General features: G+C 33.3%; 3 protein-coding genes and 1 long non-coding RNA gene across 5 annotated transcripts; 3 read left to right on the plus strand and 1 right to left on the minus strand.

The window, feature by feature from the left end:
- The first annotated feature begins 37,493 nt into the window (after positions 1–37,493).
- LOC123558028 (baculoviral IAP repeat-containing protein 2-like) lies at positions 37,494–79,628 on the plus strand. The gene is made up of 4 exons (XM_053542827.1): positions 37,494–37,530; positions 74,421–74,617; positions 75,546–75,786; positions 76,019–79,628. Exons 2-4 carry the CDS (start codon positions 74,432–74,434, stop codon positions 76,129–76,131), a joined length of 540 nt encoding a protein of 179 aa, XP_053398802.1. The 5' UTR covers positions 37,494–37,530; positions 74,421–74,431; the 3' UTR covers positions 76,132–79,628.
- On the minus strand, positions 42,845–96,961 carry LOC123556557 (uncharacterized). 2 transcript variants are annotated; one of them, XM_053542824.1, is made up of 4 exons: positions 96,832–96,961; positions 88,920–89,123; positions 85,830–86,412; positions 42,845–44,492 (listed from the first exon to the last, which is right to left on the minus strand). In XM_053542824.1, exon 4 carries the CDS (start codon positions 44,007–44,009, stop codon positions 43,134–43,136), a length of 876 nt encoding a protein of 291 aa, XP_053398799.1. In that variant the 5' UTR covers positions 44,010–44,492; positions 85,830–86,412; positions 88,920–89,123; positions 96,832–96,961; the 3' UTR covers positions 42,845–43,133. The 2 variants fall into 2 exon arrangements, with proteins under 2 accessions (XP_053398799.1, XP_053398800.1); XM_053542825.1 differs by having other exon boundaries at positions 88,920–89,117; positions 96,832–96,949.
- Positions 96,852–101,963, plus strand: LOC123556556 (heat shock 70 kDa protein 12B-like). The gene is made up of 5 exons (XM_053542822.1): positions 96,852–96,974; positions 97,530–98,002; positions 98,279–98,503; positions 98,690–98,846; positions 99,071–101,963. The coding sequence occupies exons 2-5, from the start codon at positions 97,697–97,699 to the stop codon at positions 100,126–100,128; spliced, it is 1,746 nt and encodes a 581-aa protein (XP_053398797.1). The 5' UTR covers positions 96,852–96,974; positions 97,530–97,696; the 3' UTR covers positions 100,129–101,963.
- A 38,036-nt stretch (positions 101,964–139,999) lies between these two features.
- Positions 140,000–143,670, plus strand: LOC128556913 (uncharacterized). The gene is made up of 2 exons (XR_008370895.1): positions 140,000–141,339; positions 142,271–143,670. It is a non-coding gene; the product is annotated as an uncharacterized LOC128556913 (long non-coding RNA).
- Positions 143,671–144,179: the final 509 nt, after the last annotated feature.

A 144,179-nucleotide genomic window follows, 5' to 3' on the forward strand; every position in this document is an offset into this window, starting at 1 on the left:
CAAAGATAACATTTGTATGATTGGGTAAAGTCCATTAAAAACAAAAAATAAAAAGAATTTGTTTGTTTTACGCAAAAACTAGAGACAAGAAAAAGTATGGTCGATTCCTAAACATGGCCAACCTTTCTAAATTAACAATGTGTCAGCGTGCAGGCCGACGATTTTTAACCATCCTTCGACTGTGACAGGCTTTATCGTAGAACGAATTCGTCCCCATTTATGTAAAGTTTGGCTATTGTTATGTTTTTAAGAAGTGTATTGTGATGATCCTTTCAGTAATATTGTAACAATGTTTAATGTCAGTTAATGAAACAAAATACTCGAGTACTGTGAAACATTATAAAGCACAATATGAATACGGGCGACACAACGAATACAGTATTCCATGGGGGGTATTTCTGTTTCTTGTTGTTGTTTGTTTGTTTTCTTTTTTTGTCTTGTTAGCAAATTTACCATTTAGTAGTAATTAGTATTTTATCAATAAATATCGTCCATTGTGTGTATTTTGAAATATTACTTGTATTCTGATTTTATATTTATGTTGTACGTTGAGCAGTTGGACTTCGAATAAATATTTTACATGTAATAGGTATTGTTCGAGGAATATGTCTGCATTGTGTTTATAGGCCTGTGAGGGATTTGTGAACGAGGTTTTCAAATCTCCTTACATGTATATAAACACCATGCAGACGTATTTCGAGAATGATAACTGACTTACCTACGTGCTTCTTTGTTTTAAATAGTCCAGATTGGTTTCGGATTTGTAAAACGTTTGTAACAAGTTATGTCTGTATGATTAAAAACATAAAATGAAAAGAAGGAACAAGACCATATGTGCTACAATTTATCGGATACTATTCATATAACAAAATGCCCAAATTCCTACGCACCTGTAAATATATTTGTGAGCAATTAGGACATAACAGTCAGTTGTATTTCATGAAAAATTCATGCACATTTGGGAAAGCCTTCTATCTTCTTGACATAATAGGTTTGTAGTTCGAGGCCTTTGTTCTCTATGACATGGCAACGACTTGAATAAACATTATTTCGTTTAAAGTCGTTCTCATCCTCCACATCTGATCCACGTGAAGAAGTCAGTTATATGTGGATGTAAAGTAAATAAAAGTATATAATCCAGGAAACTGGCTTTTTCGCAAAAATGAAAGACTGTCAGGAAATGATATACTAAGAACGACAAAACTTTGTCCAGTGCAAAATATATAATTATATGTAAATGCATAAAAATGTCAACTGTAAAATTAATATGGATTAACGATATTCAGCAAATAAGAACATTTTTCAGAAAACAAGAAATGTGCATTGACAAATTTCCCACCCATTACAACTACTTAAAAACTGCCTTTAAAATATTGTTAATCTTATTTCAGACACGTCCGGAAATGTTATAAAATATATCAGGAACATTACCTGGGTTATTTTCTAAAAAACTTTGTCATTTATGTTCCATGTTAATTGTATGGAAAATCGTCACAATTTTCATTAACAGATTAATAATTAACTTAGAAGAAATTTGTAGTGCTTGTGTTTTTTGCAATTGCCATTATTTGTTTTTGCTGTTTCATGAAGCACTCCGAGTATGCTCGTTTTAACTTTCAGACAAACACTATTTAAAATTGAATGTTAACATTTTACAGCAGTGTCATGTTCAGATCATTTTTCAACATATGTAAAACTTGTTTTTACTTAAAACGGACTTTTTTTTAAACAAGTGATACTATTACTGACGGAGTCAATTACGTGCGCACCGTAAATGACATGCAGGGACTTCTCATGCTTCTATTGTATTGTTAGGTCACTTACGCATAACCTGTACGTTTAAATTAAATCTCAGACAAGTGCGTAAGTGTATCGACTCTTTCGCTAAGTGGTTAGAGCATTGGACTAGCATCCGAGCGACCCAGGTCCGAATCCCTCTACAGACACTTGGGATATTTCGTCACAAAAATTTCGTATAAACAGAATTATTGTTTTCTTTTTGATTAATTTAACATTTGAAATATCTCAATAAAATATATTTTAATAAACATCATCATACAACGTTCATAATGTGAATAAGGTTGCTATAATGAACTTTCGGGAAATTATGCTAAGGCAAACACTATAAAGTATCTCGCACTACTGCTCCGTTTGGACGGTAGCTTTATCACTTGTTGCTTTTTATAAATCAAACGTATTATGAAACTTTGAAGTTCAGTTGGAAAGTCGTTGATTATTGATGCTTTAAACATATCAAATATCTCTGTATAGGTCAAACATCTTAACTGGTATTTATTTAACATCTGATATTTTCAACATTTTTTCCAAACGAAAATGAAAGTTAAAACTATTAAACTGGACCCCACGCTATAGCCTTATATGAATAAAATAAAATAAATCAATATCGTTCAATATTCTTTTTCGACATGAAAAAAAACAACAACATATTTTGATTATCAAAGAAATGCAATATAACGAAAACAAGCATTTAAAGGTAAAATATAGTCCTAAAACAGACAATATGTTACTTCCACTAGGTCTAAAGAAGAAGGCATTTGACGATATCGTAATCCGACTTCTAGGTGATACTTGACGGGACAATTTTGTTAAGTTCACTTAAGAATTGGAGTGTATGTAATTGTATCATTTTAGTTACTCTTAACGTTATTATTCCTTCTCTTGAGAAGGAATATTATAGTTCAATAAGTCACACTTGACTGAGCTACTGTTTCCGAAAGCTGATGTCATTACAAGCTGGCCAATAAAACTCCGTGACCTTAGAAATAACCTCTGATGTTAAACTATTCTTTCTCAATTGAAGGGAATCCATGGGTTACACAATACTAAACCTGAGGATGATTAATTGATTCTTTTATTTCCTCCTGAACATATCATATGTACATTCACCAGATAGACATATATCAGCAAATTTAAATGTAAACAACCAAATATTATCGTTACCTTCGAATGCATGGTTAATATATGAAAACAAACCCCATTGCGACCCTCTAATTATTATGTGTAACAAATTCACACATGGAATACCAGGTCAATGTCTTATTGCCGTATTTACTCTGCTGAAAGAGGTAACAGATTTAATTTGTTGTTGGAGTTAACAATTTATGTTAAATAACTAGCGTAAATACTTACCTGACATTTTTTGGCAGTATAAAAGAGACATTGCAACCAAAATTTTACAAGATGGTCATTTTATATATATATAGATGTGCGCTAGAATGAACTTTTGGTATGCTTTAACTTGTATCAGTCTTATTCATTTAAAGAATTCTTAAAATAAACTAAGTAAAAGTGGAATTCCAGAAAAAAAAATTCGTTTAGGGCAAAACCATTATTTTTAATGGGGACAATACGCCGCTTTTCACGGCATTGCACTTTGAGTATTATTGAAGGTTTCATGTCACCGTAGACATCTGCGGGTGTCTTTAATCACATTATCATTAATTCCAGTTTCTGTGACTTGGGGACCATTGAAAATACATTTTTAGCATCTTATCGTCACTTCAAATGCGTCTAAATAATGATAAGTCTTCACAGAAACTGGAATTAATGATAATGTCCAAACACTTTTTAAAAATAATTTTATTGTTAGGAATTGAGATCTGCCATTCCGTTAACTAACTGTATAAGCATATAGATCTAGCATAGTGAAGAAGCGAAATTTGGGTATGTTGAAACTTAAGTCATTTTAACTTGTCATACTTAAAAGATTTTGAAGGAATATTTTATTTCTTTTCATTCATATAATAAGTATACTAGATGTGTATATAAAATAAATAATCAAAACTGTAGGTGAAAATAGTGAGATTTTATTTTGAAAGCTAACGAGACCGGGTTTCGGTCACGAGACGTAATGAATTGTGACTGACCTACGTTTATAGGTCTATGACCTATGTTTATAAAGATGATCAGTCATAATATTTCGGATGCTATTAAATCAGCAATGAACTAACAGAATTTACAAAAGAAATCGCCATTGCTTAATTACATACCACATTTGGTGCATAAATATAGTCTGTCATTGCTGTGCCTGGCTATGTGCGTCTCGAAGTCTTTTCTGGAGAAGGCAAGCATACCACATTGAAGACATTTATGCTTGCCAACGCCCGCATGCCTCTTCTCGTGCTTAATTAAGCCAGACTTGCTTTTATATTCTTTAGCGCATAGAGCACAGACGAACATTTTCTGAAATATACAATTAATATATTTATTAAAAGAATATCAGCATATCTAGAAAAAAAGAAAAGGAGGAAGTTCAGGTTAATTTACATCCTGGTGGATCGATTTTTTATCACCCGTTTACATGGTGGATCTTTTCATCAGCTGTTTACATGATGGATCTTTTTAAATTTTCTCTCAAAACTTCCTAAATACATAACCACGGGACAAACTTGAACGTTGATGATGGTGTATGGGCATTTTGGAAGACCCGACGACAATTGTTCGAGCTCGTGCACGGTTGTACAAGCGGCTATTAAGCCAGACATGCAAATCTATGGGTCCGTCTACGCAGTGGATCTTTGAGAAAAAAAATTTTAAACATCGTAATCTATAAAACTACAAGGACTGTTAGAAAAGTATATACACCGGGGACACTATAGGACATATAGTTCTTCGATGCACCGAAAGAGATTTTGCAAAAAGTCAGTGTTGATAAATAAAGATCAAATTTTACTTTCCGAGCGACGGGTTTGTTTACCTTTGGTGTCCGCGGACGATCGTTTTAGCAGGTGCGCGATGACGTAGTATCCTCCTATTGTATAATTAAGACAGCATTCTTAACAGGAAGGAATATTGACCATCTGGTTGACAGCAAGCGACTTTCCACACTTGACTAGATATCATAAAATTTTATCACAGCCTTAGTTAACACTTATCACATAAGAATACATATTAAAATAATGAGCATTGGTGAAAAAATAATATTTATAAAGATCAAATACACATGTATATCGATAAACCTATCCAGCTTCGCCCGTAATACCACCATGCAACGGTTGAATTTGAATTCAGATTCTTTATAAATGCCATGAGGATTGATGTCAGAGGTAAAATAGTGTTTACGTAGTGAAAGAGATTTTGTACCAGTCAAAGGCAAAATTAACACTCTATACCATCTTGTCTGAACCACCTTATAATCAAGGTTAAATAATGAATTTAATTTTATTGATAAAAATTGAAACAACAAACACAGTAACTGTCCAGATAGATAATATGCATAATTACATGATTAAATCAAAGAACTGAAAATACAGAAAGGCTGGCTACATCAAACTCTGCGTGAAAGATGTTTGCAAACTTAGATATTATGAGTTTTCCATATCAGACTAAGGCGAGCATAGAGTATTGTTGTGATGAACCATCTTGATGAACTTGTGCATCCAAGTTAAAGTTCAATCAAGAAACCTAGATTATCGGACGTAAACATGGGTTCAAGAGAATAAACTATAGTTTACGCCCGTTATCCTGTGTGTTCGCTCGAAAATTTATGTTAGTATTCGATAATCCTAGTTTTCGACCAAGAATGTAATTATTTGATAATTTGATTTCCGAGATCCATTGTTTACGGACGTGAACCTATGTTTACGACCATGAACTTGGGCTTACGATCGTGAACCATAGTTTACGAACGTGAACCTAGGTTTACGTTCGAAAAACTTGGTTTCTCGAACAAAACTATGATTTTTGGTCATTATCCTATGTTCACGAGCGTGAACCTATGTTTACGGTCGTAAACCCATGTTCACGGTCGTATGTTCATGTTCGTAAACTATTGTTTACACTCGGGAACCCTGGTTAACTCCCGTAAACATAGGTTCACGCTCGTGAACTTAGAATAACGGCCGAAATGCAAAGTTCAATTAAAAAAAGCCTAGTTGAAGCCTGGGTTCAGGAGCGTGGTTCTTGCTCGAAAATATGGGTAAGTATTAGAAAAACCTGGTTTTACGTTCAAAAACCCTAGTATCTATTGTTGATCCTAGTTTTTCGACCGTGAACCTGGGTTCACGTTATTATTGGACAATTGGCGTGCCATAACCGTTTATAGATGTTTTTTGTTTGTTTGTTTATTTTGGGTTTAACGCCGTTTTTTTTTCAACAGTATTTCAGTCATGTAACGGCGGGCAGTTAACCTAACCAGTGTACCTGGATACTGTACCAGTACGAACCTGTTCTCCGCAAGTAACTGCCAACTTCCCCACATGAATTGTCAGAGGTGGAGGACGAATGATTTCAGACACATTGTCTTTCATCAAATCGTCACGGAGAACATACGCCCCGCCCGAGGATCGAACTCGCGACACCGCGATCCGTAGACCAACGCTCTCCCTACTGATACAGATGTTTTTAAAGAAGCAATAATAAACATTGAGGGATATATCAGAAAAAATATAAAGATGGGGCGGTTTTCCTGTCGGTATGAGGGAAATTTTGGGCTCGAACCCCGCTATAATGTGGACTGTTAATGATTATTGTCTAGTCATGTTCCTTCCCAAAACCATAATTTTTAAGAGTTGGAGCTTAATTTCTGTCCGATTAAATCCTTTTACTCGAGGCTCCCAAGAAAAATTGTTACCGACAATGTTTTTATTTTGTGTTTTATAATTGTTACGCAATACTTTGAGGTTTCATTTAGACAAATATTTGGTAAAATGAATTCTCTGCGATCGTTTTGCGCAATGGCTATCACTTTGAAATTTGTCTCTGTTTCAGCTGGAGGAAACAAAAAAAAAAACATAATTTATATAAAAAACAAATAAAACAAGAGGGTCATGATGACCCTGGATCGCTCACCTGAGCAATATGAGCTACATGTTTCAAATGTTAAACTGATGATAAAATATTAAGAAAGTCAGTAGGTCACATTCATGGTCAATGAAATTCAGTTATACGATTTGTGTGCAAAACTATGTCATCAAAATTTAAAGGCTGTATCTTAAAAAACAAGAAAGTAGGTCAGTAGGTCAAGGTCACAGTCAAGTGACATCATATTACTTGGGCTCATCAGGTCATTATAATTAAACAGTCTTGGAAATAGGATCAGATGATTTTTAAGTATTTTTCCTATATAACTCACATAATAACTAAGTGACCCCAGGGCGGGACCTCTTTTAACCCCAGGGGCATAATTTGAAAAGTTTTGGTAAAGGACTACTAGACAATGCATCATACTAAATATCAAAAGCCTAGGTCGTATGGTTTCAGACAAGAAGATTTTTAAAGCGTTTTCCTATATAACTCTATATAAAACTTGGGACCCCCAGGGCAGGGCCTCTTTTCACTCAAGGGGTACAATTTGAAAAATTTTGATTGAGGACCATTAGACAATGCTACAAACCAAATATCTGTGTGCAAAACTATGTCATCAAAATTTAAAGGCTGTATCTTAAAAAACAAGAAAGTAGGTCAATAGGTCAAGGTCACAGTCAAGTGACATCATATTACTTGGGCTCATCAGGTCATTATAATTAAACAGTCTTGGAAATAGGATCAGATGATTTTTAAGTATTTTTCCTATATAACTCACATAATAACTAAGTGACCCCAGGGCGGGACCTCTTTTAACCCCAGGGGCATAATTTGAAAAGTTTTGGTAAAGGACTACTAGACAATGCATCATACTAAATATCAAAAGCCTAGGTCGTATGGTTTCAGACAAAAAGATTTTTAAAGCGTTTTCCTATATAACTCTATATAAAACTTGGGACCCCCAGGGCAGGGCCTCTTTTCACTCAAGGGGTACAATTTGAAAAATTTTGATTGAGGACCATTAGACAATGCTACAAACCAAATATCAAAGGTCTAAGTGTTGTGGTTTCAGACAAGAAGATTTTAAAACTTTTTTCCTATATAAGTCTATGTAAAATTTGGGACCCCCGGGACGGGGCGATATTTTACCCTAGGGGGATAATTTGAACAATCTTGGTAGAGGACCATTAGATGATGCTACATACCAAATATCAAAGCCCTAGGCCATGTGGTTTTGTACATGAAGATTTTCAAAGTTTTCCCTATATAAGTCTACATAAACCATGTGACCCCCAGGGCGGGACCATATTTGACCATAGGGAGATAATTTGAAGAATTTTGATAGAGGACTACTAGATGATGCTACAAACCCACCAGATAACAAAGCCCTAGGCCCTGTGGTTTTGGACAAGAAGATTTTTAAAGTTTTTCCTTTCGGTTGCCATGGTGAGCTAAAAACAAAACAAAACAAAAAAACAACAACAACGATACGGTAAACGTCGTGTAAAGATCAATCTCAGTGCGAAAATATGTTAACTTCAGGACTGTATCAAGTAAATGCAATTGTTAAACATTACCAATACGGGTCCACGATCTTAATATAACCTGAAAACAGTTGAAACAAAACTCGCTTACATCTACGCCCCCACCCATTAAGCAAATTGGTGACAAAGCACTTTTTACATTATATCTTTCAGTATTCGTCAGAATATTTAAAACGAATTTAGTACAAAAATAGCCTAAAAATAGGTAAAATGTGGTCATTTGTTTCTTCTCACCGTTACTGTGGCAATTCCCCGCAGCGATTACGTCCAGTAGTACCTATAGCAAATGATCTGAAAGAATAGATTCTTAAAACCTATGCCCTAAATATAAGACCTGACATAACTCATATCACTTTAAAGTTAATTTTAATTGATATTTCATATTTCTTATTTTCCATGTTACGTCAGGTCGTCGAATAATGCGCAGTATAACTCATATCGACGATTGTTTCTCGGAACCAGCGTTTGTTTAATTAGATACTTATAGACCCGGGTCATAATCTATAACGAAGCGGTCAAAAGTGTTGAGTTACAAAATATTTCCATTCAAACCGACATTTCATTCATAGAGGCGAATTAATTTACCATCATTATGTAATATTTTCTAATGTTAAAACGCCATTAAGAGTGTCGGATTATTAAATTCGCTAGACTAGAGTGCTTACATGATTTTGAAATATGGCATTTGTGATTAATAAAGAGTATATTACTTTTGATTTATTAATCCCTGTGATATTGCAGATGACAATGCTTGAACGAAACCTTAAAATATTCACATTTTGTGTAATTACGGCTACAAAATCTGGTGTAATATAGCATTCTTCATAAATCGTGGGCACATGACCAAGATCTATTTCTCCGATCGGACTGGTAAATGAAAAGAAACGCGATCTTCTATATATGCACATTTTGTATAAATATGATAAGGTTTAGTGAAGAAATAAATTGACAGAGTGTAAATATAACAAAATTAAGGGAATATAACTCTATGCCCTCTGCTTTAAACTGTTCCATAATCATATCGAAATCGAAATATGATTAGGAGTGGGTGGTTACTAAAACGGCACTAGAGTGTTAACGTACTATCGCATTTCTCTTAAAGCATGAGCTATAAACATGTAGCTACAAGTCTGAGTTTGCCCATAATCTAACTAGCTATTTACATTTTGTCAAATTATAGTTAAGGGTGTTTTAAACTGTGGACAAGGTTGTCTTTTAAAACAGCTAGAATGCAGAACGCGGCTCACATGGTTCTTCCTGGTGTTTTGAAGCTTTATCAAATCCTAACAGCAAATTGATGTGATCCTTTCCGTGCAACTATTATGGTTGCCATTCAAAATGGCAGATTGTGGAGGAAAATATCTATCTTGAAAGGCGCGTTTCTACTCATGCTACTGGTGACTTTACAATAAGTCAATCGCCTTTTATATTTCATTATCGCATGGTTTTGTTTCGTCTACGGCATCATATAATATGAAAATGAAAGGAAAAGCTGGAAGATGCAACATCCTGTATTTGGAAATGTTCTCATTCTGTCCTGGAACTTTTCATATGACAATTTACCTGTGTTTACGCTGGAACATACATACTTTCCAAAACTTATCATGTCCGTCCTGGAGTTTTATAACCACGAAAGCTTCTACAGTTTGATCTGCACTTTGCGGCTCTAAAATATTATGTCACGTCATAGGTTACTCTGAATAAATACTTCATAAACAGATAATTTATATCAAGTACCATTTAAACAATGTGTTTATACAGTAAAATGTCTATGACTTTTTATCATGAATTCAATTTTATTTAAAGGCTCAGACGACACTGTACGATGTACGCTATGTGAGGGGAGAATTACCCAGCTGGCAGCCAGGAAATGATCCAAGACAAGAGCACATAAAGGCTTTCGGGTTTTCATGTCTTTAATCTAGAATGTGATACCAGGAAGAACTGGAAAATGAACACATCTTTCGTAACATAATTGTTTTATATAAGAGAACATAATAACACTATCAATGCCACCGGAAAGACATAGTAACCAAAGGCATGGGTATGGTTTGCACTACATCATATATTTTTAGCCTTATTGAGCTTGATCTGGAAGATCACATTGAGGTTTTTATAACAACGGCAAAATTTTATAGAAATAGGAATAAGAGTTTTATGGCCAAGACAAAAGTGCAATATTCTAAACCATTATGATCGAACTTATACGTAATTTGGCACTACATTTGTACCTAAGCGTTTCAGACAGCAATGTGTTATTACTATACCGAACTTCGGTGGTCTATTGGATAAGGCACCTGCCCCACAATCGGTAGGTCTAAGGTGCGAGCCTTGTTACTGGTGTGAGCCGCAAGCTAGTTAAATAATGGTAATCGATTGTCTACCGCCTGGTACATTGCTTTGAAAAATTTGTCAATATCAGATAAAATCAAAATATTTACAAATAGATTCTATGTGCAATAGATTTATTTATGGATATGTACGATTACAATTTATATGATCCAAATTTCTACCACTTATCTGATATTCATAATTGCAAATTTAAATCTATGCTGTGAAATAGCTGTTGCGGTTTGGAGACTAGATGGTCAACCGTTATCTTTATAATAAAAAGTAGTACTGTTTGCATTGCCCTAAATGTTACAGTATTACATAATTGCTATTTTCTCGGCTGTAAAATGATTCCTGGGTGTTCTCCTTGTTATGGGAAGCTAATTGTAGACCTGTATGAAAGGGGTATATTTCATGTGTCCATTGGAGAATTATAACGTAAAAGGGGTCAGTAGCTTCGCACATGTCCACAAAGCTCCAGACAGAGAATTCTTTAAATGATTTGTACTAAGTATTTAGAAATAGGCATATGTTTTCATACAGTCTCAAATTTTACGTACATGTTCATATACCATTGACTTTGAATTGTAATTATGTCGCCAGTAACAGAAATAAATCATTTGTCCCTAGACACTGTTGGTTCGAAACCTCGTTTGTGGGATAGATATTCAGTTGGGTACATCAGGTGGTTCTACCCAGTCGTCCGCCCGTACCTGCATTAATTATCGGAATGGCCCTCTGGGTCTTCCTTCACCATAAAAACAAGTTGAAAATTTGTATACTTTTTTTTTACAACCCTTTATAATAATGAAATGTCGTATCTGCTACTTTTTAACTATATACAGAACATAATATGTAATAGTTAAGATTTCTCAAATCGGCAAGGAATGTATACGATCTTTGATATTAACGGAATGTCATAAACAGGATATGAAATTTTGAACGCTGTTTCAGAAAAAAATACTAGGTAATATGAATAAAAATTATAAGTCGAAATTTTAGTAATTCTTATTTCTTTATAAATAGGCTTGTGATGAAAGCACATTTCGGGTGTTTTCGGCACACATGTATATATAAATCATACACATGAATTTACTTGCCTCTTTCCATTCATAAATAAGATAGAAATCCATTTGTAAACAATAGCTATATCATCGAAGATAAGAACATTAATATCACGTGTTTATTTGTGTTGAAGTCTAAATGACCCAATTTGTCGACCAATATTCCTGGTACATGTAAGGGAATAAATAGTGTTTGGAGTTTCTATCTATAATTGATCAATCGTTTACACTACGCTTATTTGGATTTTAATTTATTTTTGCGTTCCTGAAAAGGACTATGTAAAAGATTATGTTTTATTTCTAATTTATAATGTCAGTCATTAAAATCCACTTCAATGTTAATGAAAAAAAGGAACGGTTCTAAATTACTTTCAGTATTTTGATTCATAATCTTCGTAGATATATGTAGCTGATTTCCAGACATTCAAAGTGGCTACTGTGAAATCATTAATATTCGTGGGGAAGTAATTTTTGTGGATTTCGTGGTTGAGTCAGTCCTCAAAATTTAACCCCAACAAACAAGTAAAATTCTCAATCACGTTGTGTTCAAAAGTTGAAATTCACGAATTCATATCCCCATGAAATTGCCGTTTTGACCAAAACCACGAAATTCCATGCCCACGAAATTAAATGATTTTACAGTATTTGAACATCCGCGTACCACAACAAATAAGACATTATTCATATAACAAATATAAAATACAATTCAGTACTCTATGCTAAAGACGACCCTTTCTCAAAGATTGTTTATACCGATACCAGCAAAATTCTTCATGAATGAAATTCTGAAATACGACGTGTCCTTGACAAATGTCTTATTCATGAACGTATAACATGGTTATGGCATGTTTGGTGTCAATTTCACGCGATTCATGAAATTGTATACAGATAAAACGACAAGCTAGGTATTGCGTCAGCTTGAGTATTCAAGTATATATATTTTTTTAATATAAACATATTATTACAATTACAGTGAGTGTCTTTTTAACTACTCGCATTACCAATTGCCACTTTAGTTTGTCTTTATATTTGTTACCTTAATGGTAACTTTAAAAGTTTAAATAGTCTTGAATATAATGTCTCAATGGTTCCACCTCAGTGAACCATGGCTGACTTGGAGCATTCAAATTAAATAATATAAACTACCAAAGGATCTTTTGAAAGATTTGAAAACAAATAATAGCAGTCTTGGATTTTAAGACAAACTTCAGTTTATATTTTAAGTTTTAATACGTATAGTAGATCACATATAGTAGTACTTTTCAGATGACGTCACCTGTAGCGATATTATAAAAATAAATTTGATATCCTTGGTAAGAATAACCCAGTAATGCTGATGAAAGTTAACCAGACTACAGACTAAACATATATTTTCATAGTCAATATAGTCAAATTAGAGGCTGATAAATGGATACAATTTTTAGATGTTATTGGCAAACTGCCTCTTAATGGTGCGTTCTTCATGATTCCCCAAAAATTCAGTAAGAACCCGGTTCTTATTTCTTAATTTTTAACTGACAGGTTTAATTGGGAAGGTCATGATAAGACCACAATCAGGTGATAAAGGCAATTTATTTATCAGACTAATTCATTGTGGTGTACTTTACAGGAATGAAGTGACATACTGATATTATGAAGTCTGAAAATATTTAATTAAACATTTAATTCTTCGCTCAACATAATCCTTTGAAACAAACTGAAAACGGTCCACCATTTTGCTAGACATTCACATCTGTTTTGGCTCCAAACATTACAGACAAAATAAATGACGTAATTCGCACTCAGCATACCTCTGAAAACACAAATTTGTTTGACAACAGCAATTTCATGGTTAATTAGGAAGGTCAGATTTCTTCACCCCCACATATTTGCCAATAAGTAGGTAAGAAGTTCTGATAACCGGGCTTCGCCCGGTTATCAGAACCTCTTACCTATACTTAGATAACTGCATGCGTTGATGTCGGAAACGATATATAAATAAAACCATTTTTTTTTTATATTTGACAATGATCAGTTTTTTACGGAAGCCCTGGAGGGACATTTATTACTTATTACCTATAATTTACAACTTATAACTTAATACCTATAATTTATAACTTATAAGTTATTACTTAAAATTTATAAGTTATAATTTATTAGTTACGGTATACAGCTGGCGGGAAATATTCGAATTATGCCCCTGGGGTGAAAAGATCGAAGCCTGCCCTGGGGGTCACTTGTTATATGGGTTATATAGAAATAAATACTTGAAAAATTATCAGATTATATTTCTTAGACAGTTTAATTATAATTACCTGATGACAACAAGCGATTAGGGGTTACTTGGCCGTGACCTTGACCTACTGCCCTAGCTTTTTCCTTGCTTTTGTTTAAATACAGCGTTGAAATTTGGATGACATATACAGATTTGCACATCGATCTTAAAACTGACTTTCAGTGAGCATAAATGTGACTTATTCTTAATATTTTAGTATCAGTGTACCATTTTAAACATGTGGCTCATATTACTCAGGAGAGCGATTCAGGGTCATCATGACCCTCTTGTTTGAAATTTGGGGTTCGTCTGGCATTCTCTTATGATTTATGCTTAACATTTGTTTTAAATATGAGGTTTAAGCTTTTATGCATAAAGGTTTTGTGCTTTTGTTTTAAAAGTTCTTTACAGTTTTGACAGTTGCTTTATTGTACCCCCTGAACAACCAAGTTGAAATGAGATATACTGGTTTCAGGTTGTCTGTCTGTCTGCCCGTAGACACAATCTTGTGTGCACCAACTCTCCTCATCCCTAAAGAAACTTCAAACAAGTAATCAGTAACAACAGTAGTTGTGCATGGTGCATTCAGAGTTACGTGACTTTATTTTTTTTGTTACTGTAGTATAATATATAAGAGTCTGCATATGCAAGCTTGTGCAAGTCTAATCTCCTGAACGCTTGCACACAATTTAACGAAACTTATGCACATAATTTAACGAAACTTAATAAAAGTGAAAAGTAGTAATTTTGTCGTGCATGGTGCATGTTAGGTTCTTTTAGACAAAAAAAAATGCACAGTCACTGGACTTTTATTTTTGTTAATTTAATACATACATACAGTCTGCATATGCAATCTTGTGGGCGCCTAATCTCCCGAACCATTGCACACAATTTGATGAAACTTCAAATAAATGATCAGTACCAACCCAAGTTGTGCATGGTACATGTTTCGTTCTTTTAGATGAATATTCTGCAGAGTTGTAGGACTTTGGGGTTTTGTTTATTACTTTACTATATAAATTGAGTCTGCATATGCAATTTTGTGTATGTCTAATCTCCAGAACCCTTGAAAACAATTTAATGAAACTTTACACAAGTGATCAGTACCAATGCTGGTTGTGCGTTGTGCATGTAAGGTTCTTTCAGAAAAAAATTCTGCAGAGTTATGGGACTTCCTTTTTTGTTTCTATACTATATACATACAGTCTACGTAATTATGCAATCCTGTGCGCATCAAATTGCAATGTACTGTGTCAGTGGGAAGGGGACGGGGGTACATTCATCACCTTCCGTCATAGCTTTAGTTTTGTTTTGGCATTGTTTAGGTGTGGAAAACTCAGAATTTGAGAAGAGATGTGCAACTGCCGATTTTCAGATCTTTTCAACCTATATGAACAAAAATATACATTTTAAATAGTGGCGGATTTAGCATTTTGGGCTATTTTTTGAAATTTTGGGATTCGTTGGGCATTATCTTATATTTACAATAAATTTGGAATATGGTATTGTTGAAGTTTTTATGCATAAAGGGTTGGTGGTTTTGTTATAAAAGTTCAATAAAAGTTTTAACAGTCAGTTGCTTTATTTTGTTTTGGCTCAGCCAGAGCTTGAAGTGGGAGTTCCTTGAACATGGAACACCATATTCTTACCATGTTTCAAATTTTTAGCTCACCTGCCATTTTGTGACAAAGTGAGCTTTTGTGATCAACTTTTGTCTGCTGCCCGTTGTCTGTTCATCCCTCAACTTTTCCTCCTGAACTCAAGAGCTCAAATGTTTGGTTCAATATCACAATGTTCACCTTGATGATCTCTAGGTCAAGTTCATATCTGGGTCATGTGGGTTTAAAAACTAGGTCACAAAGTAATATCATAGAAAAACCTTGCGAATACGTGTACTTAAGAGGCCATAGTTTTGGCCAAAGCTTCATGAAATTCTGTCAGAATGTTCATCTTGGTTATATCAATGTAAAGTTTTAATTTGGGTCATGTGGGGTCAAAAACTAGGTTACTAAATTTAATCGTAGTAAAAAATCTTGTAAATATAATAGAAGTCACAGTTTTTGTCCAACCTCCGTGGAATTTGGTCAAAATGTTAACCTTGATGATATTTGTGTCAAGATTGAATCAAGGTCATGTTGAGTCTAAAACCAGGTTACTGGATCAAATGAAAGAAAAAGGTAGTGAACACAGTAGAGGCCACAGATTTGGTCTCCGTGAAACTTGATCAGAATGTTTGCTTTTATGATATCTATGTCAGTTTTAAAAAATTGGTCATGTGGGGTCAGAAATAAAGTCACTATGTTAAATCATAGATAAATCTTGTGAACTTATAAAGAGGCCACAGTTTTTGTCCAATCTTCCTGAAGTTTTATCAAAATGTTTAACTTGGTGACATCTAGGTCATATTTGAATCTTTATCATATGGGGCCCAAAACTTGGTAATTAGGTCAAGTCATAGAAAAACCTTGTGAACACAGCTGAGGTCACAGTTTTAGTCACATCATGATGGAACTTGGCCAGAATGTTTACCTTGATATCTAGACAAAGTTTCAGTCTTGGTCACGTGGGGTCAATAAGTAGATCACAAGGTCAAATCAGGAGAACCATGACACAGTTTTCGTCAAATATTCATGAAACTTTGTCAGGTTTTTCAGCTTTATAATATCTAGGTCAGCTTTAAACCTGGGTCACATGGGTTCAAAAACGTAAAATAATAGAAAAAGTTTTTAATAGTCTAGAAACCATATTTTGATTCATTCTCTTGTAACTTGACCAGAAGTTTCATCTTGACCCTATATAGGTGAGAATTGAAAGTGGGTCATGTTTGGAAAAACAAGAAATGCTTACAAACAGCATAGAGGCCTTAATTTTGGTTCAATCTTAATGCATCTTGATCATCTCTTGATCATTTATAGAGGCCAAAATAAGCAGTATTTTGCCTTGTCCTCCACTGAAATGTCCAAAGGCATTTCTGAGTTTTTATAGCAAACTTGCACACAACTAGTATCATTAGTATATCTAGTTATCCAGGTTTACGTAGATAACCAGTTATTAGATTGAGGTATGTCGGCGGGCGGGCATCAAACTGTGGTTTCCCCGCAATAACTTTAGTTTAGAACATGCTATGGACACCAAACTTGGCCTGTAGATAGATGATAAGGAGACGAAGGTTGAAATTGCATTTGGGGTCATAAGGATCAAGGTCAAGGTCACTCTTTCTAAAAATAGAAAAATTGGGTTCAACACAATAACGTTAGTTTGCATTGCTGTATTGAAATTAAACTTGGCCTATAGGTAGCCTGTAGGAAAATAAAGGTTGGGATTGTATATGGGGCTTTAGTCAAGGTCAGGATAACTTATCTTTACACTTAGAACATTCCATGGTGGCGCAGTGGTCTATATCTATTTTTTGTTTTTGTTGTGATCAAGGTCAAGGTCAAAGTTACTAAAATAGATTTTTTTTTCTCTTAAAGTAGATTTTTTTCTCTGTATGATTATTAAAAAGGTGATTTCCGCTTTATAGAATTAGTTTGAACTAACATACTGTCACCAAATTTTGTGTACAGCCAGTATATCTGAAGAATTAGCTTTGGGTGATATTTGGGGTCACTGTTGCTAAAAATAGAATATTGGTTCCCACTCAATATCTTTAGTTTGAGTACACTTGTTGTCAGTATGCTTGGTGTGTAGATAGCTTTTATTCAACACGAAAGGTTGGGAATGTATTTGAGATCACTCGGATCAGGGTCAAGGTCAGTGTAGCTAAAAATAGAAAAATGGGGTCATATTTGAATAAAAAATAGATTTTTGTGCTATGGAATGGAAAGGTGTCGGTTCAAGTCGGTTCAAATCTCACTGCGATCCAGTTTTAACTCCCGCCCCCCCCCCCCCCCCCCGTCTTCGAAGAAAGAGGGGTATATTGTTTTGCAGATGTCGGTCTGTAGGTCGGTATGTAGACCAATCCGTTTCTGGATGATAACTCCAAGAACGCTTGGACCTAAGATCATGAAAGTTAATAAGGATGTTGGTCATCACCAGCAGATGACCCCTATTGATTTTGAGATCAGTAGGTCAAAGGTCAAGGTCGTAGTGACCAGGAACAGTAAAACAATTTCCGGACGATATTTTAAGAACGCTTGGACCTAGGATCAGGAGAATTGGTAGGGAGATTGGTCATGAGCAGCAGATGATCCCTATTGACTTTGAGGTCATTAAGTCAAAGGTAAAGGTCACATTGGCTAGAAACAGTTGAACGGTTTCCGGACAAGAACTCATGAACGCTTGGGCAATGAATCATGACCAACAGATGACCCCTTTTGATGTTGAGGTCAGTAGGCCATAGGTCAAGGGTACAGTGACCCGAAACAGTTAAACCGTTTCCAGACGATTACTTGATAACACAGGCCTAGGATCACGAAACTTGATAGGGAGATTTGTCATGACCAGTAGATGACCCCTTTAGATTTTGAGGTCATAATGCCAAAGAGCAAGGTCACATTGGTCCTGAACCGTTTAACCCTTTTCGGACAATAACTAGAGAACACTAGGGCCTAGGATCCTGAAACTTAATAGGCAGGTTGATCTTGACCAGCAGATGATCCTGTTGATTTTGAAGTCAATAGGTCAAAGGTCAAGGTCACATTGAACCAGAACAATATAACTTTTGTTTACAGTGAGCAAATGATTTTTATTTCTTGTGCAATAACTGAATGCAATAAGCGGGGCATTTCGTGTTCTACGAGCTCATGTTTTTCTTTTTCTTTGTTTTTTATTTTGGTGACAAATAGATCCTTTTAATGCCATTTGGTAACTAAAAGTAGAAAAATATGGTCATGTTTGTAATAAAAAATATATATATAATAGAATATGACCATTTTTTAAAAAAAGGGATCTGAAATAACTTGGCAATGCGCCATGCGCGCCCTACTTCCAAGGTCAAGGTCCCATTTAGAGGTCAAAGGTCAAAAGTCAGATTTCATTATTACAAAGAAAAACATAGCACCAGGTAGATGAAAAATTATAGAAAATTTGTGGGATTTGAATGAGGGGGTTGAGAATATAGAGGAAGGGACAAATAACTCTGTAGTTGAAATTTTGTAGTTTGTTCAGTGGCAGTTTTGTTTTCTGCTTTCGGTGTTAGCAACTCCACACTTACAGTTACTAGTATTTATTTTTATTCTTCAAGAAGGATGCCTGCCGATTTTTTAGAAAGTGCTCAGTATCAACAGTTTCCAAAGAAAGAAAACATTTCCAGAATTATATTACTCAGGAAGTTTCTCTAAATTGGTGCAAAGAAATTGATATACAATTTTTAAAAATGGCATGCATATAAAGACTGAAAATGACCACCGTGACTTTGAGGTCCTATTCTGCAGTTAAAGTAATACAAGAAACTTAACGTGTCTGCATGTAAGACTAAGAATGTTTAAGATCTAACCATTTTATGACATTTTTCAGATAATATTACACATACACAATATCATATTTATAGTGGTAACTACGTCCCAAAACACTATGGTTATCGTGAATAGGTTTCATTTAATGAACATAGTCTATTAGTTTTACCCCATCATATTTCTTGTTCGAACAGACTGATCAGTTCTTCATATAACTTGAAACCATCATCTGCGTTGCACGGAGCCTTAAGCTCTGGTTTAAGGATATATGCCAGTTCACGAAACTCTGCACAACCTTTTTGTTTTGGCGAAGCATACATTTCTTGACAAAGAATTAAATTAACGACATCAACGTTTTACCCATTTCATATCCACCAAACAATTCGGGAACGTTAAACAAGATTTCAGGTTTACCTAATGGAAGCTCGTTTACACTTTACTGAGGCCGAATATTGTGCAAATTCCAGTGCTGTGCTATCCGGTCAAGTTCTGCTTGCAGCACATCCATAAGACAAAATCTGACGCATTTTATGTGAATCGGATTGAGTGCGTTAAATCTGCCAGAATCTCTGAAATCTTTTAGTTTATTTATCCACCAGTGTATACCTTGGCGTCTAAGGTAGCTCCACCAGGCTTCAATTCGTTGATTGGAAGTACTTCTCCCGAACATAAAGCTCTTGATTCCCGCCATGGTGTCATTGTGACTCAGTCGAAGTAAAGGCTGTATGTAACTGAGGTACGTGTTTTCAGTGCCGCAGTCAGCTCTGATAATCCGTGGAGCAGGCGTCAAACTCTTTACTATTTCCAGATAATAATTTGCAATGCATTTCGGGTCGTTGTTACTTGCTCCAACCTCTAACCACATTATTCTGCGACTATACCCATCTATTGCTGCATGAATGCATAAACCAATTTGTTTAAGTTTGTCGTATTCGTCGACGTGCCAGATATAATTTGGACTTTGTGCACATTATCTTCTTCTGTTTAGCCTGTGAGCCCTTCTCAAGCTTACTCCCCCAGGATCTGTTTCTTTCATCAACCTCATAACATCACTTCTCTTCACTTTCAATTTATAATCGTACATTAATCGACGCCACATACTTCTATAACCAACACAATTTCCACTGAGTTGGAGTTCCTTTTCTATCAAGTCTTTTACTTCTTCTAGCCGCTTATTCACATCCCCACGGCGACGCAAATTATTCGCTTTCAATATTCGTTTTAATTGTCGAATACTTATTTTAATATTGTGTTGACATAACAGTAGAAGAAAAATTTCAAAGTATCTAAAACCAGCGTAAAAGTATTCTTTCACCAGTGTAAGTGTAGACTGCGTATTTCGACTTGCTGGCGGCAAATATGGAGGCACGACAGCTCCTACATTACCTATGGTCCTCATCATAACTGTCGGAAAATGTACAATCACAGCACTCCTAAGCATTTTTCCAATTACTTGTACATGTATCTGCAATTTAAAATAATAGTTTTAGACACTTACACATAAACGACAGATAGTCTATGCATTTATCCCTTTCGTTCAGCAGTGCGGCCACGTATTCATATGCATTTTCTATTAGGTTTTCGTTCAGTTGTTATGACTACATCTAGGTAGCTTAACTATATTATTATTTATAACTTATTATCTATTATCTATTATCTATTACCTTTTATTTATTATTTATAATTTATTATTTATAATTTATTATTTATAACTTATTAGTTATAACTTATTAGTTATAACTTATTATTTATAACTTATTAGTTATAACTTATTAGTTATAACTTATTAGTTATAACTTATTCCTTATCATTTGTTACATGGAACCTATTACATGTACATATAACTTACAATGCATGTCTCGTCTTCTGTCTTGTCTTGTGTCTCATTTTTTGTCTTTTCATGCCTAATGTCTTTTTTGTGTCTAATCTTGTCTTGTCTGGTGCCTTGTTTTGCATCTTGTGTTTGGTTCTTATGTTTGGCTTCTGTCTTGTACTGTGTCTTTTATTTTGTCATTGTGTCTTTTCCAGCTTTGTGTCTTGTCTTGCGTCTTGGCTTGAGTAATGTATTTAATCATTATTTACACTGTATGTTTTCAACTAATATATGATCAAAAGTAAACAAATTGAGGGAACTTCAATCGGCCGTTCTTTATGGAATGCCTTTGAAATGTCGAACCGAACTTTGTCTGTCTGGTCCATTTTATTGTTGGTCTTTCCTTGGTCTTGAAACGGATTGACCAAAGCCTAGTCGGGAACTACTTTATTGAAAGCTTTACTGTAATTACCATCAGTTTTGGGACAGGAAAAATAACTAATTATTTTTCTTGTCCCAATATATTTTAGGGTCATAGTAATAATGCAGAAATCAGCAAAATCACGCAATTTAAAACCTTCTGTTTCTATTTTGCTTTATAATATAAAAAGTTTTCCAGATAGATCAATTACGATTCATTCGAAAATGAAACAATATTTGTAATTAAAACATTATTCGATGGTCACAAAAACTTAAAGCAAATACTGTGTTTACCAAAATTTAGGGAATTCTGAATGCAAAGGTGTCAAAAAGTTATGGTAATTACGGTAAGTTCTCTACATATTTCAATTAATATTTTTTCTATGTTTTTGTTCAGTTGGTATGACTACACCCTATACAACCAGCCACTGTGGTTTCATTTCAAGAATAATCTGGACCAGTTTCAGAACATGTCCCTGAATGCCTCCTCTAATGCACCCAGTCACAAAGCTCGTTATATTTTTTGAAAACAAATCAAGTGCCAAACGTTTTGCATGTCCCTCGTAATGCAATAAATTTATTTTCATCTAACCTAGCTGGAAACAACCTTAATAGACCACCTGCACTAGGCCTTTCTGATTTTCACGGGTGTCGAAAACTTGAAATATTGCCTGAATATTATTCTGAGTTGCTTTTTTTCACAGTAAAGCATCTGGCAATAGACACATTGTATGCGATATGAGTACCACTTTGCCGGCACATACATGTAGGAGTATATGGGGTCTATTATCAACACGATTGTATACTTCGTATTGCTCTTGGTATTGTTTTTACAGTCTTAAGCCTGAATATCAATTTTCGCAGGAATTACGTGGTATAGTCTCATGGGAAAAGTGGGCAAAATTACAATGACGTTAGGGAAAAGATCGCCCCTATCTTCATTAGTCACCACAGGCAATCCCTTACCTTTCTACCTGATATAGTGTTGCCGAGATCTGATAGCACAATGATATTTACTAAAGGAATGAATGTCATATTTTTTTGGTTTTACACACTTGTAAAATCCAAAACAGAAGTACACATATACGATAAGTCTGTTATCGTAGATATGTTTACGAGGTTTCGGGTTTTACAAGTGTGTAAAACAAACAAAAAATATGGTATTTATTGCTTTTGTTTCTTTTTATAGTCATTGTTTTCAAGTCAATCATTTTTAAGTATAAATAAAAAGTGAAAAAAGTAGTCTAACATCCGGAGCAGCACAAAAGTTATCTGAATAAATTTGTTTTTCACAGTTGTAAAAAAATTCTGTTCGCCAAACAAATTGAAGGAAACGGTCCAAATGATAAAAACACATATAATATAAATATTATTGGGTCTTCATATTATGGCAGTATCATAAACCCTTGACAGTTACGTTGGAAAATATGAGCGAAACAACCACAACACAGACAATTCAGGAGCAGTTCAAGAACAAATTTTAGTAGAAGTATAGTATCATCCCGCATGTCAATAACCCGGATAAACCGAACGCAATCTAGTCTTACCGTATTTAAGTTACGAAGTTGCTTTGTCTGCCATTTTAAAACTGGCTTTTAGTCTTATTTAAACATTGCGACATACAGAAAAAAAAATCATATGCGTTTCGAATATACAATACACTTCTTTAAGTCATTTTACTCGTAGTTTCATGAGAGGCTCGTAAAGTAGAAAGATTGCATAGGGGTCACCGCGAGACCATTGGGTTGGGTCAAACTTGGTCTCAGATCACTTTGGGTGTGGGTTACATATAGCACCAAATACTACTTTTCTATAAACACTAATAAAAATATTCAGTATTTTCGGTTGCACATGTGCATTTATACCTTTTTCGTTCCTGTGAATGTTAAACCTCAGAAAACACCGCCTTTCGATGAATAGAAACGATGTACACGCCGATAGTCTAAGCCCTCAGTGTACTCAAACATAATGATCTCCCGCCATAACGAGCAATAACCATAACTTATAAATTATAAGTTATGAATATTAATTAATAAGTTATAAGTTGTAAATTATAGGTAATAAGTAATAAATGTCCCTCCAGGGCTTCCGTAGTTTTTGGCGAGATACTAAGAAAACATTTTGCAATAGGTCATTTTTTTGCAGACAACTGAAGATGAAACTTTTTCTTGAAACAATCAATATTATCGTTAATTGTAACATATTTTATGTAAGAAGTACTCATCTTTTGTGGTTTAATCAAACCGAGCCTACAACATTTTCGTTTATGTCGTGTTGAGCGACCTGTGGTTTTACCCTTTTTTAATCCCCCGCCGTGGAGGAGGGATTATAGGAATGGTCTGCGTCCGTCCTTCCGTCCTTCCGTCCGTAACAAAATCGTGTCCGGTCCATATCTCCTAAACCCCTTGAAGGATTTTCATGAAACTTGGGTCAAATGATCACCTCATCAAGACGATGTGCAGAACCCATGAGTCAACCTTGTCGGTTCAAGGTCAAGGTCACAACTCAAGGTCAAAGGTTTGAGTCTGCCATTTTGTGTCCGCTCTATATCTCCTAAACCCTTTGAAGGAATTTTATAAAACTTGGGTCAAATGATCACCTCATCAAGACGATGTGCAGAACCCATGAGTCAGCCATGCCGGCTCAAGGTCAAGGTCACAACTCAAGGTCAAAGGTTTGAGCCTTCCATTTTGTGTCCGCTCTATATCTCTTAAACCCCTTGAAGGAATTTTATAAAACTTGGGTCAAATGATCACCTCATCAAGACAATGTGCAGAACCCATGAGTCAGTCATGCCGGCTCAAGGTCAAGGTCACAACTTAGGGTCAAAAGTTTGAGCCTTCCATTTTGTGTCTGCTCTATATCTCCTAAACCCCTTGAAGGATTTTTATCAAACTTGGGTCAAACGATAACCTCATCAAGGCGATGTGCAGAACTTATGAGTAAGCCATGTCGGCTCAAGGTCAAGGTCACAACTGAAGGTCAAAGGTTTGAGCCTTCCATTTCGTGTCCGCTCTATATCTCCTAAACCCCTTGAAGGAATTTTATAAAACTTGGGTCAAATGATTACCTCATCAGAACGATGTGCAGAAATTATGAGTCAACCATGCCAGCTCAAGGTCAAGGTCACAACTAAGGGTCGAAGGTTTGAGCCTTCCATTTGGTGTCCACTCTGTATCTCCTTAACCCCTTGAAGGATTTTCATCAAACTTGGGTCAAATGATCACCTCATCAAGAACTCATGAGTCAGCCATGTCAACTCAAGGTCAAGGTCACAACTGAAGGTCAAAGGTTTCAGCTCTGTATCTCCTAAACCCCTTGAAGGATTTTCATGAAACTTTGGTCAAATGATCACCTCATCAAGATGTTGTGCAGAATTCATGAGTCAGCCATGTCAGTTCAAGGTCAAGGTCACAGCTAAAATCAAAGGTTTACCCTTTCACTATCTATAGCAGTGGCGGGGGATTTAGCTGTCTTTCAGACTGCCTTGTTTATTTTACTATCATCGTGATACTGAATCCATTTTTGTATTCTCTGTTCATGTCAGCAACTTTCACAAGCCGTCACTGACAGCGTGAATTTCTTCAAACATTGTTAAGTTAATGTTCTATTACGGCAGGGCGCTACCAATATCACAAGAATAATGCTTGTTGTGGGACTATTATTTTGCAAATGCGTGGCTCTTAGGGTGCGTTTGTGGTTTCTGTGCTTCCGAGAAATCTACCATTACCTATTATCTTTTGTTTGATTTTTTCCATAATTAATATCCATTCTCAAGGTAAACCTATTTCACAAAGATCTGCTTAGTTTCATTACAACATATTGAGAAGATCAAGAGAAATGAGATTTTTTTTTCAGCTCTTCCCTATTTAAAAAATACGTGAAAATTAGCCTTGTGCTAGCAATATTTCAAATTTTATCACATTATTCATGCAATTTATTTTTCAAAATCCTCTTAACCTTTAAAATGTTATTTATTTTCGATCAGAAACATGTTAATTTCAATAACAATTAGACAGTTGCAGTGCTAAAATGCACTTACAAGGTCCTAAAATTTACCAAAATAGGGTCACCTGGTCGAAAATTGAGCCTAAAATATAAGAAATGTAAGTGTTTCAGCCATTTGTCACCATTTTATATCATTTAAAATAGATAACTGGCCTTTTTATTCATTTCCGAGCAGTATAGCAAAATTCCATGTAGTGCCGCTGATAGGCAGAACACCATTAAATCCGGCTGTTCTTTATTTCATCTAAAATCTAGTTACTTCATGACAACTTTTCGACATTTCTAGCTTGTCAAGTTTTTAAAAACTTATATTCCCACAAAGAACTATATCGCTTCTATAGAAAAACAAGAACAAAACGGGTATCAACTGATATATTATTTAAGAAAAAATAAGTATCAAAATTAGGTTTATCATAGAATAACCCGAGTTTGAAGTTCTGATGCGTATGAATATATCACGAAGGCCGAAGGCCTGAGTGATTTATTACTACGCATAAGAGCGACAAACGAGGATTATTCTTTAGATACTTACTAAAAGTGCAAAAACGAGTGTGGTTATGATGTGGCAATAAACGCGATTAAAGTTCAAGTGCGGTTAACATTGTTTAACTATATGTGGTCTACCTCATATGTAATTTATTGGTAATACTACTACGTCATTTTACGAAACATCACTGCTTTACGCTTGCAACTGTACTGCGGTATTTGATATCTAAGATGCTAATCTTTTAAATGAGAGTCAATGGTTTTGATAGGATGATTATGCAACTGAAGCAAATTCAAAATGTTGTTGCAACTAACATAATGTATCTGTGAAGTATCGAAAAACTATAAGCGTTACTTAAGACGCCACATATCTACCAAAGTGAATTTCAATTAAATCAAATATTTCAAGGCCGTTTTATTTGCTCCGAGATTCGCAAAATCTACACCTCCGATAATAGAGTGGGCCGCAACCTTTTTGAACGGCGAATATATTATTTTGACTTGGCAGAAAGAAATAACTATTACCAGAACGTGTGTGTTGACACAACAATTGAAAGCTTACTTCCTATTTCAATACCAGCAAATTAATAAGCAATATATTTGTTTACAAGAAATCACGTATTAATGATTGAACATATAATTTGTATTGGAATGTACTACACATAGGTTAGAAAACAACATGTTGATGAATTTATGTAAATAAAATATATGTCCACGATTATAATAAGTTAAATCATTACTCTTACTATAATTGCTTTTTGTAACTTTAGATATTTTGCATGTCTCATAGGAGAGCTTTATAACGGCTTTAATTATCACACGTAGGGATGGAATTGTAAAGAAACTTTCCAAAGTATATTGCTTGTTTTGCTGTTACAAGTTTATCCTCGGGACACCGGCTTAAAGCAGAAACTGAATTTCCAACGCGATTGTTTTTTAATTAGGAAAACAAAATTATTTTCCAGGTGCTTAACTTAGATCAATGACAATTTCATTTTTCCATGAAAACCCATGCTCGTATTAATTCCATGTTCTTTATATGAACTAACGGGTCAAAACTTTCGATGTTTCTGAAATCAGCAATGGCCAAAAGGCTTCAATTCGAACTTCAGAACCATTTTAATATTTTTCAGGATCTGTCAGATTCATTCTAAAGGCAACGGTATAACGGCAAATGCTCCTGGACATTAAGTAAAATTTGAAACTAGTTCTAAAGACCAGTATACCAAATGACAACAGATAAAATGCGTTTTAATCGTCTCCTGAAAACAAACCCTTTTGCAGTAATGAGCAGTCGATATTTACGTATAAACTTACTAAAAGGCATTTATTCTGAAGTGCAAAAGATATGGGACTGTTTGACATGTAATTTGATATTTGAACTTGTATCTTAAATATTTAAACTAACATAACGTGGAGATGTCTAATATATACCATTGCAAGGTAAGTCACTTTAACTTTGAAACTGTCAACAAAACGTTAGATATACTTCATTTTTAAGAAAATGTTTTCATCGACTAAAGGGAAGCAATTATTACCAGATATAAGGTAGAGCTTTTACACTTATCTTCCTTTAACAAAATACACTGGAAGTATACAAAAATGAAAATATTTTTAGATCAAAATGCTTTTGTAGGCATACTATATTATTTCCTATAATTTGAAAAACCTACTTTAGAGGATGTAATCCATACTTAAAATATAAAATCCAAATTCTTTATATTATCACAGGAGTAAGAAATATTCACTAAAACACAAAACCTCAGTTATACACTTAGCACTAAAAGCAGTTTTCTTCCATAGTCTTTGCAGAAATTCTTTTAATCAAAAATCATGTATATATTCTTTTTATAACAGAACTGGTTGAGTACAGTTAAACATGTGTTTGCAGCCAACCGTAAGAAGCGACACGATCTGGCTGTTTAAGTCAAGTGGCTGCCTAAGACCGGTGTAAACTATACCAAAAATCAATTAACGATGCTTGACGACTGGCTACTTCAGGCAAGTGTCTGCTTAAAACAGACAACTGCAGAGACAGGTTCAACTGTCAGTGTATTTATCTTCATATCATCTTTTTCTCATTATGAGAATAACATGTGACAATAATGTAAGACAATACATATAATTTGTCGTTATGTTTCAGCGGTATAACGGCAAATGCTCCTGGACATTAAGTAAAATTCGAAACTTGTTCTAAAGACCATTAAACCAAATGACAACAGATAAAATACGTTTTAATCGTCTCCTGAAAACAAACCATTTTGCAGAAATTGGCTTTTTATCAACACAGACGATACTTACATACAAACTAACTAAAAGGCATTTATTCTGAAGTGCAAAAGATATGGGACTATTTGACAGGTAATTAGATATATGAACTTGTATCTTAACTAAACTAACTTAACGTGGAGATGGCTAATATATACTATTGCAAGGTAAGTCACTTTAACTTTAAAACTGTCAACAAAGCTTCATATTAAATGTTTCCACCGACTAAAGGGAAGCAACTATTACCATATTTAAGGTAGGTAGAGCTTTTACTCTTATCTTTCTTTAACAACATAGTCTAGAAAATGAAAAATAATTTAGATCAAGCAGACTATATTATTTCCTATAATTTGAAAAACCTACCTTAGAGGATGTAATCCATACTTTAAAATCCAAATTCTTTATTTTATCACAGGCATACGAAATATTCACTCAGTTACACACTTAACACTGAAGTTTTTTTCTTTCATTCTACAATATAAATAGTCTTTGCAGAAATTCTTGTAATCAAAATGTCATGTATATATTCTTTTTCTAACAGAACAGGTTGAGTAAACATATGTATACAGCTAAACGTAAGAAGCGACACGATCTGGCTGTTTAAGTCAAGTGGCTGCCTAAGACCGGTGGAAACTATACCAAAAAATCAATTAACGATGCTTGACGACTGGCTACTTCAGGCAAGTGTCTGCTTAAAACAGATGACTGCAAAGACAGGTTCAACTGTCAGTGTATTTATCTTCATATCATCTTTTCTCATTATGAACATAACATGTGACAATAATGTAAGACAATACATATAATTTGTCGATATGTTTCAAAATTTCAACTTTTAAATTATTATTTTTGTGATAGGGTAGCAAAATTTTATCTCCGATAAAAAATCTAATAGTCTTGTTTGGTGACGATTCACGTAACATTCCGCTCGGCTTACTTAGATTTATTGTGTAAATCATCATTATTTACAAATTATCCAAAATAGGTTATGGCAGATTTCCCTTGAAGCACAGAGCACTCTCCGTTCCCTTATTTCAAACAGGAATGAGCTGCATTTCTTGGCGCCCTTACCTTCGCTTAAGCGTTTATACTTGATGAATGTATACCTGAAAAAGGAGTAACATATTTTATATAATGGTTTCTAATTTTAAAGTGCTAATATTGATTTTGAGAAAAAAAAAATTAAAGTTACTTGCTTTGACAAATTCAGATAAAGTTTGTGCCTTTTCAAAGGTAAAAAAAAGATATATATAACAAATGTAACCTAGCTTAATACAGTGTATATTGCAATGCATTGATTTAATCAATTGTTCTACACATTTTATAAACAACATACTATAACATCTCTGTAAATTTTCCAAATTATTTTAATGACTTTTAATGATATATTTCTATAAAAAACGATTATCCAACATAATGCTTTGAATTTAGAACTTTGTCCTATCTTATGTTTGATTTCAGCACCTATAGACACGTTGGATCATAAGTCAATTCGATATATACTACAGCGTCAGTATTAAAAGCCTTTCTAAGGGACGGTAAAGGTCTTGCTTAATGTTTTACCTTTCATACACAGAGTCAATAACTGCGAGTCTGACTTGATTTTATTTGGTTGAATGTTATGGTTCCAAAGGATCTTCATATAGAACTACCTTTAACAGGGCAATATTTGAATGCTTTGTGGATTTCGTCAAATATAAATAGCGTAGTTCTTCCTAAGCCGCGGGGCTCGTGAGGGCGTTTTACATTACCTTTCATGGACATATGCAATGAGACATTTTATTTCGATCTCAGCACGGCATTTATGTTGTGAACGTGAACTGTTTAATTTGTTAGCTTGAACATGTCGGCGTGGGTGGTTTCAATACTCCCGCTTTAATATCTATGTGTATTGTTTAATAACTCCTTGGATATTGATATGGTGCCTGCTTTTTAATTTTGTGTTCTGACGGTTTAAGTGATATGCAAGCTCCATAACCTCTGACACCCCTCCCCCATCCCCTCTCTAAGTTAAAGTTTGTTTAGGTTTTCCCATTTCTTTTTCTTTTCTTTCAGGGCAAACACATTATTTCAACAAGGGCCCATTCGCTGTTTTTATCACTGAAGGTTCACCGCCGTATAAATACATCTGCGGGTCTCTGTAAATTATATTAAGGAACTTGTTGTTCCTTCTCATGAGAAGGAACACTTATGGTGAACATGTCACACTTGACTGAGCAGGTAATGGATACAAGGGTATCATCAAAGGCATCCGAATTCCAGTAGGCGCCGCCATTTTGTACTCATGCATATTCATTACAAATAGCCTCTTTGCCAATGTGTTTTTACGCATCTTTAAGTCAATCTTTAGTGAAATACAACTACGTAATAAACAGACCTACAAAAACAATAATTTAGTTTAAACTATCTAACTCCTAAATCTTACATGTCATATTGTAGAATCGAGATTAACTAAATGAATATTCATCATCTAAAAATAGACTCCCGCCTAAAAATATCGTCTACTATTATTCTTCTCGGTTTCATTCTTTGCTGCTTCCAGGGGTTATTTTTACGATTTTATTTCATACCAACTTTAATATTTTAACATTTTAAGTATAACCATCAAAACATACTGTACTAATAAAGTTATTCGAGATTTTTTACTTGTCTGTGAATGCTATTGCACGATACGTACCGTCACCGGATAACAACATTTCAACTACTTCCCTTGTTTTTATCTGGAACTGTATAATGCATTTCTTCACTTTACTGAGCTATAAATATTTCGAACTTGGTAATTTCATACCTTTTGATTAATTGTTTTGTAATTGTCAAGTTGAGAACTTTTTATACGCACTTTTTTCAAATCCATCAGTTTGTTGGTGCCGACTTATATAAAAACCCTTTTTCTCCTGGTTTAGTCGTTCTGGAGCTGTAAGTATCCATTCATGCAATGCAATTACTGGCACACGGCAGAACTTTTCTTCCATTGTATTGCTAATTAAAATTAAGCAAACTCGCATACGGCCAAATTCTGATCTGTGCCACTAGGACAGGTGTCGACATTGGTTCCCCAAATTTTGACGGAGTGATGGTATTTATTGTCCGCTAATAATATTTAGGTAGGATCGCTCATCTAAAGGTGTTTGTTTATTATTTTAAGTTAAATAAATGTTTGTGTGAAATAACTTTAAGTATTCTTAAAATAAATAGATAAGAATGCACGTAAACTAGCAAAATACATAGTTCATAATTATTTTATTAAAGATCCCTTAAAAAGAATATTTAATGTGCGCTAGAAGGAACCTTTTGGTAAGCTAAATCTTGTATTATGTGTAAATGTTGAGTTTTGCTCAACCCAGGTCTAGAGCTAGAGAGCGTTAATGTAGCTTGCATTTCCACTACCGTCGATGAACGGGCTCAACTGAACCGAACCAGCAACATTTCCCTATCAATCCTTGGGTTATAGAATTTTGAACAAATTTAATTATTTTACTGGTTTCAGTGCTCAACTTCACCTGAATAGGATATATGTAGTATCATAGCTTTATGATACCATTTAGAATTTCTTAAAATAGAATTGAGTAAAAAAAAACCAAGAAGACCTTTTTCTGATAAGACGATTTCCTTTAACAGCCTGACAGGCTGATTTACAATGTTTTAGGGATAAAGCACATTCATGCGTCACTAATTAAACTGGCACCGTTAAAATCAGGACAAATATTTCACAACGCTCTTCAGAGAATATAATTAATGATTGTCACGAGTTAACTGTTTCTAAACGGCTTTAAACGGTACCATCTGAATCAGAAAAGAAAAAATGATGTAAAATGTTTAAAAAAAGAAATGACAAGTTAGAGAAGAAAAGAAACATTTAAAGCATTAAACAAAGTCTTTACAGACGAATCGTCCCTCCTCAGCCCCAAAACACATACAAGGTTATCTGAATTCAAGTGATATAAGGAGAAGGTACAATTAAAGTTAAACATCATTTAGAAATAAGATCATTTTACGTTTATAATAAATACCGTACGACATCAAACATCGCAACATTTAACACCATTTAACTCAGTCAGATTGTTGAAAAGTTAGTTGATTCATGTATTTCCGGCATTGATTTATGTACATGTACATATGCAAGCATCATTAATGTTCAATCCTTACTGTTAATTACATGTACTAATAGCTAGTAAAAAGACTTAAAAGTATCTTATTTAAGTGAGGAATAGGTTTAACTATTCAGGTAAGGCATGACAATTTGCAGCTTGACTATACGAAGTATAGAGAGCTGTCCTACTCGACCCGGCGTCGGCGTCCTTCCGCGTCCGCACCATGGTTAAAGTTTTGATGCACTTTCTCTTTATCTCTGTAATTACTTGATGGATTTGTTTCAAGCTTAAAATAGTTGTTCCACATCATCACCCACATCATATGACACAAGGTCCATAACTGTAGCACCAATTTTTCAGGAATTATGCCCCCTTTTACTTAGAAGTTTAGGTTAATTTTGATGCATTTTCACTATATCTCTGTTATTACAGAGAGGACTTGATTTAAGCTTAAAATAGTTGTTACACATCATCACTCACATCATATAACACAAGGGCCATAACTCCTGCAGCAATATTTTATGAATTATCTCCCTTTGTACTTACAATTTCAGGTTAAAGTTTTGGTGCACTTTTACTCTTTCTCAGTTATAACTGAATTGATTTGATTCAAACTTAAAATAGTTGTTCCACATCATATGACACAAGGTCCAGCACCAACATTTCATGAATTATGCCCCCTTTTACTTAGAATTTAAGGTTAATTTTGTTGCATTTTCTCTATATTCTGTTATTACAGAGATGATTTCATTCAAACCTAAAACAGTTGTTAAACATCATCACTCACATCATATGACACAAGGGTCATAACTCTAGCACCAGTATCCATGAATTATCTACCCTTTTTTACTTAGAATTTCCGGTTAAAGTTTTTGTGCACTTTCACTATATCTCTGTTATTACAGAGAGGACTTGATTTAAGCTTAAAATAGTTGTTACACATCATCACTCACATCATATAACACAAGGGCCATAACTCTAGCACCAGTATCCATGAATTATCTACCCTTTTTTACTTAGAATTTCCGGTTAAAGTTTTTGTGCACTTTCACTATATCTCTGTTATTACAGAGAGGACTTGATTTAAGCTTAAAATAGTTGTTACACATCATCACTCACATCATATAACACAAGGGCCATAAATCCTGCAGCAATATTTTATGAATTATCTCTCTTTGTACTTACAATTTCAGGTTGAAGTTTTGGTGCACTTTTACTCTATCTCAGTTATAACTGAATGGATTTGATTCAAACTTAAAATAGTTGTTCCACATCATATGACACAAGGTCCAGCACTAACTTTTCATGAATTATGCCCCCTTTTACTTAGAATTTAAGGTTAATTTTGTTGCATTTTCTCTATATTCTGTTATTACAGAGAGGATTTCGTTCAAACATAAAACAGTTGTTAAACATCATCACTCACATCATATGACACAAGGGCCATAACTCTAGCACCAGTATCCATGAATTATCTACCCTTTTTACTTAGAATTTCCGGTTAAAGTTTTTGTGCACTTTCACTCTATCTCAGTTATTACTTAATGGATTTGATTCAAACTTAAAGTAGCTGTTCCTCATCATTACACACATCATATGACACACGGTGCATCACTCTTGCTCCAATATTTCATGAATTATGCACCTTTTTGCTTCGAATTATACTTATTTAATGTTTTGATGCATTTTACCTTTATTTCTCTTAATATTACTTAATACTTTTAACACAGACTCAAGCTAGTTATTGTCCAATATCTTCATCCACATTGGAGTCATTAAACATTCCAGTGACTGCTCCAGCTTCCTCAGATTTGCCAAGTTCCATAATCAAGCACTGAAACAGTCAAGCGCGCTGTCTCCTGTGACAGCTCTTGTTTCTATTTATAGAAAATTCGATGAACTGTACATGTAGAGTTATACTACATCCAAAAATGTCTACAAATAGTCCAAATGATCGTCTATTTATTTTTATATCGAATTAGTGTTATAAATACTTTTCTTTTCTAGATACCAAAATGAAACACCATGACATCATAAAAAAGCGAAGCTAGCCTAATCAATTATGATAATCATTGGAAACACATTGCTGTATATATGCAATCGTAACAGTATGTTTAAATCATATCACATATAATGGGGACCGTTCGCCGCTTCATTGTATGTTTTGTACCTGTAACATGTGCAAAAGTCCTGAAGCTAGAGGGCATTGACGGTACCTCTCATCTCCACTACCGTCCATGAACAGTCTCAATCAAACATAACCAGCAATATTTCCATTTAAGGCACGTTGGACAACATGTGGAATTTCTACTTTTTATTTTCTATCATTTTGTATCGCTCAGCGATATTAATAATTTAAAGTTAGGCGTGAAATAAAATACTGTTTTCCCCCAGGCTGCGCACCCACAATAGTCGGACCTACCCAAAACATTCATCACATATAATTATGAAGGCAATATTACTTTTATGATGTGCGGCGCTTTAAGATTCGTATTCGCTTCATCGGTGTTACTGGTGATACACGTGATATAAAAAGATGGTGTTATTATTAATATGCTGGAAGTACAGGCTGATTTTATTTCACATATTATGCAGTTTAAATGTTTGTAGAATATTACTAACTTTGTATCAATAAAAACATTTCGAGATACCATGAATCAAGTAAATCTATGTCCTAATATGATGTCAAGGAAAACGTGGATAAAAGTGCAAGTACATAATATGATATTACACAATCGACAAATTATAGGTTCGATTATTGAAAAACTCGTTCTCTCAAAATTACTTAGCTATAAAATATCACCTATTAATTTCAACTGACAAAGCCCTTGAAGAAATTCCACTTTATTCCGCAATTTCATAACAATTTTAAAACAAACTACGCTTACATGTAGACTATTACAGGCAGTTTTGAAGGTATTAAAACCCTTCAGGTTATTGCTAAGACTTTATACCATAATAGCAAAAAAAAAATCAAATATGAACATTCTTTGCTTTTAAGATCTCTGACAGATACTACTATAAAATTATTCATGAGAGCATAGTATTGGCGTTTTAGATTTTGTTGTCATGCAAATAATGTTGTATGTATACAAGCGGTATATTTGCTGAACTAGATTTGAAGATGACTTAGAGCCGTTGACTCTGTTAATAAATTTAATTTTTTATTATTAAATCATCTCCCTATTACTATTACAATTTTTATTATATTCCCTGGTTATATGTATCTGTGTAGACTCAATCAAACCGAGTCTATTGTTATGTTGCTTCGTTACGTTCTATGCTTCGAAATGATCTTGAATTATCTGCGCTGTTGTCATGTTGATTATTTGTATAAATGCTGTAACAAAACCTTCATCAAACACACTTTGTCTTGAAATTATGATATGGCGTTTTTTCGCTTGGTATACGTATATAAGGTACATATCTTATATCTGTAGCTTTTGGTAAAAACGTATTTTGTACACAGCTTACGAACTGGACTGTTAATCTTTAATAAGGTAGTATTTCTGTATGTATGATAATAGCGTAAGGTTGTCTCCCGGCATACGGAACCGAAAATCATTTTATGAATTATTGTCAGCCCTTGAGTAAAATACATGAAAACGGTAAATTTGAATGTAAATGTAATTTTTAAGTTGAAATATGACAGTAACGGTTTTTGCCCGTTAAATAATTTTAAATAATGTCTTAAGCGCAGATAATCAAATTTATCAAAGCAAGCATACGGATCTATATAATTTATTTTACCATTATATGATAGTGTATTTCAATGTTTTCAGCGATTGTGAAAAGTTTCAGTTAAGTATACATTGTAGAAAAGAATCATTGAAACTGTGATTTTCCCATAGACTCTAATAAACTTTAATGAGGTATCGCTTCTTCAGATCAGTAGGCACATGTCGTGGTAATCTTTTTGATAAAAAAAGTCAGATTTTTACAAGTTTACATCACTACTATTGTATAATAATGATGATAATAATTCCAATCGTGACAAAAAAAAAACCTTGCTTTTCCCTTCATTTAAAACGCTGAAAGTATGAGTATGTCAATCGAATCCATGCTTTAAAAAAAGTCGTGTACATACTTCCGGAGTTTATAAGTTATGCTTGCTCTGAATCACCACTTTAATGGCATCTTTTTAATGTAGTGTTTAGATTAACTTACCACTTCTTACGTGATCTATTATTTTTGAAGAACAATTTGATGCAAAATTATTTTACTGAAATTCGAAAACATATGAATATGTAGTTTTGTTTTTGATATCCTTAAAACATCTATTACATCTTAATGCGTAATGATGATTTTGTCACTTTAATGCTTCAGTAGGATTAAATTTGTGGTCCACATTTTTATTTGACAGTATTAACGTTGCACTTTAAGCCATTATAACAATTTCAAATATGCCAGAATTCACCATGTTCACAAATAAAACGTCAGAAAATTTATGATAATGACACGTGCAGTAGCCGATATCTTTGGAATTGTGTTTAACAAATTGCATAAACTGAAGCTATTAAAACTCAATCAAAAACGTAGTTATGTATATTTGACTAACAATCAATATTATTATTTACAATTATAATTCTAAACTAATGACAAAGACAACCTTTGTGCAACAACCATTTACATGGCAAATATGTCATTTTTGCAACTTATATGCAAATATTGCGATATAGATATTTATTCATTAAATTTAATGTATTCATCACACATGAAAAACTTAACAGATCCTTTTTCTTTGACTTGTTAATTTTAATATTAATTAAAACAATGGTACATGTTCTCTGAAGACAAAAGTTGGCAAAGTTTATATATAGCATAAGTATAGACAAAATGTGCATCCGTAGCTTACTTTAATTAGGAAATAGCTGTGTTATAATATTACGTAATACACGTAATGAGTATAATTCTCTTCAAAAGGTTTTGATCTGCGCCTTTTAAAATATTCAGTATTAGTACGGTATATCTGTGTACGTTTTAGCCCCGTAAACAAGGAAGTATATCATTCACCTATTTTTACACTATTAAAAAGAATACTGCCGTATTATCATTCGTCAGCAGGCGGTCGGAGGAATAAGACAAGAAAAAAGGTATTAATTTATTTGCAAACTATTGACTTAATAACTATATAAAATATACAGGCTTGAATTAAGAATTGTAATGTTACGACGATTTATTTTATGTTCAAATTATTTAAGATACAATTTAAGGTACTTGTACTGATTTTATCCTTATTCTAAGCAGTAACAAATGAACTATCACAACAATGATTTTTACGTAATGGTTGCATTTTGGGTAATTGTTTTCATATTAATACACCTAACAAGCAAAGTCTCTAGACGTCTGGTGGGACGAATTTTTGTAGATTTGTTTTCTGGTCTATGGCAACTATTGTGTACCTTAATGCTATTCATTAACCAAATGCTATGTCACGTGTACCAGATCCTGGTTATAAAAGCACAGTACGTTCAAAATCGACATGATGGTATATGATCAGCGCTATAATTGGGGGTTAAAAAATAATATTTCCTACAAATTGAACCAAATATTCAAACCTTAGATAAGTAAATGAAAAAACAATATCAAAAGTAAGATTTAACGAAAAATGAATGTATTTTGTATTCGTTACAAACATGTATCAGCAGTATTGTAAATAAATAAAGTCATTATGAGCCCTTAAGATAGATTTAAATATTATTTTTAAAGTCGCTTGTTGAAGAAAATAATCTTAATCATAACCAATTTCTGTTACAAATGGGTATAGATATCATTGATTTTGTTAACTTTGTCCAGGTGTTTACTTACCTTGACTGTCTAAATGAACTATTTATGTTGCACAGCAGCATAATAAACGGACCGCTGACAAGCTGTTTTGAAAAAACCTTGTTTACCTTTTAAATTACAAGTTCATCATTCGACGAGTAAAAAATATGTTTATGAATTTGCATTGTACGATAATGGCACACTATCCTATTTGGACTTAATCCAAAACCACATATCGTATCAATGACAAGAATTCGCCGTTTGTTTTTAAACGTCCGATTTAATGGACACTGAAAGTCTTAACAATAACATAATGCACGATAACCGAAGGGTCAGTTGCGTTTTTAGCGAATTAACACCCACGAGTGATTTTTCTTGCTTAAACTTTTTATGTAATTTTGTGTTGTTTCATAAACAGAAGCATCATTTATAAAACAAATAGCAACAAAACAAAGCATTTAATCAAGTTTGAACGGGATATGCAGGCTTTAGAAAAACATTTTCTTCAACCTGTGAAAAATATGGCAAGGTTTTTCATCCTCTAAAAGCAGTAATTGTATTACGAAATTCTGTTCGTTCAGCTTAGGGTCCATGGGGGTCCTAACGTACTGTCTTTTGTAAACATTTCTTCCAATTCCAATATGTAAATATTTTACAATGCATACATTTTATCATATCTTGACTATGATGTTGTATCATTTACGGAAACTGAACCATTTCTTTTGTTGATAACTCACTAACTTACAAAAGAAAGTTGCAACATTTATCCTGGCCAAAGATTATGACACATCATTTGCTTATTTCTTTTGGATAACATTTTCGCTTATTTCTTTTTCAAATGTTTAAGATATTTAATAATCAGGCCCCTTCTTACTAAGTGAATAATATCATTTTATCATCAGACTTTGCGTTAATCATCTGATCTCCAGTCCTATATTTGAACAATTTCGAAAGTCCTTAATCTATTCTTGATCATGTATGTGGAATACCCTTCATCATCACATCAAATCGGCTACGTCTGTCAACCACTTTTAGCCAATGTACTTGAGGGGTTTTATTTGCCCAATACCATATTTCAACTAAATAGATCCGTCTTGTAGTTCTCGGACATTTTGTTTCGTTTTTGCGTATTCAATTGTTTGTATTATGTTTTAATTAGTTTGTTTTTCTTGTTTAGGACCTCATGGAAGATTGACGTATTCTTCAAATGAGTTCTCTGGTAGAATAAAGTCTTTATTATTATTATTTTTTTGTAGTAGTAGTATCATCATTAATGATAATGCATATAAAACTTAAAGTTGGTTTATCATGTGCTGTTCTAGATTTTTTTTATATATACATAGATCATCGATCATAGGTAAACCAATCATATATCATCCAGTATCCAACAACAACAACAACAACAACAACATTTTATTCAGCATTAAACACCTGAAAGGTGTATATAGCCAATAATTTACAAACATATACAATTGTGAACTTGAAATGATGCATTAACACCATAAAATATAAAAGAAAGTTGTCAGAGAAGTATAAATCATACTATCCATCCTTTAAATTCTTGAATTATTTGCGAAGTATATAAATTTTGCTAAATTATTTACAGTACTTTTATTATGTTCGGACATAAGGTTTTCAAATTTAAACATATTTGGCCAATGACAATAGTATCTTTTAAAATATTTCTGTCTTAAATTTCTAAACTTGGGACAAACTAACAAAAAATGATATTCATCTTCTAATACGTTCATGTTACAATTGTTACATAATCTGTTTATTCTATCTATGTTATTATATCTTCCAGTTTCGATGTTTAGACTGTGCGAAGAAGTTCTGAACCTACTCAATGCAATTCTGAAACGATTGTCTGATATAAAATTCAAGTAGTTTTCAAAAATAAAATCGTGTTTAAAACACGCATACGATATAAGCCGTCTAGAATTGTTGATACTTGCATACCACCTCTGCATATAGATGTCAAGAATACGTTGTTTAATAACCTGAAAACTGACATTCATTTGCTTCTGGCTTAACCATACATTTGACATTCCTATTTCATTAAGCAATTGTTTTATGTGATATGCCCAATTTGAACCATTATAATTATTTTGATTATCCGCATCAGTACTTAACATGCTGTACACATTAAAAACTGTACTATTTTCTGGTAAGTTTAAGATTTTAAGCCAAAATTTTATCATAATTATTTGCCTTTGTACATACATCGGGTATCTACCAAGCTCCCCGTATAAACAATCCCGGTTAGTCGATAATTTTACCCCGAGAACTTTTCTACAGAATTTGGTATGAATAAGTTCAATATCTTTACCTTCATGATAACCCCAAACCTCGGCACTATAGTTCATAATAGAACTGACTAGACTATCAAAAAGTTTACATTTTGGGATGCTGGTAGTTCCACTTGATTACATACGATAAAAAGATTATGTAATGAGAAAGATGCGTGTTGTGCCAAGCGTTTCTGTGTACGATTCCAGTTATTATTTTTAAAGAAATATACTCCAAGATACTTAAATGATGTAACAATATCGAGCTTAACGTTATTTAAGTAAAAATCATACGTTGTCCCCCTATTTCCCGATTCAAATATCATGACTTTAGTTTTATTTGCATTTATTTTCAAGGACCATCGATTACAATAAGTTTCTAAGTCATTTAACATAAGTTGTAGCGATTCTGGATCTGTCGCAAACAGTGCAGTATCGTCTGCAAACATAATAAGGAAAAACTGGATTTCATTGACACTAATTATCCCATCTAAATTTGAATTTATGTTTTCTTTCATATCATTTACGAAAAATAAAAATAGCAGAGTCGAACTAGGATCTCCTTGTTTCAATCCGATCCCGATTCGAAAAACTCAGACGTTGTCTTGTGTCTAACACAAAATTTTACGGTTTCATACATAGCTCGAAGAGTTCTAACAAATCTAGAACTGATGCTTTGATGCAGAAGCTTACTTAAAAGAAGCGTCCTATCTATTTTATCATAACATTTTTCAAAATCAATGAAGATGCAGTAAAGTTTTTTGCGATCACTTAATACTTTTGAAATTAGCGAATGTAATATGAAAATACAATCCACCGTTGACTTGCCTTTCTGAAACCCAAATTGGTTCGGATTGATTTTGTCGTATTTGACAGACCATTTCGTAAGGCGGTTTAGCAAAATTTGAGAATAAATTTTTCCTAAGATATTAATAAGGGTTATTCCTCTGTAGTTTTTTGGGTCATCAGCATTTCCACTTTTAAAAACGGGAACAATTATGCCTTCACCCCAAGATTTTGGATATTCAGCATTCATAAACATCTTGTTAAACAATTTAAGCAGAAAAGGGCTTATCAGATCAAAAGAACACTTAAATAATTCCGCAATTAACTGATCGAGCCCAGGGCTTTTTCCATTGTTTTGGGAAAAGACAGCGTCTTTTAATTCTAACGGAGAAATTTCTTCATCATATTGGTCGTGTATATCTAAATTTTGTAAATTGGCATTTAGACCCCCGAACAAAGTCTGAAAGTGATTGCTAAGATCGTCTAAATTTAAATTATCTGACTGTATATTCTGCTTTTTGTATTGTTTCTTTATATGTTTCCAGAATTGTTTAGGTTTAGATTTAGCGATATCCGCGATTTTCTTTCCCTCATCAATTTTATACTTTTTCTTTTCGCGGAATTTAACTTTATTATACACTTTCCTTGAGTCAAAGTAATTCTGTCGAAATTGTGCATTATTTTTATTTTTCAAAAATTTGTTTCGTGCGCTCGAAAATTTTTTTCTCGCTTCATAACATTTAGCATTAAACCATTTCTTTTTCTCGTAATTAAGATGCTTTCTTACGTTATTTGAATTCTGTTTATTTAATCTGCCAAACACTGAAAATGCAGTGTCTTGTATTAAAGTAGTGAATTGCCCTACGGAGTTATCAATACTGTTATTTTCAATATTTTCACTTAACAATTGAAGCGTGTATTGTTGCTCGGCTAGACGATCAATAAATACTTGACCTTTAGTCTCGTCCCAGACAATACGCATTTCCTCGTGCGCATTATCTGTAGGTAAACACTGTGTAGATGAAATATCAAGAACTACTTTTACAGGTGTATGGTCTGAAAATTCATTCAGCGGAAGGATTTCAAAGTCAGAAATGATATCAATGTCGTTAATATTTAAGATGAAATAATCAACAACACTATTTCCGTTTCTACTGTGAAAAGTAAAATCTCCTATATTCGCATCTCTCTTTAATCTACCGTTAGCGATAATCATGTTCGTAGATTTACATAAATTCAGTAACCTTGTACCGTTGAAATCTGTCACGTGATCTTTACTTACGCGCGGTGAAATGTGGGTCAAGTTTAACAGCTGATCGCTATCAATATACCTGTCAAAATGTAAATAATCAACCTGATTCGAAGTACGGCTATTAAAATCGCCATTTAAAAAGACCTTGCCTTTATTTTGATATTTTTCAATACCTGTCTCAATAATATCAAAAATATCTATTTCCTGCCTATTTAATACTTTTGAATTTTGTGGCGGAATATATACATTACAAATAAAAATATCATCTGTCAAATGGAAATGTGACTTAAGTATTTTATCCATACAACGCCACATGCAAGTTTTTCCACAATCTTAATTTTGTTTCTCAAAAAATGCTTAAAGTATACTGAAATACCACCGCTGTAACGGCCTTTCCTAACGTTCTGTGACTTATTTCCATATAAATGTTCACTATCAAAACCTTTTATTTCTACATTTAAACTAGTTTTCTTTGATAACCATGTTTCTGATGCAATAAATATGTCATGATTATACACTATATCCAAAAGTCAGGATCACATAATTTTCTGCTCAGTCCATTTACATTCCAGGAGAGAAATTTTAATTGCTTCCCTCGACTTCCCTAATAATTTTGCGTAGTGGCATTCTTTCCAACATATAACTGACCGTTAATGTACAGTTTTTTCCCGACAAATTTTGTATCATTTCCTTTTTCTGCTTCGGCTTTTTTTACTGAGTAAAGCTCCTTTCTTGCATCTCGCACCTGTTTAGGTTGTTGTATACCGACTCCTACTTTTCGCTCTTTCAGCTGCTCACGCTTATCGAATCCAGCTTTACGGACCTTTTCCCGCTCCGAATAATAATGGAATTTTACCACAATAGGCCGTGGTTTCTTTGCGGTATTATTTCCAATTCTGTGGGCACGATCAAATGTCATATTTGATGCATCAATTTCAAGATTATCCTGACAGAAAACTTTTACTTTTTCAGAACAGTCTTCTTCGCTATCCTCCTTTAGTCCGTAAAACATCAAATTTTCCCGCATTGATCGGGCCTCAAGATCATTCAGTTTATCGTCCATTTTTTCTCGCTCGGCTTCATGCTGCTTTACACTTGTTTCTAAATTTCTACAAGCTTTATGAAGAGTGTGAATTTCTTTTTTAGCTTCTTTCAGCTCATTTTTCTGTAACTCTGCTTCAGAATTTATAAATGAACATGACTGCTCTACCGCATCAACCCGGGTCTCTATTGTATTCAGTTTAACTTCAATTTCCGACACTTTTGCACTTATTCTATTTACTGTTTTTTCAATGTTTTCTATTTTGGGTAGGGACTGCTTCAATGACTTCATATCTTGGATAAGTTCATTGGCCCATGGGGGTGGGATGCTTGGTGGGACACTTGGCACCTGCTGGCACATCTGCCCTTGAGGAGTTTGAGGAATATAAGCAAAAGGCTGTCCGAAATTCATAATCGGTGATGTCATTCCCTGAGACATAATTGCATATAGTCATAATACGTACTGTTTTGTTGATCAATGTTTGTGCGTTTGTTTACATTCTTCGTCGCTCCATTTACTGAACCGGTTTGACAAGTTTCATTGTCCGATAACAATGGCGAATTTGCCTTACGCTTTGCATTTTTCTGTTGTTTATTTTGTTTCTGTTCTTTTTTACTTGAAATTTTCGGTGGCATCGACAATGTCTATCTACAACATTTACAGTCACTTTAATCCACAAAATTTTTATATCCATCCAACAAAAACACAAAATTTATGACTTTTTTCCACAAGCAGTAAAAAAGGCGTCCGCGCCATTTCAAGTCACGTGATTGTATTGTATCCGAGGAAACAGTTGTGTTCCGTGACTGTCATCTAGAACAGAAACATACGCGGTTTGTTCAATAAACACGTAGACTGGCCCCTTTATGTGCATTTTTGTATAACTGGTGCCATGATAGTCAGTAATACGTCGGCTTGTTACTGTTTTGAATAAAATAGAATGACAGTTATACTCTAGTACTAAACTAGATGTTATTTAATAACTATAGCAATGCAGTAGCAGTCCAGTCGACGTTTTGATGTCTTAAATGTAAAAACATCAATCATTTTACATTAAAATCACACAACGTTCACAACAACATCGTGAATTTATATCGTGAATATTTATTTGATGTAAAGTTAATGGGTTTAAAATAACTTTCTTTTTGTCTAAGACAGTAATATTTTGTCTAGTTACATAAAATATGACTCCACAAAGATGTCTAGAAATCTAAGCAAAACATTAGGTAGTACAAAAATATCGATAGAAACTTTCGAATTACAGTCGATACCAAGAATTTTAGTTGATCTTTTTTAAAATACATACAAATCATCCATCAGTAATAATGTTAATAACTTGATAAGGCATAATATAAGAAATCCAGTATCATATACATGCTTCAGTTAAATGTATGTTTTACTTTGACCAAGAGTGATATCTTGACGTCCTTATTGAATTGTTTTGACATTATGTCATCAGTCTACGTTTTTAAAGAAAGACCCTTGTCTATGTTTTTATACTATATAAAGTACTCGTATAAATATCCCATAATAAGTATGATGTTTGCCGCAGTTTCATAGTTTTCTTGTTGATGCATTTAAAAATAAACTACACCATCCGTTAGATACAATGAACAAAAAAGATAGTATCAGGTCACAGAAACGAAATATCCTTACCCAAAATTGGGATGAGGAGGGCTCCGAAGTATTATATAGATAACACACTTCTAAGGTTTGGTGGCCTGCAGGCAATCCCAAACATTTCAGGTTTCAGGAACATTTACATAGATCAATGTAGAAAAGTTATCGAATTTGCCGTTAAGACACAAGCATAATAAAAACTACAGACGTTAGTTGTAAGAGGGATCAACGTCTATTCCAATTGAAAACTAAACAGAAAACTGCACAAATTAGGCCAGAACTTTTATAAAAAAAAAACACTTATCACTTTGGAGAAGATAATGGAGCTCTTTACAATAATGACAAACATAACATAGATTAGCAAGTTCAGACATTGAGGACGTTTTGTTTCAGCATATAATGTTCTCTTTGTAACTGTTCAATGTTTAAAATGGAAATGCAGGCGTCTTGAAAATACAAATTTTACATAATTATTTTGTTCTAGTCACCGTTATCAGTATTGAAAGTATATTCTCAAATAGGGCCTTGCCCGGAGAAACCAGTTTTTTTTTTGGCCACTGTCAGGTCGAAAAGTTCAATGTATCACTGGAGAGGGCAACTTAAAAAATCTTACTCAATTAATTGATTTATTGACAAAACAGTCTGAGTGTGAGAATATGGTAATTTAGTGGTCATCTTCATGAAAGCCTGATGGAACTAAAATGTAAACTCATCAGAAAAATTATACCTGCGCTCGATTTAAAGTTAAAGTATTAGTGGTTTTTACTAAAATTAAAATATTTCTAACCAATATAGACCGTAGAATGATTAGCTGGCTGCGTAGTGGTCTGTTATGAATATAAGTTATCTTATTCTGTCAACAAGTTCATACCTTTTGCTGTTTACTTACTACCAACTTTCAGAATATTGTGACATTAGCGGGAGAATTTGTTTATCTTTCGTAAAATCTTAATAATGTATGCATTATGATGTTTGTAATTCGCCACATGTACTAAAAGGTCGAAATTTAACGCACCACGATTTGACGAGATGTGTAGTTTTAAATTGAAAATGTAAAGATTTGTCAATCTCTCTGTATTTGTCTCACCGAAGTACATTTTGATATAGATTACTGGCCCAATTCATTTGCTGCCGATTTATTAATGATTTGGAAAACGGTGTCTTGCATCAATTAATCAAATCACGTGATCTATACAATAATGTAGAGTAATTCAAAATAAAATATATTGTAACTATAGGGTGAAAATCATATGCGTACACATATGAAAAAGTTTGTGCTAGCAAGCTAGCGAGATTTATTCTTCCGAAATAATTGCTTCGCTTACAAATAGTACATGACACTGAACCAATTCCTGCGCAGCAAATCAGGTGCTCCCTACATCAGTTATCTTTCCTACTAATCGACATAGTGTTGATGTATTTCAATTGATAACAAAACTCAGATGACAGATTACATGAAGCACTAACTGCAGTATAACTGGTATGAATGCATATTGACAGTGACCGCTATTAGTGGCAGAGAGATCAAATCAATAAGATTTGTATAATATTTAATGTTTACTACTTCATGATCTCTTTCAAATTTCATTTTGCTTTCGTCTTAATTTACAGTGTAGATTCAAGAACGGTTCAAGGTTAATGACGTAGTACAGTCAACTCGCCAATAGAGAATCACTGCCAATAGCGGGTCACTTGAAAATAAGATATGAATCTCTCTTAAACATATTAGAGTATACAATGTTTAAGTATCCAATAATATAAACCTATCACTTAGCAATTATTACACAAAAGAAGATGGATCTAATCTAATGAGTTTGAGTTTCATGAGTAGATATCTCTTGCAATCATGTTTCCTGACTTGGATTTTAGCACTCTTGAATTCTTCGAAGTAGAATAATTTTGAGCATACCTCACAGTTTCTTAGATAAAACCACACAAATTTGGTACCATTTTGAAGAGTGAAACACACACTTTCATAGGAATAATATGATTATGAATTTTAGATTGACTTTGACGAAAAAAAATGTCATCAAGCAGAGGCGGCCATTCAGCCAATAGAGGGTCACCCATATAAGGGATTATCCAAAGGATGTTTATTCTGCTTAAAAATACAAATCAATAGTTGATTTGGTGTAATAATGGTTTGAACTGGCAAATTTAGATAAACGAATAAGGTTCTGTGCATCAATATTTTGATTTTAGTTTTAGATACAGCTGGTGCTAATTATGCTTAGAAATACAACTGTGAAAACTAGCGCTATATTCCTTTTACCTAGTAACTCCCATTTGAAATGTAAACATTCTGATTCTCATTATATTTTGCCTTGAAATGTTCATTTCCAACACCACAGTCATGCTTTGTCAGAAAAAAGACTATTTTAAATGGATAGAAAATATAATAAACTAGGTGACCCTCTATTGGCAAAAGTGACTCCCTATTGGTGAATCGGACAGGTTTGAATATTTCATCATAACTTCAGATGTAAAAGATAGATTCAAATAAATCAAACATTTAAATGAATGTGAGCAATAGTTTTAAAGGTCCAATACTAAGGAAAGTGAACATTTTAATTTCTTTTAAAAAGCACAGAAACTATTTCATTTTATTGGAAAATGAAAGTTGGTATGTAGAAATTCGAAATAAATCGCAGTATATGTACAATTATTTTTCTATGAAGTATGAAGAAAGTTAAAAAGACCTGGGGGGTCATTCTGTCGATTCATTGAAATTTCAACATAATACACATACATTTCTTTGAGTTCCAAAGACCTTCTGTAAATTTTGACCTGCCAATCTTCATTATTTAGTGTCTTGCAGAAGTCTATGCACTGGCTATGAAAAAAATTGCCAACTCACTTTCCCTTAGTAATGGACCTTTAAGTGTTAGTAAGTTTAGATATCATGAAAGTCTAAACATTTTTCACCACATGCTATAAGTGTTGATAGTGACCCGCTATTGGCGAGTTATCTGTACTCTCCTATCTTTGAATCTTAATTATCTATTTTGAAATTCCAAAATGACACCCTATTGGAAATGTGCCATATAAACATGATAAACGTTTATAGATAGGACAGAATGAACAGTATACAATCATTCTATTTTCGTGGGTTTTAACTATAGTGATTTTGGCCAGGAATTTGTTATTACAGCAACTTAACATCAAGTAGTTGTCATTACAAAGTTGGAAAAAAACACAGAATGTGGAACAAGCTCTTGTGTCATTTGTATGAAGATAGGTGTAGTCAAGATCTGTTTCCCAATATATACATTTCTTAAATTAAGTAAAAGCCAAGTGATGTTAACGGTTTCTTCTGTTTTACATTCGAAAATTAATATAAACGATATCCAAACAAAGGTTGCGTTTCAATATTCTATATCCATCACTATCATTGCAAACGGTTAATGAGTCTTACAAAAGGCTTCAGTATACACCTCAACTACAGGAGGCCTCCGTTGCCGAGTGGATAAGGTCGTTTACCCCTCACTGATATATATACGAACATTTGCTTGCATTTAAACTGCAGACTAGAATAAAGAGATCTTACTCGTACTTTGATCATTTTATGCAGTTTGAATTTCTCGTACTTGAAAAAGAGTGTAAAGATTTGTGTAAAGATATAAAACAAAAAATATTTCTTTTTGGTCTGCAGCTAGTTCGTTCGCCACTGTAACAAACAATTAGAAGTCAGATAATTTACGATGATATTTATTAGAAACGTTCACAAATGAAATCGATTTACTTATTTTTTACAAGTAATGAAAGAGACTCGTCTCGGTTATTAACTACACAGTGGGATTATAAATACCTATCTTACAAATGGTTTCAAATAGATAGTCATGTAAAGACAATTCTGTTTACAGTTTGAAATCATTTAAGAAATCTGTCTCTAAAATCTATGGTTGAAAAAAATACCAGTTCAGTCAGGAATAAACACTTTTTATGCATTTGTACTGTTGAAAATTGATGGTAATTAGTCAAGCAATCCGTTCTGTATATACGGTTACAACCAGCTATTTAAATTATCAGTAAGGGTCGAGGTTTATGTATGCTCAACAAACCGTTACGTTTGGGGCCAGTTTATTTAAGACCATACCAGATATAAATGATAAATATAATAAAACTGGCGGATCATTTTCAACGTTATTGTGGCACTTTCATTTCGATTTTTGTGCAGATTGCTACCTGCGATTTACCTTGTTACGTGAATATTTTGTAAAGCCACTTAACATGCATAATGGTACATAGATTTGATTGGAGATTTGCATAAATCATTAATTAGGAGACAAATATACTGACGTAAAGCAAACAGAAATGATACATAATAACCATTGCTAAGTTTATCACATTTACTAGCCTAATGGTATTTGTCATGTTATACTTTGTTCTGGTAAAAACGTGCCGCCCATTAGACCAGGTTATACCTATGAGCACGCTTTCCCGTAAGATTAGGACAATTAGGACAGAAAATTCCAAAAAATGGACTCGAAAGTGGTTCAAATTTTTTAAAGGTGTGTACGCATAACACCTAAAAGAGTTTATTTAAATCAGTATGCAAAAATAAATAAAACTTATTGAATTTAGGTATTTTTCTTTAATAGTACGCGTAATTTATCATTGAACTTACGTTGTCAGGTATCGGGCCCATGAGGAAACGACCCAATTTACCTTTAAAATCAAATCAATATAGTGTTTTTAATCAGAGTGTACTATTTCCTCTTGGCAAATGACTTCGATTCACATTTCTGGCCATTTATACGCAGGTTGTTCAATAGATACGTGGACGGGCGCTACAACTTTGTCCCTTTCGTGTGCAATTTTGTATAACCTGTAAGGTTAAAACTAGTAACATTACATAATGGAATGACATCATATTTTTGTCTAGAGCAGTAATGTTGTTCTGCACGCACAAACATGTAACAAAACATCTAGAAATTTAGGCATAGCAAAAGAATTTAGCAAAACATAATCATAATATTTTGAACTACTATAGAAAACAAGCGTTTTAGTTGACCTGTCTCGATATTCCATTAGCATTAGCATTATTTCTAATAACTTGAAAAGGCATAATACGCCTAAAATAGACTATTTTATGATTCTTTTTCCAGTGAAATGAATTACAAAAGACATACTTCAGTTAAGTGTATGTTTACATTAAGCGAGATTGGTAACTGGTTAATATTAAAATTCGTCATATGATACACAGAAGTTCTTCTGTCAGTAAATTGTTACTTGGGGAGACGTATTGTTTTTGCCCTGACCGTCCGTCCGTTCATATATCCGTCTATCACACTTACACATTTCTGATCAATAACTGAAGAACCATTTCATTTAGTACCTTTAAACTTCATAAGGTGATAAGGCATATGGAGAAGATCACCCCTATTTGTCTTATCGTCACTACATCAAAGAAGTTCATTCGTGCCTGAACATGGAAACCCGTTTCCGATCCATTTAACCCAGAATGTTGAAACTTCATAGTCTGATTGAGAATTTAGGGTAGATGACCACTGTTGACGCTGAGATCATTTGGTTAAAGATCAAGGTCACAGGGGCCAGAATCCGTCACACTTTCTGATTAAAAGGTAGAGAAGAAGAACTTTCAAACTTCAAATGGCGGTAGGTTTATGTAATGAAGGACCTCTACTGTTTTTGGGATCACTCCATCAAAGGTCACAGGAGGCTGAACATGGAAATACATTTCCGGTCGATTACTTGAGAACCACTTCACCATGAATGCTGAAGTTTCACAGGATGATTGAACACGCAGCGTAGACGGCCACTATTGCTTTGGGATTACTTGATTAAAGGTCAAGTTCAAAGGGGCTAGAATCCGTCACACTTAATTTCTGATCAATAACTGGAGAACCATTTGGGCTAGAACCTTTATATATATGGTGATATGTTGACAGGGCTTATGGAGTAGATGACCTGTTAGCTTTTTGGGATCACTCCGTCAAAGGTCAAGGTCACTTGACCCAGACTGTTATTTTCGGGGTCACTTGATCTAAGGTCAAGGTCACAGGGTCCAGAACATGTAAAACCTTTTCCAGTCAATAACTAGAGAACCATTTTATCTAGTATCTTCAAACGTTATAGAGTAGATGACCTCTATTGTGTTTGGGGTCACTTTATCAAAGGTCGAGTTCACAGGGGCCTTAACATGGAAAACCGTTTGCAATAAATAATTAAATAATTTGAGAAACAATTGACCCAGAATGTTGATACTCGTACTTCATAATACGATTGGACATGCAGAGTAGATGACCGCTTCTGATTTTGGGCTCACTTGTTCAAGGTCACAGGGATCAGAAAATGGGAAACGGTTTCTGATCAATAACTAGATAACCATTTGAACTAGAACCTTCACTCCTCATAGGCTGATAGGGCTTACAAAGGAGATTACCGCTATTGCTTTTAAGGTCACCCCATCATAGATCAAGGTATCAGACCGTTTCGAGTCAATTACTTGATGACCACTAGACCTAGAACGTTGAAGCTTCACGAAGTGATTGGAAATGCCTAGTAGATATACCCCTATTGATGTTGAGGCTTTTCTTTCAGAGGTCAAGATCAAAGGGGCAAGAACATGGAAAACAGTTTCCAGTCTATAACTTTAGAACCACTTGACCTAGAATATTGAAACTTCATGGGATGATTGGATATACCAAATAGATTACCTCTATTGCATTTCAGTCATTATTCCAAACATCAGTGTCTCTGACTTTCGCTTTTGTCCCCTATTGACGTCTTGCCTATTACTACTATCATTTGGGGGAGAAATATGCTTTTCTACGACATCATTTTCTAGTACTAATACATGTAGTTTATTATTAAAAAAATATATATATAATTATTATGAAATATATGAAATATTTTGTGAACAAAGTTGACGTTATGAAGATGTCGCTGACCTAGACTGCACAGCATACACCTTACGTAGACAAATGACAACAGCACAAACATACTGCATGGTAAAATTGCAGCTTTGGTACATACGTAGCAGAAACACAATGTTGCAAACTGATACAAATATAAGAAGTTTTCACTTGCTAGTTTTGAAGAAATATCACCAGTCGTGGTGTTTATGGTTTTGTCATATGTCCTGTTACTAGTATCATAATGACAGTGTACCAAAGTCATAAACACTATGCTATTGAAGCGATTCATGGAACAACACAGCTGTCTTATGTCGAGATATTTCATGTTTTCGTGTCAGAGCGTGATGTTCAGTTGTCAAAACAGTATCTTATTAAGTTAAAGCGTTCAGTTATTATGTCAAAGTTTAGAAGTGTGTTGTGTTAACGTGTCGAAACAGCATCCTGTTAAAAAGCTTTGTTATCATGGCACAATTTGATGTTAACTTATCAAAAACCGAGGAGTATTCAATATATACTCGGAAAAGTGCTGTCATTTCTTCGCTTATAATCAAAAATCAATGAAACTGTTATATAATGTATATTTGGGAAAACTTAACTCATCCGACTATATGTTTTGTCTTTTTTTATTTTGGAATTCACTAAAACATTACTCGTCATTTACTTAACGTGAATTGTAAGCATTACGCTAATAACGTTAAAATATAAATATGACATCACTGAAAAGTTTGGCAAGCATATTTTGATAGTAATCGCTTAAAACTCAGTGTTGAATGGAGGCATGTGCTAACATCTTGTGTTCTGAATATAAATATGAAAGAAAGACAATGTTATGCTGCATAAGAATTAAGTCAATGTCCCAAAAAAAAACAACATTTATTTGTGGAGCGAACTGTTTAAAATTGGTCAGGAGAATACTGCTGATGACTCGTGGTCCATACGGCAAACGGATCGGTGCATCACAGTTCGGTAGGAGAGTAATGTCATACGAACAGTATTTATTTGCTCGTAGGAAAGTGTAAGAAAAGTATTCAATGGAATGAAACACTTACCCTTATATAATCACAATTGTATTGATTGTGTGTGGTATGACAGCGTCCTAATGACGTTGGGTCGCTTTACAGGTAGTGACGTTACAACAGAAACGATAAATGATTAAGTTACACGTTCTGAAATCCGTTATTTCAATATTCACATTTTATATGTTTTTATCAATAATATTTTAAAATCTTAACTATATAGGATCAGAAATAAAATCATAAGAGCACTTTTCCGGGTATTTTTGTACACCCCTCGAAGTGTTTTATTATGTTAACTAGCCATGATTTCATGTGAATGAATGATCTTTTTTCTGCTGAGTTTGTTATTATGTTAAAATGCTGTGTTATCTTGTTAACGTATCATGAGATCTTGTCTACATAGCTTGTTATTAGTTAAAAATCTGTGTTATCTTGTTAAGCTACCGTGTGGTTTTGTCTACCAAGCGTGCTACTATGTTGTTAAAACGTTATGTTATCTTGTCCAAGTGTTGTGCTAAGTTGTCAAACATTGTCTTAATACTTGTATATAAAATGCTATGTTACCATGTCAAAATGCGATGTTTACACGTCGAAATAGTCTTATAATGTTAACTAGGCATGTTATGATGTCAAATGTGTGGTGTTAACTTGTGAAGACAGTGTCTAATTACGTTAAAAAGTTATGTTATCATGTCAAAGTACCGTGTGGACTTGTCTATTGATCGTGTTGTTATGTTAAAAACCTATGTGATCTTGCTGGAGGGTGCTTTAACGTGACCAAATAGTGTCTAATTATGTAAACAAGGCAAGTTATCAAGTCAATGTTCAGTGTTAACTTGTCAAAATAGTGTCTTATTATGTTAATTGCTATCATGTCGAAGAACCGTGTTATCTTGTCTACTGAGCGAGCCATTATATTAAAATAGCCAATTTATCTTGCCAAAGTGTTGTGTTAACTTCTTATTATGTTAATAAGCTATGTAATCACGTTAAAGAGTGATGTACATTTGTCCAAACAGTATCTGACTATGTTAACTTAGCATGTTATAATGCCAAATTGCGGTGTTAATTTGTCGAAACAATCTCTTATAATGTCAAAAAGCTGTGTTATCTTGTTAACGTATCGTGAGATCTTGTCTACATAGCTTGTTATTATGTTAAAAATCTATTTTATCCTGTTAAGATACCGTGTGGTTTTGTCTACCAAGCGTGCTACTATGTTAAAACGCTATGTTATCTTGTCCAAGTGTTGTGCTAAGTTGTCAAACAGTGTCTTAATAGGGGAGCGGTTTATGGTGCAATAATAATACACCTTCTCGCAGAAGTGTCTTGAAATTATTATTATATTAAAAAACCAAGCCTTAATTAAGATTGTAAAATTTAGCGAAGTATTTATTTGGTAGCGTATTTATTACATATTTGATTACGTTCATTGAAGTCCTCAACACGATTACCGAATTGAATGAGAAAAAATGTATCCCATCCAAATGGGGGAACATTACAATACTAAAATTATATAACCCCTCTTGTCAAATTTTGGCATGTGTAAAATTGTCATACATAAAGAGATGTAAGTTTAGAAAGGAATGGTAACCGGGTTCGATTTTGATTGAAACCTTATCAACACCTTGCTAAATAACATATGAACATCACTTTCCTTGTACAACAGTTGACATCAGTTTGACAGTTAAGATAAAAGCGATTTTTGAAACATATCTACACTCTGAATAAACATATATCTAAACTATTGATCAATGAAACAAATAACTTGAGTTTATCAAATATATTATCATTTCTAATGCATAACATTTTTCATAATCACATTCTAATATGGGTGTAGAAAAATCGATCTTTCGAATTTAAAACTTGTTAGCGTTTTTCTTTTTTTGTTTGTTATATATATATATAGTTAAGCTCTGAAAGTCTAACATTGTTTATTACTCCTGGATGACAAATTATTTCTATTGATTCTTTTATTTGTTATATCTTATTGAGAGGGAATAATAACTTAATTACATAAGTAGTTATATATATAGCGTTTTTGAAACATCTGACCCCACTTGACCTATAACCCCTTGGTCCGGACTGACCAATGCCGGACAATTTAAAACCCACAGGTTTTAAACCCAATTAAAAACCAATTAAAAAGTTTTAAATACATATAATATAAGATGAGTTTACAGAATAAAATATATTGTTTGAAAGAAAGAAGATTTACTGATAATATAAATCCTCATTATGTTACAACAAAAAACGGGAGAAAAATGATAAGGGCTACTTGTTCATCTTGTGGAAAAATAAAATCAAAGTTTGTTAAAAGTACAGGGGGTAATTTAGATATTCACAAAGCAATGTTACCTTTATTACCTAAGAAAGGTTTAACACTTCCAGGATATAATTATTGTGGGCCAGGAAATCCCCTAGATAATGGACCCCCTGTCAATGAACTGGATGCAGTATGTATGGACCATGATTTTTGCTATGACAGTGGTGTAAAAAAGGGTACATGTGATAAGCAAATGCTTTCCAATTTAAATAAAACTAAATCAAAAACATTTGGAGAAAAGATTGCAAAACATTTAGTTGTAAAACCAACCATCAAAACGAAATACACAATTGGTCTTGGACAAAAACAAAAGTCAAAAAACGGGAAAAGGGGGTAGAGTATACCCCCGGAATCACTGCAGAGCCGGTAACTCTGAGCTACCGCTGGAGCGATGAATTAGAAGAAGAATTACACAAACCAATTAAAAGAAAATTTAGGAAACGAAAAGTGATAGTTTAAAGATATTGATGATACTTGGTCAGCTGATTTAGTTGACATGCAAGCTTTTTCAAATATAATAAAGGAGTAAAATACTTGTTAACCGTTATTGATATATTTAGTAAATATGCTTGGGTTATTCCATTAAAGAATAAAAACTGGAGAATCTGTTACTGAAGCATTTGAAAAAATAATTTTAGAAGGACGATTACCAGTAAATTTATGGGTAGATGAAGGAAAAGAATTTTATAATAAAAAGTTTGAATCATTTTTGAATAAAAATAAAATTAATATGTATCATACATTAATGAAGGAAAGGCTGTAGTAATAGAAAGATTTAATAGAAGTTTAAAAAGAATAATGTGGAAATATTTTACAACAAATAATACTTATACTTATTTAAATAATTTGCAGGATATGGTTGATAAATATAACAAAACAAAACATTCTAGTATAAAAATGACACCAACCGAAGCTAGTAAAAACTTAAATAAAGGTACTGTTTACTTTAATTTAAATGGTGATTTAAAGATACCAAAGAGTAAAACAAAATTTAAAATTGGTGATGAGTTCGCTTAGCAAACTTAAAAGACATTTTGAAAAAGGATATACACCAAACTGGACAGAGGAAATATTTATAATTTATAAAATTAATAATACAAATCCCAGAACATACACTATTAAAGATTTAAATGATGAAATAATTCAAGGTTCATTTATGAACAAGAACTTTTACACTACTACACAAGAAGTTTTTAGAACAGAAAAAGTTATTAGACGAGACTATAAGAAAAAAAAGCTTTAGTAAAATGGAAAGGTTACAATGAAAAATTTAATAGTTGGGTTCCGTTTAGCGATCTTGAACAAATTTAATTTAGAAAATAAAAAGTTTAATTTATAAAAAATGAGTAATAAAAATCTTATTTCTAAAAATAATGGAATAGAAACAATAGATCAATTAATTATTCACTTTACTAAACTACTGCTGCTTACAGAAAAAGTTATAAATTTTGTGGAGAGTAAGTACCGGATTATTATTACAGCAGGTGTTTTTTGGTTGTTCAGTTTGCATTAGCACTTGTTCCAGCTATTCCTATTTTTTGTAGCAGTTGCTGGAGCTGTTCCATCAGTAATTACCAATTTACTAACAGACTAAAACTTGACGACAAGAATTTATTTTAAAAGCACATCATCAAAAAATAAAACAACTAGTAACAAAAGCACGGATTGCAGCTTTAGCTGTTCATGACCTAATGATCCTGGAAAAGTAAATAAAGAAGAAGATAAACAAGTTATTCAGGGATATTTTACAATACTATTAGAAATGCAGAAAGAAAAAAATTATTCAACACCTCTTGAAATGCATATGAAGGAATTTAAACTTAACGGATATAAAAGTAAAAAAGAAGAAGAGTTGTATTAACTTTAATTAAAGATTTTTTCTATAAATATTTTATATAAATGAGAAAAATTATATCAGTTGAAGGTAATAATTGCATCAGGAAAAAGTACGTTTTTAGGTATTATTAAAGAATAAAATCCTAATTTTATATAATTCCAGAACCAAATTCACGAAGGCAAAATTTATGGACTTTGATTTATAATTCATATAACCTTTTTGAACTTGCTGCTCAAGAACCTTCCAAATATTTATTTCCTTTTCACTAACAATTTTAAACAGTCATATAAAAATGTTATCTTCTGCTAAACAGTTTGATGGTGTTTCGGGTCCTTGAACGTTGTTATTTAACTAACAGTAACGTTTTTAACAAAACAACATCACGACAATGGTGTTATAAATGACCCCGAGTGGGCAGTAAAAAATCTTTTCTTAACTGATCATATTATAAAACCATACGGAAAAAACCCAATTGATGGTTTTTGTTTATGTTAAAAACCGACCCAGAAATATGTTTTAAAGACTTTAAAAAAGAAACAGAACGGAAGAAAACAAAGTTGGTTTAGATTATTAAAAAAAACTACACAAATACACGAAGATTGGTTAAACAGAATGTTTCAAGAAGGTATTAAAATTTTAACAGTTGATAAAAATTTTAGAAAAAATGACTTTAAAATCTTATCAAAAGATATAGATAATATTACCTATTTTTAAATGTTCTTTAGATGCGTTTTTAGAGATTTTTTTCTATAATTTATATTATATATAGATGGTTAATAGAAAGGTAGATAGAATGATAGCCAAAATTATCTAGCACTTTGGGAGAAATAATGAATCTAACAAAAATTCATATAAGAAAGTTCTTAAAAGAAGAAATGTTATTAAATCAAAACTTGATCAAATAGTTAGCGATGAATATAAAAATCAGTTATTGATAAATTACAAAATGTTATAGATCCTTATCTTTTAAAAAATAATTTATTTGAATGGAACTGTGGTTGTCTATTAACTAAAGAAGAAAATGCTGAAAATTATGTGATTGCCCCCAGACCAAATAATATTCGAAACAATCCTAAAAAGGTTATTGTAACCCGGACTGTGATACTAATGAAGAAAAAACATATAAAAGCAATTATGCAGCGTCTAAAGACCTTGGTATTAATTCTGGGTTAATAACAATGTGCTCCCAAAAGGAGAAAAACCGAGAAAAATGGGGAAATATCAAAAACCTAATGGAAAAAGATATAAATTTAAATATTTTATTTCTTCTTAAAAATAATTTAAAATTTTATTATTTTATTATTTTTTTTAATTATTTTTTAACCCCTTTTTGCTTAACGATTTTATTTTCTAAATTATAAATATAGATGGAAATCGAGAGATCTACAAAACAATATTATAAAAAATTTTTGAAATTAAAATTACATATAGACAAGATCCAAAGAATCAATTATATTTAACTATAAACGACTTTTAATACTTAAATCTGAACTTAAAACTTAAAAGGGGTATAAAAATAAAACGTTGTTTTAAAATTAACTTTTGAAAAAAATGGATAAAAACTGATACAATATATAAATCAGTTTATTTTCAATCAAAGGCTTTAGAAATTATTAACACAAACGAAATAAAAAATCTTTACATCAAGTTTTTGATGAAATAATAAATAGAATTGGTTAATTGGATTTCTGAAGGAAGTGGCTGGAATAGAGTCAGTTGATACTCATTATATAATAGATATAATATAGTCCATTGGCTGCTTCAAGTTATTTAGAATTACCAAAACCATTACAACATCCAATGAAAGGTTTAAAATAAATATAAAGAATGATGATAACGAATGTTTTAGATGGTGTCATTTAGCTTATAAAATTTCCTGTTAAAGAAAACCCTCATAGAGTTTCAAATTATAAAAAACATATAAACGATCTTGATTATACTGGATTAAAATTTTCCTGTTACTTTAAAATCAAATACCTAAAATAGAAGTTTTAAATGAAATATCATTTAATATATTTGGTTTATGAAGAAAATAGTATTTATCCATTGTACATATCAAAAAAATCAATACGAAGAACACTGTGACATGTTTGCTAATTATAATGATAAATAAATGATAAAATAACTGATGATGACTGAAAGCCCTCAAGAACTGTAGTCCAACTTATGTTTTGGATAAAAGACTTTAATAGATTAATGTTTCAAAAAACAAAATATCAACATAAAAACACTTCTGTAAAAGCTGTCTGCAACATTTTACTCAAAAAAGAATATTAAATGAACATATCCAAACTGTTTAGCTATTAATGGTACCAAGGTGTAAAAATGCCAAAGAGGGAAGTAAAGTACAATTTAAAATTATCATAAAGGTTTAGCAGTACTTTTGAAATTTTATGCTGATTTTGAATCAATAACTAAAAAATTTTTTAACTGCTTTACCATCAACTAAATCTTCATTTACTGAACCATATCAAAATCATATAGTTTGTGGTTACGGCTAAAAAGTTGTTTGTTGTTATGACGATAAATTATACTAAACCAACCCAGATTTATAGAGGTCCTAATGCAGTTTATAAGTTTTTTGAAAAAATGCTTGAGGAAGAGGAATATTGTAAAGAAATATTTAGTGTTAACTTTAACAAAGAACTAAGAATGTCTAAAAAAGATGACAGTGAATTTAAAAAACAAAGTTTGTCATATCCCGTCAAAAAGAATATATAGAAGGTGAAGTGCCAGTACTTGATCACTGTCATATAAAGGAAAATTTAGAGGAAGTGCTCACTCAGAATGTAAAAATTAATTTTAAACTAACACATAATTCCTGTTATTTTTCATAATTTAAGAGGTTATGACAGTCATTTTATTATGCAACAAATAGGGAAATTCAAAAAAGAAATTAATGTTATTCCTTACAATATGGAAAGATATACGGCATTTTGATTTCTGACTTGGTCTTTATTTATTCATTCCAATTTATGTCTCAATCATTGGATAACTTAGTAAAAAATATTCCAGAATTTAAATACACATCAACTGAATTTAATTGTAAAAATGTTGCGTAGCTGGAACCTTCGGTTGCACTTGAATTATTAAAAACAAAAGGTGTTTATCCATATGATTACATGGATTCATTTAAAAAAATTAAAGAAACAGAATTACCTTCTAAAGAAGATTTTTATTCAATTTTAAATGAAACACACATATCTGACAACGAATATGAACATGCTAAAAATGTTTGGAATAAATTTAAAATTAAAACAATGGGAGAATATCTGATCTATATTTAAAACTGAGTATTACTTTTAGCTGATGTATTTGAAAATTTAGAAAACTATGTTTAGAGTACTACAAATTAGATCCTTGTCATTATTTTGTAGTCCTGGGTTAGCTTGGGGTGCAATGTTAAAAATGACTGGAATTAAGTTAGATTTTAAAAACTGATATTGATATGTATCTTTTTATTGAAAAGGGACTGAGAGGAGGAATAAGTTATATTTCAAACAGATACAGTAAAGCAAACAATATATATATGAAAGATTATATCCTAAACTTGACAGCAAATACATTATGTACCTCGACGCCAATAATCTTTACGGTTGGGGTATGTGTCAACCTTTACCCCTCTGGAAAATTTAAATTTATATCCGAAAAACAATTCAAGAAATTAATTGCAAAGGTAAAAAACTAACTTTATAGTTGAATGTGATCTTGAATATCCAAAAGAATTACATAAAACCCACAACGATTATCCCTTTAGCTCCTGAAAAAATTAAAATACCAGATCAATGGCTTTCTGACTATAGTAAAACTAAATTAAAACAGAATTTGAAATAGGAAAAAGTAATGTAAAAAAATTAGTTCCAACTTTAAAGAAAAAACAAAAATTATGTAGTTCATTATAAAAATCTTGAACTATACACACAATTAGGGTTAAAAGTAACAAAAATACATAAAAATTAACTTTTGATTTATCTCCTTGGTTAAAAAAGTAATTAATTTTAATACTCAAAAAAGATCTAAAGCAAAAAATTCATTTGAAAAGGACTTTTTTAAGTTAAGAACAATTCTGTATTCGGTAAGACGATGGAGAATTTACGCAAGAGGGTTAAATATTAAATTAACTCATGATGAAAATATTTTATTAAAATACATAGCCAAACCTTCATTTGTTAGTTCAACGATGTTTAACTCTAACCTTTTTGGTATTCATAGAAAAAAAAGAAAGTTTGTTATTAAACAGACCTTGTTATGTTTGGGAAGTGCATTCTAGATTTATCAAAATATTTAATGTATGATTTTCATTATAATTATATTAAGGAAAAGTACGAGGATAATTGTAAATTACTATCACTGACACTGATTCATTATGTTATGAAAAAAAAAAACCAAAAATGCATATGAGGATTTTTATAAGGACAAAGATTTATTTGATAATAGTGATTACGATAGTAATTCAAAATTTTATTTGATAATAATAAAAAAATAATTGAAAATTTAAAGATAAGCTGCCGGCATTCCCATTGTTGAATTTGTTGGATTAAGAATAAAATGTATTCTTATTTTTTAGAAAATGAAGTAAATGTTAAAAAATGTAAAGGAAAAAAACTTGTTGTTAAGAAAACAATAGTTCATAAAAAAATTTTAAAGATACTTTGTTTAATTCAACCCAAAGTAATCACACCTTTAAAGTTATTCGTTCTAATAAACACAATCTTTCCATTTTTGTATAAATAAAACATCTTTATCATGTTATGACGATAAAAGAATATATTCTTGATAATGGTATTGATACATTAGCTTATTCTTAAATTAACTCTTAAATTATAGAACCATAAATTGTTAACTGAATATTCATAACGTTTCAAGAATTAATATAAATAACATCATTTATTTTAAATTCATTTGCATAATTAATAGAAATAGATTCATTTTTTCTATTATTTTTTGCATTGTAACTTTGAAGAATTACATTTTCTTTATTTTTTATTTGTAATTTAGCTTCTCCTTTATCTAATTTAATTGCATCAACAAGAATAATTAAGATGCAATTTTGTTTAATTGTTACATTATTACCATTTTGAACTAAACCAGGACTAGCATTTACAGTTTTCCATTGAAATAATCCACCATCAGTGTCTTGGGTATAACTTGTTAAAAACAATGGAGGTTTTCTTATTAATTGTCTTTCTATTTTATTTACTTTTTCATTTATATTATTGAATATTCCCATTGTATTAATTATTCCAGTTAAATAAATGTCCTTATTGGTTGAAATAATTTATAATAGTTTGTTCATTTACTCTTTGATTTTTAATTTTTAGTATTTTATACAATAAATCATACAACGGTACTTTATCTTGTAACATTTTAATGAAAAATAAACAATAATATCCACAAAGTGTACTTGTTTTGTCTTGATATTGAAAATTGTTGTATTTTACATTTGGTATATACTTAATTACTTCTTTCGGCGGAGGAAGGGCCAAATGGATCGAAAAACAAAGTATTAAAGTAACAAACCCAAAAGTGTTCCGGACCAACAGAGTCGTCAAATTTATAAATTTCCACACTCGTCCCTTTTTTTTTAAATTTTAGTAAATTATTTCTAAATAAATACAACCCCTAAAGTTTTTATTTTTAATTGTTTTACCCATTGTTCAATTTCAAAGTTAGAAATAGGTTTGTTTATAAATTTTATTTTTTTTACTATAGGAATTCGTCTGTAAGGTCTTCGTTGAGAAATCAATCTGTATACCCTGACCATGTCCTTTTCCCCCTTAACAAAGATGTAATCAAAGGTATTCCCAGACTAGCAGCCAACATACCTAAAAAACCCACCGTCTTGTTCTGTTTTTGTGTTAATTTAATCACTCCAGATCCTACTAGTTGCTTTCTTTGATTAGGGGTAAGATATGGTGATATCATAATTTCTCTTATCATTAGCTACTGAAATCATACCATTTCCAAGTATTTTACTAACACCGTACTGGCCAGCCCAGACAAAGCGCCAATGCCTAGAGGGGCTAATATTTTTGGAGCTATTTTTGCTGCCATTGGAAGAATTGTTTTTCCTAACAAACCAGCTAAAGCTCCTAAAAATCCACCATTTTGACCTTGACTGGACATTTGTTTTTTTTGAAATTTTAATTTCTAATCCCTTCTTATTTGTAACAGCTTTTTTAATTTGATTAATTTGTGTTTTTGTTAAAAGTAAAGGGAAGTTTCCACGTAATTGTTCATGTTTTAATCTAAAAGTATGTGGAATTTTATTATTATAAGCTTGTGCTAAATTTTCTTTTGTCCATCTGTAAGGTTAATTTTATATTCAATATAATTTGATGTCATTATATATAAATTATATTTATTTTATTTAAACAATAACAAGTTCATTTCCAATAGTATTTATTTCAACTGTTTCTTCATACAATTACAATTGCGTAAAAACGAATATTAGCTGCTGGTGGAATATTTAATTTAGCTGTTAATGTAATATGCTTAGGATCTTCTGTAGTTACTTCCTTTTTATATTCCAAGTTAAAATGAACAAATCAAAAATAATTATAAAAATTTGATCTATTTAAAAGACTTCCAGTAGTCTTATTATTTTGTTTATAATAATAATTAATTACATCATCATATATTCTTGATATACTTGTGTATTCTGTTTCTGGATAAAAAACCCATTACCAACTTCAAGACGACAGGAGCTCAAAGTGCAATTTTTCATTTGCTGCATTAACTTTAAATGTATCTAATAAATGCGGGTTATGTTGTTGTGAATTACTTTTGTCAGGTCGTTGTAAATAAACAAATACATGTTGTGGTTTTGTTATACCAGCTATTATTCTAAAGGTTATATTATTTTGTTGTGTATCAGTTGATTGTGTCACCATTTCCCTAAGGTATGACCATCTTGCTTTTTTAAATCTTTCAGTAGTAATTAGATCAAACCCAAATTCATTGAAAATTAAACGTGGAACCCATAGAATTAATTTTGTTACAATTACTCTACCAGCATCTGTAGCATTAGCTCTAAAAATTAATTCATCATCATCTGTCAGCTGCAGTGTTTATTTGAATTTGACTTGGAGGAAAAATATTAGTTTCTAAACCCTGAAAAAAATGAATAATTATTTAATGGAATTTAGTGTTTACCTCTTTATTACCCTGGATTAATAAATTCCTAGAAGCAAAACCACTATTATATCCAGCTTGGTCATTCCTACTTTCAGCAACAGCAGTAGAAATCTAAATAATAAACTCATTTGTTCCAGTTGATTTTGCATAATCTTCAGATAGTTAAACCCAAACTCTTTACATTTACTATTTTATATAAATTATTACAATCATATACAATTTTTCCATTTTGTTTAACCACTAATTGATCAATTAATGAAGCTGCATTATTAATTAGAGCAATTTGATTATCATCTCCACCAGCAACATAATTATTACCATTAGCAAGCTTATTTACTTTAAAACTTACTTCAAAATAACCATTAAACCAATCAAAATATGAACTTCTATCATTAATTGTAAAGTGATATCCGTTTTTTTGTTGCTTAACATTATTTCCCAGGACAGATATTAAAGCTGTATCTAATTAAATAGGAGTTAATTCATATCTTTCCCAATATTGTTTTGTTCTAAACATGTATATATTATATATTATTTTATTTTTTTATTAAAGTTAAAACTTTAGTTTTTATTTTAGTTTTTATTTTAGTTTTTACTTTTTATAAATTAATCTGTTAATACGTTTTTGTTGGGCTGAAGTTCCAGATCCTGACAATATTCTATTTATTCTCATATGAATATCCTCCTCCTCCTTACTATTTTTACTATTATCCTTTTCTTGTAATTCCTTAGCAATTAAATTACCAACTGCTGGAGCAGGTTTCTTTTTAAATTTTTCAACAATTTTATTAGTATCTCCGGTGAAGCTTCCAATAAGCTTTGCTGCAGCCAAATTTCCAACTTCTGTTCCAACCTTTTTTGTTCCACTTTCAAGTGCTGCTTTTCCTGCTGTTTCCAAGCTTTTTTCCAGCTGTGCTAATTGAAGATGCAACTCCGCTTGAAAACAATTTCGTTAAAGTGTCAAAGATACCTGTACCAGAGATGGAATCTCCGGAGACCTCAGGTCTACCATGTATGATTTCTTTTCCCGTGTGAGCATCAATATAAATAAATATTCCTTTATTTTTGTCATAAACTTTTTTGTACATTATATAAAACTAAATTTTAATAAAAGTTTTAATTAAAGTTTTAAAACTTTAGTTTTAATTAATTTCTTTTAAAATTAGTGTAAAACTTGTTTCAACCTCATTAAAATTAATTATTCTACCAAATACATCTGTAATATATATTCTAATTGAATTTATAATATATTTATTAATTTCAGAATATCCAACTCTTTGTGGTTCTTTTGTAAATGGATAAGCTCTTGTTAAATCTGCAGTACTTAAAGCATAGATAATATCACTGAAATTACCATCAACAAGTGAATTATCAATAAGATCACAATGAATGTAAATTGTATCCACACAGTTAGTTATATTTGGTGTTTTAGTTCCCCATTCAGTATTGTCTAATTTTTTTTCTCAAATCCAAGCAATGTATGAAAATTTGATGTTTCCAAATCCAACTTAAAATTATCTGTAATTGAAATCAAAATCTTAAAACTACTTAAATCAAATTCCAAACTTATTGGAGCAATTTCTGATTATTAAATTCAAAATCATCATTACTTATTAATGTTTCCCTAATATAATTATTAATATCTGTGTAACTGTAAGAACCATTGTAAATATAATATCTTTCCAATCCTTACCATTATGATAACGAATTCTTCTATGTCATATTCATCACTAATATTATGCCAAGAATAGGTCTTAGTGTTAATACTATCCAAACCAACAACATAAGTTTTATTTTATCTAAAATTAAAGAACGACTAAATCTGATTGTAAAATCACTCGGAGTATTTTTATTATCTTGAACTGTTTCAGAACTTAATACTATTTTTTGTTCCATTTATATAATTATTAAAGTTTAAATTCAAGAAAAATAATTTTTATATAACTTTTCATGTTGTTCTGGTAAGAGTGAATTCATTTTTAATAGTTCATCAATTATTCTAATACCTTCATTTTTTAGTTCTTCATTATTATTTCCAGCATCAATTGAACCACAAATTAACTCCAAGTCATTAACCAATTCTTTTGGATTACATGGACAAACGTCATAACCTTGTCCCCTAATTACTTTTTAAATTTCATAGATCTTTATTGATAGGCAATCCTGACTTTTCTGTTAATTCTTTAAATATTTTTCTTGAATGAATTGAATGTTTTTATTATTGTTATATCTTTTATTAATCAAATAAATTAAATCATCATCTTACTTTATTTGTTAATTATTTTCCTTTCCAGTTATTCTATCCTTAGCATTAATTTATTTTGACCATAAAGTTTATTTAAGTTAATAATTTTAAATACCATATTGTCCATTTGGTGAAACTTTATATGGGTTATGATATTTTATTCCCTTTCCAAATACCTCTGAGTCATTAATCATTTTTGATAAGCGTTCACTATATCTTTTAAGATTTTTTTTGTCTGTTTTTAACTCCGAAACATACTCACTTGTAGTCATAGGTTCTGCATCTGTAAATTCAATTTTTTCATTTGGATTTTTTTTTACTGTATTCATTTATTCTACGAGTACATTTCTTTAATTTTTCGGTAACCTCTTTTCTTGTTTTTATCCAATCATCTTTATCTTTGTTTATTACTAACTCTGATAATACAGGTAAATTCCAATCTGATAATACATCTTTATCAATATTTACATCTAAATTTGCCTCAAATTCTTCTTCTAATTCTTCTAATTCTTCGGGAAAATTTCTCTAGTGTCTTCAAACTCATCATCTTCATCACCCAAAACCCCATATGATCTTTCGGCGGTAATAATCGTGTTGGTTCTCGGAATAGCTCTTCCAAACTTTTTAGATTTTCTATTTCATGTATCTTATCAGCAAACTGTTCTGGAAAATTTAAAGCCAGTTGTTCTTAATTCCAGGTAATGCTTTAACTGACTTGATAATTGTTCTTTTTGACTTTCTATTTTTTCAGTAATTAGTTTATAAATTTCAGTATACATATCCCGATTTGTAGCTTTTCTTATTTTTTCTCTCATTATTTCTTCTCTAAGATCTCTCATCTTTTGTCCGACTAATTTTTTTCTTATTCTTATTTCATTAAGTTTTGATTGCATTTATATAATAATGTAAGATAATGTAAGATATTGTAAAATAATGTAAAATAATGTAATATTATATAAATGGAAATTCCAAATTATGATACAAAAAGTGATAAATCCAATAACTTTACACAATTTTATCCTTTTATGCCAGATTGATGTTTTAGAATGTTAATATGTGGATCTTCTGGATCTGGAAAAACAAATACATTAATGCATATACTTCGAAAACCTCTTATATATTATGATAAATTATACTTGTATGCTAAAAACTTAGAACAATCTAAATATCAGGATTTAATTTACAACTTAAGCCAAATTGCAAAAAAAAATTAAAGTAGATCCAAATGAAATACTTGAATATTCGGCTGATTCCAACCAAATTGAACCTTGTGAGAATCTTGAATCAGAAAAACAAAAAGTAGTAATATTTGATGATTTTGTATGTGAAGATAAAAAAGTTCAAAATGAAATAACAAAATACTTTATTCAAGGACGTTACAAAAAAACTGTTGTGTTATTTATTTAAGTCAGTCTTACTATAAAACACCAAAAGATATTCGAAATTAACTGTTCACATTATATTTTATTTGAAAGTCCAGGTAAACGAGAAAATGATATGATTGTAATGAACAAAATATTAGCCTAACTCTTTGCTAATGCAACAAATCAAAAATATGATTTCTTTATATATTGACAAACCATGGAAGTTTTTAAGAAAAAACTTTACTGGTAATATATTATGGGAGTTTTTAATGATGTAAAACAAATAAGTGAACCTGAAAGTATAAGTAAAGTTAAATTTGATATTGATTTAAGTGATTATGCTACTAAAAAACAATACAAAAAGCTTAGAAAGGACATGGAATCATATCTTCACAGAAATAAGGAACTTGATAACACAATGAATAGGGCATTAGATATGGGAGGTAATAAAATAATCAACCTAGGAAATCCAGATAAATCCGCCGATGTAGTTCCAAGACGGTTTTTGTATAGAAAAATTCAAAGTGTAATAGATGACTATAAACTTGAAGATGTCAAAAGTATAAAACAAACACTAGAAGCAGAGTAAAGAATATTGAAGAATTAACAAAAGATTTAAAAAGAATTCATTATTAATAGTTGAATTACAAGGTAAAATTGAAGAAGAAATGAAAGCTATGGTTGATTCTATTAAAGAACTTGAAGAGAAATCTGATTTGACAGATGATAACATAAAAGAAGTATTTCGAGTTAATTTAAACATTTTATTCACCCAAATTCAAGAATTAAAAGATAGTATGATTTAACATGAAGAACTAAAAGACAAGATTATTGAAGCTGAGAAAAAGTTACAAAATATGTATCAGTTAGAAATCAGAACAGAAATAAATAAACTAAATACTGAAACTGAAAATAAGCATAAAGATTTATTAGAATTATTTTCAAATAAACTTGAAGAATATAAATCTGAATTGGAAAAGGCAGCTTCACAAAGAGGTGATGATCATGACACAGCATTAGAGGACTTTAAAAAAGAGCTAAATTCTAAAATAGATGACTTTAAAAAACAAATTCGAAATTGGATTAGTATTGTTGACAACCGTCATAATTTTAAGTATGCAGACTTAAGTAATATTACAAAAAAATTACAAGAAGATATTAATGAATTTAATGCTAAAGTTGAAGAACATAAAAATGAACTGGACTTTGTAGTTGAAAAATCAGTTAAACAAGGAGAGTTAATTACTGCTAATACTGAAGCAATTAACACAGTTAATAATCAGCTAGAAAATTTGAAGAAACAACTTATAGACCTGATTAATAATGTTGATGCACGTCACAATATAAAGTACGAGAGTTAAGTAAACTTAAAGGTTTATTACAAAAAGATATTAATGAATTTAATGGTAAAATTTTAAAGATAAAATTAAAAAAATAATAAATGATTTGGACTCTGTAGTTGAAATATCAGCTAAACAAGGAGAATCAATCACTGCATACCCAAGTAAAATTTCTGCTAATACTAAAGCAATAACCGCTAATGTCGAAGAAATTACACTAATACTCAAGAAATTACAAAAGTAAAAAATGTTTTCTTAAAACAAGAAACACAATTAGCTAGAACAAAGAATACTGTTGATAGTTTATCTGCTTCTGAAGTTGCTACAACAAAACGACTTGATGATTTAGCTGAAATAATTCTTAAACTTAAAAAGAAAGACAGGAAAATAGAAAAAAGGCTGGAGGAAGTGGGACATGAAGTGTTTCTCTTTGAATACTATTATAATCATACTTTTGATTACATACAAATGAAAAAGTATTTTGACCGTCGTGGTGCCTGGATATATTCAACATATAAAAATATGGCCGATCTGAACTATTTAAATATATTTGAAATTAGATCTGGAATTATCGTAGATTATAAACATTTTATACATATAGACCAAAAATATAAAATAGATGTACTAGATATGCTTTTGAGTGGTGTGTTTATAGTCAGAAAAACCGGAACTTATATAATAGATATTAAGATTTTATTAAAGGGTGCGAGCTCTTTAGGTGAACCGGATAAACCGACTAAAAGCCCAATATCACATTTTATATTTAGGTGGCGGAATTATAGACCTCAGGATGATGTTTTATTTTTTGATATATTTGATAATGTAAATATAGCAGCTGAGGCAGCTGAGGACTTTGACACTGATCTGTTAATATCTATGTATAAGAAAAAAATTAAAATTTATCTAAAACAAGGGACAATGTTTGACATTCATCCTTATGACGATTCAGCATCTACAGAAGTAACATTTATGCTTTTGATGAATAGTTACATCAGATTCTACATATCGGATGAACCTGTATCCTATGATAGAAACAGACTTTTGGATTAAAAGCTTAATTAAAGTTTTAATTACTATGTGTACCCTAATAATATACTTACTAATTGAAAATAAGATCAAATACCTTACATTTTATTAATAAATATAATTTGCCAAAGTTTTGCCAAAGTTCTGCCAAGTGGCAGGAATGTGGCAGTGTCTTCCAACTTGGCAGAAAAATGGCAGGCTTTTGATTGGTTGAATTTGTGGTTTCCCGCATTATCATTTTTAAAAAATGCACTTAATTTACCTTTGACACTTATATTAAATCAGCTGTAAAACGTAAATCGATCACAAGGAAGTTTAAATGAATTGTACTACAAATGTAAACATATCGGTTAACTTTATGAATGAAAGTAAATACCAATAAAGCGACACCGGTGTCGCTTTACAAACGATATTGATTGATAAACTTGTTAAAGAAAATGACACCGGTGTCGTTAGATTTTGAGGGTACAAGTGTACCGAGTGCAACCGAAGACTGTAGGTCTGAATGGGTCAAAAACCCCGAAGGTTTTAGCTTCGCGAGTTAGTATTATAAGTTTAGGGTTGGGTGAAGTGCTGGGTTTAAAACCTGTGGATTTTAAATTGTCCGGCATTGGTCAGTCCGGACCAAGGGGTTATAGGTCAAGTGGGGTCAGATGTTTCAAAAACGCTATATATATAACTACTTACATACACGTATGTTGGAGCTCTGCATTTAAAGTGGAAATACTGACTTTTATAACAATTATGTAACAATGTTCATTTTGACTATTTTGATAACGGATATTTAATCACAGAAAATGGTTTATAAAACTCACTTTTCAGCACACGCATAACCTCGGAAAAACATAGCATCACATGTGTGTTAGCCACTAAATGGGCTTCTTCAAAGTATTTTTTTCGAATGACTTATGTTAGAATGTAATCCCTCAACAGAAAATGACAGCCTCTATGAAACTTGACGCTTTAATATTTTGATCATCTTCCGAGGATGTATTTTTTCCGCTTGATCTAACGCTGTATGGACACATTTGCATACTTATATAATTATTAATGCCATATATTACACAGAATAAATGAGCGTAAATGTATTGCACAGAATAAACAAAACTATCTTATTTGATACTTTTTGTAGCTGTTTACCCATCTCATTTTGATACTGACAGGTGACATAGAATAATAGGTCAACACATAGAGTAATAGGTCAACACACTTGATTATATTATGCTGAAGATTACTAAAATTCCCTAGTTAATCAAATTACATGTAACATCACATTGTAATCGCAATGCCAACGAATCATATTTGCATTTACTCAATGCCTTCGTAAAAGTCGGAAGAAGAGAAACACGACGGAACTTGCCAAAAGCGAATAATAAAGCAGGTCTGACCTGACCCAGTGAACCTTAAGAACTGATTATCATGAAGAGTATCTGTCCCATCATGCACAATCAAAGAAAGTGTAGCATCACAGTGTAAAACGACTGACCGCCAAATATGCATAATGTTGAAAAATATCTGTTTCATAATCTCAGTAAATAAAACGTCGTAAAGTTTTATTAAATACAGCTACAAAGTTGCAACGACCAATGAAATAACTTTCCAGAAATCTCCCCAATAATAAGACAACGTATTGCTAACCAGAACCAGACCTCTAGCTCTAAAGTCAAGGGATATTTGGCATGTGATATAAGTGTTTGACTCTCTATCATACTTGTCCAAATTAGTGCCTTAAGGTCAAAAGCATGTCCACGCCCTTGTTTGTGACATGTACCTACTATAGGCTTTTTTTAGAAACTTTGAAAAACTTGTTCTCTGAGACTTGATATTTGGCGTGTGATATCAGAGTTGTACTGCCTACCATGACTGTTTAAATTACTATCCTAGGTTTAAAAATGTGTGTGACATATATAAAATATAGGCTAACATAGAAGAAACCTTACTTGTACAATTACGTTATACAAACACAATTGCAGCCTTTTGCATAGGTGAGCGCTTTAGGGCCAAAGCCCCTCTTGCATTAATGTATATTCAAACTAGAGACTGTTTTTCATGAGAAAACGTGTGTCTCCCACAACCTACCATGCAAAAATTGCATAATGCCATACATTAAGGGCCATTATACTCCAGTGAAAATCACTGACCCATATTATTCCAACCATATACAAAACATGCTTGATAGTAGTAACTCCTGTCAAATTAGGTAGAATCACAACCAGTGGTATAAGGGGGAAAGCAGCACAGGTCAAAGAACTTGACAAATTAAGGATCATGTCCCCGCTGAAATCTTCTAATCAGAAAATGACGATCATTTTGAAGTACGTATCACGCTAATCCAGTGTGAGTTTTGGTAAACTCCAGCCTAATTGTATACAGTTTAAACACTGTAAATACAGTTTAAACACTGTAAATACAGTGTAACACTGTAAACACTGTAAATACGACTATTCTCTGTTGCAAATCACTAAACATGGTAGTAGTAACTCCTGTGAAATTAAGTAGAATCCCAACCAGTGGTATAAGGGAAGCAGCACAGGTCAAAGAACTTGACAAATCTATGATGATGTCTCCACTTCAAATAATTTAATCAGAAAATGAAGATCATTCGTAGTACGCTTCACACCAATCACTCGTGAGTTTTAGTAAATCCAGCCTAATCTGATTATTCTCTGTTGGAAATCACTAAACAAAACATGCTTATATATGTTTGGCATTGATAAATCATGTAAGGTTAAAGTCTGCCCAATGTTGTAAAAACAGTTGTCTAAGTATCATATCATTTGACAAGTAAAGATTTGGTGGTAATTCCCCACTTTGATATAAGAGAAGTGGTTAAAACATTGAAACTTGACGAAACAAGGAAACTCTGCTGAAAAACACCGTACCGTAACATGTCCATGCTATGCACAATTTATAATAGCATTAGTGAAGTAGCCAAAAACCTGAAATGGACGAGTCAAGAGCCATAACTCAATTACCCTCAGTTATCCTCTGCCAAGATTGTTCAACTTATTACGATTCGTTAAAAAATGGCTGCCTTTCTTTTCACTATATGCATACAGTGGAAATTTTAAAATCTTCTCGTCCAGATATAACGTCAACTAGTAGTCCTCTACCAATATTGTGCAATTTATCCCCCTAGGGTCAAATATGGCCCTGCCCTGGGGGACACATGGTTTATACAGACTTACACAGGGATAAACTTTGAAAATCTTCTAGTCCAAACTAACAGGGCTTGGGGCTTTGATATCATCTACTAGACCTCTACCAAAATTTTTCAAATTATCCCCCTAGGGTCAAATATGGCCCCGCCCTTGGAGTCACATGCTTTATAAAAACTTATATTGGGAAAATTTTCGAAAATCTTCTTGTCCGAATCCACATGGCCTAGGGCTTTGATACTTTGTATTTAGCATAATCTAGTTGTCCTCTACCAAAATTGTTCAATTTATATACCTAGGGTCAAATATGGCCCCTCCCGGGGAGGGGAGGGGTCACATATTTTTTGTAGACTTATTCAAGCCAAAACCAAAGTCTTTGAACTTCTCGCCCAAAAACCCATGGCATAGGGCTTTGATATTTTGTATGTAACATAGTGGTCCTTTACCAAGATTGTTCAAATTATCCTCTAGGGTCAAATATGGCCCTACATTCACTTAAAACTATAATAAAAATTACAACTTTGATTGAAAATGTATGGGTTTTTATTGTTTGTTTTTTAATTTATCAAAATGCCGCATTTAAAAGAAGATGTACATAATTGTATGTACATTTCTTAATGTTTTACCGTCTTTTAATAAAAATAGTCTTATTATTCATAACTTAGCAAAACAATCAGTCAAAGTATTAATATTTTGCATAAAATAAAATGGTGCAAAACTTACTCGCAATAAACATAGACTGTTTCATCATTTTAATATTATGAAAAAAATTTCCATAGTTACTTAGCATAAAAAGTCACTTTAACGATAAATGTGTGAAATTCCTTAATATCTAAATAAAACCTTTTGTGTAACGATGTTTTTCCCGATACTGTTACCCTTTGAACTATTATTTCCAGAACAATGAAACATGGCCGAGGCCCGGACGGAGGAAGATGACAGTCTGCCAACACCAGACTTGCCGTCATATATATCTAATATATCTATTGACGGAACCAGCGGTACCTCCTTCGTATCGCTATCCATGCAGTATCAACGCCCAAGCATTACAATAAGAACTCAACAAGTACACTACATTGCAAGAGGTATCCATATGGTAAGTTTGAAAGTGTTTATTGTTTGAGTTGCATAGTAAAAAGGTACTAAAACAGTCTTGGTTAAACAAATCCACAGTTTAGTACAGTGCAGTTGAGTCTACACCATCTAAATTTGCAAAAATGTCATTAAAATATGAAATCTCAAAAAGAAAACTTCCAGTGTCAAAAACAAAATATTTGCATCATGCCTGAATGCGAAAGCGCCCACAATATGCATATAAAAATTGAATTTTAGACCAAACATAAATGTGATCTCATAACTATCAAATATAGATTCATGGCAGTATAAATGTGTACCAGAGTCTTATAAGCCATATTTGGCTGGGTGTTTAACAAATGATGTGGTTCTTTAAGTTTTAACTATATGTGCCGAAATGGGTATATACTGTTTGCATAAGCCATATTTGGCTGGGTATATAACAAATGATGTTGTTCTTTTAGTTTTAACTATGTGTATCGAAAATGTATTATACTGTTTGCAAAGTTATACATGTGACACTTTAATAAACAATAAAACTATTGTAAATTGTATAAATGCTTATCAGGAGTCTTTGCCTTTTGTCATTTTCAAGAAATTGCAAAGCAATTCTATTCGCATATGATCGGCTACCAAAAACAAATATAACTATATCACAAGCTACATGAACTGGACCGGGCTAACAAATAATCATGTCTTTTGAGTAGTTATGTATCAAAGGCGATACGTCGTTTATATAAAAATATTGAAGAATATGTGCACTTATATCATTCAGCAATTGTCAAGAGTACATCTCCAACTTTGTAACTTAGCAAGTAAGCAAATCAAAACTGTTGGTTTGTTTCGTAGATACTGCGATACATGAACATTTAATGTTCTGTCGACTGTTTTTGAATTCAAGGCACTGTTTATTTTTCTTGACTTTGAACCATTATTTTCTATCTTCTTAGGTTTCACCACGATCTGATCCAAATGCTGTTTACAGTTTACACCCTTCGCCAATGCAGAACATTCATGAACCAATTGCGAGATCCCATCTCTTAATGCACGAGTTTCCGGAGACAACACTCAATCATAGAAGGCGAGAAACCAGCGAAGATAGTTACAGAAGAAGATTAAGAACATTTCGTCATTGGCGTGTATCCTTTCTAGATCCGGAAGTTCTTGCTGAAGCCAGTTTTTGTTACACAGGTAATTATTTCTTTAGTATGTCACGAAATACAAATATTGAATATTAATGAAAACCTCTTAAGTCTGTAAAAGCCGCAGAAAAGTCCGAAGTGTCAAAATAACATCATTGTCGATAAGCAAGTTGCTACAGCTATTTTCATTTACTTACTTTTGAATTTGAGTGAAATGTTATGGTTGAAAATATTCTGGGAATTAATTAGCCGTTAGAAAGGTCTCTGATTATCTGTTTCAGGAGCAGGAGACACTGTAAGATGTACAATATGCGGAGGGGAATTATCGAACTGGCAGCCAGGGGATAATCCAAGACAAGAGCATTTCAAGGAATTTGGATTTTTCTGCCATTAAATGAGTTTTGCCGTTATTTGTTTTCAAAAAACAAATTAGGCTATGATTAGTCTGACTTTTATGGAGATGTTATTTACTGTAAGATGTACATGAAATTACAAAGTGTGTCATTTAAAAAGGCATGTCATGTTTTTTTGCCGTTGAAAGACTGAGTAATAGCCAGTTTTAAAGTCCACTGAGATTTTTTATCTGCTTAGACACTTGCCTTCTGACTTGTTGTGTTTTTATTGCTCTGTGTTCGTCAAAGACATTGAGTACATGCGTGTAATTATGGTTCTTTTGCTTTGCTTATTATATATTTTAAAAGAGGTTGTCTATGATTTATATTTCATGCCCTTTGTTATCATTGTGTTAGACATTCACCTAGGATGGAAAACTTTATTTGTAATGTCCTGTAATTTTTTAACATAAATTGGTATTTCCGTGTTATGTATAGATAATAACAATTCATAAACATGTTTTTTTTTGTTATATGTGATATAACATTTTGATGAAGTTATAAATGTTTTACACGACAATTACACAGCAGTTAGAGCGTTTTGGTACTCAAACTGGCTTCGGCGTTGGCGCCAATGTCGGTGTCGCCGATGCTTTCAGGTTTAAGTTTTTTGAAAAACTTTTTAATTTAATCATATCTTCTTAACTTTTGCTCCAATCATTATTAAACTTGGATAAAATTTGGTCTTGATAAGGGTTAGACATCTGGTTGTTTAGAGTAAAAGTCCTGGTGGTAAGCTTTTTGATTTCTCTGTATCTTTTTTTAATTAAATCTGCTGTTCTCCTCAAGCCGAGAATATATTGATCGTAGTAGGAGGCTGACAACCGTTACTTCAACACGTGATTAGCAATGATTCACCTTTCTCGCAATTTAAAGCATTTTCTACATCTTTCTACGAACAAATATAAAATGTTTATATAATATTTCTGTGGTATTGATGAAATGGAGAACAACTGTTATTAATATGAAGGAGCTCTTCCTTTTCAAAGTGTTACAACGTTGTCTTCTGATGTCTGATTGGCGAGATGTCAGTAATATTATCCTTGCTAGCTTTAAACTTGCAATAACACTGATACAATGTGGATGTTTCCGGAGCATCGTCCCCTAAAGGCTCCAAATGCCTTTGCTTGAAATGTGGCTGCCATATTTTCCGGCATGAGTACAAACAATGTTAATTTTTTTTTTCAAATCCTATTTAGAATAACTGTTTTCTCTAATATTTGTCAATCGCTTAAATATTGAGGATACAACAGACAGTTTAATTGAATTTATTGTTTCGTTACATCTCTTTATAGCTTTAACATAAAACCTTCAAGCACAATCATGCTACCAAATTTGTAGGTTCTGGGGAAAGAAGTTCTCAAGGTATTGGGCGGAAATGATTTTTAAGGCTTAGTCCCATGTGAAGCTGACCTTTTACCTACTTATCCCAAAACATTAGGGTTCATTTACTTTATTTATAAGTCCAAGCAAGGTAACAAGTAGAAAGGTCCTTGGTCAAGTGTTTCTAAAGTTATTGTGATGAAACTGTTTTCAAGGTTTGGCCCGCTGTGACCTCAACATTTGACCTACTGACCCAAAAACAACAGTGGTCATTTACTTTATACGCCAGATCATGCTTCTAATTCTGAAGGTCTTGGTTCAATTTGTTCCCAAGTTATTGGGCGGAAACCCTTTTCAGAGATTGCCCAATGACCTTTACCTTTAATCTACTGACCCAGAAAACTATATTTTTCGTTTACTGCATAAGCTCATTTTTGAAGGGTCTGAATCATGTTGTTCCCCGGTTATTTGGCAGAAACCATTTAAAAGTTTTGGCTCCTGTGGCCCTGACCTTTCACCTACTGACCCCAAAATCTCTATGTTTCATTTACTGCGTAGGCCCATACATGTTCTTATGTTTAAAGGCCCTGGGACAAGCGGTTCTCCAGTTTTTGGGCGAAAACCGTTTACTCTATGGATCGACCAACGCGGCCGATAGATGCAAAGCAGTATATCCCCGCTTCTCAGAAAGGGTAGGGTGGGGGTTGCATAATAATATAAACAATTTTAAAATTGTTTAAGGGTGACGTAATGGTTTGCAAAATAACGGAGAGAAATAATCTTGCAATACTGTACTGGGACACACTGAACTCCGAGGCATTTTTAATGCTTTATGCTAAAAATAACAAAGAAAAACGTTCGTGTTCGGGTTTAGTGTCTTTTCAACATTTTGTCAAACGTGTAAGCGACGGTTTCTACTTGTATAAGTCAGCACAGTTCCAACTTAAAAGTGCTCCCTAAACATAAGATGTTATTAAATATGATAACCGAAATTCGGAGATATTAACCATTCTTTATAGCTTGCGAAAGAAACACATATCATATGAAGAAGTATTTTAAATGTAGGAAACGAAAATAACACGAATCCACCTGAAAAATCGACCCTTTGTACTTTTTCATAGAAATATCCTTAAACACAAAAGATATTTATTTATGTAGAAAACATATCCTTTTTCAATTAATTGTTCTTCGGGGTTGATAATAGTTTGTGTGCTGCATAATTTATTAATTCGAGCGGACTATTGAGCAATTATGAAGATCAACTGTATATTGAAATGTAGTACAGATACAGATTTGAAAGTGTTACTTATACAGTTATAATTCTAAAAACAGCTTGTTGCGTCATAGTCAGTGACGTAAATTTTTTATCAACATTTATGTGGGGCTGAAATAAGATTTCTAGAAATTTCATTACATTTGTTTGACAATATATAGTTTTGGAGTCCATATTTCTATCAAAAACTAGATGCATACAGAATCGGTTCAGTTCAAAGGGTGACAAAAAGCTCAATTTACTTAGCGTGTATAACAAAAGCATATTTTAACAGACGGGCTTCTGCTTTTAGTGTAATCACTTTGATGTCCTAACTAGCCACGAGTTGATTAAGATGGTGTCATGTAGAGACAAACTATCTTATATAGAGGGTTTATGATCTTAACTAAAACATGCTAATTTTCCGCGCGCGAAGTCTTGCATTACGTCATGATATCCCAATATTTATGTTAGAAAACTTAATCTGAAACGGTTCCTCTATGAAATAAAACGGAACACAATTATGTTCCTGTATATTGATTCTTACTCAAGAACCATCATGTAATTATGGCATCTTGAGTGAGGAGGCATCAATCTAACTATTTTTACATCTTGAAAGTATATGTTTAAACTTTATCATACACGTAAAGTAGAACTATAAAATACGTTTCGTCGTTCTAGAACTAAAGTGTTTGCTCAAATAGCATGCCAGCAAAATGATAGGACTTATATTAACTAGAAGATAACTAGAAGACAAGGACAGTGAAAACTTAGATTTTCAAGAATCTTGTCTTTTAATATAATCCTTAATGGGATCCTTATTATTTTCATATGATAAACAACAACGTTATGTTCAGGTAGCACAGAATTTTCTGAGAAAAGACATGTTTAAATAGATATCATTGGGATGTATTTACCTGCAAACAATTAGCCAACTGATCATGCGTTTTTGTTTTTTTTTTTTGCCTTATTTTGATTTTTATTTTTTACTGCATATAAATACATTTTAGGATAAATAATGCTGAAGGCTCGCAAGTTGTGAAAGACTTAATCAGTTGATAAAACATGTTAAAAATACAAAAAGTATATGAGCATCGTTTAAACTATAAGTATCAAGCTGGTTTCATCGTTGAAGTAACGAACCCAAATGAAATCGGGTAATGCCAAAATGAACAACAGGAAACTTTTGGCATTCCAAGGGCTACTAGTGTTATCATGAAAAGATGTCGATATCGACTGAGCACATGTATAAATCATCACAAATGAATACAGTGAAAACAAAAACACGAAAACTAGAAAACAAGCACAAACACACACTAAGGATACCGCCTTATACCGGTTAGTGGCATACCGAGTGCTTTTATTTTTCTTCGTGGCGTTCTTTGCTTCCAAAGGGTTTCCTTTGATAACACAATTTACAAAGTATATGCAGCAGACTTTATGCTATAATGTATTGACGCATATTGTAGTTATTATATAATTAATTTATTTCCGACTGAAATAACCATTATCGACCATACATGTATTTAAAAGTCATGGGTGATGCTACAATATGTTAATGACGGAATTCGTTTGTTCTTCTCATCCTATACAGGAGATTTGATTATTCAAACATCATAAAATACTCTAACAATTACTTAACTTTACACTAGATTTCTACATGTCCGATAAGAAATTAACTGCAACGATCGTATTTCAGTAAAATGACCCAAAGGGTGAGCATTGCCGGGGACACAAGGCTTGTTGACCACAGTCATGTATGGTACTTGTTCGTTCTTCTTAACGGACATTGACCAAAGAAAGATTGCAAAAGACCGCGCTGGAAATTCTCGCTTATCACTTTGAAATTTGTCCTCGTCAAAGGAAACAATAGCACTATATAAAATAACTATTAATTACAAAATATTTACACTTTAAATTTGGGTACGAAAACGCCTCGACTGCGTGTTTAGTATGCGTTGTGGACATTCAGCATCCCTTATACATCTCCCCCTTCCCCCGTCCGCTCTTATACAATTAAACACAAGCAAAACTAAACAGAAGATTTATTTTGTATTAGTCGCGTCAGTGAAGACACGGACATTGAAATATTTGATGTTATTTATTGAATGAGTCAGATGCTGAAAACCATTTATGACCTATTCAGAATTCGAATGTTAATATCAGATTGGCTTTCATTTCATTCAGGAAATAAGTGGTCAGCAGATGTTGTTGACGGGTGTTATATTACAAATGACTTACAACAGTTTGTCTAGGTTCAATGATATTCTCTTAGATGCAAATTTAAATTAGCATTTCTGAAAGGCACTTGCATGTTGAACTACGTAGAAGATTTCATTTTACTTCAAATCTGTAATGTCAGTCACTTATTAGTATTCGTTTTGATTTTAAGCTGCTTTAGAACATCGCCTTATATTCCCCTTACATCTGTTTGTGAATTACTACTGAGGAAGAGTGTCTCATATATGTATGATCCCTTGTATTTTATCATTCTTGTCCTTGCATGTTATTTTTGTGGGAGTACATCATGTTTACGTGCATACTTACATTTGAGCTGAAAATGATCCTTCAAGTTGATACATTTACAGCAGTTATTTAAATATAGGCAGATTTAGACAGGCGACCCTCGCGCCTGTCTTTCTTAAATATGTCGGCCATACATTTTATGTTACCTTTTATGAAGATCTAAGCCTACCATGTATTTATTATAATTATTGAAATGTAGACGGAAGAGACGGCGCTGCGTAAATAATGTAGTCTAAGCATTGCAAAATGAAACAAGTACATTGGGACAAGTAATATTCTCTTGCAAGTCCGCACAATATAAACTTATTTGTAATATAATTCTTAAACTTCTTAAACGTTCACGGGCCACAAAAATGGGACATTATTGATTGTCAAAGGTATCACTCGGTGCTCTTAAACACATGTATAACGATAAAATATGTATAGGTAAGAGGTTCTGATAACCGGGCGAAGCCCGGTTATCAGAACTTCTTACCTACTTATTGGCAAATATGTGGGGGTGAAGAAATCTGACCTTCCTAATTAACCATGAAATTGCTGTTGTCAAACAAATTTGTGTTTTCAGAGGTATGCTGAGTGCGAATTACGTCATTTATTTTGTCTGTAATGTTTGGAGCCAAAACAGATGTGAATGTCTAGCAAAATGGTGGACCGTTTTCAGTTTGTTTCAAAGGATTATGTTGAGCGAAGAATTAAATGTTTAATTAAATATTTTCAGACTTCATAATATCAGTATGTCACTTCATTCCTGTAAAGTACACCACAATAAATTAGTCTGATAAATAAATTGCCTTTATCACCTGATTGTGGTCTTATCATGACCTTCCCAATTAAACCTGTCAGTTAAAAATTAAGAAATAAGAACCGGGTTCTTACTGAATTTTTGGGGAATCATGAAGAACGCACCATTAAGAGGCAGTTTGCCAATAAATACCAATACCTACAAAAAAGTTTATGAATGAAATTCCAGACTTACATATTTGCTGTCGTAAACGTATAGCCTTTGTGTATTATCATAAATTATCCTGGCACATTATCATGGCACATTTCCAAACAATGTCATTCAGTTCAAAAACTACTTTGGCGTGATGATAGTGTGTGACATTTTAGCACCTAAATAGTTTGCCCAATATGTGCAGTTAGCGAAGACATGGAGTAGCTTTTTAAACATCACCAATGAGTTATATTTTTCAGTACGTTTATAAGATATACATGCATGTAATAAATTAAAGAATTGGCTCCAATTATTTCTCTTAAAGATATATTTTTTCTCTAGATTAAATGACATTTATGCTATTGAAAAACTTTTAATCTTGTTTCTAGGTCGAGATAACGTCATCGTTAGCGTGTATTCTTAAATGTTAGATTATTACCAAAAAAAAAAAAAAAAAAAAAAAAATATATATATATATATATATATATATATATATATATATATATATATATATAATATGAGTGTATCGTCAAAAGCAGACATATTTTAAAGTCTTGTATTAAAGTACTACAAAGAAACAAGATAAACATTACCCAATTATAAAGATATGTGAGAGTCACTGAAAGAAGTGACATGGATAAGTGTAATTCATTCATATCTATTTATCAGGTATTTACGTTGGGCACCAAATGTAACGGAAAATATTTCAGCTTTGACCGGGAATCGAACCCCAGACCTCTCACACCGAAAGTGGACATCCTACCACGTCGCTATTAAAGCTGGCTCAATAGCAAGGAAGTATAAGGCTATCCGTTTTTTCTATCCTATTACACGGGGTTTCAGTTGTGACAACACCATGTTAACGTTTAAATTACTTCAACACCACCTAAGGAAGCAGTTTAATCAGCTTAACCTTCAACAACTGGATATCATCACCTCAGTGCAAAAACCTTAAAGAATGACTTATTCACTTTTTGCGCTAAGGTGACGATATTTTAACCAACTTATCATCTTTAATCATCACTATCAGTCCTAGCTGCATTGTTTTTTTTTTCAAATACTGCAAACCTTTTATAAGTAAATCTTAAGCCTCTAAAATAATGGGCAACAAAAAAGAAACCGGTAAAGTTACTTCTACTGTAATTACCTGTTACTAAATGTGTCTTATTTTCTTTCTTGAAATAGTACCATGTTATGTGTATAAATCTTTTTTTGTTTTCATGTACACACAACAATCACCACGTCATATGAATTTGTATAAATGTATTACATTGTATACTCATGTAAGTGTAAAGGTTTTGAATTAATAAAGGTATGTTCTGTTCTGCTCTGTTCTGTTCTGATAATTATATATGGAAATCATATCAGTCCTTATCATAAAGCAGTGTACCTGATATTAATACGGTCAATAGGTAACTAACGTTAAGCTTGTGTAGTTGAATGCGAAGTGGTGCGATTAGTGAGATCAGAGCATTTTATGCTTATTTAGTTCATTGTGGACGGCTTTAAAGACGGGCTATATTTGTAATATTACGCGTTTTTACAAAACCACAATATATCTTTCAACCGCGCTATTTTTGCAAAAGCAGAATTTGATAAGTAAAATGATAATATTTGCAAAATTAACTTTAAAGCTACTTTCCACAGAAAAAGAATTCTATTTGTACGTTGTCAATTTTTATTTTTAATTTGAAGCAGTGAAATTATGAAAATCGGCGTACTTTCAAAAATGTGGATGTGAAATACCACAAAAACCGCAAACTTAACAAGTTATAAATATAGAACAGTTAACCTCGGTGCATGCGCAGACATCTAATTCTAGATGTAAACGATCGAAAGAAAACGAGACAGAAACGATCCACAATTACATGGAAAAATAATTAATACTTCGTAAACCTAAACATACAAGTTACGGTCAAGTTGTCCTATCGAAACCTCGGAAATACTGCTTGCGCTCACCTTTGTTGATTGTTCACATATGCGGATTTTTGCTTGGGAAATAGAATTTAGTTTTGCGTGCTTTGTTGGCAAATAAAACACGATTTTGAGTTCAGATGAGTAGTAATCTAATCACGAAGGCCGAATGTCCACTCTAACACGTTCGAATTACACCAGGAAGGGATACTTATCTAAGATTCTTTTTAGGCGGAATAGCTAAAAGTAGGTCATTTTGCGAAACGTGTTCTAATCGACAAGACAATGCACGATAAAATCCTTCTTTGGTTATTTAAAGAAAATCTTAAAAGTGTAGACTACACTTTCAATTTCAATTTCTAAAAGGTTTCGGTACTCTTGAAAAATAAGCGTTTGTTAGGTAACGCAATTTGCATAGTCTGAAATCGTAAAAAATCCATGGAATGTAACTTTAATTATCTTGATTTCGATAGAACAATAAACTAATAAATGCAACTGAAAGAATGTGAATTATTATTACTCTCGTGACAGTATCTGTTATGTGGAAATTAAAACTAGCGAAATATTATATATGAGTTAAGAAACAGCTTAAATTAAGTACATTTTACACTGAGTCTCCTAGTGTATCCTTTTGACTCTTGTAACTTTGTAACTGTTTTGTAACTGTATCAAAATGAAATTACGCCCCGTAGTAACTAAAATTATTGTCAAGTCAAACATTTGATGTAATTATGTAAACAGGACATGATCCTGGATATAAAGGAAAAAAGGGGAGCTTGGTCTAGTGGATAAGGTGTCGGCCGCTCAATCCAGGGGTCGTGGGTTCAAGCCCCACTGGGGTCACGACCATGACTTCTCATATGACACCAGTACTGATTTTTCCAGGAAGCGGACCCGAGAGTGGTTTCAATAAGTTTGAAGCTTTCATCACAATCGAGCTAAAACTAATTAGTATAAGCTAAGAAAAAATAAAAACGGCCTTGAAAATTTAATAAACATATCAGGCTGTGCGTTAATTTTTCTAAACCACAAAAATGATGATCCAAAACATAGATCAACAGGACTAAGAAATTGTCTCTCTATAGAGTTTTCTTTCTTTTTCCTTTTCTCCGTGGAGATATTCGATTGTCACTGACAATTAAATCTATTTTTATGTACTGATTCATTCAACACCCGATGCAAGCCCAGTTTCTTGTATATGATATGAGGCGAAATTACGATTATCGGTATAAAATATTATAAATGTCATTATGTATATATAAGGCAATCAGGTAATTTTCCTAAAAAATAAGACCAAAGTTGTCGTTGACCAGCGGGTTACACTGTAACAATTACGCTAATATGGAAATACTTTGTCTCGGAAGAATCGGAAAGGAGGATTGTATTCCATGAAGTGTACCTTTTGTATACTAGTATAAGAGTTAACATTCCTTTTTCTTTAATTGTTTATGGGAATATGTCATTGAAAATCTGATATCATAGAAAATGAAGAAGTAACGTTTTATTTTAAATAAAGAGCAGCCAGATAAGTGGTGTTCAGCATTTATTTGCGATCTTCAACTAAAGGGAAGCAAGTATAATTAGTTCTACAGTATATCATCAACAGTTATCTCTCTTTAACTGTATAGAAGAAAATGTATGCAGACCAGAAGTACAAGAAACACGGAACTAAAAATTTAAAGTAAATCAAACATATTTTGTAACATAGCATTATATTTAATATTGTACAAATATATTTGAAAAAAGCCTACCTTCGAGACTATAATCCATTTTTTCAATGTATAAAATCCAAATCTAGAATTATTCACTAGATATAAAACTTTATGAAACACATCACTAAAGCGGTATACGTCCATTTCACCGTTCCTTTTATCTATGTAGAAATGAGTGTTACAAAAATATCATTTATGTTATCGAATCGTCGTAAATATGCAGTTATTTCTCTTCTGACAAACCTTTGAGGTTATAGGTGACAGTAGAATATAACACAGTTTACTTGATATTGTGGGCATCCCGTGCGACAATAGGACAAGACAATGTATGACCAGTTGTTAATATATTCAAATGGACACTTCCTTATTAAACAGCGAGGAAACTTCAAATAATGGTATTTTTTTTTTAATCACAGCTTCGTACAAGCTACATTAATTTTATCTCCGGAACAAACACTGATAAAGAATACCTATTTGTTAATTTCTTATATTTCTAAATATTCTTCACATTCGACTCCCACATTTCAGGAACTGTCACATAAATCTTGAACGAACTTCACATCTTGGCAACCGTTACCTTAACTTAAGCTTCTTACCTCTTTGTACTTGGTAAATGTATCGCCTGAAAATGGAGTAATATTGTTTGAATTTGAGTCAATATGGTAAAACTTGTCTGCAAAATTTGGAAATTTGTTTTAATTTTTTTTTATTGTAAAACTATTTTTATGATTAAGTACAACATAAATATTTTGAATTTTCTTCTACTACCACAGTTATCGTAAGGTTGTTACGAATCCCTTTCAGTTGACACACATTTGGGCTCAATGCGATTATTATTTCTAGTTCTTTGTTATAATTATAATGGAATTAGTTCAAAGATCCAACCAACACATTGCTTAGGTGTGTGGGGTGGGGGTGGGGGTGAGGGTTACATTACTTTTCAAGGATAGACTGAGTCTGCCAAAACTTTGCTTGATCGCATTTTATGCTGCCAAAGGATCTTCTAACAGATTTGATTAACCTTCAACATCAGTCTTCGATGTGTGGTGGCTATAAAATGCCACTCCAAACTTGGAATCAGTTTTGCTATTACTTCTGGTATTCATATAATGTAAATACATACATGTAACAGAGTTCCTCTTACGTCGGTGATGGGGTCGTGAAAGGTGTTACATTTTTATCTCTAATGGATAAACCCATTAAAATCGAATCTGCTTTCATATTGCTTAGGTAATTAAATTATTAAGGTAGTTCTGCACGTTTGATTGACCGTAAGTAATGGCGTAACGTCATTTATCCGGATTATACGGAATATAGCCTGGACTTATCAAACGAAAACGAAAATCTTTCTATGAAAAAAGCGGCAACTCGTGAGTATTTTTTTAGACGGCAACGTTACTATTTTTCGGAAGATAACATACGATACTTAAAAGTTAGACACATTAGATAATAATACATAACAAAACCAAGCGCACGGTCCTATATACTTTATTTCACCATATTAAAGATCATGTGTAATTTATAATTTTGAGAAGATTCATTAAATCTACATTATAGAAAACGTTTTATTCGCGAAAAAATCATCAAAATTGTGATCATCCCCATTGAATCCCAAAAACTTTTGAGGTCATTTTTTTCCAAATCAATGTGGCAAACGACCCAATCTTTCTATTTGCCGAATTGTCAAAATATATTCTGAAGTTTCAAAATGTCAGCTTTAATCAAACTATACATTGTAGAAAGCATTTTGTTCCGAACGTGCAGAACTACCTTAAGATGATGGTTGTTTTTAGATGAAGTGTTAAAATCTAACACATGTGCATGAAAAATAATCTTCTCCGTGTATTGTCTATTGTGTTTACAATGAGCTTTCGTGAATTTATGGATCACTATTAAAGGACAAGATACCGAATGTGCATATATGAACGGACAACAAGTAATAAAGATCGTCATTCTATCAACATTTCCGGATATGTGGGACCGTAAAATTAAGCTAGAAGAACAAGACTTATATTTGTAAGTAGGGAACCAACTCTCTAAAGAGTTTGAAAAAATGCGTTCACAAAGTTCACAGCTTAAAGCTAACAAAACAACTTATCAAAAAGGCATTCAATTACAAAGTTCGAAACATTTTATAGCTCAATAAAGTGAAAAATTCTGGATAAAACAGGGAAGTAATTGAAATGACGATGGTAGCACGCAAATAGCATTAACAGACAGGCGAAAGAATCTAGAATTACTTTGTAAGTACAGTATATTTTGATGGTAAAATAATACAGTGGATATGAAATAAAATCTGCAAATGATCCTTTGAAAGCAAAAAAAATAAAAAATAAAAAAAAAATGATGATAATTTTGGGCGGGAGTCTATTTTTAGATGATGCATATTCATTTAATTAATCTCTAATCTACATTATGACAAACTAGAGTTAGAAGTTATATGATTCAAACTATATTATTGTTTCTTGTAAGTCTGTTATTACGTAGTTGTATTTCACTAACAAACATGTTAAAGATGCTATTTGTAATGAATAAGCATGAATCCAAGATGGCGGCTCCCTACTGGAATTCGGATGCCTCTGATGATACCCTTGTATCTATTACCTGCTCAGTCAAGTGTGACATGTTCGCCATAAGTGGTCCTTCCTTTGAGGAGAACAATAAAGGGAGTCATGTTACTAGCAAATTAAAATTTCTTTAATAGGGATTTTTACGGACATAAAAATATTGAAAGATAAAAGAAAATTGTATTAGAGCTTTCAGATAAATTGCATGCAAATGACACTTGGGAGTGTCTCTTAGTTCACGTAACAAAATTCTATTATGATGTTTTATTAAGGATTTTTATATATTTTTGGATCACAACTATATACTCCACACGCTTTTTATTTTGTTATCTTGCTTTGGAAACATAGGTAGATAAAGTCTGGCCATGTGCCTGTATGTATTAATTATGAAAATTGTATTTGCATAGGATATTATGAATATATACTGGGTAAACATAATTTTTACTAATTACTGATATATTGTCACCGATGTCAATGTAATGGTATATAACTTTTGAAGGACGCACTTAGATATACGGTTACCTTTTAGATAATTTATTGACTTAAAGAAATAATTTCTTACCAGAGATACTTATTTCTATCCGATTCGCCGCTGCTTATTCCTTTGTGTTGGTGAAAGGGATATGCTATAGTTTGCACTGTTCATATATTGCCACAATTTGCACTCTTTGTAGTCTTTTAGCCAGGAAACGAACGTCTGTGATTACTTTAAATTTTTTGTCCTTGGCGTCATTCTGTTACGCTCCTCTTGGTAATGCACCTGTAACTAGAAATGTCAGAACTTTATAATTTCATAAAGGCTTACAATATGTTTTGAAATAAAGTTCATTTATTTAAGGTTTTGTTAAGAACGATATCATGTATGCTCTATTTAATCTTGTGTCACTATAAAAGATGAAAATATGTTGTTAAAGTATATATACAACAAGAAATATCTTTTAAAAAAGATGGTCGACGAATTGTAATAAGATAAGAAGTTTATGAGGTTTTCAAATCATTTGTGTTATTCTATCATCTATCTAACATTTTGCGAACAACAAAATTAAACACGACTCTTAAACAGTGTTAATGGTTCTCTTTTAATTTTTCACAAAGGTTTCGTAGAGATGAAATTTTGTTGACGAATAATTACAGCAGTGGTGTAGAAGACACTTCTTTACCTAAAAGACTTTAATCAATCGATCGGCTAATCATGTGATACGCAGACTGTATTCAGCTTTTTCTGTAAATTGATATCTGTTTGTATTTAAACAGGTTTTTATTATGTTTATTAAACTTACTTATCATTTCTAGATATTATATGATAGCAATATTCTTGTAAAATATACTGAGCGAAACTGTAAACAGTGTCATTTGTCTGACATTTCACTCAGTGTTGCATATTCAGCAGAGTGAAAAAATAGTCACTCCCGTCCAATAAGGCAAACAAAGAGCTATAAAATAAATATAGATTGGCAACTTGAAAAGCTTATAGAGCAAATCTCGCCAACATCATGTTGGAACTGAATGAGATCTCGTTTCACCGGTGACTATGAAACGGACAGCAGAAGAATAAAAAATTGTGTTGTGAAAAAATTTCTATCAGATCATTTGTTTATAATGATAATTAATGTTGTTTTATTAATGTTAATAGTATTTTCTACACGGGGAAGGAATGAATTTATGATTGGAAGTCTGAGAAATCAACAGTTGTCGTTTGAAAATTGGACCCGATTCGGTTTATTAAGGGCTGACCGTATCGCCAGTGTTATACTTTAATAACCGTCTGTTGATTTGATCACGATTAATCAAGTCGACATAAACTTCAGTGAGATAATACGCTGACACGGGCTTAGGTGGCAGGGCAGCGGTTTCGTAGTTTTGGCCCCTGTCGAATTTCTGTATAAACAGGACAGGGTAGATATAAAGGCATATCTATCTTACTGGTTATTTATCATTATTAATTCTTTATATATCTGGGAAATGTGGAACGGTTAATGATGCTACATGGCGGGTGTTTTAAAATTTCTTGCTCCGTACTTCCGGTTGAGACTAAAACATTAATATCAGAACAAAAAGTCGGCCAGACGCTCGGCTGTCATCCATCCACTTTTTTCAAGTGAAAATTAGGGAAATAAAGCGGTGGTAGGCAGACACATTCCACACCACCTTGGTATGCATCGATGTTCGAACAATAGATATATGCTACGAAATTGGATATAAAAATAGAAGTGGATGAATGGCAGAGTTCAAAGTGAGGCCCGGTTTTTGGTCTAAAAATTTTGGATGCTTTGGCCGATTTTCACTACATCTGGCGTGGAAAACGACAGGTTCATAGGACTGGAGAGGCGTCTTTATGTAGTCTATAGTATCTGCAATGGTTCATAGAAGTTTCAAAGAAAAATAAGCAAAAACGAGATTTCTATGGATATTCCAACACTGGTACCCACACGTCAATGTGGAATTCGCAAATTTGCACTCCCCTGACACCTTAAGGAAAATAGACAACATTTCAAACCTCTCAAATATTGACTTTGTGCATTTATTTAAACCCATTACGGAATAAACTGTATCATATAGTGGTTTTTATTCATTTCTGAGTACAAAATTCGGCCCGGCGATTCCCAAAATGACAGTGGATGGCTATATAACAATGAAGTTAAGGACCCCAGCCAGTAGGATTGGTATCATAAAACGGCCAAAAGAAGAGAATAGTGCCTAGATAATGACTATTTATGCCATTTTGTTTAAAAGTAGCATATGTGTGTATATCTAGCAATGACATCAAGCTATATAGTGGCTGGGGTGGCCCAAAGTATGAATGGGTGGCCTTTAAGGGGTGTCCCGATAGGTTAAATACGGTAATCTGCATTTGTATACAAGACTTATGTTGAAAGTGTATCGTTTTAACATTTAATAGGCTTTAAAATGTAAATATCAAGTTAAATTAACATTAAAGGCAGTGAATAGTTTTTTCGGGGTTACTTTGATTCAGAATGCAAATGTTGGCCGATTTTTGTGTGGAGGGGTGGGCACTTTTATTGTCTTCTTCACAGGCTATCTTTTAAGTTACGGCAACACCTTTTGTTCAGTTGATATCAGCGTAAGTGTCTAAGGATTCAGGACAGGTGACATTTTATTTTATTTAAACATCTAAAACACTTAAGATGACAGGGGGGCGGTTTCGTAGTTTTGGCCCCTGTCGACTTTCTGTATAAACAGTACAGGGTAGATATAAAGGCATATCTATCTTACTGGTTATTTATCATTATCAATTCTTTAATATATCTGGGAAATCTGGAACGGTTAATGATTCTACATGGTGGGTATTTTAAAATTCCTAGCTCCGTACTTCCGGTTGAGGCTAAAACATTAATATCAGAACAAAAAGTCGGCCAAACGCGCGGCTGTCATCCATCCACTTTTTTCAAGTGAAAATTAGGGAAATAAAGTGGTGGTAGGCAGACACATTCCACACCACCTTGGTATGCATCTATGTTCGAACTATAGATATATGCTACGAAATTGGATATAAAAATAGAAGTGGATGAATGGCCGAGTTCAAAGTGAGGCCCGGTTTTTGGTCTAAAAATTTTGGATGCTTTGGCCGATTTTCACTACATCTGGCGTGGAAACCGACAGGTTCATAGGACTGGAGAGGCGTCTTTATGTAGTCTGTAGTATCTGCAATGGTCCATAGTAGTTTCAAAGAAAAATAAGCAAAAACGAGATTTCTATGGATATTTCAACACTTGTACCCACACGTCAATGTGGAATTCGCAAATTTGCACTCCCCTGACACCTTAAGGAAAATAGACAAAATTTCAAACCTCTCAAATATTGACTTGCATTTATTTAAACCTATTACGGAATAAACTGTATCATATAGTGGTTTTTATTCATTTCTGAGTACAAAATTCGGCCTGGCGATTCCCAAAATGGCAGTGGATGGCCATATAACAATGAAGCTAAGGACCCCAGCCAGTAGGATTGGTATCATAAAACGGCCAAAAGAAGAGAATAGTGCCTAGATAATGACTATTTATGCCATTTTGTTTAAAAGTAGCACATGTGTCTACATCTAGCAATGACATCAAGCTATATAGTGGCTGGGGTGGCCCCAAAGGATGAATGGGTGGCCTTTAAGGGGTGTCCCGATAGGTTAAATACGGTAATCTGCATTTGTATACCAGAATTATGTTGAAAGTGTATCGTTTTAACATTTGAAAGGCTTTAAAATGTAAATATCAAGTTAAATTAACTTTAAAGGCAGTGAATAGTTTTTCAGGGTTACTTTGATTCAGAATACAAATGTTGGCCGATTTTTGCGTGGGCACTTTTATTGGCTTATTCACAGGCTATCTTTTAAGTTACGGCAACACTTTTTGTTCAGTTGATATCAGCGTAAGTGTCTAAGGATTCAGGACAGGTGACATTTTATTTTAAAATTCTAAAAAACTTAAGATGACAGGGGAGCGGTTTCGTAGTTTTGGCCCCTGTCGAATTTCTGTATAAACAGTACAGGGTAGATATAAAGGCATATCTTTCTTACTGGTTATTTATCATTATTAATTCTTTAATATATCTTGGGAATGTGGAACGGTTAATGATTCTACATAGCGGGTGTTTTAAAATTACTAGCTCCGTACTTCCGGTTGAGGCTAAAACATAAATATCAGAACAAAAAGTCGGCCAGACGCGCGACTGTCATCCATCCACTTTTTTTTCAAGTGAAAATTAGGGAAATAAAGTGGTGGTAGGCAGACACATTCCACACCGCCCTGGTATGCATCTATGTTCGAACTATAGATATATGCCACGAAATTGGATATAAAAGTAGAAATGGATGAATGGCAGAGTTCAGTGGGACCCGGTTAGGCTATTTTTGGTCTAAAAAAGCTTTGGATGCTTTGGCCGATTTTCACTACATCTGGCGTGGAAAACGACAGGATCATTGGACTAGAGAGGCGTCTTTATGTATCTGTAGTATCTGCAATGGTTCATAGTAGTTTCAAAGAAAACTAAGCAAAAACGAGATTTCTATGGATATTTCAACACTGGTACCCACACGTCAATGTGGAATTCGCAAATTTGCACTCCCCTGTCACATTTGCGTGCTGGGGGGGTTCGTTTTGAGGAGGCTGCGCTTTTGGTGCGTGGCATTCCCTGTTTGATATTTTTCTTTGTTTTTACGTGAGATTATTTCCTGTTGCCATTTTGTGTATTTTATCATGCAACTACTATGCAAAGTGCCTGATATCACTTGCCTGATATTTTATTTTGTTATCAGGTCATTGACCTGATATCAAAATTAAGCTCCTCCCATATTGACGGACTAGTTTTTACATCAGTTTCCTTCCAGCCTGAATTTTATTACAGAGTCCAGTTTCAATGTTGCACAACATTTTTTTCTAAATAGATTCTGTAATCTCAACAAATTTCCTTGAATATGGTTGTCTCTAATTTATCATACAGACAAGAGCACTGAATGACGTCATTGTGAAACGTTCATCATGACATCACAATGTTTACATGGATCGATTCTTGGAAAAGTTTACAATACACTTGACAATGTGTGATATACTTATTCTTGAATTATGCCTTATTTAAGGCATGCACATTTTATTAAGTATTAGCAAAAATGTTTGTGTTACTTATTATTCTTGAATCAGTCAATTATAATTCTTGGATCAGTGTAAATTTAGTGATTTTAAAAACTTTTTTTTAAAGTCTGGAACTGGAAGTGAAATTTTCAGCGCTTTGGACATGTCTGAGTCAAATGTTGTATAATATAGAAATAAAGCATGTTCTGGTTTATTCAAGGTGATGATTTTTTTATTTTTACGCAGGTAAGAAATTATTTCATTGTTATTTTTTACAAGAATATCAGAAAGTCAAAAACATTGTCGGAGTTGAATTCAATACGGCTCCAGATGTTTCAGGGGCGGATGAATTTTCAAATCCGTAATATATAAATTTATTTTTTTGCTTCAGAAGACATTTTTTACGAAATAAGAGAAGAAGACATATGTTTTTCTAGGCAGTTTGTATGAGTTTCATGATAAATAGAATAACAAGCTACTGTCTTTTGATATCAATGTTATCAGGTCGAGGTTGATATGGGCTGGAAGGGGTGAGGGAACCGAACCCCTTCCGCCCATATCAGCCGAGACCTGATAACATTGATATCAAAAGACAGTAGCCTGTTATTCCCTATTTATATTTCTTCGGGCAAAGAGTTGCATAAATGTTTCATTTTGATGAATTATATGTAATGCGTTATAAAGTAGTCTGATTTGCAAAATTACGTCACGTAGCATGGGTTAGTCCAGGTCCTTTTTAAGCAGCGGTCGCCGAAAAAGACACCAGATAAACTTTTTCCTCGTCAGCACTATTGCTAACAACGGCATGATGTATTTTGTGTTTGGGGTATCCACATCAAAAGAGTATTTAAAGATATACTGAAGTGTCAAAATGTAATGATCTATTCTGTATGAGTTAAATAGATGGAAACACTTTACATATTAAATACATTTTTTGTATGATTCAAGACGTTCATTCAATATAACACGTATAAATAAAAACATGCTGTACAACTGTTTTTCAAAAACATTTATGAAGGTCAAATTTTAAAGGTAGATACAGTTACATTTTTTAGGGAATATAAATAGGAAATCACGAACAGATAAATTAGTTATAGATCTAATTATTTCTTGAATTGTACGTAAACAACCGAAACTAATTTCTTCTTACGCGTCTTTACAAAAGTTTCAGATGTCAAGTACAGTTTATATATTATCTACGGCCATGTTTTTGTTCGACATTTTGGTATTTATTCGTTTTTTCAATCATTTAAAAAAACTACTTGTTACTGAATACTTCTTCTATATTGTTGTCCACTCTTTTATCATTATTTAATTGTTGATGCAACATCATGTTCAAATACTTATTATTGAAATTCTATAATTTTGAAATAATTAATATTGATACGATGGTGTATATCTTGATATTGTTTTACAACTTGAATTATTATAGGTTATAAGCTTTGTATCTGGAAATATGCACGAGTTCTTCAGCGGAAATATTGCGCGACTTTAGGAGCGCAATATTCTTCCGCTGAAGAACGAGTGCATATTTCCCGATGCAAAGATAATAACCTTTTTATTACATACGCATCTACACTTATAAGTATGATGTAAATATCATAAATATGTTCAATAGTCTGAATAGGATTGACAATACTGAACTAAATAGAAAAAAATAGTGCAACAACACACACTGAATTACGTCACGCACCTGATATGAAATTCAGGCGTCAATGTATGGACAAATATTGACGTTTCCGGTACCAGTGTAACTTAACGGGAAATAGAAAGGAGTATGTAATAATAACCGATACGTGAAATCGCCTAAATATTGCTTAGCCACTCCCCAAAAAGGTGATGGAACCATCATTCTAAAATATGGATTTACTTTTCAAACGTCGAAATTTTCTACTGGTATGTACGATACTGCAAATTGTATTTAAAGCTAAGATTGGCATTTATATACCGGCCTTCGCGTTTCATTGCAAGGAAGTTTCTTTTAATCAGTTTTATCATTACAGATATCGTATTTACTTTATGTGTGTGCGCATTTGTTTGACAAGGAAGTTATCGGTGGTTTACTGACACGGAAGTATTATCCATAGTTTCGGGTTTAATTAGTTTAGTCCTCTGAAAAAAAAAAAACAAACTTATTTTTGTATGAGAAATGTAATTACATATGTGAAATAAATGCGAACAGTTTTAGATACGTTTTAATATAGATGAAAGACTTTATGATATACAACTTAAACGAATTTAAATTGCATTATAATCTACTGTATTTACAGTACCTTCCAGTTGTCCCGTCAAGTGTTTTGTCCAAGGTCCCCGCCCGTGCCTCAAGCAATGCACAGAGGTGTCTCTGGGGTCCTCCTCTCCCATTTAGACTGCATATGCGCTACGTGACTTTCATTGTAACACAAGCAGCCAAAAACCCAAAAATGGTTTCTTCGCAATGTTTCAAAACATGGCATTTACCCTTATCATGCTGGACACAATTGGTTTTGCCTTTTTGACCAGTGTAGATCATGATCAGCCTTCACATCCGTGCATCCTGATCATGATCTGCACTGTTCGCTATTCAGCAAGTATCGTTTTGATAAGCACCCCTTTTAACAGTTTATGGTACTGTCCAAATTGGAAAATGGACGAGTTCATTATAGAAATTTAGCATTGTAAGGGTTAACCATAATCGTTAAATATCAATAAACAACTTAGCAAGAGGAAAGAGGAACATGCTCCAACATGTATATATTACCTAATTCAAAATATGTCAACTTTATGTAAAACACATACTGCTGTCAAATTTGCAGAAATTGAATACAAAACAAAAACAAAAACACACACATTTCTACGCTAATGCGATTGTAATGACAAAAATAAAATGGTTTAATTTCTTTGTGTACTTACGCCAAGTAGCTTCCATTTTTAATCCGCAGACAAAAAATAAATAGAAAATTCCCGGGCGACTTCTACGAAAGAATTTTAACTTCCTTGAAAAAGAGAAAGAGGAAGTAGATTAAACAGATTTAAATCAAAAGTAACTTCAACTCGTAAGTTTATTTTATTCTTATAGTATTACATGATTGAAACGGGTAGTATATAGTAACTATATAATATTTGATTAATCGATCATATTTCTATACAGTGTGGATAGTCTAATTTATTAAAGTGTTAAACAAGTATTCTCTGTCGTTATCATACTTGATCAACTTGTAATAATATATATATATACAAAAGAAGATTAATCAAGTACAATTAACCATATACGCCAGTTTCAATTAAAATATATAGAATCGTATTTGCATTATATTGGTTATCATTGTTATTATTTTAATAAATAATAGTCTCTATGAAAAATATTTCTCCAAATAGGAAGTAATTTTTAATCAAGAATGTAATCACTTCCTGGAATAAAGGGAGGGAAGTTGTTTAATTGCGAAACAGAAACATATGTATGTTGTTAAGATCATTTGACAGGTGCAACTGTTGAATTTTTTTTCTTTTGGACCTTAGAATAAAAATGAGAAAAATGTTTTTGATACTGATGGGATATAATAATGAACGGATTATAACACGTTCCTTCATGTCTTTCTATTTGTATTTAGGATTTTAAGTCACACATTTTCAAGATTTTGAGAGTAGAGGAAGCCCGCAGGAAGGTTTCGAATCCACATATCTCAAAAGCACTAGGTCAAGGCGGACCATTAACATTCATCAATTCTACTAGATGAAAACGTATGCGTACAATTTACGTATTTAGGTATAAAACGTCATGTCAAAAGAATCATCTCTGCTAGTAGCAGCCATTGATTTCGGCACAACATACTCTGGTTACGCCTTTTCATTCCGACACGAGTTTGAACAGGACCCACTTAAAATATGCGCAAGTTCATGGACAACAGGGTCAAGAGTGTCTATCTCTCTGAAGACATCTTCCTGTATTCTCTTCCGGTCAAATGGTCAGTTCGACTCTTTCGGATTTGACGCTGAGGACAGATACAGTGACCTGACCCTTGATAACGAACATCATGATTGGTTCTACTTCAGAAGATTCAAGATGATGCTGTATGACTCAAAAGTAAGAAACTTATATTTCATTGCAAGCCAGTAGCAGCACGTTGAAATGAACAATTAAATCAAAGAGCAAACAGGCATAAAAATATAAGATCAAATTGGAATTGCAAATGCTAACTTATGTAGAAAATATTTAGTTATACGTCTTTTGTAGTACATATTTTAAGTTAGTATGTCTCTTTATCCTTTTGCAGATATTGCCCACAAAGCAATAAACATGTTGTGAAAGTATTTAGAAAGTCAAATCAGGTTAAGTGTTGTATAAAATGTATTATTCCAGGATGTCCATAGAACATCAAAGGTATGGGACGAAACAGGAAAGACAATGCCAGCAATGGACGTGTTCGCAGCCGGCATTCGTTACCTAAAAGATCACATGATGCAGTCTTGTACGGAGAGAATGTATGGCAGTTGTGTGGATATATGTGATATCAAATGGGTTCTAACTGTTCCAGCTATATGGGATGATGCTGCCAAACAGTTCATGAGAGAAGCTGCTGTAAAGGTTAACGATTGTGAAATAAATATATTTTTAAAGCAATTACATTAATAATTTTTCAATTACAGCATTACTAAAACATTGTAACTGATACTACATGTTTACAATATTCTTGCAATAAAGATATAACAAACTCACATCACTGGTGACATTAACAAATGCTAACCAAGCTTATTTATATATGCTATACAGGCTGGTATACCAGGAGAAAATCTCATGCTAGCACTTGAGCCCGAGGCAGCTTCTATGTTCTGTAAGAATCTACCAGTAGAAAGAATGGATGGATCATCAAAAAGGGAAATCACCTGCTTTAAACCAAATTCCAAATACCTGGTACTAGATGCTGGAGGTTGGTGCTCTACTATCTTTACCTGATAAAAAGAATAATTACGTCTTTACTTTTATGAGTTTACTAAATCAAGTGCAATTATGCTGGAGTATATAATATCAGTTTAAACCATTCATACAGAAACGATTAAAATACTAAAACATACTAAATCAAGTTTAAAATAAGGATTAAATTGTACATAATCATAGCAAAAAAAAACACTTTATCTTATCATTCGATCTTAGGTGGAACTATTGATATAACTGTGCATGAGGTTCTTCCTGGATGTAATCTACGTGAATTACATAAGGCAAATGGTGGCGCATGGGGAGGAACAACAATTGATAACGCATTTCTAGCTTTCATCGAGAGAATTACCGGACCGGAAGTTATGAGTAGATTTCGGGAGGAACATAAAGATGATTTCATTGATCTCCTGCGAGAATTCGAGGTCAAGAAAAGGTCTGTCAAACCTGATATGGATTCAAAAGTTACATTCAAGATACCCATAGCCCTACATGAAATGTATAGAGATGTCGAAAAAGGAGAAATACGGGAGGCTGTAAGAAATAACCAGAGTCTGAGAGGAAAGGTTACTTTTGCCGGCGATAAAATGAGAGTTGAAGCAGAAGTAGTTAAGTCATTATTTGACGCAACTAACAAAGCTATTATTGGTCATATTGAAACAATCTTACACAGTCCGGTTGCAAAGGGTACATCAGCTATTTTAATGGTTGGAGGGTTTTCTGAGTCTCCGATGTTAAGTCACGCCGTACAGAATGCTTTCCCACATATGAGGGTTATAATACCTCACGAGGCTGGACTTGCAGTCTTGAAAGGTGCGGTCATATTTGGTCACAGCAGTAAAGAAATAATATCTCGAATATCCAAGTACACGTATGGGTTTAAAATGTACCAGCAATTCGATCCAGCAAAGCATCCTATAACAAAAATGATAAAAAGAAGAAACGGCGAACGGGAAGTACAGGGAGTATTTGTCAAACTGATCGAAGCCGGACAATCAGTATCACCAGAAAATCCTTCAAAAGAAATAACATGTGCGCCCTCCTCGGGTACAGGGTTTCAACTGAAATTATTTGCAACTACCGACAGGAATCCAAGCTTTGTTGACGACGAAGGTTGTATAAGTATTGGAGAGGTGTACGTCTCATGTCTGGATGACCATAATCATATTGGTAGTGCATCCGTCAGCATGATCTTTGGAGGAACCGAACTTGAAGTTCAAGCCATTCATGAAACAACAGGCAGAAAAACATCAGCAACATTAGACCTCTTGGACTAAGTTCAGATAAGAATAACATTTCGTGTATGTACAGACATTGCAAAACAGACGACAAATAGACAAATATAACTATATATACAGTGTATACACAAATGAATTCATTTCTTTGAAGCAATTGTTGGAACTTAAGTGAAAAGTATAAAGATTAAACGTGTTGTATACATTATCATTCATTTCTCAGACTTTGTCAAATTAAGGGCAGCGGTGTTCAAAATGGATTAAGAAACCTGAATGCTTAAAATTCTATGAAATGTTTATAGTTTCATCAATTCACTAATAACAACTGCTGTATTTCTTTTGAATCAGTGATATATTTTCTTTTAACAATTCAACAAAGTTTCTTAGAATATAAGGGCCTTTGGGATCATGCGGTTCATTTATGTTTTATGTTTTATAGAGTTCGCTTAAGGTGAGGTGTGTTACACGTTTCATTACGTCTCATATGCAGACTCTAGGAAAACGTGTATGCTATTAGTTTGTTTGGATGCATTTAATGCTTCTAAATGATCTTCTTAAGATTTCATCATCTATCGCAACAGCAGTCTTTAAGTTCCGTGTGGTAGCCGTAAAACGTCTTCCTGCAACTGGACTCAGTATTGTTTATCCGCGGTCATCTGTGATGGTAGTGTTCTTTAAATCTTTATTCATAATAAAAGTTCTGCTTAAGCCGGTGTTCTAGGTTGTGATGTGTGCTATATGTTTCATTTATTTATATCTCATGAACAAACTAAGTCATATAGAGTCTGCTAGTTTTTGCTTGCTTACTTGCATTCTTTGCTTCCTAAGACATATTTGAAGATGCTATACATATGAGGTATGTTACAAGTAATGTTGATTTCTGATGATCAGGAGAAAAATGATATTCAGAGCGATTTCCGTATGATCTTCTTTTTAATTTTCACCTTTCACACATTTTCATAAGGTGTGCAAGAGTATATGTTCAACAAGATATAATTAAAACTGCCTAGCATATTGTGTTTGCATGCCTTGCTTTTGTCGCAAGAGTTTGTGGCCATTTTTGGTATTTATCTACAGATATATAATACTATGAATAAAATGTGCATATTCTAACTGTGCCCTCCCGCTTTTCTGAATATGGAGAGCGTAGATCTGCAGATCATATCGTGTTGAGTTCGTCCACTTGGCGAGTCGTATGTTCTCAGTGAATAACTGATAAAAGATATTGTGTCTGAAACGTTTCGGCCTCCACCTCTGATTCATGTGGAGAAGTTTGCAGTTACTTTCGGAGAACAGTTTAGTACTGATTCAGAATAATTACTGTCTGCCGTTTATCGACTAAAATACTGCTAAAAAGGGGGCTAAATCTAAACCAAACAAAAGATTATTTTTAAGTAAACCAGTTACATCCGTTAACAAAGTACATGTAGGTTATTGTACAGTGGCACACAGGTGACATATGAATTTATCTTTTGTACATTTAAGACTTTTGCTACATAACCTGGAAAAACTATGGTTTTCACGCAATATGTCTATCTACAAAATATATAGCCTAATATTGTTTTGTTTACCTTTTCAAATAAACAAAGACTTCAGATTTTTAATGATGACATGTTCAAAACAAAACGCCATTGGAACTAAATCAAGTGTTTTCGCCAATAAGACTAGTTTACGGGGATATAAAGTTGTGGGTTGTGACCTTTAATAAAAACAAAAAGGGGATTTTACTAGTTCTTTGAGGTTAAATTTCGTTGATTGGCCAAGATTATATAGAATTTCACAGTACTTTGTTATAAGGCTGTGCTTGTCTTCCATGTATATTTGAGCCATTTATTCTTTTTAAATAAAGGATCTTATTAATATGAAGCCGGATTTCATGACGTATTTATGATATTGTCTTTTTCTTGATGTTATTTGAGATAAACTTCTAGAAGCGGCGAGTTCTTTGCAGTGTTATACAACAAAATAAACATGAAGCATACATGTAAAATATAGCAAGAGCTCCTCCAAAGCGTTAGTTATGCAGTAAAAACCGAATTCAAATAACTGAAATTTAGCCGAGCTGAATGTTATAGTGTAAATGGCACTGCTTTCTGACTGTAAATAATCTAGACATACTTTACAATTACGATATGCTTGCGTCATGAAATTTCATTTCTCAAAAACAGACGACCAAATATTGCAGACCTTTTCTGCCAACCCTGTCTCTTGTGGTATATTAGACATTTGCGAATTAAGACGAAGTGGACTGGTATTTTAAGGCGGACATCTCATACATTTAAATCATACCATGTACAGACGGAAATACATACCCATGATAACGATAAGGAATGTCTTATTATCCCCTGCCGAAGGCGAAGGGATATTGTTTTGGCGTTGTCCGTCCGGGTGTTCGTCCGTTCGTATGTCCGTCCGTCCGTCCGAAATTGAAAATGCTTATGATTCAAAAAGATTTTTAAGCTAGAATCACCAGACCTCAAACAATTATGAAGAAGCACACGACCTGTGCTCATTCGTAGAATTATCGCCTTTGACCTATAAAAAAACAACAAAGTTTTCTCCCGTGATTTGTTTGGAAAAAAACTAAACCTGACATAAATATTAATTAGCACATGACCTTTGCTCACACACAATATTATCCTCCTTGACCCAGTAAAACAGATAGTTTCCCCTCCATTTGTTTGCAAAAAATTAAAATGTTTATAGTTCAAAAAGAATTTCAGCCAAAATCACCAAACCCAACATAAGTATTAATTAGCACATGGCCTGGGCACACATAAAGTATTATCCCTTTTTACTTTGTAAAAGCAGACTTTTTCCCGTTGAGCTGGTAAAATAATTGAAATTGCTTATTATTTAAAAAGGTACTTTACCTAGAATCACCAAACCTCAAATAATTATTAAATAGCACATGATCTTTGCTGTTAGAATCCGCCCCTCCCCCCTCCCCCACCTTACGCAGTAAAAGCAGAGTATATCCCTTTGATCTGGTAAAACATTTTAACATTATCTAAGTAATATATTCATGGATCTTCATTAATTCTTTCCATGATCACGTTCAAATACATAAATAACGTGTCGTCTTGCAAGATTTCCAATAAAATCCCAAATGAGGCCAATCAATTGAAGAACCTCCCGAGCATCCTCCGGTTGCTTTCTTAATTTATTCGAGGTTACCGCTTGATGAAACCTCGTGAACAAGACTATCTATTGTTTCGTCTTCAAAACGCATAACTAATTTAAAGTAACATTAAGCAAAAAGAAAACGCTTGAAATTCAAATTTATTTTAAATTTTTGACCCTTCTCTTATGATGATTTATGTTAAATGCACAGACACTTGGGGTTCGGACCCCCATCCAGCCCGCTCTCCGCCGCCCCTGGTTAAGTTTAGCCAATTACCATGTATTGAGCATATGTGACGATCATAAAACGCATTTTGTAACATTTCGGCATGTTTTTAAAAAATGTATTTTTTACCATCAATGCTCTCAAAACCACAAGATCTATGGAAACTATAGCCAATTAAACTTTTAAATTAACCCCTACCAATGAATCACTGGTATCAATCGACGTGTCTGTTACCATTCTGTCAAATGACACCGGTCTTGACAACTGTCATTTGTATTCCGACAGGAAATCAATAAATATTATAAATCAGTCAATCTAAATTTTTATGGAACACTTCCTTGCGAATTGATCCCTGCTTTGTACTGCGCATATCGTTGCCGGGTACCAAAATTAATACTGTTACGATTACATTATACCGGATTATCGCTTCAGCATGTGTTACACGAGGTTTGTTTACATAGCGGAACTGTTTGTTTGCACCTTGGACAGATAGTTTCATCGAAGCGTATAATTTTGGTACCCAATTTATGACATGCGCTACACAAAGCGAGGGTCCAGCGCAAGCAAAGTGTTCCCATTGTCCGTGCGATGTTTCAAATCTTGTGGTATTGAGAGCATTGATGGTAAAAAATACATTTTTACCCTGAAATGTTACAAAATGCGTTTTGTAATCGTCGCCTATGCTCAATACATGGTAAAATGCTTAAAATTATTGGCTAAACTTAACCAAGGGCGGAGGAGAGCGGGGTGGATGGGGGTCCGAACCCCAAGTGTCTGTGGTTAAATGTGATATATATAACATACTGTATGTGTGTGCAACAAATAGAAAGACAATACTGCAGGTTATTCACATTTCTGCTTTTTAATTAATGTGTCTCGTTGAGGTACATTGTTTAAAAGTACTATTCAATACTGCCTTACCACCGGCGTCTAGGACAATATACCCAGTGTTTATCTGTTTGTACCTTTTGACGAACTCTGTGTTCTATGCCAAAAACAAACAGTTGAATTTGGCTAGTATTCCTCTCGTTCATGATTATGTTATTTTAGTGTACATAGGGTACGGTATGACATATGCACAATATTTTTCTTTCTCGTCTGAAGTCATTTCTTTCTAGTATCATGACATGCAAATTAAAAGCTATAAATTACATTTTTTCTCCAGTAGTATTGATGTTTCAACATTGTGTTTAATAACACACATTACAAATGCAGAACAGTTTCAGTTTAAATCTCTGACATTTTAAGGGTGCGTGTATAACTGAACTCGAATACGAAAAACACACTAATACAATAACAAAATAAAGATACAGCTGTATAGGAAATTGGAACAAAGCAACAAAATTGCCCACAACCTTTGTAAAGTCAGTGGCTAAAAAACATGGAGGAGTTCAAATCGGTTTATTTTGCACACACTCTCATGTCTCATATTGTTCCAAAGTGAAAGAACATTTAAGTAAAGTATCCTCCTCTATATAAATCCGTGTCAGTGTTAATGGTAAAATTGCTTCAGTTAATAATTGTAAAAGAACACCTGCCTAACAATAACAAGCATGTACTGACTGCCTTTGCAGTTGGCAGAAAAAACAACAGATGAACAAGGCACTGAATAGACACGAAATTGTTCGGCAATCAGGATATTATTATAATTCCTTTAAATGAGTTTTATTTTTTTGTACAAAATGACATTTATGTTTTGAAAAGCTACAACATACTTTCAATATCAATGCTTGACTTAATGTATTTGAATGAAATAAGTTCATGGTAACTAGTTCGAATGAAATAAGTTCCTGATAATTAGTTCTAAGTTCTACATTTTCTTTGATATTTTAACTAAAGATTCAGATCAACACAGATTATTTTAAGGGTATACTTGCAAGGTAAGTTAGCCATTTAAAGCCATTTTAAGAAACAACATTTTGATAAATTTAATTTGTGTTCTTGTTTTCTTTTTATTTCTTACATTTAGAATGACTGACATAAACAACCTACATATGAAAATGTAACATATATGCAACATAAAATTAATCAGAATAATGAAAATATATAGTATTTGCAATTTTCTTCTAAAACAAGAATGAACTCCAAATAAGAAAAGCCACGTTCAAGAACGCACTCTCCCAAAACAAGGACAAAAACATGGATAGGACACGACATATGAAAGCAACTAATGCTGCCAAATACCATTTCTATATAATAGTGATGCATGTGTCTAAAGGTAATTATTACATTGAAAATTTCACAGATGTATATTGGTAGTTTTGCATTAATACTTTTTCAGTAATTATCATATTAAACATACATCTATTTTGAAATTGTATTTATAAAAAAGTAAATGGAATACTTATATTTATTTCTTTATTTATTTATTTATTTATTTATTTTTGTTTGCCAATTCTGTCGAAAACAGGACGAAAATGTTAAGTTAAACAGGTAATAACTGCATCACAACGTTTCGGTGTTTGACATATATTCAAAACTTAAGTAGTCATTTACCTTTGTCCGCCTATGTAAGTGCTCATCAGGACGTAAATCTTTCATAATAATTAAATTCATGGTCCAGGGCTGCTGTAAAAAGTTTCCAGGTACTTGGACTCAGTGTTGTTATATTTTTTGGTCATTGGGGTACAGGGAGTACACTCAATTATACTGTATTAAAATTCCACAGAAGCCTGCACAAGAGGGTGTGAGGGGTGTTGCATATTTCATTACTTCTCATAAACAAACTAAATTAAACCGAGTCTGATGTTGTTTTGCTTGGTTTCAGTCTGTACTTCCAAAGGATCTTCTAGCAGATTTTATTGTATACACAGTATAAAAAGAATAAAAAGTGTTACGATAGTTTCCTATTAACGGCACGGACCATGGAACACTAAAATGTATACATTTTATGCAAAATACAAGGAATACAAGAGCACAAGAAATGTAACCCTGTAGTTTAATAGTTGAACATTCAAAAGGATTTACCTCCCTTCGTGTGATTCCGAAGTAATCAGCATTATAAATTAATAATGTGTCCGAAGGATATACGACTTAAATCTTGCCGTTGTCTTGCACTTGAATAAAATCTTGTAAGATGGTCATTCGAAACTCGGTTTGATTGAGTCTATTCATTACGGGTAATGAAATGTGCAGCTCACCTTAAAACTTTATCACCGGGTTCAGCTGAAGTATATAAATATTAAATGTACTCCATGATTCAAAAGGACCAGAAAAAAGACAAAGTACGGGAAGACATTTTACGGCCGGTGTAATGAAGTATTTCGACCCCCATAGAATAATGACCCCCCGGTCATAGTATTATGACCTCCAGATCATAGTACTATGACTCCCCCACGTGAAGTAAACTGAACCTCACGAAGAATATTGACTCCCATAAAAAAACGACCCCCGGTAATTTGGTGAAATTTAGTGATAACTCATGTATCTAAGGCCTAATTGCTGCATTTTATGCCCCCACTCGGGGGAGGGGGGCATATAGATTTGCACATGTTCGTCCGTCCGTCCATCCTTCCGTTTGACCATTAGCCCCAGATACCATCACTTGACACAGAAATCAGAGCATTGCGCAACGGGAAAAGGGATTGTATTTCTAGACGCTGTATCTTGGTGTATACATTTTTTTCAGGAAAATAACAATTCACAATACGTTCACAAAACACACCAGTGTGAATAATCGCTGCAAACTTCGGTATGAAGTAATTCTTCAGAAGAAAACTGCACAAGAAACTGCTAGCATAGAACTTAGTATTAATAGAAGTTACAATACTTAGCAGTGGCAGTAAAGTACGGTAGCGGCAACAATAGAAAGTAGTAGTAGTAGTAGTAGTAGTAGTGGTGGCAGTGGTAGTGGCAGTTGCAGTAGCAGCAGCAGCATCAGCAGCAGCAGAGGAATAAGTGACAGCAACAACAGCAGCAAGAGAAGAAGAGGTAGATGTACAAGACGTATTAGTGGAAGCAGGTATAGTAGTATCAGTAGTAGCAGTTGTAGTAGTAGTAGTAGTAGAAGTAGTAGTAGTAGTAGTAGAAGAAGAAGAAGTACATGTAGTAAGAGCAATAGAAGTAGCGGCACCAGTAGTAGTATACAATTAAAATGTTAACTATTGGCAATGGAGGGTGTTAGAGTTGTAGATCTAGTAAAATTGTCCGTTAGGTTTGGTGGGGATCACTTTTTAATAGATATTATCGTCGAAAGTCTTTTTAGGAGCCGGTGTTTTACACGGAAAGAGTAACCTTTTTAAATAGAATAATGTCCGGGAATCGATATTGTATGAGAGTTCGAATGTAGTAATTTCGGCAGTGAGTATTTTACATGGAAGGAGTCACTTTTTCTATAGAATAATAACCGGGGGGGGGGGGGGGTCGTTAATCTCCTGTTTAATTCATCTTAATGTTTTAGATAAATATCTATAAAAAATACTGTTGAAGCATTAAACGCAACCACCTAAACGTTAGCAGATACTGTTCGATTGAGTGTGCTCATGAAAGATAATGTTAAGTGCACCACTCATGAAGCTGATTTAAGCGGAGAGGGCGGACCGGCGGGCGGCAATGGGAAAATCAGTGCCGGTGTGGGGTGAAATAAGTGGACCCATGAAAAAAGTGGACAGAAGGTTATATACGCATGCGCAAACCTATATATAGCTAATGGGCGGAGCGCGCTTAATATAACCTCAGGGTACATCTCAAAACCTAAATTGACTAGTTCGCCGATTGATAATACGCCCAGTAACTAATAAATCTCCTCTGGATTTATAATATTTATCTAAGTTTCCGTGTATAAATTGGGCTAATATACTGGCATGACTGACTAAAAATCCTCATAAGGTCCAAAATGGTTTCTGTTTGTTTTTCTTTCAGGTTATATTTTCTTATCGACATTGTATTTTACATATGTCTTTGTGACTGAGTGGTCTAGGGCGCTGGCATTTGGCATGAAATTTACAGCATTTTTTATTTCAAACAATGGTGATTTTGCCCAGTGGGTATCAAATGTTTATTAAGAGCTATATGCCATTTCTTTTTATTGTCTAAGAATGGCATGAAACAAGAATATACAAGTATATGAAATATACATATACACATGTAAGAGACACAGCTGAGGAATTAGTAGACATACCAAGAATCCACTGGAAAATAAGTGGCACATAATACTATGAGAGAGAATGCGGTATTGGTAGACATATTAAGAATTATCTGGGAAATAATTGGACATGATGCTATTATTATACTAGATTTATATAGCGCCCTTTTCATGATAAACACGTTCAAAGGCGCTTTACATATAGCAAACGCAGCCACACAGGGCTCGAAATTCATCCTCTACTACAGACACAGAGCGATCTGACCAGAGGGACGGAGTGAGATGAAGCCCCCAGATCAGATAGAGAGAAATCATTTCTAGATACAGGTCTGTCCGGCTAACTTAGCCTAGCTCTTTGCGAATAGACAGTCAAGTTCTTTGACGTGCCTGGTGTATAGAACCGATACACGCGAAGTCGTCTTCCCTGGGAAGAACCAGTACAGGCGTCTTAGTTAGGTGGGAGACACTCAAGAGCATCTCAGAAATGTCCAGTGTCTGGACCAGGATTCGAACCCCGGACCTCTAGACTGACCACCGGCCCACATATAATATATATATGAGACACAGCTATGGTATATATATGGTAGACAAAATAATAATCACCTGGGAAATAAGTGGACACACTGCAGAGAAATGCTAACTTTATAACAATCTATCTGGAACTAATAAATGCTCGCGATATATAGCAGACACACCTGAGGAAATGGTGGGCATAATAAGAAACTTCTGGGAAAACTAGAAACGACATATATGAGACACAGCTGAGGAAATGATAGACATGATAAGAATCGCCTGAGAAATAAGTGGACAAATGAGACGCACCTGAGGAATTGTATGACATAGTAAGAATCTTCTGGGAAAGAAGTGGACAAGATATAGAAAAAAGAGGACAAGATATATTTGAGACACAGCTGAGGAATTGGAAGACATAGTTAGAATCATCTGGTAAATATTTGAACACAATATATATGAAATATATATGAAACACAGCTGAGGGATTGGAAGACATGATAAGAATCATCTGGGAAATGAGTGGTCGCGATATATGTGAGACACAGCTGAGAGATTGGAAGACATAATAAGAATTATCTGGGAAATAAGTGGTCAAGATATATATGAGACAAAGATGAGTAAATGGTAAACATAATAAGATTCCACTAAGAAATAAGTGGACACGATATATATTTATTTATTTTGTTGTTTAACGTCGCACCGACAATTATAAATCATATGGCGACTTCCAGCTTTGATGGTGGAGGAAGACTCCAGGTACCCCTCCGTGCATTATTTCATCACGAGCGGGCACCTGGGTAGAACCACCGACCTTTCGTAAGCCAGCTGGATGGCTTCCTCACGAAGAATTCAACGCCGCCCCGAGTGAGGCTTGAACTCATATCGATGATGGACAAGTGATTTAAAGTCAGCGACCTTAACCACTCAGCCACGGAGGCCCCCTGGACACGATATACATGTATATGAGACGCAGTTGACGATATCGTAGATACAGTAAGAATCTCCGGGTGAATAAGTGGACACAATATATATGATACACAGCTTATGAAAAGGTAGATATAATTTAAATGTACTGGGAAATAAGTGGACACGATATTGAGACACGGCTGAATAATTGGTAGATATACATGTAATAAGAATCTCCTGGGAAATAAATGGACACTATCTATAAAAGACACAGCTGAGGAATTGGTAGATATAATAAGAATCATATAGGAAATAAGTGGACACAATACATATGAGACACAGCTGACGAAATGGAAGACGTAGTAAGAATCTCCTGGGAAATAAGTGGACATATGAGACACAGCTGAGAAATGGTGGAAATAATAAGAATCTTCTAGGAAATGAGTGGACACAATACATATGAGACACAGCTGACGAAGTGGTGGGCATAACAAGAATTTCTTGGGAAATAAGTGGACACGATAAATATGAGACACAGCTGAGGAATTAGTATACATAATAAGAAGTTCCTAGGAAATAAGTGGAAACAATATATATGAGACACAGCTGAGGAAATGGCGGACATAATAAGACCCTCCAGCCGGGAAATAAGTGGACACGATATATATGAGACCTGTTGAGAAATACTATACTCAATATGAGGCTATTGGGAATTAAGTGGACGCGATATATACCAGACACAGATGAGGAAACAGTAGGCATGATAAGAATCTCCAAGGAAATAAGTGGACACAATACATACGAGACACAGCTGACGAAATGGGAGACATAGTAAGAATCTCCGGGAAATAAGTGGACACGATACATATGAGACACAGCTGACGAAATGCAAGACATAGTAAGAATCTTGTAGGAAATAAGTAGACACGACATATTAGACATAGCCGAGGAAACGGTAGATAAAAAAAGAATCACATAGGAAATAAGTGGACACAATAAATATGAGACACAGCTGATGAATTGGTATACATAATAAGAAGTTCCTTGGAAATAAGTGGAAAAGATATATATGAGACACAGCTATGGAAATGGTGCACATAATAAGACTCTCCAGCCGGGAAATAAGTGAACACGATATATATGAGACACTGTTGAGAAATGCTAACTTAGTAAGAGTCTATTAGGAATTATGTGGACGCGTTATATACCAGACACAGGTGAAGAAACAGTAGGCATAATAAGAATCTCAAAGGAAATAAGTGGACACAATACATACGAGACACAGCTGACGAAATGGGAGACTAGTAAGATTCTCCTCGGAAATAAGGAGACACGAAATATATGAGAAAGAGATGGGTTAGTGGTAGACGTAATAAGAATCCCTGAAAAAAAAGTGGACACGACATGTATTTGACACAGCTGAGGAAATGCTATACATAATTGGAATCCATTAAGAAATAAGTGGACACGATATATATGTGACACAGCTGAGAAATTGGTAGATATAATTAGAATTTACTGGGTAATAAGTGGACACAATATATATGAGACTAAGCTGAGGGATTGGAAGACATAATATATATGAGGTACAGATGTGGAATTAGTAGACACTAGAACAGTCATGGAAGATGACAAATACCCGCGAAATGGCGCATTGGTAAAGACGGTCATCTTGCATCAGGCAAAGATCTTTCATACCAGAAAACACATTCTGTCTATGTCCAAGGGAACATAAGAACTTTTTTATGTCACGCGCTGCGCACAATTATGTCGGTCACTTCTGTGATGTTTGAAGAGAATGCAATGAAAACTGTAGTAGTTCGCTGCACAAGGAAATTATAAAATCTAAAACGACCGCCAGTCGGCCATCTTGTATCCGATCAAAAAATGTTTACGTCAGACATTGCTTCTTAACATGTCAATCACTTCTTTGAAATCTGAAGAAAATACAGCAAAAACTGTAGAAGTAGTGAGCTCCACAAGGAAATTAACACCATTTCCAAGTCAATGGTAACAACGAGTACGTAACACTGGCTGTGTTTCATATATATCGTGTCCACTTATTTCAATATTCTTACTATGTCTCATATAATTATATTCTGTCCACTTTTTCATAGAAGTTTCTTATCATGACTACCAATTCCTCAGCTGTGTCTCATGTATATCGTGTTCACTTATTTTTCAGAGGCTTCTTATTATGTGTACCAATTCTAGAGCTGTGTGTCGTATGTCCACTACTTTCCAAGGTAATTCCTATTATATCTACCGATACCACAGCTGTGTGTCATATATTTCTTGTCAACTTATTTCCCAATGGATAAGGATAATGACAACCAATTTATCAGCTGTGTCGCATATAAAGCATACCACTTTTTCCCAGAAGTTTCTTGTTTTGTCTACCGATTCCTCACCTGTGTCTCATATGTCCACTTATTTCCAAAAGGATTATTTTTATATCTACCAATTCCTGGGCACTTATTTCCGAGAAGTTTCTTATTATGTCTATTAATTCCTCGGCTGTGTCTCATATACATCATGTCCACTTATATCCCAATGGATTTGTATTGTGTCAACTAATTCATCAGCTGTGTATCATATATATCATTTCCACTTATTTCCCAGGAGATTCTTATTATGTTTACCATTTCGTCAGTTGCGTCGTATATAATATCGTGTCCACGTATTTCCCAGTGGGTTCTTAATATGTCAACCATTTCATCAGTTGTGTATTATGTACATCATGTCCACTTATTTCCGAGGACATCGTGTCTACGTATTTCCCAGTGGATTCTTATTTTGTCTACCAGTGCCTCAGCTGAATCTCATATATATCGCGTCCAGTTATTTCCCATGTCTATTTATGTCCCAATATCGTGTCCACCTATTTCCCAGAGGATTCTCATGTTGTCAACCAATTCATCACCTGTGTTTTAAAAATGTCGTGTCCACTGTTTTCCTAGGAGATTCCAATCATGTCTACCAATATCTCAGCTGTGTCATATATATATCGTGTCCACTTATTTCCCAGAAGTTTCTTCAGCTGTATCGCATATATATCGTGTCTACTTATTTCCCAGGGGATTCCTACTTTGTCTACAAATTTTTCAGCTCTGTCTCATATGTCCACTTATTTCCCAGAAGATTCTTATTTTTTTCTTCCCATTCCTCAGCTCTGCCTCATATGTCCGCTTATTTCCAAGGGTATTTTTATTTTTTCTACCGATTCCTCAGCTCTGTCTCTTATTTTCACTTATTTCCAACAGGTTTCTTATTTTGTCTACCAATTTTTCAGCTCTGTCTCATATGTTCACTTATTTCCCACAGATTTCTTATTTGGTCTACCAGTTTTTTAACTCTGTCTCATATGTCCACTTATTTCCCGCAAGTTTCTTTTTTTCTCTACCAATTCCTCATTTCTGTTCCACTTATTTTTAGAAGATTCTTAATTTTTCTTCCTATTCCTCCGCTCTATCTCATATGTCAACTTATTTCCCAGGGGATTCTTATATTGTCTACCACTTCCTCAGTTCTGTCTCATGTGATCACTTATTTCCCACACGTTTCTTATTTTGTCTACCAATTCCTCAGCTCTGTCTCTTATGTGCACTTATTTCCCACAAGTTTCTTATTTTGTCTACTAATTCCTCAGCTCTGTCTCATATGTCCACTTATTTTCCAGGGGATTCTTAGTTTGTCTACTAATTCCCCAAATCTGTCTCATATGTCCGCTTTTTCCCACAAGTTTCTAATTTTGTCTACCCATTCCTCAGCTCAGTCTCATATGTCCATTTATTTCCCAGGGGATTCTTATTTTGTCTACCAGTTCCTCAGCCTTGTCTCATATGTCCACTTATTTTCCACAAATTTCTTATTTTGTCTACCAATTTCTCAGCTCTGTCACGTATGTCCACTTATTTCCCTTAAGTTTCTTATTTTGTCTACCAATTCCTCAGCTCTGTCTCATATGTCCACTTATTTTCCAGGGGATTCTTAGTTTGTCTACTAATTCCCCAAATCTGTCTCATATGTCCGCCTTTCTCCCACAAGTTTCTAATTTTGTCTACCTATTCCTCAGCTCAGTCTCATATGTCCATTTATTTCCCAGGGGATTCTTATTTTGTCTACCAATTCCTCAACTCTGTCTCATATGTCCACTTATTTCCCACAAGTTTCTTATTTGTCTACCATTTCGTCAGCTCTGTCTCATATGTCCACTTATTTCCCAAAAGTTTCTTATTATATCTACCAAGTTCTCGGCTGTGTATTATATATGTCGTGTTCACTATTTTCCCAAAGTTTTCTTATTATGTCTACCAATTCCTCAGCTGAGTCTCATGTGTCCATATATTTCCCAGTGGATTATGATTATGTCTACGAATTCCTCTGCCGTGTCTAATTTAGTTCGTGTCCACTTATTTCCCAGGAGATTCTTATTATGTCTACAAATCCCGCAGCTGTGTCTCATATATATCATATCCATATTTTATTCAGGTGATTCTTAGTATGTAAACCAATTCGTCAACTGTGTCTCATATATATCCTGTCCATTTTTTATCAGAGGTTTCTTATTATATCTACCGATTCCTCAGCGCTGTGTCTCATATGTCCACTTATTTCCTAGGCGATTCCTATTATATCTACCAATTCTTCAGCTGTGTCTCATATATTGTGTCCATTTATTTTTCAGCGGATTCGTATTATGTTAACCAATTCATCAGCTGTGTCTCATATATATCGTATCCATTTATATCCCAGGAGATTCTTATCATGTCTACCAATTTCTCAGCTGTGTATATCATGTCCACTTACTTCCCAGAAGTTTCTCCTTTTGTCCACCATTTTCTCAGCTGTGTCTCAAATGTCCACTCATTTCTCATGTGATTCTTTTTGTGTATGCATATTCATTGCCTGTGTTGCATATTTATAGTTTCCAATTATTTCCCAGTGAATTCTTGTTATGTGTCTCATGTTATATATACATACTCCTAAGTTGTGCCTCATATATATTGTGTCCATATGTTTCACATGAGAGTCTTATTATGTCTATAACTATCATTTACTCATCTTTTTCCATGGGTTCATTTATTTCACTCTCCCCACCCATCGTGCCCTAAAAGTCCAGAGTATGTCGCAAATATTTTTTATTATACATGTATTTATTATTACATACGGACATTGTTAAAGGGCTATGCCTTTAGAACATCAGTAAGTTGATTTCTAACACTCACCATGTATAAAGCATTTATAGTGTGCAGTGTTACAACTTAAAAAAAATGAAATTGATTTCTCAAAACGCAAACGTATGTCGCGATAACAAAAACAAAACAAAATACCCATTACAAACATGAAAATACATACTGTAGGGAACTGTTTTAATGTTGTGTAAGGTAAACATGACAGTCCAGTGAGTCCACACATTTAATCAAACATGAAAATACATACTGGAGAGAAATGTTTTCATTGATGTAAGGTAAACTTGACAGTCCGTACACTTAATCAAACATGAAAAAACATACTGGAGAGAAATGTTTTAATGTCATGTAGGGTAAACTTCACAGACCATCTACTTAATCAAACATGAAAGTACATATTAAAGAAGAGAAATGGTTTAATGTTGTATAAGGTAAACTTAACATACAAATATGAAAATACATACTGGAGAGAAATGGTTTAATGTTGTATAAGGTAAACTTGACATACAAATATGAAAATACATACTGGAGAGAAATGTTTAAATGTGATTTAAGGTAAACTTGACAGTCCATTCACTTAATCAAACATATGTGTTGTATTGTTATCATGCCTACCAGCTACTCAGCTGTGTCTGATATATATCGCGTCCACATAATTCCCAATAGATTCTTATTAAATATAACATTTTTCAACAGTGTCTCATATGTATCGTGTCCATTTATTTCTTTGGAGAGTCTTATTATGTGTACCTATTCCTCAGCTGTACCTCGTATATATCGTGTCCACTTATTTCCCAGTATATTCTTATTATGTCTACCAATCCTCATATGTGTCACCTATATATCGTGTCCACTTATCTCACAGGGGATTCTTATAATGTCTACCAGTTACTCAGCTGTGTTACATATATGTCGTGTTCACTTATTTCCCAGGAGATTCTTACTGTGTCTACCATTTCGTCAGCTGTGCCTTATATGTGTTGTGTCCACTTATTTCGCAGGAGATTATTAGTGTATCTACCAATTTATACTCATCTCTGCCTCACGCGTCCACTCAATTCCCAGTGGACTGTTAGTATGTCTACTCATTCCTCAGAGCTGTGTCTCCTATATGTCGTGTCCACTTATCTCACAGAAGATTCTTATTATGTCTACAAGTTTCTCAGCTGTTTTTCAATGTTGTGTCCGCTTATTTCCCAGGAGATTCTTACTGTGTCTACCATTTTGTGAGCTGTGTCTCATATGTGTTGTGTCCACATATTTCCCAGGAGATTATTAGTATATCTACCAATTCCTCATCTCTGCCTCACACGTCCACTTATTTCCCAGTGGATTGTTAGTATGTCTACTAATTCCTAAGCTGTGTATCTTATGTATGTACACGTATATTATTTGTACATTTATATTCTAGTGGCATGCCATTCTCACATTACTCTGTTCATCTAAATCCCATATCATTAAAACTTTTCAAACAATAAAGAGAAATGGAATTTAAATATAGATACCCGACGGGCACAATTACTATTGCTCTAAACCGAATATGCTGTAAATTTACTCTTTACATAATTGGGTTATTATATATAAGACCATGAAACAATTACAAAGTAAAAGACAAAATGAAAAAAAAATCTCTGACTGACTCGAACCCAAAACTATCGCTATTCGCTGGAGATTTCATGCTGAGCATTATATTTAGGTAAAATATAACCTGGAAAACCCAGAAACTATTTTAGACCTTATGATGATATCCATTTTCACCGTATTAAGATTAGTCAGCTATAGTATATTAGCCCAATTTATACACGGAAACGTAAATGTCTTGAATCCAGAGGATATTTATTTGTTGCTGGCCGTTTTTATCAATCGGCGAACCTGTGATTTTAGGTTTTGAGATGTAACCTGAGATTATATTTAGCGCGATCCGCCCATTAACTATATATAGATTAGCACATGCGAACATGACCTGGTGTCCACTTTTTTCCATGTCCACCTATTTCACCCTACACCGGCTCCAGAACTTGCTATTATTTTGCTTGGTTGCATTCTATGCTTCCAAAGGATCTCTTTGCAGATTTTATTAACTATCACATCAGCAATCTTTAAGGGCCGTTAGGCGGTTGTAAAAGGTCACACCGTACTTGGATTCAGTGTTGTTATATCTCCTTGGGACCATTGACCATATCGACATTAAGGATAAATCCCGTTTTCCGGTATTTCCGTATATAGGGTCAGGGGGGCTGGCGAGATTAACCGATATAAAGACCGTGTACAATATTAGCGGTTATTTTTGCCAGAAGATAAGGATTTAGGAAAGTTCTTACTTTCTCGCAATGCAAATACTATTCTACGACCCCGGCAACATTGTTTTTGCAAAAATAATCTGTTTACCTTGAAAAATGCAAATAATTTCACACCTTCGGTATCGAGCCACGGAAGCGGCAGTGTAGAATAAAAGATAAAATTTCAAAAATAAAGTAAAATTTGAGGATATTTTTGCTATCTTAATTACAGCAATGTTTAATGATAATCTGCAATACTTTTGTTATTCATTTTCTTTGTTTAAAACTTAAAAAAAGGATAATCTAAAACACTACCGCCATGTAGCGTAATGGCCGATACCCCTCTCACCGTAAAACCGGGAACGGGCGTTTATTAGTGGTTAATACCGGAAAATGGGATTTTATCCATAATGTCGATATCGAGAATGGAGTACACTTATTTATACTGTAATAGAATTCCGCTTAAGCCGGTGATAGGGGTCGTGCGGGGTGTTGCAACTTACATTACCTCTCATGAACAGACTCAATCAAACCGAGTCTGCTATTATGTTGCTTGGTTGCATTCTATGCTTCCAAAGGATCTCTTTGCAGATGTAATTAACTATCACAACAGCTATCATTAAGTGCCGTAAAGTCTTCCCGTACTTGGATTCAGTGTTGTTATATTTTCTGGTCCTTTGGGATCATGGAGTACACTCATTTTTGATGTAATAGAATTCCGCTTAAGCCGGTGCTAGGGGGCGTGAGGGGTATTGCACATTACATTAACTCTCATGAGCAGACTCAATCAAACCAAGTCTGCTATTATTTTGTTTGATTGCATTCTATGCTTCCAAAGGATCTCTTTGCAGATTTTATTTTGTATCAGAACTAGCCCAAAATGTGTATCCCTATAAAATCTAGTCCAAGTTCGATACCAAGTCTGTTCTGTGTAGTATCTGGAGGGTAGTATCTGTTCTGTGTAGTATCTGGCTCTTGGATGGGTCAAAATTGACAGTCTCCGCTCTATAACTAGGGTACATTTTATTTGTTGTCAGCAATACTTATAAATAAGATATTATACTATGAAATCTGGATCTGAAAGCTTGATAACAAGCCAGTGTGGACCAGTATCACCAGAATTACAGCTCTTAAGGTATTAGGCCCCTAATAGAGTACCTCCGTTTTGAAGAGTATTCAATCCCTACCATAAACCTACTTTGACAGCAATTTTCAGAGGGGGGGGAGGGGATAAGTTCAAGCCCTACTGGGACCAATTTTTCTTCACTTATTTTCTTTTTTTTCTAGTAAGTTTTTACTTCTTTCAAGACTTATTATTGATTTATTGTACAAAAGTGGAAAAATTTCATATGATAAGCGATTTCTTGCTGTTCAAAGTGAATTTACCTCTGAAACAGAAGGAGTAGAGTTAGACATCTTTAAAAATACTGAGTTACATGCGGTAAAAGTTCTCTTTTTGCCTTCATTCTTTAGATTACATATTGTGGAAGAAATGTAGGTAGGTTTTACTTCTGCCCCAAGGTTAATTTTGAATAAAGTGAGCAAAATTCAAAACAGACCCGCAGGATTCCACCTTAATTATTCAATGCTGGTGGTAGATTTTGAAGCACCCTAGAAAAAATGATATTGACAGTTTTATTTTAAGTTGAAATTTGTCTCTACTTGAGCTTGAGGAAATACCATAAATTACACATAATTTATAAAAAAAAAACGGCACGGTAAAAGTTGTTTAAAAATTGCAACACAGTGTGAAGTAGGTAAATAGACCGTGACGACAAAATCATCAACGCAACAAACAACATTTCCGTCTTATTTAATATAAAATGTTGATATCCATATTCAATATGAAAATAACTTCATATAACACTCCGACATTTTCCCTAAATCCCTAAAATAAAACAAACGTCGGTTTACAGATTTTTAATAACTTGTTATATATATATAGCCTTATTGTCATCCGGATTTACAGTACACAAATGTATTGTCCAAATCTCCTTCCACGAAACCCTGATAACTTAATGATACGGTTAAGGTGTAGTTAGTACCATCATAAAAGTCAGTGCTTCCTTCCTTTAGCAAAGGCAGTATATTGATGATAAGTAGACATTCAATTAATAAATTTTATTAAAGAGACAAAGACTGAGGACAATATTATATAAAATAATATCACTTTAAACCAATCGTCCTACATTGCTGCTTCATTGGAGATGCCTTTTATTGAATCTTTGAAATCGTTATACAGCCGAGTTATCAAAACATATATCACAAAGAGAAATATAAATTGTATTTACGTGGACTTTTATGGAAACTATAAAGTTAACGAGATTAACCCTTACCCTGCTAAATTTCTATAATGAACTTGTCCATCTTTCAATTTGGACAGTTCCATAAACTGTTAAAAGGGGTGTTACCAAAAGGATACTGACTGAATGGCGAACAGTGCAGATCAGAACTGCACGGATCTGCAGGCTGATCATGATTTATACTGGTCGCAAAGGCAGAATCAGTCGTGTCCAGAATGATATGGGTTAATTATATGTTCCGTATGTTTTCACTTGCATATCCTGCGTTTTAACTTTTGCTTTTGTCCAATATCGATACATTCTACAGTAGATTTTCTGATAATGGTGTCTTCCTAATCCTATGAAGATTATCAATATTTACAGTGTGTTTAACCTATTTATTTCAACTATGGTCTAAACTGCTGAATACACCAAATCATAGAGTGACAGCAATCGTGATTTCCACGCCACTTGATAAAAACAATATTTTTATTTGGTAACCATTTGACAGGTAAATATTTAGGCTACATCCTTAGATATTTCCCCGAATTCACATCCAGAATAGAAACTTGACATTTGCCTTTCCAATTTTGTTACCAATCAGAAACAAATAGCATAATATGAAAAAGGTTACGTGGGTAAAAGTGACACTGAGTTTTGCCTTTTATACCGTTAGTAAGGAAATTGCCATAAATAAACCAACTTATATTTATAATTTACATCTATTATAGACTTTTGTGAAGTACTCTCAGACTGTATGCCTGCCTGCTCCCTGTGCATCGTACATGTACCAATACTCAAGCCTTGGAATGAGACTGCAGAAATAGCTGTCAAGTCCACTCTCATGGGATATCAACCTCGACCTCCGGATCTATTAAAAAAATAAGATTTCGCGGTATTCTGATTTTTTCAGTTCATCAAAATAAAAATGTTGTTAATGATTTACCAGTACATAGAAATACTAATTCTATATCATTTAATCAAAAGGCAAGAGAATACTTTCAAAGATTCAGTACATCATCTGTAACTACGATATAATGATGTCAAATATATGGATTTGTCATATAATGTACATGTAGTTTAGAAATATTTGCAAATGTCTCCCAAACAGTTCGCATTTTTTTTTGTTGTAAATAAATGTATCCCGAACCAAATAATGCCATAATATGTACACTGAGAAAATAAACAGTTTTAATATATCATAAAATGTCATCCGTAAACAATTCAACAATCGCATGTGCAGATGACTAAATTAGATTATATTTCAGTTTTCATGTTTGCAAAACGTTTTACTGTGATAAAAGCATGAAGTATTAACAGCCGATTAGTTAAAAGGGAAAATAATATTGTTAATTTCTTTATGATTCTGATATACTTTTTATACAGAAAGCACTTTACTGAGAGTAAAGCATGCACAATAGATTGATTGCAAGGAATGAAATAAGTAGTCACTTTTTGTTTGACAAATGTCATATTTGCTAGTGTCTGTAATGCATCCTAGTCCGCCGTTTTTCATAGATTTATTCTACGTAACTAAACATTGAGTCCATTCAAATGTGTTTAATACAAGAGTTTCGCTATGGTAGTTTTACTGGACGTGGAAAACTACTTTCACAGCAATACACTTGTGAAATGCAATCCGCTGTTTTATGGAAATTTTGACATAAATTTATAAAATAAGGTATTACAAAGCGTTATAGTAGTGTAATCCCATGGTAACCAGGAGATTAACAAGATATTTGCATCTATCACTACTAAGGTAGGTCTAAGTTGGTTAAATTTCTGAAGCCCGGTACACAGAGTTAACCAGCTGAGATAATCATTATGGAATAAGGTAAGACCCTGAGATCCCTCAACATATTGTTGATTTTATTACAGAGTCGCCGACCTTAACTGGCAATACATTCTTATAACTGTAGTGTTTGTTGTTTGCTTCTGCAAAGGTCTCTGACCTAAATGTTATGGTTCATATAGTATATCTGCAGATTAAAATAGATTGAATTATATCAACATATTAAATAGAAAAAGGAAGTATATCTAGGCTGTGCATTTTTTTCCAGTCCAAGTATTTAAGGCAACACTACCATGCAAAATTTACACTCTTTGGAGGGGTGTATATACCAGTACATGTAAAGTGCAAATGTGGTAAATACACAATGTACATGTATAATTCATTCCCAACCGTAGGATATACAAATTGCCGTTAGGTTAATCAAACTTATTATTTATCAAGAAATAAAATGATTTGAAGTGACAGTTTCTTTATAAAATTATTCACTTCATTGGCTTTCTTACTTGTTTTAATAAGACGTTGAAGCAAAGCTGCAGATTCAGTAATGATTTTAAGATAAAAGATAGCCTAAGTCATCATTTGTAACTAAACTGTTATTTGCAAATAAATGCAATCCAATTAAGAGCATTGTTATTCGTATTTCTATACATACATAAATACTTGCATGGCATAATTTTACGGTAAGAAATAGAAGGAGATTTGGAGATGAACACAAACGAAGGTTTGCACCATAATGTGAAAAAAAGCTATTTTTACCTTGCACAGCATACAGGGTACTCCGTATGCACACCAATTTAGGTAACATGTAATCATCAATAAAATCATTGAAAGAGGACACACCAAAGACATATCAATAAACATCAAAAAGCGGAGTACGCAAAAAGTATGGGTTTAGTAGATTTATGTGATTTCCCCTTATCAATACCAAACATGGCCTTTTATGGGCTTTGTTCTAACAGTTTTGATAAGTCAGTAAGCAAACTCTTGACTATCAAGCTCTTGGTTCCATCCAAAATGCAACAACCGCTCATTATTAAGGGAAGATGTCAGATCATTGGAAGATTTGAAATAGATCCAGGTACTCTGTAAATCTAATGGATCGTTTGTTTGGCAAATCAGTATTGCATATTAGAAGAAAATATGTTTCGTTATTTATCTTTACATCAGAAATGTATATAAAAGAGAAAACTATCATTGATATTCAATACGTATTGATGTAATATACCTGAATGAAAAAAACGTCTTCAAGTTACAGAGACTGAAATCATGATGATAAAATATATGCACGTCAATCAATACGCATTCACTTTGCATAGTTTCATGTCAAATTTTATATACATGATTTACGAAATGAGAGCTATATAAATCACTTTTTGTAATATTAATTGTGTTGTGTTATAAATTCATTGTACTAACATCATTGAATAGGATTTTGTATATATTCTGCATTCCCTCTTTTTTGACTGATTAGATCTTACATTACATACTTTAATTGAAAATGTGGCAAGTCTTTTGTTAATGTACGTCATATTCATTGAGACAAGATACACACCTATTTCAATGGAACACATGAATCATAGCACTAATAATATCTTTTTTACTTTAAAACGAACTAGATAGGTGGTAACACAATAAGTTTTACATGAATGGGAAGTCGGTTATCGTCATGTGTATTTGTTTGCTTTCTTGTGCTCTAAATAACGATCCTTGGTAAAAAAGTAAACAAATATAAACACTGCGAGTTTTATTTTCAGGTCTAAAAAGTAATGAATTAACAATTTCCTAAAGATAAAAAATAAATGCAGACGTTAATCTGTATTTATAAAACGATAAACAGGCAACGCAAAATTCAAATAGGACTTACTTGTCTAAATTTATTGCAGTAAAAACAAGGTACATTGCACATTTAAACATATTTCACATTGCTTTTTCTACTCAATCAGTTAACATACTATCAGTATTTTTATTTCTGGCCTTTTGGGATCATGGAGTCAAATCTGTATACATACAATATAGTTCATTTTAGTCGGTACTAGGTGGCCTGTTGAGTATTGCACATTTCATCGCCTCTCCTGAGCCAAATACAACATCCCAAGTTAATCTACCGCCAAATTAGCTTACGTAAAGAAATGATAATGATTCGATATCACTAAGATAGCCACACCACCGATACCACGGAAGTAACGAAATAAATCAAATGTTTTGATATTAACGTGAACCTTGCTATTTAAATGCTTTAGTTTAAAGTGTATTCGTATTCAGTCAACTGTATAGACTGACAACGTATTCTATAATTATCTCTAAATTAGGTATAATTTATTAATTGATAAGATCTTTTGGAAGAATAGAACACAACCAAGCAAAACAATTTCACATTTGGTTTGACTGAGTCGGTTCCTGAGAGGTGAAACGTACATCACCACCCACCACGCCTCTAGCAGCGGTTTAAACGGAATTGTATTATAACAGTATTGAATGAATTCCATGATCTGAAAGCACCAGTAAGTATAGTAATACTGAGTTTATGTACGGGCCACCATGCGGCAATTAATTTTGCAAATGAGACTAGACATGTAAACAATATCTTGCATTTATTGCTGATGTTTACATTAATACAAATAAAGAAGCTTTAATTTTTGTATATTCATATCTTAATCATTAATTGTTAACCGAATAAAAGATGTTGAAAGTGTCTGAAAGTATGAAACATTTTATTCATTTGTAAAGTTTCATGCAAATATGGACATAATTGTTTTATTAACATTGCGAGGAAATACAACCAGTGGGAAGTGGGAATTGTTTCCGAAGAAGGAAATGTTTTCATCTACGTCTTGAAGTTTAGCTCTATTGCAGCTTTAGGATTGAAGTACATCTTTAATACAAACATCCAAACTTACTTCCTATTTAATGATATTGAGAAAAAATTACGTGTAACTCCCATAGAGACTTAAAGACGTATCTTTTAGAAAGAAAATCATAAGCCATTTAGATCTGATTATAATTCTTACAGAAAGGAAAAAAAAATGTCACAGAATACAGAAGTATATCAAAAGGCAATTGTGTTACACTTAGTTCACTGTAGTAACCGAAGATTGTATTTTTAAGGTAACATATACCTGAAGAATTATTGGTTGGATTAAATGAGGAAGTGGACATAACTTCCTGCTATGTTAATAAATCACATGATTTTTAAACAATCAATATAAGTGCAGATAAATATCATTACAAGATTTCTATTTACTTACACACTTTAAAAACCGCTATCTTTAACGCTGCTCTAATGCTCTTAATGAGTTTAAAGAAGAACACCTGAATACTTTATGATATGTTTGTTATATTCAATAAAACAATAAAACGTTTACATAAAGAAAATAGGATAAATTAAAAAATCGCTGATAACACCGCATTAGGTATTTATTTTATTTGCAAGTTAGACAATTATCGCATTACCTTAACCCTTTTCCCGTCACTTATGTGTATAAATATTAATTGATTACAGTAGACCAAATCAAGGTAAATTTGGAAGTTCACTCTACAATTAAGAGTGACACTGAGTCGTTTTCCAATATTTATACGGAACCAGTGTCGTTCATCAAACAATGACAATACGTTAGTCTCATTTTAGTTAAGTTATCTATTTAACCATTTAGTGTGGCTTGTGTAATCAAATAACTGCAAAAATATATAGCATATAAGTATTTAACTTTATACTTTACAAGTATAACTTTTACTTACACAGTTCTGTGACTTTCGAACATGGTGGGGTTATGAGTGAGGTTAGGTGCACCATAAACCGGTTTAAGCTTCCCAGTGGTGGTTTTGCGACAGCCTGTTTCAAGGCGGTGTCCCACTGTGTTCCTTAATTTGTTTGTTTTGTCCTTGTGTGTTTGTCTGTGTGTGTGTGTGTGTGCGTGTGTTTGTGTGTGTGTGTGCGTGCGTGCGTGTGTGCGTGTTGATCGTGTGCGCGTCCGCGTGCTGGGTTTGCGTTTGGGGAGGCAGCGTTTTTAGAACGTGGCTTTCCCTGTTGGATATTCTTCCTTGTTTTTAACTTAATTTTGTTTGAGATTTGTTTAAAGTCCATCCTCTTAAGTACGCTTTGGTATCTTGTTAGATGTGTTGATATATTTTCTTTAAAATAGCCGTAATACGATTTGTTGATATACTTTCAATCAGGACATACCATCCACATTGAGAACATAGCTGATAAGAAAATATAAACACATCATACGATGTGAATATCCTTGAAATGACCTACGTCGAATGTATGATGATGAAATTTACTAAACTTTTCGTCTTGAAAATAGTATACGCAATAATTTGACATGTAGCCCGGCTTATAAATTCTAAAATATGGCCGAACCTTGCACATTTTAGTAGAGACTTAGGATAATACATTTCTTATAGAACAATACCAGAAGATAAATTCTGGATATGGAACACTCGAATCAGTCAACCATGAAAGCCTGGACAAACTGTTTTATGACGTCATCAGTAGGACAATTGAATTCGTAAAAATAATTTGATCATGTTCAGCAACGTATAAAATTTTATTGCCCTTTTCGAAATTTCTAATTATCTGGTGACAAAACAATTGGGCTATGTAGAGCTTCTCAAAGTTACATTATATTAAGAAATATCAAAGAAAGGTTACTTTGGGAATAAGTTGTATGAACAGGGATAAACTATCTAAAACGATGTATCATAAATCGTAAACTTTAGATTCTGTTTTCAAACAAAGACAAACTTTTTATAAAATAGCGTTATAAAAAATAGGAAGCATGTGTTCATAACAAGATTATATCGCTTTAGAATTCTTCCGACTATAAATGCCTTTTCGGGTCATTTTAAACTTGTCCACACATACGGGAGAGATGCCTCAAATTTTGCTCATTCTAAATGTTGTATATTTCTTCCTTGTGGATACAAACTAAACCTCGTATTTATGTAATACTTAGTTCATACGTAGATCTTAATTCGAATTATACTTTTGCAGCGATACATTACTTGATATAATATAATGAAGAACAATGTAGAGTGGTTAATTTCAGGCTATTTCGCAACAGAGCTAGGCTAAGGGATGGCATATAAAATACTAAGAAAATGAACCTTTCTAACTGTTAAAAAACAAGGAACGTATATAAAACTGAAAGAAGAAATATACACTTCAAGAATATTTTTAGGGATATGTCAGAGAGATTTTATTTGTACCGCGATGTTGCATTTAGCTGTAAAGTGTATGCCAACATGCACTTACCAAATCTTCTAGCGTAATACTAAGACTTTTTCAAATACCTTTCAAATTACTACATGCGCATATGTTTACTCATTTAGAAAAGTATATTGTTAGTAAAATGTCAAAATTACAGCTAATTGAAACATGCAATATCATGTACTTTTCTTCACATCAATGCCTCAACCTATTAAGAAGCGGCTCAATAAAAAACTTAATATATTAATTTAAGTATGTAGCTCATATTTTATTGTTTATTGTAGTCATTTAAAACATTTGTTTAGAACTCCATTTTTAAAAGTGGCATGTGAGATAATGTTTTGACACGAACTAATGCAAGTTGATCCCCCGATAAGGTAAAATATCCGGAAAGAAGGTGTGTTGTGTGTGTGTGGTGGTGGGGGGGGGGGGGGGGGGGGGGAAGGCAAGATAGAGGGGGTACTCGTCTGAATATACTTTTTAAATGCTGAATAAAACTGAACATTTGAGCATGTTTGAAACGATTTCCTTACTAAATTTCATTTTTGGGGTGTTTATACCTGTCAGAGATACAATATTCTATAATATAAATTAATGAGAAAAAAATGTATAATTGCTTCAATGTTTTTCTTATAGTGTGCCGACTTTGATCTAACATATTTATTTCAAAATGCACTTCACCAGTGAGACGATATACTGTGCTAGTAGTAATTACAAGATACACATCACCATCGTGGTTTAGAAATTTATATTTTGGTACGAAATACATGATTTTTATTTAAAGCGCGTGTGAAGACTACCGGATTCTATAACCCAAAAACATCTATATGTTTCATACCCAGATGTTAACCACTAAACCACAGTCTATTTCTGAATGAAAGGGAATGTAAGATAAACATAAGCATTTTTCACACAACTAAGTACTCTAAAACGATTGCATTTGATGAAATGAAATGAAATAAATAGTTCCACCGAAGTTAATTGGCTTTCCAAAACGGGACTACAAATATCAGAACGTTTGGATGTACGATTGCTTACAGACGTCGCGTCGTCATTCTTTGTGATTACACTGGACATTAGTCATAAGACACTTTCATGATGATGCATGTTAGTATAAATATATGCCGTAAGTTGAAAAGTTTATCTATATAAAAAAGTTAAAGTAATGCAAATCTGAATCAGTGTAAACAATGTTAAAGAAAGACAATTAAAAAATGTACTTATATGATATAAATAGCAAATTAGCAGTTTCCATTTTGGTATGTGCTACATGGATGCGTTCGAAATACGCACCCTTAACATTTAAAACACGAATAATTATGTTTTTTCTTTTTCTTTCTTTCTTTTTTCAGAGCTGATTTTTATTTCACAGTATGGCCATATACCTTTAGGATGATAGGTCAATAATTACTCTGTAAGAGTTTTTCATGCTTTGTGCGATTAAATTATGTTCTGATGTCAATTTTCTTTCAATCTAAAACTGTTCATCTGTTAGATATAAATACAATTTGATTAACGTAAGAAATAAATCGCGACTTAGTACTGTTCATCTGAGTATATCTTCTATTACGTTAGTTTGCAAAAATATACAAAATGATACACACATCATGCCGTTACAAAGAGTAAAACTGCTTTGTTAGATTTATAGAAACATTTCACTTAAAATATCACACCAATGTCTTTATATCAATAACGTTGTTAAAAATATCGCATTTTAATTAGATATATTAAAAAACATTTTGGTTCAATTCCTGCGCATCTGAGCTCTGAATCGTGATAAATCAAGTGAAAAACCACACGACTGCCTTCTTTATTTTTATTTTTACATGCTCATTGAAATGTTATGATAGAATTTTGCTAGGCTTCATTTATCCAAGTAGTAATAAACCGGACGTCATGCCACCATTTGACGCCATAATGGACTTTATAATGATGTCTTACCGGTCCGCGCGTCAAACGTTGTTTATCGCAGATTCTAACACAACCGAATTCATTTTCCAAGCTGATTATTGTGTATTATTATATATCAATACATTTTCCTGACGTCACAATTATTACGTCAAAGCGTTAGACGGAATACAGTCGCGCGGGAAAAGAAATCAACAGAAAATAGGCAAACACTAGCATTTGATGGATGTCGTCAAGGATGTATTTTAAAGTCCTTCGTAACGTGTTAGAATCGTAATAATTTATCTAATTTAGTGATTTTTTTCTTCATTTTTTGTCATTCTGATGCGTATAATTATATCACTCGAGCTACGCCCCCGTGATATTAATCCTTATTTCTTAAACATACAGATTGACTACTTTCTTCTTTGTTTAACTTAATGGTAAATCGCCATGAATGATTCCACTCAGTTATTCTTTTTGAGACCACGAACCTTTTAATCTAAATACATAAGTGTCTGGATACTTGTTACTAACCAATATTATAACACATTAATCACGGTAATGCGACAAATATTCACAACCTATTTCCATTTACCGATTACCTCCCTTTTAATTGCGTTAACTGATATTTTTCAGGAAAATGATATATTCGATCGCGGATAACGTCACAAAAGTGTAAAATGTATTGTCTTAAGGGTTTTGTATTGAAATATAGATATTATATCACTAACATTTTACGGTAATTTTGAAAAAAAAGCACGGAAGGACCGATAGCTGTTTATAAACCACAATGAATATTTTTGTCTTTTTCTGAAATATATTATTTATTTACATTATTTCAATTTTGCATTCCTATAAAGATAGATTATATAACAATTTTGTCAGGATTTATTAAAAAGTATAACTACTAAGAGCATTTTTATCAAAATAACGGAAGTCGTTGCGCAAGAATAAACTTGAGAGTAAACCTGCCTTTAATACTATAAATAGGAAGATATTAACACAAAACACTTAAATCCCAAAAATCTAAAATTTTTATTAAAAATTGAGCGAAATATGACGATTTAAAAAGAAATTTGCTGAAAATATCCTTTATATGAGTTGTCTGCCCCTGACAAGAGAAGGTGCGAAAAGTCAGTGTTCCATATCCAGATTTCTATTTGACATAACCTTCAATCATTTTATGATCATGGCTTGTCTCTACTAAAAAGTGCAAGATCGAATGACTTATAAGCCGGGCTAATGTGCAAATCGATACTTCTCTAAATCTGACAGATTAAGGTATTCTTCGTATTAACTAGAAAGGGACATACTCTGGCCCTAACGGAACACCGTCCGAAGTAAATATTTGAAATCGTGTTTTGTTAAGGTTACTGCAGTTGAGACTTGTTTGTCATGATACGTTTGGTGAATACGAACACGTTAATGAAACATCACCAGTTTGTTTCAGAACAGGCTTAGGTTCCCACCTCGGTTAGTATAAGAGCAGTTTCTATGTTCTGTATACATAATAAGATACCACAGATTAAATTAGCAGCTTCTGTACGGTATTCCTACAGTTAATTATTCAACATTGACTGACTACATGAATTGTCTGAGGACATTATCCGCCTTGTAACAAGCCTAAAAATTAACAATAAAAACTAAGTGCGTTCTGTACATAGTACAGAGCTTTCTCCCAAGTGCACCCGTGTTCTCATATTTCTTATCTCATACAAGTTATCGATGTTATATTTTCTGCATTATATGGTATGGGAAATAGGAAACACAAAGTTCCCATCTGTATTTTTAGTTTAAATTGTCATTATAACCTTGCTACATCAAACAAGTACATTACGGAATTTTCAGCCATTCTATTACTTTTATTACTCCCAAATGCTTTTATTCTAACTTCAAACTTCATTACTTCTAACTTCCACCTTCATTATATCTTACTTCTAACTTCTTTACTTTTAACTTCCATCTCATTACTTCCAAGTGAAAAGGAATAAGTGAAGTAAGAAGCAAAGTGTTAAAGGAAGTTATGAGTTAGAAGTCACTAAGTTTGAAGCTGAAAGTTATGAAGTTCTAGTAATGAAGTTAGAATTCAGAAAATGAAGTTAGTAATTGCTCAAGGGTTTCCATAGAAATCTTGCCATTTTGAATACAGTTGTGAAACATAAGACACCATGATAATTTTGCGTTAATTCATATTTAAATGTTGATTTTCTACACTTCAATCTGAAAGTTTCACTATTAAATAAAGTTGTTTATCTAGACTTACCTATTGCAACATTTAGGTCACATGCATTTATCACGAAAATCTGCAGACAACCACCTGATTTGAGTCAGAGATATTTTTAGATTACCTTGCGGTTTATATTAGCAATAGAACGTAAATATAAACGGCGTCAGACTTTTACATTGCAACATATAGGTCATGTGCATTATGTCATGCAATTTAAATAAAATAAATCTGCTGATCACCACAAGATTTGTTTATGTCAAAGATGTATAGATATTTTTATGTCATTTATTTCTTCGGTGCAGAGTCGCACCAGCACAGTCTAGATAATATGGTGATTTTTCCCATTTTTCATAGCATCTGAATACCTAGGGCCCCTTCAGGCGGGCGAGCATCTTGATAAGCACTGACCATCCGAAAGCCAACTCGATGACCTTTGCACATGAAAGAGGTCTAACCGACATCTCGAACCTACATCAATGAAGGGCAAATGATTCGAAGTCAGCGACCTTTAACACTGGACCAAAGAGGCCCCCTTTTTACCTGTAAAATGCTTTTCTAAATCTTAGAAATAGCAGAAAAAATGATTTTTAAAAACATTTTCACCTTACGTAAATAGACAAATTCAAATTGAAACGTGACTTTACATGGTAATATGATATATATGATATCTAATATTCTGATATCTAATATTAAATCACTTATCACACTTCACAGAATAATATCAAATTAAAAATACGAAAGGTACCAAATTTATTTAAGCTGTTATCCCTCTAGTTGAACCCATTAAGCAGAGATGTTTATTCAAGTCTCTCGAAGTTCAATCATCTAATAAATGCAAAATTTTTCGTTTTTGCTACTGTTTTGAACATGAAATGCTCAAATTGTACACATTACATCACCTGTTTGTAAACTTAATTTAATTTGTAAAGCAATGCATAACGTTTTGAAATCCTTTGTCTGCAGATTTTATCATTTAAAGAACACAGTGACGTAAGAACAGTGCCAAAAGATATCTTTACTAAACTTTGCTAATTCATGCCGGTGGTACAGAATGTCGCATCGTCGCTAACGGACTACACATTTTGGAAGACTAAAGTTATGTCAATAGTTAAAACACTGACTGATTAATGGAAGAAAAAGACAAGAGATAATAATTCATCTTGCAATACACCGTAATTCTTGATAGATTCTATAGTCAACAATTACAATGTATGTGTAAGCAGAATGGCATTGTAAGGTATGGAACACGTATTAGTAATAAACTTGTTGAAAGCAGTTTTGCAGAAAGATAAATGTATCCGTTTGAAATGGGCTAGAAGGTGTTACATTTTCTAATAATTTCACATTTAATAGCAATCCTCTCCTCGTCATACTCAGTGAAACCGAGAATGCTATTCTTCGTCTTGGTTGTGTTCATTGTTCGCAAACAATCTCTCTCTCTCTCTCTAGATATATTTTTCCCTTGAAAAGACGATGTTTTATAATAAGTTTATTTGACCGAATCATAAACTTAATTAGCACGTTTAAGAAGATTGGGAGTTGATCGACTATAATAGAAACCTTAACTAAATACATGACTGATTAATTGTTTGATTAATTACTAGATCGTATACCTAATTATGTTATTTTCATTTTCTTGTGAGATTCATATTTATTACAAAAATACTACTATTCCGGTTACTGTACTCTGTAAGCTGCTTGATGTATATTGACACTGCACAAGTCATGTTTCATTCGTTTGGTTAGAAAATGTGTACATACAATAATCACTAGTATTTCAAATTAAACATAGATCGTATTTACAACCTGCTTCTTTCGTTACCTATATTAAGGTAGTTATGCATGTTTGGATCAACGTTTTTTCTACAAGGTAGAGATTGATTAAACCCTGATTTTTCAAAACTTCACAATATACTTAGAAAATTCGGCAAATAAAAACAATAGGGCCGTGTGTTTGATTTTTTTTTGCTAGATTGTTTTGAAAAATCGAACCTCACACAAGTTTTCGTAATGGAAGTCTGTGGGAAAAATCACAATTTTGATAACATTTTAGCAAATACAAGAGTTTTCTACTATGTATATTTTAATGAAACTTCTCGCAATCATAAACAGACATATGGTCTATAATATGGTGAAATAAAATGTAAATGTCCGTGTTATTCTTTTTGAAATGTTGCCTATGATTAAAGAGATCCGCATATTTCAAGCTGATTTTGAGAGAATATTTGGACTTATTTAACGTGTCAAATGTTTTTCTTTGAAAAGATAGTAACATTAAGTCATAAAATGAATTTCATTTCCATATGCCGAGTTCAGGCTTAAGTCAGCCCGCTTATCTCAGTAGGGAGAGCGTTGGTCTACGGATCGCGGGGTTGTGAGTTCGATAATGTTCTCCGCGACGATTTTATAAAAGGCATTGTGTCTGAAATTATTCGTCCTCCACCTCTGATTCATGTGGGGAAGTTGGCAGTTACTTACGGAGAACAGGTTTGTGCTGGTACAGAATCCAGGAACACTGGTTAGGTTAACTGCTCGCCGTTACATGACAGAAATACTGTTGAAAAACGGCGTTAAACCCAAAACAAACAAAGTGCAGGCTTAATTTCGTTATCCGGATAAACATGAAGAACTATCTTAACATTTTTTATTCGACTGGAGTTGTCCGCTTATATCCCAACCAAATAAAAACTTAGTGGCATAGTGTAATTAAAACGAGTGATTTTCAGCACTTTATTACGAATTGAAATTACCTGGGCTTTAGTACAGCATGTCAGCTTTTAATCTATGAAAAAATATTTGAGCTCTGGATAAACAGAAATCCCACAGGGGTCCGTAACGGACCAAGGGTACATTGATAATTTTGGAACTTCATCATATCGCTCAAAATGTCATTTTTGATGTTGTCTGCGAGTGTCAGTATATGCCTCAGATGTAAGATATAACCGTATTTGAGAGCTGCAGACCTAGACATTTCAAAAATATTTTAAAAATAAGTTTCGTGTAATAAATGTTTTTCTACGGAAGCGTGAAATGGCCATCAGACGCTAATACGTTTTAGTACGTTAAGGCTGCGGAAAGGATATGACCGGTCTATATCTAACACAATATTTTACTGGACTGTTGTAAAATTTGAAGAAAAAAGTTATGAACATTCTTTCTGACATCTGGTAAAAACACTTAATATTACAATTATATATAATTATAGCTTACCGGTCAAAAGTCAAAACAATTGTCCTTGGGTAGTTTTGACTATTGACCGGCACCAATGTACAAAATTTATGCAAACCTTACGAAAGCTAACAGGTTTAACGTAAAATATCATTTCATAAAAGAACAAAAACTGCCATGGTATAACTACGACAATAAACGTCCATTTAAAAATGCAATTTCATTCAAATTACGAAATAATATAAACGTGTTAAGTTAGATATAACTGTTACTAAAGAGTATTAAATACGACAGCACGTCAGCAAAATAACAGTTATTTGTAAGTTAAATTGTTGAAATATCAAGCGCGCAAATTTACATAATCCAAATTAAAAACAGCTTGTGGATATATTATGAAAGTATCGCACGGAGTACATTAAATGTAATTTCCGTGCTTAAATGTAAATAAAGGTAAATAAAGGCACGAGAAGACGAATTAAAAGGGCGGACATGAAGCCCAGTTGTGACAGAAAGAGAAAGACAAAATATTCCTAAAAAGTACTTACGTATCTATATGTGGAAGAAAGAGAAGGGTAATTAAATAATTTCTAATGCATGACTTTTTGCTCATCTGACAACTGCTTATTTATTATGTTTGTGGCAATGTAGGCGATCCTCAAAAACCACAAAACCACAACAATGATGAAGATACCAGTTAATACATCACAAACCTAAAAATGAATTTTCAGTAAAACAAGCGCATGAATCGTGCCACTGCAAACTGAAGAAGAAAAAAAAAACACAAGTAACATCTAGAAAAGTCAGCTATGACGTCAATTGAGTTTTTACTTTAATATAGAAGACATTATTTAAAACATTTTACCATATAACTTAAATAGCTGAAAATGTATAAACCTTGTAATATTGGGACAGTCATGCATTTTAACCCATATATAAAATGGCACGTCTTAGGTCTAAAAATATGTATTTTCAGTCTAAATCATAATCTAAATTATGTAAAAATATTTAATACATTATTTCATGACTGGCCACCATTATAGTTTTTGTTATTATAAGAGGAGATATAAAGTGTTTTATAGATGTTATGAACGTCAGCTACAGAAAGAGCCTGTGGTAGCAGATGTTATATGGCATGAAAGCACATCTACTTAATATTCTTATAACAATTTCTTTTTGTTTAATGTTCTCCGAATCTTCGTCCCTTAAATTGTATTGTTCTTTCGCTTTTAGCCTTTCGTAGTGCTGCGCAATAGGTTTAACTGACCAGACACATGCGTTTACTCTACATGACACATATGCCTTTTACTACGAACGCAATATCATAACTACAGACGCCAGATAGTCGATGAGTTGAATACAAATTGAATACTTGCGTCCAAGGAATAAAAGTACATAAAAAGTACTTTGCAGGCTTAAACTTGATAACAACAGTGCTGAATGTTCATATTAAATGTCTAGAAAAACAGTTTGAAATATAGGACATTATAAATGTTTTGTCATTTAGTGATAAATTGACGAGAAGAAATGATATCGGACAAGGGCTTAGCCCGAGGTTATATTACTTTTCCTAGGTCGATAAATCATCATATTGGCCTATCTTAAAAGGCAATAAATTTTTTTAAAATGTAAGCTTAATGCTACATTAATCGAAGGAAATATACATGTTCACTGGATTACAATATAAGAACAGACTCTTAGTCTATCATCAAATAAGTTATTCCTTCTTAAATATCATCTATACCCTTATTTCTGAATTACAATTAGACTTTGATATAGAATCTCTTTTGTATTTGTGAATCGATATAATAAATGTAGCCTGTTTATATCCAGAGTCCAATATCATGATAATTATAACATGATACCTCTAAGAAAATCTCGTGAATAGACTTGCTTTTTACTAAATGAAATGGAATTTTACATAAAATTTAGAAATATCTTTATTATGAGAATAATGTTCTCATTAACATTTCAATGTTTCGTATGAAAGAATCTTCTGTCCATCAAAAAGAGTTTGTTTTAGAAAAAAAGTAAAATGTACATGATAACGAAATTGCATGTAAAGCACATTGTTTGTATGTCAGGTGATTAGACATTCTTTATTTGACTGGAATGCTTGCACGATTTGTCTAAATGTTTGGTTTGTAAGATTAAGTTTTCAATGACAGCGCGTGTGTCGTAAAGTGAAGGTAAATATCCAGACTATGAAAATTTATGAATGAAATATTTCAATCGTTGTGAAGAAATACGGTCTATAAAAGCCAAGTACAGTGGAGATATTCTTTTGCAGATTAAATCAGTGTAGAATTTGATATCTTCCTGCAAACTATTTCATTGACATTTGAAGGCATATTGCACAATAAAGACATTTGAGATTATGATTTTAATTAACTGAGTAAATAGCAGGGTTTATAAATTATATCTACATATTGTACTATCAAATAAACCTAAAGCGACTCTTATCACCCTTCTTCATTTAGCTATTATTAAAAGCAATGTTTGTTTAGGAACCATTTGACACGTAAATATTTTTGCTACACCCTTAGCTACTTGCACGTTTCGCACTAAGAATAGGCTTAAATCAATTTTTATTACAATAGATACACGATATCAATTCATTTCATAAAATAGTTTAGCTTAAGCCTGTGATAAGGAACGCTCGGGTGTCGAACAGTCTCATCAATCGACTCAAAAAACTTTGCTTCCAAAAAAAACTTCCTGCAGTCCATACCTTGACAACATACGGATAAACTGCCGCGTATCGGCCATAAATCGTTGTCGTATTTTGATTTTAGTAATTACTTCTCTAGCCTGGTCTCTGCTAGGAGACATGCGGCTTGTTTTACATATCAAAGGTGATCTTAGACAAAATCATTATCTAGTTATTTGGCAAAAATGTTCTACTGTTTTTGGTCAATGTGACCTTGACCTTTGACCTACTGACCTCAAAATCAATAGAGGTCATCTGCTCGTCATGATTAACCTTCCTATCAAGTTTTGTGATCTTAGGCCCAGGCGTTCTCAAACCGGAATCTGTTCAACTGTTCCGGGTCACTGTAACCTTCACTTTTGACGTACTGATCTCAAAATCAATAAGGGTCATTTGCTGCTCATTATCAATCATCTTAACAAGTTTCGTGAGCCTAGGCATAAGCGTATCGTCTAGAAACCGTTGAACTCTTCTGGCTCACTGTGACCTTGGCCTTTGACCTATTGATCCCAAAACATAATCAAAAGGAGTCATCTGATGGTCATGACCAAACTCTCAATGAGCAATCCTGAGTTATCATCTGGAAGCTGTAAACCTGTTCTTGGCCATTCTAACCTTTACCTTTGACCTATTGACCTCAAAATCATTAAGGGTCACCTGCTAGTCATATTCAAACCCTCTGTTAAGTCTCGTGATCCTATGCCAAAGCGTTTTTCAGTTATCGTCCAGAAACTGTTTAAATGTTCCGAGTCACTGTGACCTTGACCTTAAACCTATTGAGCTTAACAAAGCATGGACTGTGGACTGCAATAAGCAGACTCAATTTACGACTCTTTTTCTCTTATCAAGGTTACCAGTCTTAAAAAATAAACATGTTTTTGGTAGTTTTCTTATATGGAAATGAAAGGGGAATATATAAATCCCGATATCTGTAATGCAGCTGCACGTTTTTGTCTGGTAAGTAAACAGTTTAAAGACAGCGCGTATCTCATTAAGTGGTCCAAAGAACAGAGCAAACAGACGGTAAAGTCCCAAGATTGCAATAAAGGAACATACTTTCATCGATGGGAGGTTGTTGAAGTCTCGTAATAACAAATGGCCACCGTTGATTTTTAAAGTACATGTTACTATCTCCTATCCTTGATCATGACTGCTTTTACATCAACATGCATTTTCAATAAAATCTTCGAACCAATTTTAACAGGATCAAATCGGCACAAACAGTAAAATCTTTTGTCAAGGCAATTAAAAAAAAAAAAAACTTTAAGAAAGACTCTCTTCTTATATATTATAGTGATATACCTGGGTACTTTCCTTTCATCCGGGAGTGTATTAAATAGTTTCAAGTTTAGTAACCATTCGTTGTGATAAATGTGCTACATGTATTGGCATTCTTTTAACGTTATCATAACATCGAGGTAAACATATTGAAAAGAAACAAATCACATGTTCGTGATGTTAACTCGTCCTCAAATTTTAAGTCCAATGCCAAGCACGTCTGTGTGTACTTATATACCCAATACCTAACTGATCTAATCGAACATGCGTGACACCATGAATATAAAGAATTGTTAATTTGACAAGTATTTTGTAATTTGACATCATATCGATTCAACAAAGTATGTCAATAAAAACGCCCAGATCCTAAAACGGAATACGTAGACAATGGCAATGATATTATCTGTTGTAATGATTACTGGTAATGTACCAAACTGGCTGAAAAGCAAACTAGAAGAAACACCATATAGTTTATTTCCTCAGTCAACCTGTTTTTAATAAGAGCGATTCGATTATTAGCGGATGCAAATTGATTGGCAGTATCCGTACTGATCTTTTACGTACGGCTGTTATTACTTTGAAAATGTGCATTGGTGATAATTTACCCTTGGCAATGACTTCAAAAGTGCATCAATGTAGAAATCTCAAATAACAGAAACAAACTTATATATAAATTTACTAAATATTAACAGAAATACACAGACCTACAATTAAACAAAACAAGCAGATCTAAAAGCAAACATTAAAAGACCAGATCACAGTTTTAGCAAAGTGTTGTAAAGCTATAGTCACACATACGGATATGTCCGTGCGTTGAGGTACGGTGCGGATGGGAATGATCTGTGAGGGAGTGGACACGGATAAGTACGGAGCAGTAAGTCTTAGTACGAGAAAATTGGTGAGAAACGAGGAACAAAAAGATATAGGACGCGAATAAGTACGGAAAGGTACGGCGTACTACGTTGGACTACGTTTTACTGCGCCTGACAACTTGTCAAGCGCGTGGACGGAGCTGCGGTGTACTACGTTGAACTACGCTTTAGTACGGACTGCTTCGGATAACTACGTTAAGCTACGGATAAATAAGCATTACTACGTTTGCATTAAGGTTTTACCCCAGTCACACGTACGGCGCTGATAGCTACGTCTAGCCACGGATAGAAACGTAGTAGGTGTCACCCCGGTATAGAAGTACTTCCGGGTCGTTGTATCCTAGAAAGTAGTTCTTTGAAATTTTGAAGTTCCTAATTTAACGCTATCCCTACTTTGACATGTTATATTCCAAATGTATTTATTGATACTGTGTACATTTTTTGTCATTTCTGATGTCTTTAACAGTTGTTTTATGTGTGTTTTTCAGGATTACATTTCTGTGCGGAAGGATTAAAAAACTACACCAGACTGGTGGCCATGACAGATGTCAGTGGGAAATTTAAACATGGACTAGATACTTTGATGTGTAGCAAAAAAGTTCATCGTTGATGGTGGTGTTTTTCTGTGATATATTGACTGGGATAGTATTACTCTTCAAAAATACAGAGCTGTCAATGCTGCAATTTTGTTGTGAAATTCACAATCCATGTCCAAAAGTGCTTGTTTTACTATACAGCAAAGAAGGAGAAATTGTACCGGGCCGACACCTATATGGCAAATTCAGAAAGTGGAATATCTCAGCAACCATAGGGTTTACAGTCATGAAACTTCACACACTAGTAGCTGATAACAATACAAATCAGTGGCTGTAAGGATATTTCCAAGGTTTGTGAAATTTTAATTTTATTCAAATTTTAAAAATTCAGTAGTTGAATTTTCTTTGAAATTTGAGTAATAGTTGTCTCCTCTTGATTTGTCAGTCTTCTACTATAGTGCAAAGACACTGAACAAGCAGGAAGCTTTAAAAAGGCTATATAAAAAGAAGACACATAGTTTTTCACTTTAATTTTAAGAAAAAAATATAAATTTAAATTTCTTAAATTTTTTTAAAAAAATTTCTATTTCGTATAGCGTCTCTTTTCCGAAGAATTTATAAGTATATATATATGTGAACATGTTACAAAGTGCCGCAGTAGACCGTGGATGAACAGTGTCGTATGTGTGGAAGCTGTACATTTTGGACAGGATGGGTTTATAAATGAGGCTATAGTCGGTTTCGTAACAGGAGTCGGAGAGACTGATTGCTTGTCGGGCCTGGATCTCGAACCGGTCACGGTGTTATTACACTGATGTTAAAGCCAGTCAGCAGGCGTCTCATATATGATATAAAGAAATTGCGTGAATGTTCGTTCCCTTGCGTATGAGACGCATAACTAATATTACACGAAATAATTATTTTTCTCATTTCAGTCAAATCCAATGTGCTACCGGCATTTTGGCATTGAAGGACATTGCTTACCGGTGTGCCGAGTGCATTTGTCGGCATTATTAATGTATAACAAGTTTTCTTTACACTGACAGGACATTGTTCGTATTACACAGGGAATTACATGGAGGTTGCTTCAGTGTGATAAAATAGTTGTTGTTGTTGTTGTTTGTGTATTATTTAATTTATTCATTTGTTTTTTCAGTTTAGAACATATTCCGAGCTTTCAGCTTCAGCCCGCATCAGGCCGTCGTCAGATACATTCTGCCTTGAATGGGATGCTTCTATTCTGATTTGCTTTTCAGGTTTACAACGCAGGTCTGTGTTACTAAGAAAATATTTAACGGGGCTGATTTCCTGGGTCGGCCTCGTGCAGTTTCCTTAATATGTATTTGTCCTGGTACCGACTGGAAACACAACTTGACGGTATTTGTATTTCAGTTTTGCTCGATTCTTTCTACTTCATTCTTTAGATAGGACTTTTCCTGTTGGGACTTTTATTCATGTTTTTCTGTATGTTGTTTTTTCATAGCATTTATGTGTTTCAATTTTTAAATGTGCATTTCAGATACTTTGTTGTCTGTGCTGAAAGAGGTTGTCTGGTAATAGTTATTTTAATATTCTTTTCACTGTTTCAGCTAACATATATGTAGAAAATTATTCAGTTGCAGTGTTTTAATGACAGACTTCCTGTAAAGTTCCTGAACCAGTTGATATCAGAATGATAAAGAAATGATAGATGGTACCAATCTGTGAATATTATGTCACTTTTTTCTATAGGTGTTCCTGATCACACTTAGAACTATACACACACACACTCAGCTGTTTCTCAAGAAAGGCCGACACCGGTTCACAATCTTTCTTTTGTCATTTGCAGGCGATGAATTCCATATGTCAGAAGGAAATTTAGAATCGTACAACCAGTCAGCAGCTACCCATAAACCAGACCAACCTATTAAGTCGAGCGGGCAGAAGCTGTTATTCCCAGTGTAACACCGCAGAATGACGGTTAGTTTTCGGTAAGCGATTTACATGTTCCACCGGTGCATTGCCCTCTGGTCCTAATGTCTTTAGTCAGAACTGTAGCCTAAAATGTCAGTAACTGCTTGACAGTTTCAGGGGTGCCCTGAGCTGTGTCTGGCTCCAGTTGGAGTTCTTGACCTTCCACACTTGCCTGCTTCCAAGATGGCACGGATCGGCTTTGCATTTGGCGTTTCAGGCATTGTTCGGCTTAGCCGAAGAAATAATTCATTTTAAGATAGGCTGTGATGTATTGATCTGTTTTACTTCCAGTAATTGTCATAAATATAATCACATATTGGTCTTTGCTTGTGGGTTTTGGTCTTTCAATCATTAAAAGTTTCATTTTTCTGCAATTGTAGTGGGTAAATTATGCATTTTTTACTAAAAATTGCATATTTTTAAAGTAAATACTCATTTTGATACATCATTTTTCAAAATAAATAAGCTTAAAGTTACATAAAACATACTATAAGCATTAACTAGTGATATCACAGTTGATTTAATGAAAATCTGATTGAAATTTTCAGAAGGAAGGCAAATTTTGTAATGTGCCTTTTTTCTTCAAAATTCCGGTTTCCGAGCCAATTTCTCCGCAAAGTAGGTCTAATGTTTGAAATGTTTCTGCGGGACAAAATTTTCTTTGCGATGACAATGTCTTGTGTAACTTTTCTCGCAAAACCCTAAGTTACAAGATTTTATGGGGAAAATTTGGCTAAATTAAAAATTTGATAAGATTTAGGTGTCACCCCGGTATAGAAGTACTTCCGGGTCGTTGTATCCTAGAAAGTAGTTCTTTGAAATTTTGAAGTTCCCAATTTAACGCTATCCCTACTTTGACATGTTATATTCCAAATGTATTTATTGATACTGTGTACATTTTTTGTCATTTCTGATGTCTTTAACAGTTGTTTTATGTGTGTTTTTCAGGATTACATTTCTGTGCGGAAGGATTAAAAAACTACACCAGACTGGTGGCCATGACAGATGTCAGTGGGAAATTTAAACATGGACTAGATACTTTGATGTGTAGCAAAAAAAGTTCATCGTTGATGGTGGTGTTTTTCTGTGATATATTGACTGGGATAGTATTACTCTTCAAAAATACAGAGCTGTCAATGCTGCAATTTTGTTGTGAAATTCACAATCCATGTCCAAAAGTGCTTGTTTTACTATACAGCAAAGAAGGAGAAATTGTACCGGGCCGACACCAGTAATCCGTATCGATCCGTACCTGAGCCGTACGTATCGGTACGGATTGATTCGGATAACTACATTAAGGTACGGCTCAGGTACGTATCGTTACGGATTACTACGTTTCTATCCGTGGTCAAACGTAGCTGTCCGCGCCGTATGTGTGACTGTGGTATAAAGTAGCGGGTCGGTAAGTTTCATAAAAATTGGACCACGTGTCGCCAGCGTTTTCATTACGATTATCTTTGACATCAAGTCAAACTACGGCAAGGTACGTTTCAGTACGGATAACTACGTTTAGTACGTTTAACTACGGATGAATAAGTTTCGGCCAAGTTGGACTAAGTCACGCTCAAATGGCTACGGATCGCTCAAACGTTTGTGCATGTTTAAAAGTTGGAGAAACTTGCAAGTTGGGGGTACGTCTTGAATACGTTTTGACCAAGTGTCAATACGGATTGATACGGATTACTACTTTGACGTACGGCACAGGTACGGATCGATACGAATAACTACGTTTCTATCCGTGGCTAAACGTAGCTATCCGCGCCGTATGTGTGACTGGGGTATAAACAGGGTCCTTACAGACTTTGATAAGTATATAGTTTATCTTGTCTGGGGGAGAGTTCTAATCTAGAAGCAGGTTACGACTTAAGCGGTATAAAACTTACATAGAGAGTTTGTTTTGTTTTCCTTCTAATACAATCTAACACGACCAGATTATCACAGAGTAACAGCTATCAGTGTGAGTTTTACAACTACATTCCAGTCTTACTTGAATATAAGCAGCTGAAATGTTAAGCTGAAAGATCGGATGCAATGAAATAAAATAAAATCTAATTAGAAATTATAATTTGAAGTACATTGTATATAAAATAAAAATAAGAACAGAAATGCCTATGCAATTCTTTCGTAAGCCAGGAGTCCATACGTTTTCGAACCCAATTTCTGTCCACGAGGTGAATTCATACAAGACTCAGTTTGTCTGACGATATTCATGCGAAGTATTGAAATATGCAAAACTCTGCACAACCCAAAGGTCCGACGTAAATGAAACGTTATTTTCAAATTGATAAAATTGAATGGATTTTAAGACCAAAGGATAAAAAAAATATTACAATACAGGTAGACCTGATTTCTGTTGTGTGATAAATAACATCTGCGCGAGGATTGGAAGCATTGATAAGTAACAAAGCAACAGTTGCATCAAAGATTTGTAAATCTCTTCGAAAATGTAAAAAGTAACATTCTGTTCTTGTTTATATCTAATTAAGTGTCCTATGAATTACACGCCTCATCACGTGTATCATTGAAAGTTCCATGTTCACCGCCGTTTGAATACATCTGCGGATGTCTCTAAATTGCTTTTTGTACTTTTAGCATGTGTAAATGTTGAGTTCTGCTCAACCCGGGGATAGAGGGCGTGGACGGTAGCATGCATTTCCACTACCGTCCATGAACAGGCTCAATCATACCGAGCCTGCAACATTTTCGTTTTTGTCGTGTTGAGTGACCTGTGAGGTTTCCACTTTCTTTTCTCTATTTTTGCAAAATGAAAAATATCAAGAATATTGTCATAGAGTGCAGACAGTATGTAAAACGAATTCGGGGATGTTTTACAGTTTCGTTAACGACTTTACATTTT

Source organism: Mercenaria mercenaria, chromosome 5 (genome assembly GCF_021730395.1).
Source record: "Mercenaria mercenaria strain notata chromosome 5, MADL_Memer_1, whole genome shotgun sequence".
Lineage (NCBI taxonomy): Eukaryota > Metazoa > Mollusca > Bivalvia > Venerida > Veneridae > Mercenaria > Mercenaria mercenaria.

Coding starts and splice junctions, on each gene's coding strand:
- LOC123556557 (XM_053542824.1), bottom strand. CDS start 44,009: ATGTCTCAGGGAATGACATCACCGATTATGAATTTCGGACAGCCTTTT.
- LOC123558028 (XM_053542827.1), top strand. CDS start 74,432: ATGGCCGAGGCCCGGACGGAGGAAGATGACAGTCTGCCAACACCAGAC. Junction 74,618..75,545: donor TTGCAAGAGGTATCCATATG/GTAAGTTTGAAA, acceptor CTATCTTCTTAG/GTTTCACCACGATCTGATCC. Junction 75,787..76,018: donor AGCCAGTTTTTGTTACACAG/GTAATTATTTCT, acceptor TATCTGTTTCAG/GAGCAGGAGACACTGTAAGA.
- LOC123556556 (XM_053542822.1), top strand. CDS start 97,697: ATGTCAAAAGAATCATCTCTGCTAGTAGCAGCCATTGATTTCGGCACA. Junction 98,003..98,278: donor TGATGCTGTATGACTCAAAA/GTAAGAAACTTA, acceptor GTATTATTCCAG/GATGTCCATAGAACATCAAA. Junction 98,847..99,070: donor CCTGGTACTAGATGCTGGAG/GTTGGTGCTCTA, acceptor ATTCGATCTTAG/GTGGAACTATTGATATAACT.